At 41.4% G+C, this 144,179-nt stretch overlaps 2 protein-coding genes across 6 annotated transcripts; both read left to right on the top strand.

Annotated features, from left to right (window-relative positions):
• The first annotated feature begins 26,156 nt into the window (after nt 1-26,156).
• Nucleotides 26,157-74,353, top strand: MAEA (macrophage erythroblast attacher, E3 ubiquitin ligase). 4 transcript variants are annotated; one of them, XM_088530520.1, is made up of 10 exons: nt 26,239-26,311; nt 41,869-42,051; nt 45,253-45,456; nt 58,134-58,256; nt 59,175-59,288; nt 61,284-61,360; nt 68,670-68,778; nt 72,485-72,618; nt 73,109-73,304; nt 73,762-74,353. In XM_088530520.1, exons 1-10 carry the CDS (start codon nt 26,243-26,245, stop codon nt 73,855-73,857), a joined length of 1,305 nt encoding a protein of 434 aa, XP_088386646.1. In that variant the 5' UTR covers nt 26,239-26,242; the 3' UTR covers nt 73,858-74,353. The 4 variants fall into 4 exon arrangements, with proteins under 4 accessions (XP_088386644.1, XP_088386646.1, XP_088386642.1 ...); XM_088530519.1 differs by lacking the exon at nt 59,175-59,288 and adding an exon at nt 33,493-33,589 and having other exon boundaries at nt 26,247-26,311; XM_088530518.1 differs by lacking the exons at nt 26,239-26,311; nt 59,175-59,288 and adding an exon at nt 26,157-26,179.
• A 17,836-nt stretch (nt 74,354-92,189) lies between these two features.
• UVSSA (UV stimulated scaffold protein A) lies at nt 92,190-135,565 on the top strand. Of its 2 annotated transcripts, none has more exons than XM_010221063.2 (13): nt 92,190-92,290; nt 92,537-92,867; nt 95,052-95,172; nt 96,303-96,737; nt 97,708-97,817; nt 98,463-98,591; nt 112,084-112,198; nt 121,841-122,018; nt 123,046-123,198; nt 125,999-126,182; nt 126,977-127,088; nt 131,396-131,579; nt 135,298-135,565. In XM_010221063.2, exons 1-13 carry the CDS (start codon nt 92,193-92,195, stop codon nt 135,389-135,391), a joined length of 2,244 nt encoding a protein of 747 aa, XP_010219365.2. In that variant the 5' UTR covers nt 92,190-92,192; the 3' UTR covers nt 135,392-135,565. The 2 variants fall into 2 exon arrangements, with proteins under 2 accessions (XP_010219365.2, XP_088386649.1); XM_088530523.1 differs by having other exon boundaries at nt 98,463-98,595; nt 112,091-112,198.
• Nucleotides 135,566-144,179: the final 8,614 nt, after the last annotated feature.

Here is a 144,179-nt window from a genome sequence, read left to right as displayed (position 1 = left end):
CAATCAAAGCAAAGTGTCTCTGTGGCTGAGCAAGCAGGAGATCAGAGATCAACTACAAAACCAGACTCTTCACAAGAATAGCTATCAGCCCCACTAAAAATGAATAAATAAGAAAATATAAATAAATAAGAAAATATAAATAAATAAGAAAAGGTGAAGAAAGACATAATGCCATTCATATTTTAAATACAGAATCCCAAAATATTTTGCTTTACCTGTAGATAGATAAAAAAGCACACACCTCACCTTTCAAAAGTCTTTTGGGCAAACAACTTGCATCCTTTCAGGTAAACCTGAGCCGTGGCATAGATGAGAACAAAAAGGGCCTGAAAGGGCCTGGGAGAGAAGATATAAAAGACTGACTATTCTCTGTGAAACAGGACACCCAGCTGAGACATAGATCTCGCCTTTGGTATCTGCTTCTCAGGGGATTTCAAAGAAAAAAAACCCTCAAACTATCTAAAGTATTTCACATATTTTGAAAGCCTTTTTTGAAAATTAAAACTCAGTTTTGAAAGACATGGCAGGCACACTGGGAACACTGAGGCGAGGAGTGGAACCAACTGTTCTTCCTCTGCCATGTTTTAGTACATTGTGATTTGAGAGATAAATTTTAAGCTGCTACCTTCGTAATTTAAGAAGCAGTCTTCAGAAGGCAACCAAAAACATCAATGTGCCATATTTGCAACAAGCTTTTTCTAAATTTTAGGATCAAATACTTCTTTCCCTTCTGTCTCTTACTCATCGGTATTTCCCCAATCTGTGGGTAGATTTTTCCATCTGCGACACTATCTGTACTTCATGTGCTGATGCTTATTGGTGATACAAATACATATTTCCAAATTTAGCCATTGTACAGCTATTGGAACGATAAAAACTAGAATGATGGCAGAGAGCAGATATTGTGCAAAGAAAAATAAAGCAAATAAAACAGTTTTGTGGAGACAAAGATCTCATAAAACGTGAACTGTCAGGGAAGTAGTTTGCCCCCATAAAAGTTATGAGTAAGCAGAGAGAGTGAGTATTGCTTTCTAAACAGAAACAGTTACTAGTCTTCAACTTTGCTGCTTTCATCTTTGAATTAAAAAAAAAAATGAGAATGCAGTAGAGATCCCCAGTCATGCAAGAATTACATTGTTCAGTGAGATCTGTGGACAGGGTTCTGACTAATTGAGGTTCTTCCTTATGGTATTTTCCAAAAATAGGACAACCGAGTTTAAATAGTTAAATTTGGACTTAAGGTTTTGACCAAATGAAAAATCTATTGATCAAATAGATAGTTCATGCATACTTCCTTTTAGCAGTTTAAAAATGTTAAATTCATATTTAGAATTGATCAAATGGATTTCCTATTTCAGACCTGAAATACAAAGGAAAACTCATTCAATCCCTGGGCTTTCCATAGTATGTAACTACTGTAGCTTGAGCCTAATGAGAGACATAGTAAGAGAGAGATTATAATCAGAATAAACAAAAAATAACTTAGTGCTGATTTGCAGGAAAAATCTGAAGATAAAGTAAATCTATGTCTGCCAAGCAGAATTATCTGGACCCTCGGAGTCTGTTTGAACATGCTGAGAGGTTACATTTAAATCTTTATTCTTTATTTATTTTCTTGTACAATGTGAAAACTTTTTTTTTTTTTTTCCTTTGTACAGCACATCAGACTGACTCATTCAGGCATAACAGATGGCAGAGTTTCAGGAATGGAATGAAAATTAAAGTGAGATTATAAACTAGGTATAAAGTACATCACAAGATTTGCTGTGAGAGAAAATAGTAAGTGCTTCAAGGGTCACTACTGGGCACATTTAAGAGTTTGCTTTTTCAAGCTCTTCATAGTCCTACGATGATTACTCTGTAATAGCGTTGCGTGGGATGTAACCATATTGATTGTGCTCTGATCCCTGCTTTGATAATAGATCATCTGGGGGAGGACGGACAGTAAAGGGTCTCCCTTGTAGAAAGAAACAATATTCTTTACCTTTCTCTGAATCTTCTCTGATGTTGTCAAGCAGTTACAATATTATACTGTAAAAACAAGAGGAAACAACAGAGGAAAATAGTAGAGTAGAATAACTAAAATCACATTTACATGGGGAATACTCCAAAATAGCAGTCGTTGACTTGTAATCCCAATTATTTTCTGCACAGCTGCTCGCATTTCAGAATGTCTTGTCTTGAGTCAGCTTTGTGGACCTCCGCAGGGAGTCATATTTATAGATCAAAAGTATTCACAGAGATCTGATCAGGAATGACATAAATTAATGTCTCATCATAAACAAGTTGAAAGATGTGCAAACTTTGGCAAACTGGACAAGTAGTTTACAGCACATGGAGCAACTAGAGATTTGGACTACTGTTCCCGTAGTGGGCTGGGAACAGTTGTTTCCCATTTCTAGCAAGTGGCAACATCTACTTGTTTGCTAATTTAGTAGGATACTGTTATGAGAAATATTTTTGTCATCCGAGAATAAGAGACTAAATATAGAATGCTAGTTTTATAATAATTATCTGTAAGTCATGGAATAGGAAAAAGAGCACTGCCTCCTTACATTTAGCAGTACAGTCAACTTGAATAACCTACTTTGGAAGTCGAACTGTCAGACTTGAATATTTTTAAATAATCTCACTGCTTTCTGCAGAATGCTGAAATCGTCTGAGGTGGTTACTCTCCAGAAAGTTAGCTGGACTGGCAGGCAGAAGGAAGCAAAAAGCCTGGTAAGCAGAGGAGCCGTCACTGCCCTTCTAATGCCTGGAAAACAAATGCATGGAGCTCACCCAGGAGGGTGGTCAGGAGATGGATGTGCTCCAGGCAGCTCTACAGTAAGCTCAGAACAGAAAAGGGGCAGAATTGCTGGGCTGAAATGCCTGAGAATCCAAAATTACAGTCAGCAGGCAGGGGACTGAGCCAGAAAAACAATGCTGAGCACAAGGCAAATGCTTTTACTCTTCTTCTATTTACTCTTTTTACTTTTCTTTTTACTCTTCTTCTATTTGGCTACACAATTTTGTTTGTGCCATCAAGTACAAAAACCCTGCATTCTCTGTAAAAAGCATTTTTCTAACTTATCCAGACATAGTCCACTGTTAATGAAACTTTGCCTATTTGAAATCACTTTGTCGCTGTTCACAGCATAATTTTTTAAATTATTTTAATTCTACTTTTATATTGATTTGCTTTTTGGAAACCCTCACATTTAGCTTCTGTGTATTAAAGGCATAAGTGATTAAGGAGATAGAAGGATCAATGAACACATATTATTCAACTAAAGAACCAGTTGTATTCTACTTAGCTTCTATTAAAATGCAAACTAAATGTATTGACTGGTAAAAATAATGTGGTTAGTATACGTATGACAAATTCTGTTTTAAGGCTTCTGTTCTTAGTCTGCTTTTCAATTATGTTTTATTGCACAGAAAACTCATTTGACAATTATATCAGATTAAAAGAATATCATTAAGGGTGCAAAATCAGGCATTCCAGAGTTAGAAAACACTGAAATTAAAAACCAACATGCTCTGCAATTTTGTAAATATGAAGAAACCTTAATAAGACTAACTACATTTAATTGTTTTTTTTTCAAAAAATCCTGCCTTATTCAGCACACAAGATAAAGACAAATGGTTTTCATCTGTTTATTGCACAGTATTCAAATCCTGCTCCGAAGAAAGAAATTCCTAAAGGGCTTTTCTCTTTGGCACTTAACCACTGTGGTACCCGAGCACTTCACACATTAGTTTATCTTTATAACATGTGTATGGTGAGGGAGGGTGCTTTGCAGTTTGTAAAATAAGGAAACTGTGGCATGGGAAGCATAAGATCAAAGGTATTTAATAACTTTTGAATAGCCAATATGAGATTCCTAGTACCTGATTTCTCAAAGGACAAGATACTGAGCAGTCATTCACATATTCAAATACTCAAGCACTGCTCTAGTACTGTTCCAAGGGTATGGTCAGCCAGCAGGTAAGCCAACCCGGACGGCTCACTGCCATCCAGGGCAGCAATCTGCATCCTTCTGCCTTCCAGATGCAAAATTATATCCCCTTACATGTGCAATTTGGCATTCGACTGTTCAACAAATCAATACGGCTCAAAGAAGTGAAGTAAAACTAAGACAAGCAAAAAAAAAAAAAAATTAGCTCCTGCCGACTTGGTGAGCTGGACGAGCTCATCGAGAAGCCGGACAAGCAGCAGAGCGGATGGGCAGGAAGGAAAGTCGCACGGCCGCGAGGGAGGGGGATGGCCCCTCTTGGGGACCGCCTGCTGACGGAGCAGCTCAGCACATCCCAGCCGACTGCACCACCTTCCTCACCCACCAGGCCGCAAGGGCTCCACAACAGCTCGCCCAAGCACAGAAGCTAACTGACACCTGTCCAGGAAAGACGAGGGTTCTCCAACTTGCCTAGGATTATAGCAGAGCACCTGGACAGGAGGAGGAGGGAAACCCATCTCATTCGTTCCACAAGAAACAGATGTTATTTCGATACTCACATTGCTGAGCTCCAAGGTAAATGGATCTATCTATGAGAATCTTCCCTTCAGTTCAGAAAAACCTGAACACATTCCCATTTTTGCAACACAAGATAGGAACTGACAGGCAGTAACCTCTATTATTGTACTGATCTGCTAGACTTCAAATAGGCTCTACAGAAAAGTATAAGTAAGCTGGAATAGACCCACCCTGCACGCTGAAGAAGGCAGAAATCCTGTTGACAACAGAACACATGAAGCAATAAAAAGTGTCATCACAATGAACAGCAGATCTGGTTTATTTTATATGAATTTGAACACTTGCTAAGCTCTGCGGCTTTGTCTTTGGAAACCTCATGGAGTATTTTCATAGGCAATGTGCATATTAGCTGAGATCCCCACTTCTTCCCCACTCCTTTTCCAAGTAAATTGAAAGAATAAAAATTCTGTCACAAGCAGCACTACTGGTGTATCTGTAAGAAAGGGAACCGCATGGCAAACTTCTGGCTATGGCACACAAGCAACTCCAGACAGAGAGCACAAAACACACAGTGAGAAGCCACGTCCCGGCACCAGGAGCTGCTCCGAGGGCTTCGCTGCCCCAACGCCGGCAGCGACACCGGGGCTAACTGTACAGGGAAGCACAACGGGGAAATGTTTAAAGTAAGGAAAAGCAACACCTTTTAAGCATAGTTTACTGCTAAAATTTACAGAACTGAATCACGTTAGACTTTGGTGGAGGAAAAGGGAGGAAGTGACAGCAACCTGCCTTTTTACACAAGAAGAGTCAGAACGGGCCTTGGCCAGGCTTGTATATTTATTTTCCTTGATCAGGACTCGACATGTTACCTTCTCCTTGAGAATGGAAACAGTTAAGTAACTGAAAGATTCAACTATTATTAATTTATCATATTGAATTTCTTTGTTCCTATGTTGGCAGTAATATTATATCAACAGGCTATAGGTTCATACCCAAAACTTCTCAGCTGACTTTTGGGGTTTCTCTTGGTTTCTGTTCTTCCTCAGGTTTTGATCAAAATACTTCTTGCTAGGGCAAGCTCCAATAAACTGGCAGCTAGATACAATTACAAAAATAAGCATCTCCGGTTTCTACTGAACAGAATTAGAAATTCAGAGCAACAGCCCTTGATCAGTCATTCCTCAGCACTGCAGGAATGCTCCCGAATGCCCACAGTCGGGGCCCTTTTGTGGCCTTGTTTCCCCCGAAGGTTTAAATTCTGAACACCCAATACCTGAAAAGCTCCGGGTAACTACAACTGCAAAGCGCTGATACCAATTCTACAGGGCCAACGAATTCAAAAGATAGTTTATCTCCGCCTTCGGGAGAGATAACTTGCAACTTTTAAGTTCTTTAAGCCTTCATTTTATTTATTTTTTTTTTATTTGCAGCATCTCATACCATTCTAAAAACTAACCCTTGGACAATTGAAGTTAACAATTAAGTTGTCAGCCACTCATTCGAACATCATCATATGTGACAATAATGAACAATCTGCAACTTTTTAAAAAAAGCAAATTAAATATTTTCCATTTAATTGTTTTTAATGGCAAAATCCCTGACTGAGTCATACTACCAGAGGCAGCAAAGGATGTTTGTTTAAAGGAGTGGAATGAATTATTCTAAGCTGCCATTTCCACCCCTTTATTCCCCCCTTATTCAGTGTGGTCAGTCGGACTCAGTCCTGTGCTGGTGGCTGGCACTCAATACGCAGTTGTCAAAACTGTACAACTTTAAGGCAGTTTATCACTTCATTTGCTGCAATTAAAAAAAACAGTGATCAAGCAGTATTTTAAACACTAAATACTGAAACATAAGGCTTCCCAGCCAGCTTTACACGCAAAACTAAACATCCAGGTGCTTCTCAGATTTAAGGTACTTCCACCAGCCAGCAAGTGCACCGCAGCTTTCATGAGTTTAAGCTACTCTTCAGTTCACTCTAACCATATATTTTTACCAGTTTACAAATGAAACATCTCCTTCCAAGTCCACAAATCTCTCATAATTTCTATTTCCAAAAGATTATCAAAGCAGAAAAATAGTTATCAGTCATATTGTAGAATACTAGAATTTTATTTTCTAATAACCCTTTTACCACAAAACCCTTACACTTCTAATATAAAATATTACCTTTACAAATATTTCGGTGTGATGGAAGAGATCAAAAAAGCAAAGCACTTTCAGATTCCTCTCCCCCTCCTCTCTAATAACAGCTTATTCATAAAAACCTTCCTCAGCGTGAAATACTTATGCACTCCAAACGCTTAAATTACAAAATTTCAAGTACTCTTCATTTATTCAAAATGAAAATATATTTATTACAATGTAGGTTCAAACCTGAATGTAAAGTATTTGGATTAGACAAAAATAAAGTCACAGAAAGCAAAACTTAATTATTTTTTTGAGACTCAGTATACTTCATCCTGCAATTTCCCTATGGCCATGTACATATTGAGAATGAAAACCAAGGAATGTAAATTTATTATTAATTCTAATAATACAAGACACTCATTATTCTAAATTGCAATGTGCAAGAACATTTACAAAACACACTGAGCTCTTCTCCAGCTTCTCCAAAAGGTTAGCAGTGAAGCACTATAAGCTATAATTTATTACTTACTCGGTAGGTATATATTTTTGGTTTGTTTTTTAATATACTAAAGTTTTAACTCCTACCTAAACAAACCGAAAGGATGAAAAATGAGTAATGAGTTAATGTCACCTATTTATTACTCGATTAGAATTATGTTATATCAATTCTTTATACTAGGAAGATTTTGAGGAGAGAGGAAAAAAAAAAAAAAAAAAAAAAGGTAGCCTAATATGGTTTCTTAAGGGTCAAAGATCCATTTCAAATGATCTCCTGCTAGAACCACCCACCTGAGGGGAAGGCCCAGGATATTTTACTGATTTATCTTTACAGTTTCTTGGGAAAGGAGTTCCACCTCTTTGAACATCTAAAAACCTGCTTCTAGAGAAATTTCAAAGCAAGAAAAAAAGAGAAAGAAACAAAAAAAGAAAGAAACAAACAAAAAAAGGATGTTATCTTCAACGGGCACAAATCAGCTTTGAATAACTCAGGGATAACAAAGAACCACAGCCCCTGCCATGCTAAGGCACCACCCGACGCAGAGCCCTGCGCCCGATTTCAGAAGTGGCTCAAGTTCTGCCACCAGCTATTTCAGCAATCCAAAACACGCAGTTCTGTTCTGCAAACCACCCAAGAGAGGAGCTTCTGAAAAAATGACCTTGAGAAAGAGGCAGATGAAAAGAAGAATAAAAAAAAAAAAAAAGAAGGAATTTGAGAATTCAAAATACTTTTCACACCTATGGAGAAACTTCAGAATTCAGCTGTCAATCATGTGTTGAGAACAACCTGAGAAATAGTCTTAGTAAACCGTTGGATTAATGGGCATCTGCACAGCTAAAACATTATCTAAGCATCTCCACATCAAAAGATTTTTAAGTGGTGAGTGAATACTTTTCTATCCAGACACTTTTGAAGCAATTCTACTGTTAAGCATAAAGATCTTTAAGTTCAAATTTGTAGCTGATAGAACCTTAAATAAATGACCCAGTCATTCCTGGGTGCCTGTTTTAATTGAATGTTCATTTGGCCAGTGCTGATAGCTGTTATTCCTGCAGGTAGATCTCTTCGGATCCAACTTAATTGGATTCTCATAAAATATTAGCCTCAGGGCCATGAGGAATAGAAGAGCTCCTGCTTATCCCAGAGCACTGGTTGTTTGTAGAGACAACCCATGAGACAACCCAAATCAATCTCTTCAAGAGTAAAATTGTAGAGAGAAGGGTCCTTATTGCCAAAAAATAGACATATCCAATCACCAAGATTTTGGGGCACAGGTTTCAGAGGGACAAATAAAGAGGGTCATTCCCCTCCCAAGAGTCTGATCTGATTTACTACCAGTGTCTAAGATTATGCTGGGAGGACACTAAGACGCTGTCCCATGAAAGGTCTCATTTTTAGGGGGAAACCCCTGAGGGACTCGGCTCTCGGCACTTCCAAACATGCAAATACAGCAGTGGGGCCTGTCCCTGAATTCCCAACCACCTCTCCTGGAGGTTGGCAGACTCAGTAGTCTAAAGCGGTGCATGCAGCCGAACGAGAATATAGCCAAATGCAGAGCTTTTATTACATAACTGGTAATTACTGAATTACATAACAGTAGGCCAACAGCTTGGGAAGTTAACAAGAAAATTCCTTAAAAACTCTGCTTTGCGAGAAAACAACTTCATTCATGTGGAAGCATGAACATAATGAACTCCCAAATGCTTCAGCGATAGAGTCATGAATAAACTCATGAGGGCTGAATAAGCATCTACACAAATGCACTTAGAGGCTCCATAAAATAGCAGGCTGCAGTAGACTAAAAACAGGAAGAAAACGCTCCGAAGTTGCCCCTTGCATAGGGGAAAAGCAGGAGCTTTATGAAGAGAGATTTTCAAAAGTGCCTAAAAACCAACCACCAATCACCCCAGCGCAGGGACCGGTGCTGCTAATGGCCCCGCGTGCACTAGACTACTAAAGAGCACTTTGAAACCAAGAGACAACTTGAATCTTGGCAAATTATCTGCTAGTATATACAGTATTTATAGCTTCATGCTGCAAAGTAGTTAACCATGCTAATTATTGCTGGCAGTTAACTGTCAAATAAAATCATGTTGACTAGAAGTTGCATCTTTTTCATTAAAAGCCACATTAAAAAAAAATAAAGTGAGAAGTACAGACACTTTTCATGGTTGTCCTATTCTATTCTTAGGTCCATAGAAAAAGAAGCTGGAAGAGATACCTCCAAAGGTCATCTGGCCCATTTCTCTCCCAAGCCCGGATCATCTGTATTTCTGTCATTCCTGAGGTCTCGGGTAACAGAAACTGTATAGGATTTCCAGGCAACTGATCCCAGAGTTTCTGCATCGTTATGCTTAAGAAAAAAAAAATAAATCCACTGGTTTGATCTTAATAACTTGACTCTCTCTTGCCATGATCCAAGTCCATTGTTTCTTGTGTTCTCTGCCATGTCTCCACAAAAAAAAAAAAAAAAAAAAAAAAATCTACATGCTTGAAAGCTCCTATGTCTATCCTTAGTGATCTTCATATTAAACACCACTAGTTCTTTTATTTTTACCTCTGCTTTGGTCTCAATATTTTAGACAGACTCCACAGCACTGTTAATGAAACCACACGTCATAAGTTCCTCTGTAGCTTTCACAGATTATTTTGTATGTCCATAAGGAATTGTCAAGCCAGATACTTTCTCATCCAATTGTCACACTGGCAAGTATCCTCTTAATTCCGTCATTTATCTTTCCCTAACCTGAGGGGATCATATGGATGGAAAACACACAAATATGAGTAGTTTGTCTAAAGAGACTCACTCCCAATGCTGCCTAGAATCCACACGCTGAGTTTGGCTTGGAGCTTACGCTTCCTTCCCACTAGCTGTATTGGGCAAAAACATGGAAAGGTATTTCTTCAGTTACGGGTAATTTACCTTAAAACTAAACAATGCTATATTGCAAAAGCAGCTGAACCAAAGAAAAGACAGAATAAGTTTTGCTTTGTTCTTTTTCTAAAGGGATTTTTTTCCAGAAGTCCCACACAGAAGTAACAAGAATGTATGGTTTGTTTAAAGCAAAACTGAAAACATCTTTTGTAGATTATTTTCAAACTTTATGCAGATACACAACGCTATATTTGCAGATGCTAAGGACCACCACACCAGAAAACCCAGCAGAAGCCAAACTGCCCAAATCACTTCTGGCTAATGAAAATAATAAAAGCTGTAGCAAAACGAAACCGGGAAGGAAGAAAAAGGAATCCTGAAGGCATTATCTTAACTTCACCCTAGTGATGGCTGGGTCATAGCATGACTCACACCTCACCATACTGCTAGACCAGAGATCATCCCCTGCTGCTTTCCCTGGAAGGACAAGGAGCCAATGCTCAGCTTCCTCAGGAACGAGCCATTACAGCACTAGGGATAGGTTTTAATACCAAACAGATGTTCGCTGTGTTTTATGCTGCTTGGCAGTGCATTATTGCTCTGCAAAGCTTACTAATGTGCAGGGCACAAGCGACAGTTATTGCCTTATATTTCAGGTCAACACCATCTTTGTAGCTCATCAAATATAATCCAGCAAATTCATGGAGAACTATTCAAGAAGCATTATTTAAATATAATCTACAGCTTGATCAACATTAGATTGACAATAACTACATAAAACAAACCGAACAGAAAAAAAAAAAAACCTTGCATGTTGTCTTTAAATCACATTTTATTACTACAAACTTGAAGTACAGGAATCCCTACTTCATAAAGTGACTTCCAAGTCTGAGGAGTATCTTAGATACTTGTTTTAACACAAACTTTCTGGAACATTTAAGGATCATCTGATTTTATAACGGTAAACAAAGAATAAACTGTGGATCTATAGAATCAGCTCCTTACCAAAAAAGCACTTTTCCCACACCTGTGCAAAGTGCAGGAGTGAACATTTGCCTAAGGGCTTATAATGCACCCAGCCAACCATCTTCCTAAACTTGACATGGATCCGAACTCAAATGCAATGATACCTCCAATGTTATAAAATGAAGGATGAACCTCATCCCTCAACACTGAGCCAGGGGAACAAACTTTCTCCTTCTCCTTGTTCAGAGATCACTTAAACACTTAAAGGAAAAAAATATTTTGCTCAATTTGAATATTACAGTATAATTCTTAGCATAACTTACACGGATGCAGTGACCCACATTGAAGATGATCCACCCTCAGAACACTAAACTGAAAAGTGACAGTATCCTTTCTATGATCACTCTGCATTTATATGCGTATTGTAGGGTCTGCAATTAACACAAGTTGCAGTTCAATCTTCCTCATAATCCCTAAAATCTAAGAATATTTTTTAAAATATTCAGGTCAATACTAAGTTGAGACATCTATCGTACTGTTTGGTATTAAATATTACAGAGCTCAAAATGCTTTGTTAAATTATTGATCTTATAAACAAATCTTTAAGCACTTTGTCTTATAAAGCCTTTACAAGCTTGTGCTTAAAAGGCAAAAATGAACAAATACAAATGATTAACAGTTTATCTAATCTTCTTGCAACAGTTGATTTACTGATTTTTCTTGCCAATAAATAAGTGGGAATCATATCCAGCTTCTACTCTGCTGAAATAGGTATTCGGTCCTAGCAAGCAATCCATACGACTGCAGGCAGGAAGAGAGAAGATTCCTACTCAAGTGTAGGTCTGGAGAGTTCTACCATTAAAAACAACTGGTGAAAAGATGCCAGATGTTCCTTGGAGAGATGAGGGAGCAGAGAGATGACCAGGTGACGGCTCTGCACAGTGTGCTGCAGGCCACTTTTTGTTTTGAAGGAGCACAGAGATCCATTAAAAAGTCTTCTTCCGTCGGGATACTCTTCTTGAGGCCTCCACAGGAAGCCTGAGCCTTGGCTCTTACGTTCAGGATAGAGAAACAAGGCAGGTATTTCTGAGAGCGCAGCCTCTCGTTCTCTCCCCCACGCTCTCATTCATGGCAACAGCCATCCATGAAAGCAGCCCCTCATCACCACTCAACTCATGGCACATTCGTTTTGCTTCAAACAAGTGCCGCTATTTTTCAACTACACAACACTTAAGACTTATAAATAATTTGCTGTTAATATTCAAAGTTATCCAGTTATGGCATTGTATGAATATCTGCTTTCCTATTTCTTATGCTGAACACCACTGCAGGTTCTTCAGCAACAGGTGGATATCGACAGAACACAATCCTAGCCTATAACTAGGCTTGATAAACACCATAACCAGACTAAAGAGAAGATTAATTCTTTATAGACGGGGGAAGTCTAAGACAGGATTCCACAAGCATTCATGGGGTTCCTCAGAACTGAGGATGCTGAAATCCTCTTCTGACTTTGAGAACTTTAACAACATGAGAGATTCGCCTGACGATTCCCCTTCCAGCCTCTTGCTGCACCTGGGTTTTGCTTTTTGCCAAGTTCTCCCCCTCAGGAACTGCAGCAAACATTGCCCTGCACACTCACTCACTCAGTTTCCCTAGTTATTCACAAAGCCCTGCTGAAGACCAAAGCCTTTGGCAGAAAGCCAGTGATGGGACATGCCCCTGCCCATGGCCATTCCAAGCCTTGCCCGTCCCTGGAAGCAAATGTTTTTGGTTGAAGGCAACACCTGGGTGGCGAGAACGGAGCAGGCCAGGATGTTTGCTCGCTCTGGGCACTGGCTGAGCCTGCAAATCAACTCGAGGGATTCACGGGAATCCAACAAAGAAAATACTGCTAGAAACCACCTTCTTTGATACTTTGGTTCTGTTTGTTAAAATGCCACATACTACTGCATTCCTGTGCACACCCCAGCTTCGTTACTCACCATAGTTCCATGAAAGAGTTATGTTGTTTACAGTATGAGCATGCATATAACAACAAAATTTATTTGTTATCAGTTAAGATTCTGATATTTATTTCATTTTTAATTTAAAGTGAAATTTGTCTTAATCTTCAGTCAAATGTCCTATGCAGCTGCCTGTTTCCAGACGTTGCACAATTACAACAGGAGCGGACTGCCGTGCTACACACCATCTAGTGCAATATCCTGCTCCTTCTCAGAGAGGCTGCTCTTGTCACAGCTCTGACATGGATGTGAACATGAACTTCAAAGAGCACTGAGTCAGGATACAAACTACCTAAATCTTCCACAGAGCTGAAACTAAAGAATGTAACGATTATTGTATAGAGAACCGTTACATTTCTATTATTATCCTGACATGCATTATATCCTGACTCGATTATATCCTGACATGCATTATTTTGGCAAGTAACCGGGGATAATACTACTTTAAAATTAGAATTTTACTGCAACCCCAAGCTGATGAGATACACACATATAGATACACAACACAGCTGTGATCTCCAAGTGTACCAAGTCTGAGGTAAAACAATTTGTATATTCCTTAAAAAAAAAAAAAAAAACTTATTAAATTATGACCTTTAAAATTCATAATGTTTACAACGTGTATGATGTTTCAAGATCCTAAAGCACATGCTAGGACTGCTAACAGCAAAACAAAAGTAATTTAAGAGAAAACAATTTTTCTATGTCAGAACACATCAACTTCATTCCATACTGTACTTTTACTTGAAGCTGATGGGATAAATGCAGATTTTTAACCATTTTGCAGTTCATGTTCTGCTTTGGATGTTCTTCTACAATACACAGCAGTTATTTGCAAAGACAGTGGACTTATTTCTAAGTTAGCTGGGGTGACATCCCAGTAACCAATAGACCTTTCTGTACTTACAATAGATAATTTATCTCCAAAAACCCTTTGTAATAACTTTATATATGCATTGGCTTTGCAGACTTCAATACATAACACAAAACTTCCTACATAAAAACAGAAGTTTTTTTATTGCCATTGAAAAGCATAGTCAACTAACACTAACTTTATACCCATTACCAATTTAGAAGAGAATGCAGAAGCTACGGGAGGCTTATTTTCAGAAATTAACGCATGTACCTCTCAACACCACCCCTGGTAAAACAATTATCTCAGTTGATTAATTGTAACATGTTTTAATAATTGGCGCTTAAAGCCAAATGATGAAATAAAGGCACATCATCTTTGAGGACGCCAAATTTTTCCAATTTTACCATCAGAGTTTAGACTACTACTACTACTACAAAAAAAAATCACTGCTTATGGAATAAAAGTTACTACTAGAATCAAAGTGAAGTATTTGCACTCTAAGGAAGAGTTAAAAACAGTTATAAAAAAAAAAAAAAACATTGGCAATGGATATTAAACACATTGCTGCTCCATCTCCAAATCATTTCTTTAACTTTTCTATCAATTCATTATGAAGGTCCTAGGATATGGCCCAAATTCACAGCAAACATTGTGGAAATGGTTCTCATGCACAGAAAAGAAGCCTCTAGCAAATAAGACCAGTGGAAACTGCTCACACCAGCCCTAAGGTAGGCATCAGAAATACATAAGTCTGCAGATACCAACCTTAGCTTTCAACTATAAATATGTCACGGCCTCCTTTCTTTTCAAGGCATAAAGCACTAGAAAAGATTTTTGGACTCTTCTCCTGTCACTATAATTTGATGATTTCCAGCTGACCGCACTCAGGAAAAAAATGATCCATCACTATTACGAAGATGGAAAAATGCCTACAAAATCAAAGCGTTTGGATAGAAAATGGCTGACAAGAGGTAGTTTCACGCGACAGAAGTGAACACAAACACACTGAGAAGCTTTCCAGGCTGTACTCTTAATTTTCATAGAAGACACAGCCCATACACTGTAGAATGTTACCAAAGACTATACATTTCTCCCAAAACGACCCAAAAAAACCCAATATATTACAATTAACCAACACAGTGTTAGATGTTTGTGCTTTTTCTGTTGTTGTTTTTGTTTTAAACCTAATACCTTTGGCTGTGTGCTGAGAGGTCCTCATCTTCCCGGAGCTCTTCATGGTGGAAGCTAACTCCAAGACAGCTTCTAGAGTAGCTACTGCTTGAGATCAGACCCTCAACGCTGACTGAACCTTATAACAACATTTTAAAAATAAAAACTTAAGGTCTTGATGTTAACATGCCAACTAATTCCTTAATATTCTGAAATTTACATTTAGACATCATTCCATGCCAAAATACATCCAAAGGAATAAAAAAAAAAATCCTACTGTCATTTCAGGGAAACTTATGAGCAGCAGGCAATTCTATCACTGGTTGGCTCCAGATCAGAAAAAACACAAGTATGAGGCATTTGTAACAGCACCATGAGACAAAACACTATCAGACAACCACAAAAAAAATGAAAAAAAAGGAAATTATAAGAAAGGAAAATATACAGAAAAAGAAAATAGCTGAAAATCAAATCCAAACAAGGGAAACATAGAATAGCACTAAAGACTATTTAAAATATCTGGATACCTGTCTTTGTATCTAATAAATGTTTTGGGTTTTTTTTGGTTTTGATATATATTAATTTTGATCATCATTGGAAAAGATGATAGAATTTAAAAACAATGAGATGTAGATTTAAGCCTTTTCAAAACAAATATCAGTGAGGTTCAGAAACCTTGATACACAAACAGGATATGAGTGTGTATCTTGATACAGTGATCTCAGGATCAGAAAATCTGCATTGTCAATTGCTCCTAAACAAGTATTACAAAGTGACCACCATTTTAGGGGTTGGCAAACAGTATAGTGTATCTTAAATGAATTAAAGGAACTTCATTAATTAACTTTTATCACGTTCTGTTTCTACCACAGTCTTTACTTTTCTACAATTGGACTTCCCAGGAGGTAAAAGTCGGCGAAACCAATTTCCTGTCCCACAGCTCCTGAGCAGAGTAGAAAATGGCATTTTTTCCTGCAGAGAACCTTTCCCAGATACATTGACCCTGAAAGTAAACAGGATCTTTTCTTTAATTTCTGTGCCAAGATTTGGAGGAACGCACCACCACAACCCACGCATGACAACATGACACATCTAGTCATTCTGACTGTTTCCCACAGTCAGAAATTCCACTGACCACCTTCTCTCACAGCTCACGTTAAAGGATCTCCCCGCCTTTGTTTTTCCATATCTATTTCTACCAGAGGGCCTGAGGGATGATATACTAACTGCATTAGATCAAACGCACATCACTCAGACTGAAAAGTCAGAATAACTGACTGTGAGCCTAATATCTCTTCCTTACTGCAGGAATGGACCATAGAAGAGAAGTAGATGCTCACAGAAAGATAATACACTTTAAAATATTGAGAATATTATTTTAATAGCAATTTCTATTTCTACTTTCTGTGACACCTCAGCATAAACAAAATACTAAACAGGAAGAGTGAACACATACATTGAGGCAATTTAAGGGGAGATGTGAGAAAATGTCATGCCCTACTATTTCTGGAGAAGCATCAAGAAGCAACAGAGGGAAATGAGGAAAGATTGGGCAGCTGTACCAAGAGGGGGATGCAAAAGCCCTCAGACTGTCACCATTTCCCTGGAAGATGCAGAGAAGATGCTCTAGTTTGCTCTGGGATTACTAATTCACCCAGCTCTGACCACCAGTTAACTTGCCCCAAGACAGCTTATCCGAGAAAGGCACAAAAATACATCAACACCACTGCGTAAGTTATAAGGACTTCCACCAAGAATGAACATCTAATATTAACTGTTTAAAGAGAAACTGTCACACAGTTGAAATCCCTAAGACTTCCCAATTTAACAAATCCCATCATTTGCCAGAGAGAGCTCACGCAGGCGAAGAACCCGTTCTCCAAACGCACATGCTACTTACTGAGAAACATAAACAGAAGCTGTTTGGATATAAAAAAAAATTATTTATCCTATTATTTATGTGCTCAGACATATTCCAGGCACTGTGCAGACAGAAAATACCATTGTATAAACAAATTTAGAAAACTAAGCCATATTGGCTTGTTCTGCAGATGAAAAAAATGTTCCTATCAAGCAGAAGACTGCCTGAGAAATCCGTTTTCAAGCACCTTAATTTTTTTTTACAACAAAATTTGTGCTTCTTTGAACAAAATAAAACTATACTTCTGAAAGTTTTGGGTTGTTTCAACTCCATCTGATAGCAGGGAAGAACAGGTGACCATTGCAGGAACAAGATTCTGATTTTGCTGTCTATAAAGATACTAATATTTGAAGCAGAATAACACATAAAGGACTTTGACATGCAATTTGTATTCAAACTATGATTTCTTAAATTTCCTGTTCCTATCTGACAACTTCTGCATTGATGGTACTGATTGCAGCATACCTTAAACATTAAGTGCTGTTGTAAATAAGCGTAAATAACCTGTAGGGGCTAACAGGTCACTAATTCTTTCTAAACTTGGTCCTTCACACTTTTCCTCAATTATATTAGGCCATATATCCCACACTCCATCTGAAACCAATTTACACAGAGCTTTATATGATGTGCAAATGAAGTGAGAAACGTCTCTCAAAGATCTGAGAGCACTTCAGAGTTTCCATTGCACTGGAGGATTCCCATGACTACATTCAAAAAGAACAAGATAAATACTGTAAACTTTAATCCCAAAACCCCTTGCTCACTTCAGGAGACCAAATGACTTGAGTGAAACTATACAGCTGTTTGAACACAGAGCTGTTTGTACTTAAATTTTTAATGCTGTGCTCCTTGTTTTTGCCATCTACAAATACCATTTAGAAGGCCAAAAGTTCCAAAATCTTAACATAAATAGCGTCACTGAGGAAAAGGACAGTTCCTTTATTTTTTTCTAACCTTCTAAGACGCTGCTAAAACTACACTTTTGGCTCAATCCCAGCAGAACAGCTGAACAAATCAATTTAGGCCTGGACCTTCTCCTAAATTTTAATATAGGGAGACTGATATTCTGTCAATACTCAACATCAAGGCATTAGGCAGCTGGAAATACCTAGTCAGCACTATTCCTGGGGTTCTTCTGGAAAGACTTTATGATTAAATCACTAGTGGCTTCTTCTTCTTTTTTTTTTTTAATCTGGAATGACTTTTGAAGCAAATAAAAAGCAGCTACCCGAGTATCCACCATCAGCTGGTCATGTGTGGTCCCATAAGACAGGAAGCCACCGCACCATGTTAAGAATATTGCTTATTTCAAAATTTCATCAGGAGATATTGAAGTACTCTAAAAAGGAATTACCATTGGAGCCCTTCTGCAGATGGGAAAACAGAAACGGGAAAGTGAATTGACTTGCCCTAATCCAATAGCAAAGCAAAGGCTATTTGAGCAGATTCCACCATCCTGTCCATTAGGCTGCCCTGTGTCCTATGTCTGAAATATCACCTTTTTCACTCTTCAATATAGTACAACCTAATAAAGCAGAATGATGAAACAATTTAAAAACACATTGAACACTGAAATGAACCAGCATGCATCAGTAGTTATATCCAAATTTTGTTTTAGTTTACAGAAGCCTTCTGCTTCTATATAAAATAGCAATTTTTATGTAAATAAACACTTCAGTCTAATAATTCATTATTGTTAATGAAATAGAAATGTAATATTCTGTTCAAATGTCAACTTCAGCTAAATAAAACAAAGATAAAAGCAAAATATTGTCCCTGAACTACAAAACTGGAATTCCTTTTGCTACTCCCCCTCCTGGTGAAGACACAGTGCAACCAGGGCTCTTTTAATATTTCAAGGAACAGCAACTTAAAAATACAAATCAATAAATTGAGTTGATCGGTTGTGAAAGAGACTTGTATTGAACAGGAATTATGGTTGAGTTTATTTTTTTATCATCTTGCCTAGTGTCCAGATGTTGCACTCACAATTTTTTAATACAAAGTTACCCTTAGGAAACAGCGGAGTCTTCCCATCAGGTTCCAACATCAGTTGAGAAAGGAAGATGGACTTAAGACCCAGAAAAACATTAAGGGGATGTCTAGTAAACATATAAATGTCTTTCAAGTTTTGATATCAACTGCCTGGGCTATGTTGAACTGTGAACTTCTCGAAGGACAAGTTCCTTTCAACTACTGTATTAGGGGGAGGAAGGAGGAATGGAAAGCCAAGCCTTTGAAACACTCTATTCGGAGTGTTTTCATTGCATTCCCTACAACCCCATGATCTTTGAACTCTACTGACAGAAAGCTGGACATGTTTCATATCCCCAGGATGCCTCTGCGCTGTAAAATTTCTGTAATATAATATAGTTCTGTCTGCTGAGATATGGCACCTCCTCTCTGGATATTAAACCTGATCTCTCTCCTTTCTCTTCCCTAAATATTCCAAATATCTAACCACAGATCTCCAGCCGGGCTTCCAAGCAACAATCCTGGTCTCTCTGTGGGGTGAGCAGAATATCCTGAAATTTCCCCTGAAAAGCTCAGGCTAACTGGGCAGCCTTGACTCAAGGAAGACCAGAAATAGGGGTGCCAAGTCTCTCTGGCTGCAGTTCAAACTTCTCCAATTATGACTGGCTAAAATATCAACCTCTGGTTTTCTTCTCCACTTCATATGACCATAATTTGTAAAGTTACCCCTATCCCCATCCCTAAGTATATATCATGTACATGCTTAACAACAGCAATGCTACACAACCCAAATAAATCAATACTACTTAATGGTATAAGGACTTAAAAATGAATTAATCCCAACTGCCCAGAATCTCAGACTTCACCTTATTTTATGCTGTCACTTTTAATGTAGAAATCTATGCCTGCTTTTGTTTATTTGTTTGGATGGAGTAGGAGGATTATTTTAATATAGAGAGGATTGGTTTCATTCCTGTATGCAAGAGCTGCTTGTGCTCATTCCCAACTAGAAAGATTCCTTTCTAGAATTATTCCTTTCTAGAACAGTGTTTACTTGCCTCCTGCCTCTGCTCTAAAAGCCTCCTCAGTATTAATTCCCAGAGCAAGGCTACAGGTCTCCTGCTCCAAATTTCTCTTTAGATTCCCTAATCCTTTTCTCCTTAATCTCCATTATTCAAAAAGAAATCCACATATGCATGGTCTGCAAGAAGCTAAGTAACTTTACCTCTCACCATAGTTACCACATCTGATTTAACCACTGGCTCTGGACATGGAATCATTGTCCTTTAAGATGCAAAATTTTACATGCGTATGCTTTGATATGTCCAACACACACACAGTCCTAAGCACAGGCTGATTTAAATGTCATTAAAAAAAAAATCCACCCTACATTTCAATATGTGACATCAAAATAACGTAGCATCCACCCCTGCTATTTCTGCACTGTGTGCACACTGTTTTCCAGGATCTCAGAAGCCAAAATGTTTAAATGTTTTACTACTGCTGTTGCTAAAAAAGATTTTCTGCCTCATTCAATCCCTTGAATGATCCTGACACAATCCCACGTTCAGATTTTCATCCGCGTGCTCAACTATTCCATTAGTCTTTTTTTTTTTGGGGTTGTTTCTCATGGTAACCAATTTTATTTGACTTAACAGAAGCTGTTCAAATACTGAAAGGCGCTCCGAGATGGCAGGAGTTTATCTGGGAGCCTACATGTTGTGTCACAGATATTCCTTCCCTTGTTCTTAGACGCCTTGGGGTCTTATTATTATTTTTTCGTCATCCACAAAAGCAGGAGCAAACAAACAAGCTGTCGCCCAGGCACACGGCTGGGGGAACGTGCTCGCTCCCTCTGCTGCTGCTCCTCGGATTTAAGTTACGAGGGGCACATCTCGGAACGACGAGCTCGCTGCTTAAAGCAGATGCTGCTGGTGCTGCCTCGGCTCTGCGACGCGACAACTCAAGTCTAAACAGCAGCAGCTCTCCCGTTTGGGAACATTCTTGCGCACATCGCCTCGCTAACTCTGAGCAGCCTCGCCGGCGCTTGGAAGGAAAGGAGGGAAGAAAAAATAAGCGGGGAGATCGGGGAAACATCTGCGAGGCGGCGGCGGGAACGGCACATGAATAAACAAAAACATGGCGAAAGTGGCCTGGGGTGGCTGCGCTGTCACGCCGCGGCTCCGAGCGCAACATCGAGGCTTTTGTTCGGAGCCGGGCGGTCATTTGCATGGGGAAGCGGCGGGGCTCCCGCGCCCCGCGCCCGCGCAGCCCCCGCGCAGCCCGCGGAGGCGGAAGGGAGGCGGGAAGGGAGGCACCAACCTGCGGCCGGCGCTGCTCCCGCTCGGCGCTGCTCCCGCTCGGCGCTGCCGCCGCTCCCGGCGAGCTGCCGCTGGGCGGGACGAGCCCGCGCGCGGCTCCCGCGCCGCCGCCGCCGCCCGCAACACGGCGAAACTTTCCGCGAAGTTGCGCGCGGCGGGAAGCGCGGGGCGCGCGCCCTGCCCGGGCGGCGGCGGCGCCGGGCCCGCTGCGCGACCGCCTGCGCCGGGCCAGCGCTTCCACTGACCGCCCCGACCCCGCTTTCCAGGGGGCTATAACTCGGGAAGCAACAATAACAATAAAATAATAATAATAGTAGTAGTAGTAATAATAAATGCTCATGGACAAAAAACTGCTTCCCCCTTCCATTAAAATAATAGTAATTTAGCCCATCCAGAAAGTTGCAGGAGCACAAGGGTCTGGGCACTGTATCAAGCCCTAAATGATTTTAATTTTTTTTTTGAAAACAAAACTTCGTGGTTTTTTTAATGAAATTTCACAGGCATTTCACCCACATTAGAAATGATACTCCCTTAAATAAATATCTATATATTTATATATAGACACAAAAATTACTCAAGACTTCAACACGTGAAAAATGTTTGCGCAAACACAGCCTAAATAGCCAAGTTCTCCTGCTGGTGGCCTGGAGGCCCTGCAGAGCAGCAGGGCTGCCCCTGGCCCCCTCCTGCAGCCCGTGGTCAGGCCTCGTGCAGAGTGACAAGTTGGTGACCCAGCTGCTGCCGCCGGTGAGGAGAGCGTCCTGCAATCCCACCAAACCCAGGACACTTGGGGTGCTCGATCCGCAACTGCTGCTCTGCGGGGACATCCGCTCAGGCCGGTCTTGTCCCCCCAGTAATGCTGAGCAGGGGGCCTTTTGGGTGATGGCTGGGGAAGGTTGTCTGCTTGTTGCATTCTTTTTACGCACTGAAGGGGTGATTTCCGCTCAGAGATAAAAGCACCAATAAAAATAAAATAGAAATAAAAATACCAGGCAATCTGCAGGACCAAGGAGTATTGATAAGCTTTTCAGTTATAAGTTACAATACTAGAGCAGGAATTGCTCACTCATAATAGTACTTTTCAAAAAGGAGAAAGGTGTGCTTAATATAAAACTGTGCAGCAGCCACAATCTGCCAAGCAGGAAAACCAGAGTGTGAAGCTTTACCCCTTCCGACTGACACTGCGTGGCCAAGATATGGAGAGCACATGTGACCCTGACGAAACTCCACAAATCAACATCGTCATCAAAAGGTGCTCCTCTGCTTGCTTGGAATTTCTAAATTTAGCAGAGATTTCTAAAATTAAGAGCTATAGCAATCCAGAGAAGAGGTTCTGTTCCTGTGAATAACCCAGTAAAGAAAAAACAATCTCTCTCAAAAAAAAAAAAAATCGAAATATCTGAGCTTATCATTTGCCAAACCCCATTCTTTAATCTTCCAAAAAACATAATGCTTGGACCATGAGACTGACTATCTCAAGGTATCTTGATTGCAGTGCAGGTCACCTCACATTTCTTTCCCGCAGACACACACTAGCGCACCCAGCATATTTTGAGGAGAAGCTCGTTGGGTATCGACACCTTGTTACGCACAACATGCACCTTGTAACAAATATTGGCACCCAGCTACTCGGTGGAAGCAAGTTCTTGCTGTTCCCTCCAGTAACCTGGAGAAAAGCGTAAAACTATTAGACACACTTTCAAGACGCTTTCAAGCACAAGCAACAAAGATTCTCCTAAAGGTCTGGAGAATTCTGTCAGCACTACTTAATTTCAACCAATTCTTAGTGCTCATTAATAAAATACTAAATGAGGACAAACATTAATAGACTATGACTCAACTGGACAATGACACAAGATACGATATGGAAGCTGTTATTCCTTCTTTTACACCAGTGGAGACAGGGAAAAGGAACAAAGTATGGTATGTGAACCTTCTTAATAGAGCCAAATTTATATTTCCTATTTCAGAACAAAGCAAGAGAATTTACAAGAGCTGTAAAAGCAAAGCTGTATTGATAATTAGGCTAAATTAAATTAAACTTGATCTTTCTAAATTTGTAAGCTAAGTAAAGCAGAAGAAATGCATTTATCTATTATTAAAAAATAAAGTACAACCTCTGAATGTCTACAATAACCATAAATATTTTGTTAAATTCAACAGGAAACTGCAGATTTTAACAAGTTCAGAAGATCATTAGCCTAGTTCTAAGCTCCACTTTCACCATGACAACATTTATATTATAAATCAACAGCTGTGACCTAATGTTGAAAACATGCCAAAAATATGCATAGATTGTATCAATATTTGCACATGCAACCTAGAACATAAATTAGTTGATACTCAACAATTAAACCTTCCTCTCTGAAGTTGCAATATTTAAAGGTTAAAGATTAGACATGCTCCCTCTTGTGTTAAACTAAGAATACATGGAATACATGCTGTTTTCTCTGACATGATGGTTGCTTGGCCATCTGTTCCATTAAGCAAACCCTTTAACTTGGGCTACTAATGTCTGACGAACCTTCACCAATAATTCTCCACTTTAAACACTGATCCAGTCTGAGCACAAAACTCTACCTAAGGAGTTACTCCTTAATTGTGCTGCATTATATTAGCTATTATACGGTTAAATAGCAATGATAAGGATATTACATTTAAAAAATATGGTGCAAGTAAGATTTTTAGACACAAATATACACAACTTGGTAAATTACATGGGAAGTCACACACATTCAGTCACTACCACTGTTACACACAGGCCTAAAGAGTTAAGAAGTGCCAAGTTCAAGCTGTTTAGTCACAGTAATGAGACAGAATATTAAACTAATATTTAGAAAGACATTTTCTGTTTATAGGCAATTTAAAGCAGGCTATGCAAATGTGACACGAAGAATTTGCAATGCTACAGAAGGGTGCTCGCAAACACAGCAGCAGCTGAGCTAAGTTTCCAGCCCTCCATGGGATGAGTTCAGGTAAACCAGTCCCCACACAGCGTCTTAATGGAGTCAAAATCCTCCTTACACAAATCCTCTTGCAGAATCTGGCCCCAAGATCATGTCTGGACTTGAATGTCAAACCCAGGTGTAGCTAATACAAACCATTTCACTAATATACTTTTAAACAAAGCCTTTGCACCTGGTGCAGGCTGGGCATATTACATTTAAGTGCATATTTGCTGATTGTGGTCAACACGAGGCAATGCCAGGGCAGAAATGCAACAGGGAGTAAACAGGAGTAAGCAGCTTGCAGCCCAAATCCGAGCAGGGCACTCGCCTACTGGTGTTAGCACTTTTTCTTCCATTCACCACCAGCCATTTGGGCCAGAGAGATGTTTTTGATGCCACTGGCCGCACAGATGTTGGAACATCTAATTATCTAGAATGAAACATTATCTAATATTTTAAGAAGCACATCCTAGTTAAGAGTGGTTGCTCTTCAGAGCTATCAGGGTGTAGATCTTTTTGGCAATACCAGCATTTCTTTTTCTATAGTCTCCTACAGAAGCAACACAGCCACAAAGTTTAGGAAAGACAACTACGAGTGGATAAAGATTATAGGTTTTCTTTAAAGCTTCAACCCACCAAGTGCCCTACATAAAGCATCACCAGGGCCGAAGGCAAGAACCTTTGCAAGAAAAGGAGCTGTGGAGTTTGGGGATGTGGGGACAGCAGCATGCGGCACCTCAGGGGGACTCGGGACCGAGTGAAGGGGCAAAACTCCTGCTGAGACCCAGGGCACTTCCCTCCCCGTGGTGTCCAGGCGCCAGATTTTGCACCCACACTGAGAACTTTATATATATATATATATATATATATATATATATATATGTATGTATATGCATGTATCCACATGTGTATATATATGTACATAAATAAACACTAACGTATTGAGTGGGTGGAGAAGCGAGCGGCTTCCCGAGGGTTTCGTTCTCCCGGGCGCGCTGCGCAGGATCGGGCCCTTCCCACACACCCGGCGGTTACGTCCCCCCCGCCCCGCCGCGGGGGTGGCTGCGAGCGGGCCAGGCGGCAGCCGCGGCGACTCGCAGCCCCATCCCGGCAAAATTAAATAAATAAATAATAAAAGTTGGAAGCACCAGAACTCTCCTCCGCGCCCCCCCTCCAACCCGGTCCCCTCCCAGCCCCGGGGAAGGCGGGACCGGGGGGAGGCCGCTCCCGCCTGGGCGCGCCAAGTGGCCGCGGCGCGGCCCGGCCGCCGCCCCCCCGCCCCGCAGCGGGCCTCGCGGGCGGCGGCGCGCGCGGGGAGCCGGGGGGAAGGGCACTCACGCTGTCTCCGCTATTTAAACCGCTTCCCGCCGCCTCCGCCTCACTGACTCCCACTCGCTCTCTCCTCCCCGCGGAACTTACTAGGGCCCGGCCCCCCGCCCTCCCCCGGCCCATATACACAACGGCCGCACGCCGCCCCGCCGCCCCGCCCCGCCGCCGCCGCCCATTGGCGCAGCCCCGCGCCCGTCAGACGGGCCGCGCGAAGCCATTGGCTCTGCTGCCTGCCTGTCAAGGCGCGCCCCGCCCCCGAGCCCCGCCCCTCCCGCCCCCCTGTAGGGGGGTTGTTAAACGGCCGCTTCGGAGTCACCGGCAAAATTTACTTTTAGGTCCCGCCCACTTCGGTGCTGCCGCAGACGCTGATTGGCCGAGGACAAAGGCCTCTCCGTTGCGACCGTGTGTCAATCAATCCCTGAAGGCCCCGCCCGCCGCGGCGGCGTCATCCCACTCGATTTGTCCGGGCCGCCAGCCGCTCCCGCCCACTCCCACAGGTGGGCCAATCAGGAGCGGCATCTCAAGCCGGGGAGGCGGTATCAAAGCGCTCGGGACGGGAGGGGACGTGCGTAAGAGCCGCCGCTATTGGCGGGTCGGCCTGTCCCGCGGAGCGTACCACGCAGCGGCGGCGGCGGGGGGCGAGGGGCGGCGCGCCCGTTGGTGCGGCCCGCGCGCACTAGCCATGGGGCGGAGGCGGTGCCGCGCTTCCCGGCGTGCCGCGCGCGCGGTAGGTGGCTCCGCGGGCGGGGCGGGCGGGAGGAGGGCTGGGGGGAGGCTGCGCCGCGCCAAGATGGCGGTGCAGGAGTCCGCTGCTCAGCTCTCAATGACCCTGAAGGTGCAGGAATACCCCACGCTCAAGGTGGGTCCGGTGGGCCCGAGCAGCAGCCGAGGCGCTGTCGCCCCGCCGGGGCCGCGCCGAGGGGGAGCGGGGCGCTTGTCTTGCCCCCCCACTCCCCACCCCGGGTCCCCCCCGACGGGGCTCGGCGCCCTCCTCCCTTCCCGCCCTCTCCCGAGGGCCGGGGACGGGCTCAGGACGGGCCGCTCCGCCCGGGGCCGCCCGCCCTGAGGTGACGGGGGCGGCCCCCGAGGCGGCAGGAAAAGGGGGCCGAGGGGGCAGGTGGGTCCCGGCGCCGCGCTGGGCACGAGGTGAGCGCCCTGCGAACACGGGTGTGTTAATAATAATATTTATCGTCATGGTCATCGTTATTACCGTGCCCTTTCAGGCCGAGCGCTGCTTCAAGCGCCCGTCGCCGATGATTAGCAGCATCTACGTGGCGTTGTTAAGAGGCGTGGGAGAGGCGAGGGAGGGGGTGGCAGAACACGGTTCCCCGATTCCTTGGTTCTCCCTAAAGATGGAGAAGAGCTGAGGAGCATAAAGGGAGAAACACACTCGGTGCGTGTGGGGGGGAAAGGCTGGAGGCCTTTTGGTAAGCGAAATACTTGGGGCTGGGCAGCGTGGGGGCGTCGCGGCCCTGGGCAGGGCGAGCTGGGGGCTGCAGCGCAGTGAAGGGCTCGGGCCGGCGCCGAGGGCCCCGCGGGGCCGGCGCTCCAGGAGCCGTGCGGAGCTTTGTTCCCGGTGCATCGCACGTACGGCGACAGCAGCGGCAGGAGGGAGGTGGGAGCAGGGGCTGTGCTGCCAAACACTTATTTAGCATCCTTTGTGTCGGCGCTTCCTCGCGTACAGAAGGTGTCTGTGCGAGGAGAAGTTTCTTTTTTCCTTTCTTTTTCAGTGCTGAGCTCATGCTGCACTTGTGCACGCCAAGTGCTGTGTGCGTTGGGCTGTGTTTGTTTTGCAGCGTTTCTAGCCATGTTCTTCCTCTGCATGTCTGCGTTCTCCACCCTCTCTGCTGCGCTCCATTTGGTTCCAGACAGCAGGGAAGAGGACAAAATGTTGATTCTGATTTTACATGCAAAAGCTTCTTTCTTTTCAGTTTGAAATACTTTAAATCTAACAGTATCAGGCTTAAATTCTAAGATATCCTTAAAGGGTGTTCTAGTTCTTCTGCAGCCAGAACAATGTGATGGCATTTAATGGTAAGAAGATCATTTTAAGACTGCATTTTAGATGTGTGCAAGTTGTTATCACAGCTCTGCTTCTTGCATTCCTGAGAAATTACTGGCAGGGAGGATCAGCAAGTTTTTGTTTTGTTGGTTATGACTTCAGATGAGTTGTCACAGTGCCAGCCATTTAAAAGGTAGGGATTATTTTGGACATATTCTTAAGATATTTCTTAAGTGCTCTTCCCTCAAAAATCTTAACCAAAACATACAGAAGAGAATGGAATGTTGTTTGTAGAATTGGGAAATTAAATATTTAAATAGGGAAAAAACACCCTTGCAGTGAAACTCTTGAAACAATTCCCTAGGAAAACTGTTGTTTATTGATGCTTCTCAGTATTCATTCAACTTCAAGGTTGTTCCTGTAGTATTTAACGGCATCTTTTTTGTTTGTTTGTTAAAAAGAAAACAAACTGGCAGAACAGAGTCTGCTCAAATCTCTTAAATGCATCTCCTTAAATATTCCTGAGTCATATATCAAAACATTTTAGTACTGAAGGTGAAAAGGCAGCAAGGGGAAATGAGTGCTGGGCCTAAAGTTCACAGAACTGTCAAATCCTACTCCCTTCTGTGCCCAAAGCTCTCTGGGACTGAGACCGTGAATTTTTATTTCTAGCTTATTCAAATACCTCGTGTGAAACTAATGTATAGCTTTTTTTTTTTTTTTTTTGGGGGGGGGGGGGAGGTTACCAGTGTGACAATTCAGATATTTTCTTAGAGCTTTGGGCATTGGTATTTTTCCCTCATGTGATTAAAATATAAAAGATCGTAGACTTGTATTTATGTCCTTCCTGTTTCCTCCCTCTGACTTCCTCATGCCAACATCACTAGATAATAGTTGTGTAATAGCTCTGTGCTTGCAGCATGTTCCACAGAGCGCCTTCCATGCAAGAGAGAGCGCTCAAAACTGCAAAGGGAAATCCCTTTTCAAGAGACGAATTGTGGACCCTTCAGGAGTGGAAGTGCTTCAGCTGTTCACCAGTAGTTCAGCTCAGAAAAAGTGAATGGCCTTGTTTAGCTGGATCTGGAGAAGCAGTTTAAGTGCACAGAATAATACTTGAATATTTTGTTCTCCCGTTCTCCTCTGGCCTGTCTCCCTTGCCCCTTTGTCAAGGACAAGAAGGTTACCAGCTATTCTTCTGAAGAGCTGCATGGTAGAAATTATGCTAGTCTCTCCTGAAAGCACATAATGTGGAAGCTGGAGATTTAAAAAATGAGTGAATGCCGACATTGTTGTCACAGTTCTTTGCTGAAGCACTAATAAAGAAGCGATGACAGGAAACCAGATAGTTTGTCCATATGTTTAGAAGCATAAATAATTGTTAGACTGAGCTAGCTAATTGACCAGAGTAAAACTCCAGCCGAGAAGAGGGAGTACCTGGAAATAGGGATGAGCACTTCTCCAGATGCTCTTATCTGGGCTACTGGCTGGTGAGAGCTCTGGTAAACTTTGGCTTAGCAGGGCTGAGTTGCTTTAAAAGGCAGCTCATCTGAAGGAGAGCTAAGCACCTCCTCGGAGCTGTTGGTTGGCTTCAAGGGTTGGCAGCTGTGGGAAGGAAAAATACTGGCAGTAGGTTTAATACAGTATTAATTTCTGCTGGAAATATTTATCTGATTGTTACAGAGTGGAACAGATAGGGGAGTAGATCAAAGGGTATGTTGTTTCTGACCTGAGTTCACAGAATAGCCCAAGTTGGAAGGGACCTTGGATCATCTAAGCTTCTGCTCCAGGCAGGGTAACCTAGAGCAGGTTGCTCAGGACCTTGCTCTGTGCTCTGGTTTTAACACAAAACTTCTCTGGACATAATGTTCAATAAAGCACGTGAAAGAAAGGGTTTTCTTGTGTTCAAATGTAAGTTCTTGCAATTCAATTTGTCCCGTGGCCTCTTGCCCTTTTGCTGGGGGCCACTGGGAAGAGTCTGCTGGTTTCTTTACTACCTCTTATCAAGTATTTACACACATTGATAAGATTCCCCCAAGCCTTCTTGTTTTTCCAGGCTAAACAGCTCCAGCCCTCTCGGCCTCTGCTCCAGGCCCTCCTCTGCAGTTGGACTGTGTCTTGTGTTGGGGTGCCCACAACGGGGCCAGCGCTCGGGATGTGGTGCCGCTCATCCGAATGCAGCCCAGGATGCTTCTGTGGCCGCTGCTGTCACCAGGCCCACCAAACTCGTGTTCCTTTTGTCCACCAGGACTCGTAGGGCAGTTTGTGCCCAGCTGCTTCCCTGCTGCCCGCCTCCTGGCACATGCTGGTGCCTGGTTTTATTCTTCCCCAGGTGAAGTACGTTGCAGGACTTTCCCTGTCTGTTCCTGTGTTCCCACTTTCCCAGGCTGCCCAGGACCCTCTGTGTAGCAACACCACTGCTTCTGTCACAGCCCTCCTAATTCTGTCACGTGCAGGTTGTTGAGGGGTGCTCTGTTCCATCTTCTAAGGCATTAATGACCACATGAAATGGTTCAGGCCAGCTTCTTTTTCCATTAAATCAGAAAAGACACAAGATTTATTTTGATTGCAAAATGATCAATTGTACTATTTCATATTGTTTTTCCCTTATAAGCTTAAAGATAAGTTGTTGTTTTTTAGCCTCAGTTTTTTTACTTTGACAAAAAGTAGTGCCAGTGGCCTATCGTACTTCTGTCATGTGAAAACTTCGACGGTGATATCAGCAAGAGCAATTCAATGAATGTGGTTCAGGCAGATTGTGATGGGGACAGGAGTAGCAGAGCACTATGGGGCACCTCCAGAATATCAGCGTGCAGCAGCACAGAGGATCTCTGCCTGACTTGTGAATAGCTTGTCAAGCAGGACGGGGAATGGGTAACTCAACTCTGTGCTAGTTCGAGTGAACTGTCCTGTGTCAAACTGGACCCATCTTCAGAACTGAGGTTCTGCCTGGCTTACTATGTGTTAAGTGTCCATCCTGACACTTCCCTTCTTGCAGCATGACAAGTCATGAGTCCGTGTCAACAAACCAGTGTGACATCCCTTGTCCTGCTGGTCTTTTGCAGTCAGCCTCGTGTGCCGCTGTGTTCCAAGCAAATGCTGATATCATGGTACTTCAGAAAGCAACTAAAGTAGGTGCCAGATTCAGAGAGACTTAGGCTCGTTTATCTGCTGCTCGTCTCTCAGTATAATACTTTTTACAGTGATTAATGAAGGAAGAAAACACAATAAAAGCCAGTAAATAGTAGTGTTGGCGTAAGCTAGAGATGTTGTGTGTTTATCAGTGCAATATTGTCCCTGTAGGAAAATATTGAAGACAAATATTTACAAGCATTTTGCAGAAGAGCTCCTGCTAGGTTCTTCAGCATCAGTGCTAAATTGTTACTGCTCTTCACAGTCATGGTGTACTTGTTTCGTAGCTCACAGGACACTGCTCTGTGATCCTCTCTGTTTGGCTCCTGTGAGTCTTCTAATAGAGAAATACTACATCCTTATGGTGGCTAGCATGCTGGAGGTCTAGAAATGTAATTGTAAAACCAAAACATATGGGAAATCTTTGATTATCTACATAGTGTGTGCGTGGTTTTTTTTTTTTTTTTTTTTCTCCCCCCGCCTCCTCCCTTGAGCTGAACAGTAGAAGTAAAGATGATCTGGTAAATGCTTGAAACTATCATTTCGTAGCATTCATAGGTAGCAAATGTTCACAGCTTTCTGTGATAAAACTGGAGTCTGTTCCTGGTCTGTTACGGACCACCCACTGTCTGTTTGTTTTTTTTTTTTTTTTTTTTTAAATCTTATCTCTCAACTTTCTAAATCCTTCCTACATTTTTCTTGTAGTTCATACACTAATCACCATGATCCTGCCAATTGTTTTGGCCAATGTTTACTTACTAACAGGATGTTCTGGTAAAATCCATAGTCCTTGTAAGCTTAGCAAGTTGTGTTCATTACGTTATTGGGCTTCTGTAGCTTGTATCTTGAATATACACTATATGGAAGCGCTTACTTACTCAGACTAGGAAATAGGCTGTATTGAGGATTATCTAATCCAGTCTAAGGTGCCTTAGCTTATTTAAGTCAAGGAAAGTTTTACTGTGATGTTACAATATCTGGTAGATCTAACAACTTCACTACTTGATTCTTCTCAGCTTTCATTTTGAGAGTGATCAGTAGGTAAAATCTAGTTGCAAAAGATGTTATGAACTTCAATAAGAACTCAATTACTTGAGATGATATATCAGATAGAATTGTGATCAGTCATATTTTCTACTATTGAACTGCTGAACCCATAACCCTAAATGGTTTGGTGAAATCCTCCTACTTCAGCTGGAATAGATTATTTTGGGAGCAGCATGTTGGAGAAAGGTTCCATAGCCTAAATGTTACAGCCAATATCATGGTGTTTGGACTCTATAAGCACAAAGGAGGATGTACTCTTTCATTTTAGAGGTGACACTATGATTAAACTGAACAAATATTTAGAGAAGAAAAAAGGGCCTAAACAAGTGGAGGGACTTGCTCTGAGCACAGAGCTGCTGTGTGACCTTAGCTTAGCAACTGAGCTGACCCTTTGGACAGGGGAATGCTTAGCTTTTCCTTTGTACTCAAATATTTCTATTAAAAGGAGAAAAGGAAAAAAATTCTTTCAAAGAGTGGCAGCTACAAACGAGTGTGATGAGTGACTGGTCTCTGTCCTCAGTGTGCCTTGAGGCAGCGCTCTAAAATGGCTGTCAATTTGCTTATGTAAGGGGGCAAGACTGTTATATAAGCATAAAATGGCTTTTGTAAAGCATTTGATGAATTTTGTTGATCAAGAACTTGTGCAGAGATTCCTAATGTATATAGGTATGTAGCCAGAAGTACTAGTACTATGTACTAGCAGTTTGTATCAAAGGATAATATTTTAAGATACTATAATTGCATCTCTTGTGTAAACATTTTTAGATAACAGATGGACAGTTGAAAATTTTTCACCATTAATTCTGTCCTGTGCTAAATTAGCAGTTCTGAGTATTATAATGATGTTTTCTTCCTAGATACAGCTGCTCTAAAGAGTCCAATACTGTTGAAAAGCTGCCATGTTTATACTTGTGTTAGGCCTTACACTTTAAAAACATGAAGAATGTTTTAAAAAGCATTAATATTTTATAATTAAAGACAGCCCAAATAATCTCCAACTCAATGGAGGCTTATGAAATCGTTTTGTGTCTTTTGATTTGTGAATAAACTCTCTGAGAATTTATATTCATGTTTGTATGTACTTAAACCTAGATCTATCCATTTTTCTAGGTCTTGCATTTCTGAAATACACTACTTATCCTTTATCTTAACTTTCTTTCCTTTTTTTTCCAATTTTACGTAAAATTGGCAAAAACATTACTTGAAGGGAATTACAATTCAGTATTCCTTCTGCAAATAGGTGGTGATATAGTTCTCATTTCTAGGTGAGTTCAGTGATTTATGATGCCAGCTGAACTCTGAAATAGTTGCAAGAAATCCAGATGAAGAAATAAATAATCTTAATATTAAGTATTTCAGTAATTCCACTTAGAAGTGCTTTAATCCCTTTGAGGGAGAATGTACAATAATTTACTACAGCCTGCCCCTTTTTTTTCAGATCTCATCATATGTCGTATTTGTACCTTCTGTTACGTTGATGGTGAGCATGAGGAACTACTTTGGTCTGGAGGAAACAGCTCCATGCTCAAAGGTGTTTCTTTGCCAAGTCACAAGTTCTGATACTTACTCTTGTTTTTAAGTTACTTAGGAAATGCTTTATTCATAATGCTTTATTTATTTATTCAAGTTCTCCCTACTTAGTTTCCTCTTGCATAACATAGGGCTATGTGTCTTTGCTTCTGTTTTTTGAAAAAGTTTCATCACTTTGCTTCCCACTTTCTCTTCTCTACCTATCCATGGCCAAGCTTAAAATTTTACATTAAAATAGCATATATACAGTTTGCAAAAGCTCACTTAGATCTCTTCCTGATTGATTGAACTTGGAGACCTGTAGATTTATGCAAATCTCTGGCACTTTCTAGGTTTTATAAGCTAACATAGTTGAGAAGAGGAAGCACCTTTCCTTCTGGCCCTTGAAAGGAGAGCATAGTTCTGTAATTGTTTTCCCCACCTAAGCTGGTAGGACTCTTATTTTTCTTAAATCTTCTTTCTGCCTCCCCCAGCTGACTTCACATGCATCAAAGCTCTAAAAATATCTATTTTGAGTACCCCTATGCCCATGATGGCGATCATTTGAAAAAAACATGCAATGCAAGTATTTCTGTGTTTTGCTACTGTATGTTTTGTGTGGCAAGGAGTTTCACTTGCTTTCAGACCAAAAATTATAGTGTGAAATAAGTATTCCTGCAGATATAACTTGTGTCTTGACTTTGTGGATAACTTTCCTGCATGTGAGTTGGTACTGCCATAAAGTTAGACGTGGTTAACCTCTCTCCCCGGAGATGGGGGAAATCAGATGTTCTTTTTACGGAACTGCAAACCTGTGTAAAACACATCTTTATGCAGCCTGTGTGGATGCTCTGCCAAAATCAGAGCTTTTAGAAATTAATCTTTGAAAATTCCTACTAGCAGGAGACTGAGGGAAGATTAATGGATCTACTTTCATTTACAGAAGTGCAAAATAATTTTTCCTTCCATTTGTGACTTTTCTTTCTGAAGTACTACTCTTTAATTGCAAACAACTGAGTGATAACACAAATTGGACTTACTCTCATATTTCTTTCTCTTATATGCAAACTATATATTCTTCTCTATAAAGTCCAGTGCAGTCACTGAGTAGAAACTGCTTTAGCGTTCTGACCTGGTAGAATGATTTACCTTTTGTGAGCTTTGACTTCTGTTTTATTTTGCTCCTTTATTCTCAGTCCTGCCAAGGAAGGAGAGAATTTTGGGTGTTTGTGTGATCATGTGGTACATGTGATCCCAGAGCAGTGTGAGAGCTACTTGTGATAAAGGACTAGCATAAGTTGAACACGGGTGAATAGCAGATTTGTATTTGGGCTTGTTTTTGCTCAGGCATGGATTTTTCACAAAATACTGATTACGAAAGAAATATGTGCAGTTTATTCTTTCAGTTTGACTGTGTCACAGTTCAGAAAAACTTGTTGGCCCGTACCTGTAGTTTATGTAGTAGAATTACATTAAGGTAAACTCTCAAGTAGGAATGGGGGATGCAACTGTAATTTATAAATCAGCTTACTTATCTCTGCAAAGATCCATTTCTCCTGTATCCAGTCCTCCCCATAATTCTATATTTGCTGCTGCTAAATGTGTTTTTCTTCAATGCATGAGGGTTTTGTTTGTTTGTTTGTTTGTTTCCCTCCCCCAGGAGGACAAAACAGATTTTGTTTCAGTGTTCTTAAGTAAAGCTTTAGTAGGGAGCTTAGTACAGATTTCATTCCAGTGAACAGCATATTGATTGATGCAGAAGTACTGTCCTGTGTGAGTAAATATGGGATAATAGACAATAGTTAAGGACTCTTGTAAAGGAGAGTCCTTTCAGGTGAAAGTATTGAACTACTTTGAAAAAATAATAATTTGAGAAAGGGAGATTTTGTTAATGGTCTTTTCATGCTAGTGAATGCTTTTTGGAACCGTCCCTTACCAGGACCCCCTAGGAACACTTAAATAAGAAAGGAAGCCCTTGCGTGCCTGGGGCACTGGCCAGGAGATGGGAAATGAGCATTAAGAATTAGTAGCCAGTCTCTGAAAACGGAAGGAGGTTCCTGTTCGGGTTCTGTGCCAGGATTGGTGGTGTTGGTGTCACAAACAAGAGCAAGACCCAAGTGTAAAGCATCATAGAAGGCATACAAGGCTTAAGGAGTAGGTAAAAATTGGTATAGGTAAATGTAGAATAATATAGTTAAGTATAGTGGAAGAGAAGACTATCCTAATCTTGTGTGTGAAATAATTAGCTGAAATTATTATTACTAGATGAGATCTGGAGGTTTGTAGTGAATGTTTTCTGGGAACAATCAGCTTAATAGGGACAAAATTGTCACCAAGATGAGTGGGAAAGTGGAAAAATGGAGAGCTTCGTTATTCAGCTGTAAGAATTTGTGGTTTGTCACTTGCTTGAATAGTAGATGTTATTCTTGTTCTCTCTCTTCTCTTAAGTTGAAAAAGGACCAGTAGAAGGTTCACAGAAGGGCAAAAAGAATGATTATCTTGAAGGAATGAGTCAGAGCTCTTACAACCTTGAAAGAGACAACATGAAGAGTGGGGAGAGTGAAAGTTCCCTTTTTCTTCCCGAAACAAGAACAAAAGGGTGTCAGCTAAGGCCAGCAGATAACAGTTCAAAAACAAAGAAACGTTTCTTCACACAGTGCCTAAGGCTGTGAAATGCCTCACCACAGGATGCTGCGGGGTGCTGAAATTCTGCAGGTCAGCGACAACAAGCGGAGTTTATGGGAATGAAGTAGCCTGTGGCCTTTCTACCCTCGACTCCACCATGGCAGGGCAAGTCTGTGACAGAGACTAGGACTCCCCCAGTTTCTTGTCCTTTCTGGACTTAGTGATGAGATGTTTGGTCACAGTTTGCAGCTGGTTGATGATGAAAATGATATTGAAGCTGGTAGCACTCCTCAGAAATCAAATAGTACTTATAACTGCCCACCAGTTGGATCTTAAACCATTAACTGTTATTCTTTGAGTCTGGCTTTTCAGCCTGTTCTTCAGCCATGCTGTATTCTGACCATCCAGCCCATGCTTCCTCAGTCTGGCTACAAGGGTATCAAGGGAGACCGTGTCGTAGACCTTGCTGGGCTTAGCAAGAGTGCTAGTGCTCTCCTGTCTTTCACAAGTAGTCATCTCATCACAGGAAACAAACAGGGTGTCTGGGCTAGTTTGTTCATGGTGAACCTATGCTGGCTATTGCCAGTCATCTTTGAGCTTGGAAATGGCTTCTGTCAAAACTTGTTCCTTAATTTTTCCAGGAACTTCTTGATCAGCTCACTTCCTCAGAGGAACAGCTTTCCTGATCCTCCTCCTTTTCTTCTTGGGAGAGGCATGATACAGTCATTGAGGACTTCCTTTATCACCATGACCATAAAAGCAAAATAAGAGCAGCCTTGCAGTGCCACCATCAGTATCCTACATTCTACTTCCATGGATTTATAGATCCCTACCATTTCCATCATGGCCTTTTATTTTTTGCTTGGAGCAGGATCCTGCATTTAGGGCTGACTCAATTGTCCTTTCTTGCTAGGTCACCCACTCCATTCTGTAGATAGTTTTTCTTCATCTTCCCTGTGCTGCTAATGAGCTTACAAAGCCCTTGTCATTAGCTGCTGACTAGGCTGAACTGCAGCTGAGTGAAGTGGTTGAATACAAGGGCCCTGATGGTTGAGTATTGGTGCTGGCTTTTCAGCCGAGCAGCTGTGGCACCGAATGCTTTTCCCCATCATGGCTGGGTGGAGCTGGCATCATTTCTGCCCAGAAGATGTTGCCCCAGCTAATCTTTCTTTTTGTCTCCGTGTTCTTGCTCTGTTGCAGCGCGTTCCACTTGGGACTATCTTCACTGTGTTCAGAAACCAAAATGCTTGATGAATGAGAAGCACTTTCTTTAACACAGGTGCTGGGCTGTGTGTTAATGCTGAAACTTTGCAGCGTTCCTGGGATTCCCTTAAGCTGCTTAGCGGAATTCAGGATGCTAAAAGCAGCATCAGAAAGTCCAGTGTGGTTATCTGACCGTTACCAAGTAAATGCCACTGAGGGAATGGGGGTTAATTAAGCCTTGACCATTGTAATTAAGAAACTTCTGTGAAGGGAAAGTGACTTGGGTTTTGCTCTGCCTTCCTGTATTGTTCAAGACCATAAATGATACCTCCCTATGGCGTGTGCCTAAAGCTGGTTTCTGAGCATGTAGAGGAGAGCTTGGCTGAGCTCAGAGTATTTATGGGCAGTCTGTTTCTCTTTATCTGATTCATGGACAGAGAGTACTCGATATGTACCTGTAGATGTATGTAGAAAATTAAGGAGAAAAATAAAAAAATGTCATTAAATTGCTTGATAGTGACTGTGAAAATAAAGCTTGCAATACATCGTGTGCTGCTGGGTAAGGGGTTAACCAGTTCAACTTCATGATCTTTAGATACTTTTTTTAATAGGCTGTTAATAACTACCTACAGTTTGTTAAATGTAATAGAACTTGTTGACTATCATGTTACAATATATGCAAACGTTTAATACTTAACGTTTTCTAATTTTAATATGTGTTCGGAAGAACCAAGAAAGTCTCACATAGTAAATGGCTTGTTGCGAATTTGGTAGAAATATTTAGTGAATAATTTCAGTATGCTTAAAGATACTCAAATCTAAATTTTCTCTGCCTTATAAAAGGAAGTATTATCTACAGTTGCATAATTTGAACCACCTGTTTTAGCCACCATGTCCTTCATGACTTTAGAACGAGTCATTCCTGCCCTGCTGCCTTTTTGGCATTTATGTGCTGGAAGCAAACTGGGGGTGGGCCGAAGGCCCAGCAATTAATAACACCCTCGTCTTGTTACGTGTCCTGTTAAAAGCAGCTGCTGACCAACTCCTGCCTTTGCTGTTTCCTTCTCCCTCAACACAACTGCCCAGCCGTGGTGGAGCTCTTTGGGCAGGTCTCTAAGCTTTTAGACCAAGGAGGCTCCTTTCCCATGCCCAGGCTCTAAAACTGGAGGTTGTCACAGCACGCTTGGGGAGAGCACAGCCGGGTATCCTGACGCCCGAAGTAACTGCTGGCAACCCACGTGCTCTAGGTGACCCTGCATATGCAGGGGTGTTGAGCTAGGTGAGCTCTAAAGGTCCCTTCCAACCTTAAGGATTCTACGGTTCTATGAAAATGTTTGTGCCAGGTTATCCTGTTATCTCTGGGTTAGTCCAGCACTGCATGCTTGCAGAAGTCCCTAATCAAAGGACTTTCATTAGTAGTATTTTTATAGTGGAAAAAGCTGTTTTGTTTCTTTGTTTCTTTATTTTTTCAGTTGCATAGGCTGTTATAACTTAAACCTAATGAAAATAAGTTTTGACTCAAGCTGGTCCTGTTCCGGTACGTACTTTAGCAGGACAGTGCATCTGCAGCTGGGGAAGCCAGTGAACAAGAAGTGGGCTCGATCACTGATGCTGACCCTGTGTGCTACCTGCCGATGTTCTGCATCTGTGCTCTGTATCCTCACGTGTGCTCCTGGCACGAGGCAGCTGAGGTGGCTCTCATGAGCAGAAGTTGCTGTTGAGCTTTGCTAGAGTGGGTTTCTTTAGGTTCTTACAACATTACTTCAAAATTCTTAATGTGCTTTTTGTTATTCTTTTTATTCTCCATTTTCCCTGTATCCTGTGCCTTTAAAGCAGTGATTCCAGGGCTGTGTTCTGCAGACCAATCCTGTTCTTAAGGAGGAATAGTTGTGTAATCCAGGTTTGGATACTGTAATACCTGGGAATAAAGTGAACTGTAAGCTAGAAACTTCTCAGAATTGCCTTTTCCAAAGCACTGCTGCTTTACTTTTTTCCTCTACTTACTTACCTTATTGCAGATACTTTCCTTATTAGAGGAAGAAATAAGCTTACTGCTATAGTGACTATAACTTTAAAGAATTCTGTGATAAAGCAAACCACTTGGAGGAGATGGGCTCTTTCCTGGGCTTCAGATGCTGTATAAGCATTGAAGAATCAAAGGATCAAGCTGCAGAGCCTGGGCGAGGTGCTCTCAAAGGAACTGAGCAATGGCAATTTCTGAATTCTGGCATTTGTAGGATTTAGTCCTTTTAAGTAAGTGTGAAAGCTGTATCTGAATAGAGCTTTTTTTTTTTTTTTTTTTTTTTTGGAAAAACTACTGTATCTATAGTGACAAATGTGTCACTCCAAGTTACAAAAACCTTTGGTAAAGAATATTTGCAGCTGATAAATTGATAGTAAATATTCTAAGTCATTTTTCTTTGAAATATCACCTGAAAGTTATGTTTAGCTATAGATTTATGTAGTGAATAACAGACCAAAACCTCTAGGCTCTTCAGCACTGAGTCTTCAAATCTTTGGGGGGGAAAAAAGGAAAAGGATGAGCCTACTTGAAAAATGTCATGCACCTCATCACGATATAAATGATATCTACGAATGTCAGTGGAGATCCAAGGCCCGGCTGTTGTGAATGTCCCAGGGACACGGGCTGTGCCAGAGATCTGCATGCCAAAGAGCCAGAGCATGGGAAGCAGGAAGTGTTACTGCTCTTGTGCAGATAAGAGACTAAGGAAAAGGAGATTGGGGCCAAGATTTTCAAACTGACCAGATTTGTGTCCAATTGCATTGATTGCTGCACGGAGTGTTCTGAAAAACCCTGTTTCAGATTAGGTAGTCACGCTGAGATACCTCAGATCAATAGCAACTTCTGGCAGCTTTGACTGAAGCAACTCTCCAGAGTGGTGTGGAAAGCTCATTAGCAGAATTCTTGCAGAAATTAAGCACAGTAGATGAAAGTAACTGAAGGAAGAAATTTCAATTGATTCTAAGACAAGTTGGGGGAAAAAAAAGGAGACGGAAGCTGTCCTGGTGCTGTCTGGCACCAAACTTTGCAGTTGGAGAGACAAGCTTTCCTGCCTGAAAGTTTGGAAATAATCCCTGCACAGACACCTGTTTGATCTGTGCAGCTCCAAAGCTTTCATCTTGTCTTTGGAAACAGAGAAGGAAAATAAGAACCAAACACAGAATAAAAGATGGTTATATAAGGACTTAAAGGCTGTTCGTGCCAACTTAAACTGTGATTTTTTTTGTTTGTTTGTTTTAATCTGGTTTCAGTTTGTTGGGGTTGTGTGGTGGAGGGGTTTTGGGGGAGGATGGGAAGGAAAAAGTTGTTTTAGTCTGATATTACTTGTGGTAAAGGGTTGTTCCATCTTTTCATCCTAGTTTGAGATGCCTGAAACATCTCGTACACTGTTTTTGCTCTTCTGAGTGAAAGAGAATCCCCTTTGTATCTCATCGGGAACCTCCTTGTGTTAGGCCTCTACTGGAGGTGGTAGGAGCTTTTGTGGGTGTGCAGAGGTTTGGGAGGCAAGTGCTCTGTTTCACCTTCCCTATTCTGAGCATAATCCAGTTCTCCATGTGGTGGTTGTGTAGCATCGTCCTTCCTTCTGGAGCCCAAAAGGAGAGCACAGTTCCAGGATTTACTGTCTGAACATCAGAAGGAATAGAAGGAAACTTTATATAATTGATTAGAAGGGATATATTTGAGTGATCTATAATCAAACATATGCATGATATGTGTATCAAGCACAACACTGTGATGAGAGTTTCCTTCGTTCGCTTCAATATGTGGAATCTGGTTATTTGCTGTTCTGTTGATCAAAGCCATGATTTAGCTAGCAAGGCTGTCAGAACTACAGAAGACCTCATAAGTTGTTTTAAGATTAAAAAAAATCCATAGATAAACTATTTGCCTTATATATTTCATCTGTATTATGTACACTGGAATGTTTTTAGTTCCAAAATTCCTGTTACCACTGGAGCTCAGAAATAGTAGAATTTGTTGTTTAAAGTAGTTCGACTCTCTCTTGTGGAAGTAACATCGTGGGAGCAGTTTAATGGGAGTAAGTTTCTTTGACTTACTATCTGAAATACTGGATAAGGCTCTAGATTCCCCTCATCCCTTGGTGTTGCTAGTGGCTGTCGATAGCAGTTTGATATGGGTGATGATGAAGGCATGGGACAAGTAGGAGGACAGCTCCGACACCTGCATGGCTCCATATTACGGAGTTGTAGAGGAATTTAACTGTCTGTTAGGGTTGTGCTGTGTAGACCTTTTCACTAAAAGAAACCTTACTTACCTGCAGCTTTTCTTGGCACTTATGATACTGCTAGAGCTAATACTAAAAATTGGCCCTTTGTGGAAAGAAGTGGGTAGACTTCTTATTTCCTTAGCTACTGGAGTACTGTGTATAACTTTTTTTTCTAGTCAGGTACGACGTGACTTTTCTAACAAATTTTCTTTTGTACACTCACTCACAAGGAAAATAAATCTGTTTAAAAAGTCATGTTCTGAAGGATGATCCCTTATTTGTAGCTTTCATTTATAAATGCACATTTACGCTTTCTGTGCTCCCTGATCTGTTTCCCTTAGTGCTTCAGAATGGCTACAAAGGAGGATAGGGGACGTTGGTATTGGAAAATTATCTGTCTAAGCTTTTATTTTCCGTCCCTGTTAGGTCATGGTCCTCTGAAGTGTCACCTATTTGCTGAGAGAACTTAAATAAAGGCTTTGGTGTAAGAACTGAAGCTCAACTAGTAATATCTATTGTCCTGAAACTTAGGTGTTCTTTTAACTGCATCAAATAAAACGAGTCCTCTTAAATATCAGTGTTTTTGTATACACTGTGGTTCCTGTATTTTTTTGACACACAAATTCTAACGAGCTGATACTGCTCATTCAGGTGCCGTACGAAACGCTGAACAAACGTTTCCGAGCTGCCCAGAAGAACATTGACCGGGAGACGAGCCACGTCACGATGGTGGTTGCAGAGCTGGAGAAGACGCTGAGCAGCTGTCCCGCTGTGGATTCAGTTGTTAGTCTCCTCGATGGAGTAGTAGAAAAACTCAGTGTCCTGAAAAGAAAGGTAGGTGGCCCTTAGGATCACTTTGTTTTTGCCAAGTTAACAGCAGAAGTCTTCTGCAATATAATGCCCTTAAGTTTTCCTTTCAAGCTACAAGTGTTAATGGCACTAAAAACAAAGGCCTGAGAATGCTCCCAAAATATCAAAACATCCTGTATCTTGCTTCATTTGTGCTTACAAAATTTGACTAGGAGTTCATGATTAACTCTAATGAATCTCAGTTGGTGTAATATGAATATACACTTAGAGCCCTAAAAAAGTATTTCTTGCCTCAGAGGCAAATGAATCAATTTGTATCCATTTCTTGTTGGCAAATGGAAAGGTCTGTGCAGTTTACTTTAACTGATCACTTCATGGGGAAAACCAGCTAGAAGATGAGTTTGGAAACTGTGCAACTCCAGCAGAGATGTATGCAGTGTTGAGGCTTCTTTGCAGAAATTGCTCAGGAGTGTTATCTGAACACTCTTTTTTAATACTAAAATTTCAGGCTTGAAAGTTCCTAGAGAATGTTAATGAGAGCAGAGAAGTTGTTCTAACTGTTAAGCTCCAGCATTTGTCTAAAACATAGCCAAGCTTTCAGGCCCTTGTCACATTTCCGTTCATGTTTTTTTTCTAAGAATAAATTAAAAACAGTGTATAGTGTAAGCCATCCTTTTGGATGCAAATAGCTTTTGTGCCCTGCTTTAGAGTAATTATGTGAAAATAAAACAAAAGGAAGCAGAGGTGTTTCGTTAAAACTTAAGATTTATATCAATTGGTTATTTAAAAGAAGACTTCATGTCTAATGTCAAAGTATCTTAGAGGTTCGTAACATGAAAGTAATGCTGTCATGCATGCTGATTTGGAGGTTTCTGCCTGGACAGGTTAGTCAGGTGCTGAAAAGCCAGTCCACGAAGGCAGTCTTAAATCTAATTACTGTTTTCGTATTTGCTGTCTGAATTTGGAGGTCCTGAAACATGTGTTTTCTTCACTTTGGCATTTGCCAAAAAGACTGCTGTTTCGGAAAGAGGTGTTAGCAGATATTGCTTGTAGATATATGATGATGTGGAGGAGTAAGTTATGCTCTTGCCAAGCCTTGTCTGGCTGCAGGGATGTGTCTGAAGGCATTGCTGAATGTTTTCGGTGCAAAGCTCCATTTTTAGTTGTTGCTTGTTTGTTTCTGACTGCCCGGGAGCCTGTGGGGAGTCTCCCAGCTGTCCGGAAAGGACAATGGACAAACAAGAAATCTGCTCAGACAGTGAAGTCCTCTGAAATGCAGCGGTCTGGCTCCTGCCCCGAACTCGCAGCTCCGGTTGTCTTCTCTGTAGGCTCTGCCTGGAGCAAAGTGTAGTAATTTTCCATGGGGCCTTTGGATCCAAGTGGGGTCTCTGTTTCTTCCTTTTTACAGCCAGGGATCTGGTGAACTGCTGAGGTGGCCATCATGGACTTAGAGGGTTCTTTTCTTTAACACCCTGCTTGCTTTTCTATACCAGAACAGTTTTTATTGGGTTCTGAAAATTAGCTTTTTGTTTTCCCTTCATATTCTTTAACGTGCTTGTTCCTTCAAGCATGTGCTATTCATGTCCAACAAGGCATGTCCAGATAGTAATATTTGCATCCAAGGGCTTAGAAAAAGATCTCTGCAGCCTTTCTGAAGGCACTAGGAGGATTGAAACAGTACAGGCTTTATAAATCCAGATACAAAACCCAAATAAGAGGAGTCACATGCTCTTAGGAATGGGAAGGCCTTTGTGCTTATTTGCCCTAAATTCTCCCAGTGGTATTCTGAATTTTTTTTTCCACACCTGATAATGCTCTAGATACCTAACAATTAAAAGTGAATTTTGACTCAGGTTAGTGTTTCTTTGCTTAATAGAAAAGCTCACACAAAACAAATTGCTGTTAATGTTGCGAAACAAAAGTAAATTTCATGGAAAAATAAGTCTTCTGAAGATGTAATGAGTTTTAGCTAAAACATTTTTGTATATATAAATACTTGAGTTTTATACAAAGAACCAGACTAGAGCCAGACCTAAAAAGGGGGCAAATGTTTCGGAGTTTTTTCTTGCATAAGTTCTTATTCAGTTGTTTGCGTTTCAAATATTTATTCTCCAAGGAGAAGTCTTTAAATGACATGATTAGTAAAAGCACCTGGGATCGACCTGTGCTTTTGGACTGTGGTGACACCCATATCATGGATGATGCTGCAGCCGGCATAGCTTGAGTACTTGTAGGGGGACATAACATAACATGGGGTGCTGTGCGGGCTGCCAAAGCTCCCCCAAGGTGTTTAATCTGTGATGTTGGCTGGCAAATGTGCCAACAAAATTTGATTTTCTTGTTGCCGTGGCCATTTAGGTTTTCAAACATGTGTTAGTGAGTTTAAAGTCACCACTTACTCTAAGGCAGGAGTTGTTTAAAACAAACACAACCCAACAACCAACATGGCTATGCAGGTAGTTTTGTTACCTGAATCCAGGATGTTTCCAGAGTGCTAGAAGTAAAATAATACTTACCCGTATAGCAAAGTTTAATACACACTTGTGTAACTTACTAGTTGAATGAAGAGGTATTTAGTATTAAAATGCTGTGAGTTCCTTGAATTCAAGAAAGATGCTGAAAGGTTAAATGTTGATACCTCTTTGATTAATGCAGAGATTGATTAAAAGAATTCCAGCTGATTAGCAGTAATGTGGCTTTGTTCTGCACTGTTTTCCCCAAGTCTCCCCCCGTACTTAGCCAGTATTACAGCTGGTTGAGGAGGAAGCATGTATAGGTTGTAGGCAAACCCATGAGTTTGTGCTGTTTGGACCACACAGCTGTAAAGCTTCTCAAAGCTCCTTGCAGACTATTACAGCAATTGAGGCTGCTGTTTGACACTTGATCCTTTTTTTTTTTTTTTTTTTTTTTTTTTTGGACTAACTGCATACTAGCCAGGAAAAAGCAGGATTGATTTGAGAGGGATATGCTTCCAATGCTTATCTGAGCTGCCTCAAAGTTTGTATTGATGTGTGAGAACCTCCAAGCACGCTGCAACTTATGTGTTACCACAGTAAGTGTCTTTGAGGGGGAGAAAAATGTTACTGAAAGCACTTGTGCAAGATGTAAAGAATGTTTACCAGCCATTCTATTAGTAAGGCTTAGATACTGCTTTAAAAGCAACTGTTTATAGAGTTGAAAATTCTAGTAGCTATTACTTTTTTCCTTATAATTGTTACTACTTAGGCGGTTGAATCGATCCAGGCTGAAGATGAGAGTGCAAAGCTCTGCAAACGTAGGATTGAACACTTGAAAGAGCACAGTAGTGACCAGCCAGCTGCTGCAAACATGTGGAAGAAGAAACGCATGGATCGGATGATGGTGGAGCATCTCCTGCGCTGTGGCTACTACAACACGGCTGTGAAACTAGCCAGACAAAGTGGTATTGAGGTTGGTAACTATGCACTAACCTAGGAAAAATACAACATTTTTTTAACGAGGAGATAGATAGTTTGTATTATTTGTATTTTTTCAATCTGCTTTATGCCTATAGCTGCTATTCTTGGGTATTAAAGAGTATCTTTGTCCTTTATGATTCTGTTAATCTTCATAAACTTGTTAGGTTTCTCTACTTGGCGTAAGTTGTGTGTTAAGTCAAACTTGATGGCTTAGCTTTAGTTCTCTTAGCTTAACAGAAGTTAAATGTTTTGGGGGTAAATTCCTTTCCCTTTTAAAACCTGGAATAATTTTCAGATGTCATACTGTACGTCTTGTTAGAGACCGTTAGGCCGCTCATTAAATAGTTGGTGGAGTTTCCCATCTGTCCAGGCACACTTAGGTGACTTGTGTAGGTGACCAGCCTGAGCAAAATAACATATGCTGATCGCAGTGACACCTGCTTGGTTATATCATCCTACTCTTCAAGACATTTTTTAATAGCCAGTATATCTTGTCTGGTCCACAGTAACATTTTTTTCTGTGTCTTTTGCTGATTTCCTCATCTAAAATCCTGTGGTGGTGATTTTTCTTTCCATTTGTTATCTAGAATGTTTTGATTTGTTTTTATAGTTATTGATGGAGATGTTCCAGTCATGTTGTCCAACAATAATTTGGAAATCATACACCGCAGCATAGCTTCTATGCAAAGTACTGAGCCACACTGTGGTCCTCTAACACCAACAAGGACAAAGAAAATTAAAACTGTTTTCTTTCTAAGTAGCAAATTATTACTTAGAGAATTCTTTTGTTTTGCTAATTTGAGATAGTATTTGCTATTCGATTCTCAACGATTTTTTAAATCTCTAAGTTGTTTAATGTTCCTGACTCTAGAAGCTGTTAAAATCTTCCTATGAAGGTAGGAGCTGTGCGAGTTCAGCGGTGTTGTGATTTACTTACTTGGCCTTTTCTAGTGACATAGTTGAACATGTCTTAACGTTTTCTTTCAGCTACTTGACACAAATGTTATTTATGTCAAAAAATAACTGTTCTGCGTGTAATGCAAAGAGCCTCTCTTTTTCACAGTCAGGGAATAACATAGATATGTCTCACTGCTCTGATCCTGTTCAACCACAAGTGATTTCAGTCAGTGCCAGAAAAGTAGAGGTTGAAGGAAAGCAGGAGGAGGAGAGCAGGTCGGAAATGCCTTTTTTTTCCCTCTTTCTTAGCATTTTTTATTATGCCTGATGAAGTAATGCTCAGCTTGGCTTTAGAAGTGAGTGTGGAAGTCCATCATGATATACCACAGAACTTTGTGGTACAGAGAGTTGCAGTTGTTGAAGCCCTATAGTTTGGGGTTTTTTGTTGTTGGTCTGTTTGCTGGAGAAATTTCTGCTTTTCCAAAAAAAATTTAAAAAGTTTAAAAAATAAGCTTATCACTTAAGCAGTGCCTTTAAGACTTACCCATTTTTATTTGCAAGACATCAGAAAAGACAGAATGACATTAGAATTTATTCATACAGGTTGAGTACCTTAAGCACATATTGCTAGTTAAGCCTATGTACATTTTATTCAATGAATGTTAAAGCTTATATTTTGGCTAAACGAGGAGAGGCTTTCCTCAGTCTCCAGGGTGCTCCTCATCTTTGTCATGAAGCTGGTTATGTCTGAACTCCCCCTTTACCATGGACATCGGAACAGGTCACCTAGAGAGGCTGGAGGCCCCATCCCTGGCACTGCCCAACACCACACTGTGGGGCAGGGTCCTGAGCAGCCTGGACTAGACTTGGTCTTTGGAGGCCCCTTCCCTCCTCAACCATTTCCTCATTGTCACCCGCTGTCTTTAAAAGGCTGTTTCCATTTCTCACTTGCAGCTTGGGAGTCGTAGATTAAACATCTCCTTGTGGCTCTTAGACCAGTCTTAAAACAAGCAGGCTGAGACTTGCTGTTAAGTTCCTTGTGTGGCTTGTGAATGGGAGGAAGTCTGCAATGCTGCTGAACCACTTTATGGGGGGAAAGGTTTAGAAAGTGATCTGCTTGCAAGCCTGTAAATCATTCATATCTTTGCCAGGAATAAACAGCAGCTTGTTCAGACTGACTATGCACCATAGTGTCTAATTTTGAATGAGTATTGGTGGACCAGGGCAAATTGTGATCTTCCTTTAAATTAGCTGTCTTCATATGAATGATATTCTCAAATTCTGGTAATGGAAGAGGAAGGCTTAGAAGTCTTACTTGTAAACCAAGAAACAAACAGCTGTGGAAGGAAATGCTGGATGTGACGGTGACATTTAAATATCAGGGTAGCAAATTATAATGTAGCAATTATAAAGTATGATGATTGGTGATACAAGAAATAAAGTGCAAATATTACATATGTAATATATCTTTAAAGAAAAGAAATGCTGCTTGGGTAAGTAAACCAAAATCTGAGTAATATTAAAAAAAGAGCTGACAATCAAGGGCAGAAGTGTCACGTGTGTGCCAGAACAAATACGGGGGGAAGGGATCTAGAGTGGATTTTGTTTCCTTGATGTATTCTGGCTCCTTAATGATGTGAAAAACAGTCTGAATTGAAAATATAAACCAGAAATCAAGTTTTTGTTATTGCATACAAATGAAGCTCATCATTATTAGCTTGTTGCACTTAATAATGATCCTATTTTGACTCTATTGTGACCTTGGAGTGCAGCATGAGTATAAAAGTGCATATTTTTATTTGCAAATTCATGTGCTCAACTTAGCTGGCAGAGTTGTCTTAACTTGAACTTTGTTTTGTGTTCTGCTCTATTAAATGGTCTCTCATTTCTGTGCCATTAACTGGCAGGTAGATCTGGTTTTGGAAACATGGTTTTCTAGTGGGAAGTTGGTGACTATTTGCAGAGATTTATCATTAGATGTGTAGATTTCATGAATTTTGTTTTAATTTGATCCTTGTTCTAGCCAATTTTTAGTAGGCTAGAGAGAAAGATTTGCCACAGGGTTCTGTAACTACATAATAGATGTAGTTGGTTTTGCAATATTGGTAAAAGCAAATCCTGGTTTTCAGACTGGCCTCTTACCATAAGCTGTAAACCTTCTTCTGTCTTTGATTAGTTGATTAAAATAGAATAAATATCCATGCCTTAAAGCTCACAGTATATGAAATCATACAAGCAGCAATATGCTTTTTTTGTCTGAAGAGTAGCATGATTTTAAACTAAGTGTGTGCTGTGTCGGGGGAGCGCGGATGGTGCCGCGCGGGTGAGGCCGTGTGCGAAGCGGCCTGGAAGCTGCCGCAGCCGCGGTGCTTTGCAGGGCACTGCAGTGGGTGCCAGGGCTTCCGCTTCGCTCCTTGCTTTATGAAACACGTTCCTCAAAGCTCTGCAATTATTTATTTCTGGCCACTATGGGGCAAAACACAATGTTGAAGCTGCCATTTTGGCAGGCAACTTTCCCCGAGTAACCGTATTTGTCCTGATGACGCTTTTCCAAAAAAATAAATAAAAAATAGAGGAAGAGAGATATTGGGAGTGCTAGTGAGCGAGCACTTGGCATTTGCTTTTTGAGTCCAAACTGTTAATACTGTTCCCAAGAACACTGTTCTGACCAAAATGTGGCAGGTTTAAGTCTTTTGAAAGGTGGTTTCCTGGCTGCTGGCCAGGAGAGCCAATGCCCCGAACCCCCAGCTCTGAAGGAGGCTCCGTGTTTAAGAAGCTGCTTCTCGTTGTGTTCCCAGCTGCCCAGCCTGGAAGGTTTTTATGCCAGTGCTGGATAAGGCACACTGGGATCACCATCTCCCTGCCCCTGCCGGCACATCCATGGGCCTCAGTGCTCAGTAACAGAGCTTTAACTTGCTGCTCTTGGCCAGCAGGAGGAACTTGCAGATAATGGTGTCGCTTCTGGCTGGGGGAGGCTGATCCAAAGTCTCCTTTTGCCTAGAAAAAGCTCAATTCTGCTTTCTGCATGAATAGAGCAGAATATTGCCCCAGCAGATGGGTAGAATAAACACACGTGCTCTGTGTAATACTGTTGTGTTTACCAGTCTCTTCCCTGGAAGCCTGAAATGGCCATTCAGGTTTGATCTGGAGGGTTAGATGGAATAGGGGTGAAATTTCAACCTAAAGTAGACCTGACAAATAGGCTACGTAATAGGCAGTTTAAGAATGTTTGAGCAGTGAACTTCGTTTTCTGCGAAGGAAGTGGGTGCTGGATTGGATGGCTCTTAGTGTTACGATGTGATGAGAAGATGTGACAGATACCAAGTGCTTAGAAAAACTGTCCTTTGAGTGAAGGAGGCCATATGATGCTTGCATTTGAAGTTAAGCAGAAGCTGAATAAATACGCATCTTCTGAAGAAAGAAGGGAAGGAAAAACCTCATAATGTTGTACACTTAGAAATTTTCCATGTTTGGAAAATTCTTGGACATGGCTTCCAAGAATGGCTTGTAAGCAAACACACAAATACATATTAACATAATTCATCAAAGCACATTTGTATTCAGAAAACTTGCATTTTACATAGCTAAGTATTTAATATTATGCTAAATACTTGCATGTAGCTTGCTTTGCTGCCAGGCACAAGGTAGACACGCTGCCTTTCCCAAGGCAGCCGCGCGACAGAACGTGGTCTTGTCTGAAGCCTTCTGTTGTGTCCTTCCCTTGTGACTTGTGTCCCCACACTAGAGGTGTTTGAGAAGGCTACGTGTGAAAGAGCTCCTGAACTGTTGCAGCTTATTTAAAGGTGCCAGGATGTGAACTAGTGGCTATTTTGAGTTACCTTAACGGACTACAGCGTGGTAATTCAGAAACCAGTTTAAGTGTGATATGTAGGCACGGCAGCTTCTCCTAGATTGCTGTAATGAACGTCTGGGTGTGTTCAGCTGTCTGAATTTCTAAGTGCTGGAAATCCCAAGCAACTTGACATCTGCACCTTGTCTCCAGTCTCCTTGGGATTTAGAATTATGAAAATGCGAAATGGTCAAAATCCATGTGGAGGAGCAAGCTTTCTCATTAGGAATCGTTCTCGATGTGAGAACCCAACCAAATAAGTACACTGCCATGTTGTATGTTTATTTTTCAGTCGTTCGTTAACTTTAGACAAAATGGATGACCTAACTGTAAACAGTGTATCATAAGAAAGCTATTTAATGACAGAATACTCAGCCTGGAAGACTATTAAAAGGTACTGATGTTCAAAAAAGATACCCGGGTTGGTGTTTTGCCCAAAGGGAGAATGATGTTGTCACCGGTAGATTTTTGTCTAGGCACTTGGGGTTCAATTTTGGGCATGCTTCCCTGGGAGCTGTGCTGTATTGTGCGTTCCTCCTGCCAAACCCTGCTCAGAAATGTGAACAGGGCTCTACCACGGTCCCCGTCCCGGTACTGGCTGAGGTGAGCTCATCGCTGTCAGAGGATGTGAGTAGCTGTCTGGGGAGGCTGATCCTGCGTGGACACAAACTGCAGGTCTCTTGCTTGGGCACAAGGGTTGTTGTCTTCGCTCTACCAGGAGAGGCTGCTACAGAAAAGGGTCGAGACAGAACTGAGGCCAAAACAGACAGAGCATCTTCTTTTTTTTCTGCCCATGGTGCGAGCTCCAGAGACGGTTGCACTGTGCTGGAGCAGCTGCTTTCTGCACAGCAAGCAGCTGCTGCCTGAGGTGCAACCATTTTCAGAGCTCCAAGAATTGCTGATATACGGGGGAAACAGTCTGCTAAGGCCCTTCTAAGCGTCAGAGCCATGAGGCTCCAGCAGAAGGCACACAGGCCTGGGCTAAGGCGGGAGGCTAAAACCTTGCTCTTTATTTGGCACCCATCAGTGAGTAGCAGGATAGGTGTAGTTTTGGTGGCTGTGCTTTAAGAAAGCTGTTGAAAAACTGGAGGGAGGAGGAGATTAGTGTAAAAAGGGGTGAAGGAAGGCTTTTCAAAAAGCAAATCGATAGCTATAGGAACAAGTATCATGTACCAGAGAACCACTTAATCTAGTGGAGAAAGGTATAGTAGGAACCAGCACACAGAATTTTAAGTCAGAAAAAAAAAATCAAGTTTGAAATAAGACCCAAGTTTATAATATGATTTAGTCATTGGAACTGTTTGCCAAGGTAAGTGTCAGCATCTCCTCACGCCAGCCAAGGACAGTGTTGTTCTGGCAGCTCCTCGGTGCGAGCTGCCGGGGTCTTCCAACAGAAACCAGGTAGAAGTAAAAGGTCTGTGCTATGTACAGGGTGGCGAAGGATGCTCTTGCTTGAAAGCTGGGCTGCATGCACCATGGGATACTGCGTTTCGCTTTGTAAACTAAGGCTTTTGGACCAACTGTTGATGAATCTGTGGCTTGGCTCTGGGTCTTTGCTTTTCTTCAGTAACCGGCTCCGCAGCTGGCTTTTGAGTAAGACATTCCATCAATTACTCCGTTTATTTTCTCTGTAATCTTGTTAATGTGCAGCATTATAACACTTAATAGTAGCTTAATGAACTTCAGACAGCATTATTTTATGAGCAGAGAGCAAGACAGCCTCTTAATGTTCATTTGTGCCATTCTCAATAGCAGTGCCTGCTGTATTGTCACCTATGCCGTAGTTTCTTTTGTTTCCCTTTACCTAACTGCAGTCTCTGTGTGCCCTGAAGTGCTCGGGCTCGGAACCGGCAGACTTTCCTTCTCTCCCTGTACAGGGACAGAGGAATCCCGGAAGGTGTTTGAATTCCATTTTTTCTTCTTTTTCTCCCAACCCTCACTTTTCTTTCTGTCCATGTCTCCAAGCTGGCAATGTTACTACGCTGCATCCTATTTTTCCTAACATTTCCTTCACTCTTCCCTCTTTGCAAGAATACACTACTAACCTCTTCCTCCTCCTGTACGTGGTTGTTTTGTACCTGTAGCTCCTACATCTGCCCTCTTCCCAAGTTGTGCAATGATAATCACAGCATCTAAGTAATACCCTGATTTCCTGTGTATTCATCACACAGGAAACTGGAACTATAACATATAATACCATATGTACTAATACAGAAGACTAATGTGAACTTCTTGTTTGTAACTGTGCATTATTGACTTCCTATTGCAGCTTTATAGCTAACTTGTGTGTCCTAAATAGTATTGAAGATGAGGTTGCCAATTCAGCCTAAGTAGTCTAGTATGCAAGTAGTGACTGAGAACAACCCAACTTTTTAGAAGTTGTTTCAGAGTGATCATCTAAATAAGTGTCTGTTGTGTTCCATCAATGAGTGGTCTGAGTGCTTGCTGTTTTACTGAATGCCAAGTGCAACAGCAGAGCATTTTTAAATATGAACACGGTGCTGTTGTGCACGTAATGGCTATATATAGTTGGTCTTTTTAAAACTGGCACGTACACTTTTGGTAACAAACCAATCGTTGCTTGAGGCATATTGCCCTTATCCAACTTCATATTCAGCTATTAAGCAATTAAATATTTCAAAAGCATACATAAGCAGCATCTTATGATACTATGACTTCACCGTTTTCATGAATAGAACTCTGCATCTCTAGATATTCTACTACAACAGTCTGTGTTACAATTGTTGGTAGATTCTTTCCACCAAAGGAGCTTGCTTTTCTGCTGAATGCTCTCTTTTTCTGTCTGCGTTGAATTTTACAGCTTTCTCTAATCTTGTCGTGAGCCTCACTTTTCTTCTTAGATTAGCTAATCAATTTTGAGGAAAGCTCAAGGGGGAGAGAAATGTGACGTTACAAATAACTTTAAATAATTTGAAAATATCAAGTATTGCTTATTAGATTAATTTAGCACTTTTTTTCTAATTGGTTTTGAGTCTTTTTAGAGAGTCACGTTTCAAATATGAAATAGGCTGCTTTTTAATCTAATGCATAAATGATTCTTCGTGACGGTTTTCCAGACTTGTGGCTGGAGACGTCATAAAATAAAGCTCCTTCAACTGAAGCACGAGGCTGGAATTGATGGAGGTGACTATTGACCTGATTGCTGCAGGTCTTAAAATATCTTGCATAAACTAATAACTTCAAATGAATGCTGCAGAAATTTAAGCTAGAGCTCTGCTACTACAGGAGAAGAGTTGCTGCTGTTCTTTAAGCTGGGTTTTGTGACGTGCTTAAATACAAGGTTGCTCTTTTGTGTGTTGTTTGCTGAAATGAGTAAGCAGGGGGGTTTGGCCAGTTTCTCCAACCAAAACTACATAGTGAAGAGGTACATTTTTCATTTTGAGAATAAACCAATCAAAACATTGATTGGCTTTGCTTTTTAAGGAGGCAGACCAGTCAGTGACGGTGCATTTTTAAAATTGTGTAATGAAGTTCTAAATTTTACTTGCTATGAAGCAGGAGCTCTGCTTCTTACATTTACACTAATCTGTAAATTGCTCTTGGTTATTACTGTGAACTAATGAATAGCTCAACGTAATGTGTGGTCACAGTGTAGGACATTTCCCTTTTGTAAGTGTAAACAGACCTCTGTTGGGTAAGAAAAGTCTCCTGCACCCACGCTGATGCGTAAACAGCAAGTGCTAGTGACAGTCTTATTGTCATGAGGAAAAAATTCACTGTATGTCACTGGAACCAAGCGTGAAGATGGATTTTTTGAGTATTATTGAAGCTTGATACCTTCTTTTCCCTACTGATGCAGTCATTTTGTAGTGAGGTGAATAAAATTTGCCTGAGGTCTTTTGGAAATGTTGAATGTGCAAATCCTTGAGTATAGTGAGTAGTGTCAATAGGCCTGAAGTTAACAACTTTGCTTAACTTTTAAGAAATGTCCCTATGTGCATGTATGGTTGCCAGTTTGTTCTTGCTTCAGCTATGTAATAAACAGGGCTATATTTAATTTCAAATTCACATGAAACTAAAATATCCACCCGTTAAAAATCCTCTTGCTGCCTTTTGCATATGTCGTCTTATTTTCCAACTACTGTTCTTCATGTAACTTTCACCATATTTTTGTGGAGCACTTGCGTCTTCCTTGCTCTAGCGCAGCTGTGAACTCATGAAAATTCTGGACACCTTTTCATGTTCCTGTTAGTTTTGATTCCTGAAACTAATTTTAAGCAGCAATTATTTTTCATTACAAAGCAGCCGCTCCAGGAGTTGTGCAGCCCGAGTGGAGCTTGGCTTCCTGCAGGCTTCTCCTGGAGCTGGTGTAAGCCTGATTGCAAACGTCCCGGCTGCGGAGAGCAGCTTCGCAGATCTCTCCTGTGTGGGTTCTTTGATACCTCATAATTAGTGAGTGTACGTAGCAGACTTGCCCTCCAGCCAGGGCAGGTGCTGGAGTCTGCTGAGAGGAGAAACCTGGCGAGGAACCAGCACCTGCAGGGACTCGGCCTCCCTCGGCCCGGGGTTACGCTGACCAGCGACTGCAGGGCTGCTCCACGGAGGGCACAGGCACCTACATGCTCAGGATGTTCTTATGGAGAAACCAATCCTGGAAAATAGGTGCTCTGCAGGGGTGTGCACATCTGCTCTGTATGCCAGGAGCGTAGTAATAAGCACAAAGGAATCCTCGTTCTTCACAGCATTTTGTACCTTGGTAATTGGAGTTCTGTGCAGAAGCAGAGGGTTGGCAGCCTCCCTCCCTTGAGGCACTTGCAGCTTAGGAAGAAGCAGTGATATTTTAAAAGCTATATATATGTAAATGGGGCAGAGCACAGGGTGATGGAGAGGTGTGTTATTTGTTTAAATAAAAGCCTGTCTGATTTCACGTAAGTGTCTTCAGAATTCCAGTACAGTTTTCTCAAATAATGTTTTTCTTGGAAGTTATACAGCTGCTCTAAGGGTAGTTACATAGTCATTTTATGGCAAAATTCATCCCGGGCCTGAGTAGTTGTTCTTCTGATACCAGCTTAGTGACTCCTGACCAGAAAGGAAGTGAGATTGCCTTTAGTCCAAAATCATTTTTTAAACAGAAATGATAAAATCTAGGTGGTACTTCCTTGCTTGGACTAGAAGGAAGACAAATGCTTATGTTATGTGCTACCACCACCACCCCCTCTTTTTAATGTTTGCATAGTTGTTAGTAATTCTTATGGCCAGAATGGCCTCCCCTCGGGCCACTTGAAACCCTTTTGGATACAGTTTGATGCATAAGTCAATGCAGGCTTGATGTTGATCCATCTTTCAAGGCAGATAGTCTACATTTAGAAGCAAGTTGAGGCAAAACAGTTTAGGCAAAACTATCATGGAAGAGACTACACAGGTGACTGGAAAACTTGTGATCAAAGTTAGTTTAATAATAACAGTGACCTCTGCAGTGCAGGGTTCTGCTGGACTTCTGCGGTCCAGGGATTCAAGTACTACAGCTATTTTCCTCATATGAAAACAAATCCTGAAAGGAAGGAAAACTTTCTATTGTTACAAAATATAAGTAAAGACCTCAAGAGTTGCTTTTTAATTTACACAGAAATCACAAAATATTTGGCCTAATGCTGAATGTTTTGTCAGTCTAAGTCTAGAATTTTATTTAGATTTCCTTCAGCACCTGCCAAACAGGTGGTGATAATTCTCTAAAACTGAGAATTTGTTTACACGTAAAGCTGCATGTAAATATGTGAAGAGTGTTTTCTTAGCAGCTTATTAAATCTCACATTGCTTTGGAAATAACGAGCATATGTTCAGTGGGTGCTCCAGCCAACGCAAGAGTGTGGGAGTTGCAGAAGAGGTGCAGGAAACCTCAGGGCTGGGGCCCTAACATGGGTGTTGAACGTGGAGTTCTGCTCACAACTGCCGACACTGGTGTTGGTTTGAGTTCACACACGATGTGGAATACAAGTAATTCTCCAAAAGGACTGCAAACAGTATGGTGCTGAGCCGCGTAGAGGAGCTGTGCTGTTCTGAATAAAGCCCCGGTTCTGGTGTTGCCCCGTATCCCTGGTCCTAGCTGATGAACCGTGCGGCAGAGAAGCAGCGTCAGGATTAGCCATGGGCGAGAAAGGAGAACAGGAAAGCGTGGCCCGCCTGAGCTTGGGTCACAAGAGATGTGTGCGCTCATGGTAAAGGTTTATCGCTTAATTGTATCTTCGTGTTTTTCTTCTATCAATCTGTGTGCTTACAGCTTGTTATCAAATGCAAAAGCTGCTTCTCTCTCTACAAATGGGCTTCGTAGTGCTTTATTTGTATTGTTCCCTAACTCGGTATCTAGTCAGCGAAGAAGAAAATCCTATTTATTGGTGCAATTTAAATGTGATTAAAAGAGTTCCTTTCAGAACCAGCAATTAAAGAAGTTTTCTTCTGTCTTCTGGATGTATATTGTCTAATAGAGACAGTTGCTAACCTTTAACTTCTGTGGCAGACACAAACCTAATTAGCATTTCTGCACCAAATGGAATCTTTTTATTTTAAATTTGCAAAAGGAGGATAGAGTTATAAGTGTTTGTCTCTCCCAGCAGTAATTACAGTCTTTTTTTGCTCACAGTTGGAGGTTGGACTACATGCATTTATCAATGATGTGTTAGTATAATAATTTCTTTCGCTAGCACATTGACTTAACATATTTAAAAAGAAAAACTACTTTAAAAAGCTAACAAACAAGATGAAAAGATGACTTGTCTTATGCTCAGTGTATCTAGCACTAAGCTAATGTAGAGGAAAGTTCTTTTGATTTGGCTTAAAAAGCAAATGCTGGTTGTTAGAAGAACACATGTAGTTCAGAGGATAAGCTTGCTTTGATGATGCAGTGATACTTGCATGCTTTAGGGAAAAGGCTGTACTTACTGCTTGTGTGCCAGTGTGAAAGTACAGTGATTTACAGAAACATGTGCATGCCCTAGTCTGGCAAATCTGAAAAATGGTCCATCTTCCCAATGATATTAGGAGTTGCATTTATGTGGGCGAAAGTGAGGGATGGCTAATGAAATGCAAGATGTGGCTGTGATAAGTCTGACATTTGTGCTTTTTTTTTGTGTCTCGGGGTGTATATTCAGTTGTTCCAACAGCTGGAAATGCCGTCTACTTCTGAGAGAAATGGTGTTGCTAGAGCTACTGTAATATTTACCATATTCAGCATATTTTAATTGTACAGGTCTCAGCTTTTTTGCCGTGAAGTCTGCGTGCACTTAATTTGGAATAAGATCATTTTCATGTTAACAAGGTCTTTTAGTCCTGGCGTACTCTTTGCCATATACTGAATTGTGTGCTTTTCTGCAAGTATGAAGTCTGGAGGATGTATAGGCTGAACTATATTGTGTTGCTAAGGCAATTGAACATGGAGCTCGCACCATTAAAGAAGTGAGAGGAAAGTATTCTGGTGCCCTCGAATCACTGTAGGATTTTGCTTAAACTCAACAATAGTAGGCAGCTAGCTAAGTATATTTAGGTTCTCTTCTTTTCTGTAATTCTTAGTCACATCAGCAAATGTAATGACATTTTCGTGTTCTGGTTAACATTACTGACCAATTTTTGAAATTCCAGGTATCATTGGGAATGGGAACTGTATTGCCGCTTTCCGTGGAAAGTTCTATAGCTTAATCATGACCCTTCTAGGTCTGTTCTATCGATAGATTCGGAAAAAAATACTGTCATTATCTCATTACCAAAATATGTTATTGCATGAAAATGTGGTCCTTGAAAAATGCTAAAATGGCATACGTGTGTGACAAGTGTCGCTTTGGAGACGCCTTTTTATAGGACAGTCTCTAATACCTGCATATTCTACCTTTATCTGTTCGATAATGGATTTCTGTGTAGAGGATCAGTGCAACTTAACCAGTGCTGCCTGCCTTCTTTGTTTGTTTTTGAAGGACCTGGTAAACATTGAAATGTTTCTGACTGCTAAAGAAGTGGAAGAATCACTGGAAAGGCAAGAGACTATGACTTGCTTGGCTTGGTGTCATGATAACAAATCCAGGCTCAGGAAAATGAAGGTATGAATATATAACATGCTAATGCTGCCCTTCAATTGCTGTGGTTTTCCCAACTGCTTCAATATTTGACGTGGTCAGTTTGATTTAAGTTGTTAGTCCTGAATGGAGCCTTGTATAAAAGTAAAAACAGCTAAGTAGAAAATTCATCTCTCAAGGTTATTGGAGCTGAAGCAGTTTACACAAATGTCAAACTTCAAACTGAGCATAAATCATTTTATGGATTCAAATGTTATCTCAACAAATTATACTCAAGTAATGTTATTAACTTGCTCTTTAATATGATTTACAGAAGTCTAAATGCCAAAGCCTATAAAATCCTGATGCATGTGGATTTAAGTGTGTAGCTTGTTTTGCATCCTGCTGAGAAGCTAGCTTGTGGTTTCTATATGAAGGTATCTTGAAGTATGGTAAAGAGGTGTGTTGCTCAACTTAATGTCCTCAAACTTAACATTGTGAGAGCAACTTAAGGCAGATTACGTCCTGGTGTTTTTAAAGGTTGTTCAAAAAAAGGAGGTGGGGGGAAGGAAGAACTGTAGAAGAGCCAACAAACTACTGTTGAACATGTCTGGGGTTTTATTTTTTCTTCCAACAAAAGCGAAAGCTGGGTCTAAGTAATAAACGCAGTAATTCCCTTTAGCTATTGAATACTGTGACCTGAACACACTCTGTATTTGTTCCTCTGCAGTTGGTCTAAATTCCCTTGTATCTTTAATTCTGTTTTTAAAAACATCCTGTAATCTCTTATAGGGCTTGCAGAAATCTCTTTTTAATTGATATTAACAAAGATCCCTGCCTCCCTCAAAGATGTTTGTCCTTTTTTCTTTTTTTTTTCCTTTTTTTAAACTAAGCGCTTTCTTTAACCAAAAATGTTTGAGTGCACTTAATGGTCAGCAAAGAGTGACGTTCTTTGTCACTCAGGGGCACCAAAATGAGAATGAACCGAAGATGGGACGCAAAAGTAAATCGGCCAGTGATTACTCTAAAGAAAATGATGATCTTGTTATGGAAACCATTAAAGGAAAACCAGAATTGGTATGTAAACATTACTGCATAATTATACTACTGAGGAGGAGAAAAAAAAAAAAAAAAACCCTTGTGTAATCTTAATGCATTAAGTAATAGAAGAAACAAAATCTGAAAGTCTTATTATTTCATCATTAATCTATAATAACAATAAATAAAAAGAAAGCTTCCTCAACCCTCTTTTGAGAAAGAAAAAATCTATTTCTGCAAGCCCTACTTTTTCAATATAAAATGTAAGGCTGTGAGCAGAGTTGGGAGAAGAGAACTCGCTATATTCCTTTTTGAAACAAATGAACACTTCTTCTGTTCCTGGTTGCTTGGCTACTGATGGGAGTTCGCTTCCTAGAATCCCAGCCATCACCTTAGTGCCAGCTCAAGCTGAGAAGGAGCCTGCGGTGGCTTGGGAAGCCCCAGTCCTGCAGGCTGAGCGACCTGCCCGCTGTGGGGAGCTGCGGGGAGCTCTTGGAAGGCAGCGTCTGCTGGCCCGGGATTCCTGTAGTTACACTGCTTTGCAGAATCCATACGCCCTTGGCTTGCAGCTTCCTTGAAAAGTCTTAAAAACCAAAGAGTTTCTGAAGATTGTTTTGGGATGTGGTGGGTTTTTTGGTTTTTGCTATTGAGTAATGATATACTAAGCCCCAGGATTTAGTATCATTAACAATTAAAAAGATCAGTCACTCTCTATTTTTATGGAAACACACTTCAAGTTTCAAATGACCATTTTGTGTGTCAATTTTGAATAATGAGGTATTTCAAAATGTCCTTCTTGAAAATTCCAAACAGGAGATAAGAAATCTTTCTCTTTGCTAGACCCAACCTTGAGTACAGCAAAATGTGAAGTTGGAAAATCATTTATTTTCTATGTCTTAAAGTAGTGCACTTCAACATGTGTCAGAATACATATATTTTATTTCTATTTAAGTCGCTTCTCAATTTTAATTGTAAAATGGAAATTTTTTTTAAGTAAGTAATTGTGGCAAGGTGTGCATTAGTTACCACAAGCAGTTAACTGATTAAAAAATCTGAATTGCTCAAATTCCTACTGGTGTCACAGAGGAATTTTGATATTATTGTGCTGATAGACAATAAACAAAAGGCAACTATTCATTGTAAGCATGAGGGAAGAAAAAAAAAAACGCTGAGTGGAGCAGGGTAACTTAAGGAATATCCTTTTTTTCAAGAGCCAGAAGACTTTGTGGTTTTTTATTTGAGGTAAGAAAACAGTTGACTGTGTCCCTATAAAGAAGCAAAGTGACTTGTTCTTTTATGGGGGGAGAGACTTTTTCTTTTTAATTCCACATATTCAAAGTTTTTTTTAATAAACTTTTGTGAACTGGTGATGGAATTTGATTTAAAGGGACACTGTCAACTTCATTAGGCTTCAAATTTTACCTTTTTCCAGGTAAATGCCCCTTGGTTTTCGTGTTTTTTGAGGTTTGTTCCCACATGGCTTCTAGGCTTGACAAGAAGAGAAAGAAAGAAGTTAGAGGGAAAGGAGTGGGGAGGGGCCTGCAGCAACCTCAGCTCCGGGCTCCTTTTTGTTAATACGGGGGAGTTTTCAGCTCCTATTCAAAGACTTCTTCCCTGCAGCCTCATTCATAGACCTCTCTTGTCTGAATTGTCACCTTGCCCCAAACTCCTGTTGATTCTGCTGCTTTAAATTGTATGAGAGTACAAAGGACCCCGTTGTAATTCTCACCTGCATCCCAGATGAGGATGCTTTGAGTCACTAGGAAAAGGTCAATCCTTGTTAAATGTTGAAATTGTGAAGGAGGCAAGAGGAGGAATGTTTTGTTTGCTTTTGGGAATTCTGTGCCAATGCCTTATCCGTTAAATCAGCATTTCAGCTTCTTTTGCATGAATACCTAAAAGCAAGCAAACAAGACTGCATGTTATTAACACTGATTTCTTTTTTGTTGTGCACACCTAGTACTTTACATACATAACCTGCTGTGCAGTGCAGTTTTGGCACCATCTAAGACCCGTTCTTGTCTTTAATCTCAGAGCTGTCTGGAGTTCAGCCTAAGGATTCAGGAGTTCATTGAACTCATTCGACAGAACAAGAGACTGGATGCTGTGAGGTATGAAATTAGGATGCTTACCAAACGATTTTCTTAACCAGATGCTATTATGCTTCATTAGAAACATGTGACTTATTGCAGCACCCAGAAGCTCCTCTGCAGCAGAGGATCTTGCTAGCATTGCTGTGATCAGTCTTTGGATTAAGCTGGGGTAGAATATTTAAAGGCATGACATCATTCCAGGTGCACCTTTTTAAAATTGTTTTCACTGAAAATCTCCATTTTTTTTTAATATTCTTCAACATCAAAGGTTTAAAAGTTGAGCTGTTCTACAAAACATAATGTATATGCATAAACTTATTTTCTGGTGGCATACAATGTAATGACCATACTTACCCTTAAGTAATTTTCAAAAGGTGCAAAGGTGCAGGTAGCTTCTGTCTTCTTTCATTGCTGTTTAATTAAAACATCTAAAGCTTGATGAAATGTTAATCTGGAGATTTACCTTTTGCATTGAATGGATACTTTGAAGCTCTGTATTGTCTGCTCTGCCGGGGTGGCTATGTTATGTTTTCCCCTGCACTCCTCCCTTGCCCCCAATAAACCGGCTCAGTGTTTCTCTGAACCCCTCCTGCCCTGGCAAGGGAATAGGAATCCCGCCAAGGGGATGAGTTGGGAGCTACTGGAGTCAGACCTAATTACAGCCCGACTCCAACCACAAGACAGTTAATTGCTCAGCTTATAATATCAGTGCATGAAGCAATTTCTGCTTGTTAGTGGTCCTGATTTAAGGTACTAGGATAATGTTCCAGGATAACACAGAAAAACATTTGTGCGGAAATGAGGGAAACTTGAATACCAGCTTTGCCAAAGGTGCTGAGGATTCTCCTGAGCACCACAAAGGAGGTGGCAGGTGGCTGAGGAAGAGGAGCTCACGCGGGGCAGGGCCGAGGGGAATTTGCAGCAGCTTCTAGTTTGTAAGAACATTTAAACACGGCCGCATGACAAAGTCTATGGCAAGATCTATTGCTTGGCTGATGCTTTCTAGTGATAACACAGTTGCTGCTTAGTGTTTCAGACAGCTTTACATCGAAGCTGTCAGTGCAACTCCCTCCTAAAGCCATCCTTGGTGCTCTCTGTATATTGCTGACACAGGCAGGAGGCTGCTCCCTGTTCAGACAAGCACAGAGCTGTAGAGACGCAAGTATCGTCACGCAGGTGCAGACTGCCAGCTCGCTCAGTCCCCACTTTCGGGTGTAGAACGTTCTTCAGGACAAACCAGGTGACTGACCTTGCCTAGAAAAGAAAGCCAAGTGACTTCTGTTCTGGCCCGTCCTTGTTTCACTGTGCCGCTGCGGGCTGCTGTCTCCCTGCAGCCAGGCTCTTCTGGGCAGTCATGGTGTATCTGACAGGTGACAACCACCCCATGCCTGGCCCTTTGCTGCATTCTCTCTCTGCTGCTCCCCGCTCATAGCGTCGTGCAGGAGGGAAGGAATGAAGCAAAGCCGAGATGCAGACTTTCTAAGAGCAGTCTAGGTGATCCCATATAAGTGGATTTGAATCTCCCTACAAGTATTAACCTTCTGGGGAATATTGCTCCTAATTCAAAGTATTTCTCAGCCTATGTTCTCCTAGTTTACTTGTTCACTACAGAGAATTGCATGACTTGTTTGAGATTGGTTTGGAGCAGAGGTAGACTCTGGAATGCCTATAGGTCCTGTTAGAAACTTTTTTATCAATGGAAGATTACCTGTCCTCTCCAAGATCATTACAGGGTTTTAGCATTTTAATTAAAGACTTACTTTGGAGAAGAGGGAGGGGAAGAAAGGCAATATTATGCTAACAGTAAAATTATGAGCTGGAAACATAGTGTGTCAGTCAGTTTTAGGGCTCTTTTACGTACAGACTGTGGAGGAATTCACATTGAATTAGACCCAGTGAATCTGTGGTGCTTCAGTGGTGGCACATAGAGCAATAGTAAGGGTAAAGAGAGTAGCTCAAGAGTAAGATGAAGAACACAATGCTTGTTTTTATGGTAGGGCATGGCTTCAATATCAAATTCTAATAGTTAATACCCATTGAAATTACTGTCAGTCTATCAAAAAATGCAATTGGTATCCCATAAAGAGGGTATGGGTAAGCAACGGTTGCGGTGGCTGAGAAAGCCTAGTTAAAAACATGAAAAAGAGGAGGCAGTACAAGTACGTAGAAGAGCCAGTCTGATCCCAACAGCTCCCAAAATCACTCACCTTGCCCTGTTGGCTGTTGCCAGTTGTTCCTCCTTACTCGGTTCAGACCTGGTGCTGGCTTCCCTGCCTTGCCCTAGTTGCCCCTAAACCCCCTTCTGTTCACACTTCATGCACGTGTGCGGCTCCATGAGTGGCAGCTCATTCCAGCATGTAGAGACCTTAAGGTGGTTTTTGCTCTGTGCTACCGTTTAGGTATTTGCACTTGCCCTTTGCTAGGCCCTTTGCGTGCTGAGGAATTTATTTACGAGAAGGATGAAAGATGCTCAACTGCTTGATCTGTCTTCTGCAGCCCACGATGCTCTTTCTGCCCTGTGAATACTCAGCCTTTGTGCTACTTGGCTTTATTGTCTGCTAATTTGGCTTCTTTGCCAACTGTGCAGTCATGCATCTTAAAAATGAGTAGCTGCTGCTCTAAACTTATTTTCTTTGAGCCGCAGCTTCCTTGTGTAGCTTGGAAACCAGAGGGCAGGGGCAGAGCGGGAGTAAGGAGATGGGCTGAGAACTGGGACAGAGTGGATAAGGTCATTCTGCATTTTATTGTTGCTGCTGGAAACTTGTTTCCTTTTCCCACAACAGAACTAGTAATACTTGCAGTTGTCACCCTCGTTATTTCAGGAGCCAGCCCTCCTGGGGTGGAGTCACCTGTACTGTCATGGCCTTTCATTGCTTTATGGTTATTTCATCTTTAGAGTTTTCTTCCCAAAGGTGGTAGTCAAAACATATAGAGGTAGTCTTTGATTTAAAATCTACTGTTCCTACATACAATCTGAATTCTTATATAGATCCCAAATACTACATGTTACTAGAGATGGAACATTTATACTCCACATATCTGTTGAAATTCAGTCAGCCAAATATTTTTGTTTGGCAGTTATAACTTTCAAGTGAAAATAGCACTGCTTTGATATATACTTTTTTAAATCTGCAAAATAAATGAGAAGGAGCTACAGAAGTTTTTCTGTATCCTAACTCTCTCCTTTTAACAGAATTAATTCATATTCAATGAATTCAAGCACATTCTGAGTTTAGCATCTCAATGCTCCCTTTAAAGAACACAGCAAATGTTCATATTTTTGCTGTTTCCTTCTACTCTAAGTACGTGATGAATAAGGGGGTACGTTCTAGGAAGGTGTAGCATAAATCTCTTCGCTTCTAGCAATCCATTGCAACTTGTGTTTTTATTAGCTGGCTTCTGTTAAGTGCCTGCAGCAGGATTCTTTCAGTATTGTGTCCGTGGTGCAATAAATAGGTCAGGCATCCATTAGAAAGCAGAGAAAGAGGCTGTTTACCAAGTAGTTTCCTGTATGAGTGGGACTCGCAGAGCTGACATTTTGTTGAAACGCAGCTGGTGTTTAAATAAGTTTGAAAGCTTTGCCTACTGCCTGCTGAGGAGCTCTAAAGTGACATATTGCTTTTAGGATAAAATTGATGTGAGCTTTAAAAATATATATCTCATTTAATAGCAGTGTTTGCATTTCTGTAGCTTTTTACTATATGATGGGTGCAAACTGACCTTGCTCTAAGGTAGCTTACTGGAGTGATCTGAAAAGTGCAAGTTTTGGGAACATATACCCAAATTATTTGCTTAATACTAAGCATGAATTTCACTTACTGCACTGAAGTGCGTCACAAAGTTTAGCCCAATACACTCAGCTTTTAATTCCTGCAGTCTCCTCTTCAGAGCCACTACCTGTTGCATGTTGCAGTGACAGAGAATTAACAATGACATTTATTTCACACTTTTGAGGCTTTAATTTTGTTGTGAAAAACCGCTAGGGTTCTCCTGACTTGCTTTTATAGGATGGCAAAGAAGCATAACAGGTTCTTAGCTTAAAGCTTAACAAGACACCGTGTGGATTTATTTGTTCTTGGAAAATAAAGGATAAAAAGGGTCAACAAAAGTAGTCGGTGATGGTGTGGAGAAGGAGAAAAGGGGGACAGTCCGTTCACTTCAGTAAACTTCCCCCCTATAAGGGTGAACATATCCAGCTTCTTTCCCCATTATCTCTTGGGTCTCGGTTTTATTTAGTTTGGGTTTGGTTTGAACAGCTGGGGAAGTATCCAAAGCTTGGAGACACTTTCCTAGGAGTCACGGTGGTCGTTGGGATGAAGGTGCTCAGGGGGTAGCTGAGCAGGAAGGACAGAGCCCTTCCCGGCTAGCACCTTCTGCTCGTGCTCAGTTATTGCTGCTTTCTGATAAATATCCTCATGTAAAAGGCAAACTCTTTGTTTTTTGTTCGTGTGTTGTACCCATACCAGGAAGTAGATTATGAATTCTAAAGTTTTTATAAAAATCTTTTCTCTTGCATCCGTCAAACACAGTATATGTTCGTTGTACCTCTTTAGGTTGGAGAAACAGCTATTTCAAACAAGTAAGAGTAGACTCTGGCCCTCCAGAGCTTGCAGAATTGCTCTGGGATTTGGAAAAATACAACTTGCCACCTTCTCCCTGGTGTTGCAGGCTGCTCAGCCGGGTGCTCTGCTGCCCCGCTGCATCGGCGGCAGCGACAGACCCGCAGAAACAGCGCGGGGTCAGGGCCCCTCCACCCGCAAGGGAAGCTGAGAAACACGGCTACACGTTTCTCTGACCACAGCGGGTCTTCAGAATACACCTCCTCTGCAGGAGGAGGTAGAGCACAAATTATAGTTGTTTTTAAACATATGTGGTAACTCTTCCCATCTAGAAGAGTTTCACTTTGAGAGCCTTCAGTTAGAATCTGCCCTTCCCAAATTTGAGGAAAATCGGGGCACTGTTCCCCTTTGCTCCTTGGGAAGCTGTCACTAGAGGAGACACCAGGCTAAAGTCATGCAGTGCTGCCTTTCAAGTGAAGCTGTCTGCAGCCATGGGGGCTCCTGAAATTGGTGGCCAGACACCTCCTTTCACTCGAATGATGGGTGAAATAAAGTATTGATAGTGATCTTTCTGCAGCTGATGGCAGAAAAATTAGTGGGAAGTAGATGAAGTGATGAAGTGCAGTCCTGTCCTTAGACATCTGCAAAATAAACTTGTGGAGAGGAGAAGACACTTCACCTTAGGCAAAATGCCGGGTTTTTGGTCCTTCAGAAATGATACATGAAGCAGTGGTTATGTGCCTTTTGGGTTCTGCTCCATGCATAGCTGTGTCTTCTGCTTTAAAAAAAAAAAAAAAAAAAAAAAAAAAAAAAAAAAAAAGAAAAAAAGCTACAAAAAATGGTCACATTCTGTGACATTTTAGGCTTCCACTGCTGTCACAGATTGGAGAAGAGCATAAAATGTTAACTAAGTCCTGGAGAAGACAGAATTGGCTGAATGAAAAGGGGAACTATAAGTAAAGGCATATGGGCAAATAAGAGATTTTAATTTTCCCATTGCTCACGCATGCACATCTAGCAGGATAGGTTGTTTTTTTTTGCTGGTTGGCCTGAAATCTTACTTTGTCCAGGATTTCTTTCAAATAGCTATTGCAGCTATTGCTGTCCTGTGCACCCTTCCACTAGCGCTTGTTTCAGCTCCTTCCAGGTGCGTTTGGGCTGCCTGGGCCCTTCTCTCAAGCCCCACATTTTGTCCTTACGCTCTCATAGCACAGGCATCACCCAGAGCGCAGTACTGACATTCCCAAATTGCTCACGCAGAGTAGGAAGCTGGGTGGAAACGGTCTGTTCCTCCATAACCCTCATTGCTTCCTGGCCTGGGTGGGAGAGGAAACTGGAATATGGAAATGCTGCTACAGAAACTGTTCTCACGGTATCGATGACCTGGTCAGCCACGGTAGCGCTACTTAAAACCAGAAAATAGAACTACCTACTTTTTTTTTTTCTTTAACCCATCTCATAAAGTAAACAATTGAGGAATACTGAGTGTTTCTGAAACTAATATAAAATTTTCAAGAGATGTAAACAACACTTAAGGCAATAATCTTTCTGCTAGGTGTTTGTGCAGACGCAGTGTCTTCCTCACAAACTGGGGGGGATGCGGCACAAAAGAACTTTCTATTTTTATATAATGGCAAGTTCAGTGCAGTCCTTCCTTAATCTGCTACGTGACAGCCGGGGCTTGGACTAGGTGATCTCTAGAGGTCCCTTCCAACCTCAACCATTCTGTGATTCTGACGTGCTGACAAGGGGGCTTTTGGCAGAAATGCTGAACCAGTCCTGCAGTCGAAAGGCTCGAGGTCTCTTCTGCAGCTCGCTTCTGAATTTGAAGTGTTATTCACCTTTAAACTTGCACTTAAAATCCAGCTTAAAAATTCATCTTGAGATGACCTCACAGGGGAAGCTTTCATACAGGTTTTTAAAGCAGTCAATGTCTTCTGTAACTTGCATAATAATTCTCGGGTTGCTTATTAATTATCAGGAAATAAATACTAAAATTCCCCATTTTGCTTTGAATACATTTTTAGTAATTCTGCCCCTTTTTTAATATTCAAATGTTCACCTCATATGTGTTTCTTATCTGTCTGTGTTAAAGTACAAAAGCTTGTAATGAAGTTCTACTTATTTTTGTACTGTTTTTAGGAAGTTGTGAGTGACATTTTTGTTTTGTGTGTCTGTTGCATTTGTGGGGGTTTTTTGGTGTTTTTAAATACATAACCCTGCAGTTTATTGTATTCTGCACAGGAATTGACATTATCTTCTACCTCATACCAGAAGATCACTTATTCAAAAGTAGACAGTCTCAAATGTCAGTGTAAGCGAGGTAGATCATCACTGGGTGGTTTGAGTGTTTAAAGGTATGAGATCTCTGACTACAAGACCCCGCTTCTCTTGCTTGTAAATGCCTGCAGAAGGAATCATTGCACTACCCTGAGCTTGCATAAGCCAAGACATTTATTCTAATAATCTGTCATCCTAGTTGTAGATGAAGCTTTCAATAAGAATACAGTATTTTTGTAGAAGACTCCATGCTATAGTAGGAAGTTCTGGTACCAAAGAAATTAGTGTAGAACTGCTGACATTTAAAGTCATTCTTGCCCTTGTGTTCACATTCACAGGGCAGACTTCTCAAGCCCTTAAAATGAGTAGCCCTATGGATTATGTGTGTTGAGTACCAAGCTGCTCTTAGAAGTTTTGTATAATTCGAAAAACTTAATGCACATAGACCACTATTAGATATAAAATTGTTTCTAAATTGTGCATTTCAGACATGCAAGAAAGCATTTCAGTCAGGCTGAGGGAAGCCAGCTGGATGAAGTTCGACAAGTGATGGGAATGTTGGCTTTTCCTTCGGATACTCATATCTCCCCCTATAAGGTACGTTTATGCTTAAAGCCCAGTGATACAGTAGAATACTAAAATAGGCTTTTTGCTTAGGAGAATAAAAAGAAAAGTTCTGTAGATGAAACGTTTTCCTAATTACGCTTTCTGAATTCTGTTTTTAAGTCCTCAATTTTAATAACAAATCATTTTTTGTCAGTCAATCCATGTAGTATTTGAGTGGTTATAGCAATTGGATCTTGCAGGTCATGGATGGGCTCCCCTGAGCCAGGCTTCCCACCAATACAGGAAACAGTTCTCTGGGATGGAGCCTGGAACACAGATATGCAGCACCAAGATGGGGAAGCGCAGGGAAACAGCGGGACGGTTCGGATCTCTCTGCCAGGCTGGGGTCTGACTGCACGAACAGCAATTCGTAGTTGTGTTTTTTTAAATATATGCCTTGTGATTTGGATAAAGAAACATAAGTTGTTTTTTAGCCATTTGAATGCAGTATTTTCTATGCTTAAAGGTAGGTGTTCGTGCATTAGAATTATACGGACTAATGTAGATATTGGTGGCAGTAACTTTTCCCAAATTGGATTTGAACAAAATCCCTTAGTAGCTTTTTCTGTGCTGTTTCTGCTGAGTATAGTTCAGTGCTAATTGTCTCTTCAGATTCTGTGCTGTGCGTTGGTTTACATGGCTTTGGAGGCGGAAGATAGATAGTAATTGAACTGGCAGAAAACAGGACAAGAATTTTCTAAAATGTCGAGCCAATATATGGCCATGCCAGTATAAATATGTTTTTAAATAATTAATGATGAAGCTAATAGTATTTGAGGGGGAAAAATGCAAGAAACAGAACAAATGTGAATTTCTTTGTCTCAGATGTCATGTTTGGTGTGAGGTAGGAGTCACAGATGTGTCAAAAGACGAAGGCAGAGCTCATGATGGTTTTGCTGGTTAGTGAAAGAGGAAGGAAGTAAAAATCCTGTGTTCTGCTCCAAGAGCTAGTTTGGAGAGAGAGTTTCACTGAGAGACTCCAAGGAGTGGAAAATGCTGATATTGTTTAACACACAGGCCTCCTACTGGAACAAGTTTCCTACTGCTTACTATAAATCTGGCTTTAAAAGTTTCTGGTTTTGTGTAATATTAGGAGTCCTCTAATAAACACTTACACAGAGAATTATAGAGTCCAGACTCGTTTGGAGATACCTTAACATGTTTCCCAGAAGTTGTGAACATAAGAGGCTTCTAAAACAGCTTTTAACATTTCTGAGAAATAGTTTGAACATATGAGCCCTAAAATCAATTTTTGTTAACCAGAGAGAGGAAGCATCTTCTATGACCAGTGAATTGAACTTTTGCTTGCTCATCATCCTGTCCCTCAGGACTTGGAGAAAACATCTGTAGTTAAACGTATTTAATGGTGTTGGAAAAAAAAGGGTTTTTTGACATCCTGTCAACAAACTTGTCTTGCTGCGCCTAGCATTTCTGGAACCTGGCATACAGCAAGTTGCTGCTTGTGTACCCTCTCACCAGGGCACTGGACAGTCGTAGAGCTTTTGTAATCATAAACAGCACTTACCTCTTACCATGGATCCTCTTGGCTGGCCCTTCTCCCTTGGAGTTGCCTTGAGGTCAGAAAAGCTTCATCCTGGAGGGCTGTGACGTTCCCGCCTTCTGGAGAGCCGGCGGGAACGCGGATCCGCGCGGCCGCGGGGCAGAGCCGTGCGGGGCTGGCGCGTTTGTTCTTTCTGCAGGAAACGTGTCCGCGTTTCTCTCTGCCTTCGTGTGGGGATTCTTTGCCTCACTTTTCCTCATGGGCTTTGGAGTATTTACAAGTCGGCCAAAAATTCCATGTTACATCCAGAATTCTTTTCTTTTGCCTCTGCATCTTCCCTGTGGATTTGTCCCTCTTGATGTCAACTGTTCTTTCTTCGTGCTGTTTTTCTTGCTTTACAATAGTTAATGTGTGGTTTTGTTTTGTTTTCCTTCTGGTAAAAGTTTTTTGTGTGTGTGTTTTTCCCTTCTCTGATCTGGTATTCCTGGTAGGTGAAGAGGGTTGCGTTCCCTCTTTTTTGGGGGTGTTTGGGGGTGGCTAATTGGTTGAAATCCATCATTTATATTCAGCCCCCTTTTCAGCTCTGTAATTCCACTTTCCACACACAAAAAAATATATCCAGGCTCCTTTACCTGAGGTGCAGCTGTTCCTTTCTCCTCAGATGGTCTCAACTTAATGGGAGCTGCTCCTAGTCCGGTAGTTTTATTGTCTCTGTTTGTAGAGGTTTCCACAGTTCCATAATCTCAGCTAAAAATTACAAGTTACACGTGAGCCTCTTCTCAGCACTGTTTAGCTAGCTCAGTCTGGGGTGAAAGGCAGAGAGAATGGACAAGTATTTCTCTACTTCTTCAGACAGTTGCTGTCAAAATGTAGTTTCATGATTCTTTCCATGTCAGCTCTTTCTGCTTCAGCTGGGTACTTCAAGTTTCTCTTAAATATATTTCTGCTAATGTGTAACGTTAGGATAAGGGACCTTTATAAATCAAGTACCCCCAAAATGTATCATGATCTTACAAACTTTTGGGAGACAGTTTTACAGACCTCGTGGGTGTTCCTGAAGTGGAGGAATGTCAGCGTGGAGGTTACAGTGGGAGGCAGCGCTGGAGCCCTTCCCGCTCTCATCCCTTTTTTGGTGGCGACAGAACCACAGCGAGGCAGGGTGGGCCAAGCTACCGAAAAGGGAGGCATAAAAACTAGTGCGTACCCCGGCTGTAGCAGTGCCCAAAGATCTTTGTGTTTGGAATTGAGGCTGCTATTCTGTGTGTCTGCCAATAATTCAGTCCTTCAATGACTTTTCTTGTAAAACCTGCTTAAGAAACATAATAATATATTAAAAACATGCCTCAAAGCAGGTACAGTTGATAATACTGATTTTTTTTTTTAAGGTAGCTCAACACAGTGTTTTCCCATAATGAGATGCGGGTTACGGATACAAAGCAAAAGGGATGGTAGCAGAAAAAAAAGGAATAGAGCTTTGCCTGTCACACACATCATAACCGGTGTGTTTTCAAGAGGTCTTAGTTTTTCATATGATCTTTCTCTCAGCATTTTTTTAGTGTTCAAAATAGCCTTAATTTCTGTGGGTTTAGTTCTCGTTTTCATTCAAATCAGCCACTTCAACTACTGCTGCTTGTTTTTAGGTAAGCCGCAGCATTGCAATGTATATTAAAGATTTTTTCCCTTAAACGCCTGCTGAGCTTTTCCTTTTAGCCTAGCCAACTTCTCAAACCTTCTCTCCTCCCTCCATCCCACCCCCCTCTCGCAGGGAAAACAGAACGGTGACACCTATTTGCAGTATGCACAGCTCAATAGGTATCAAGCAGAATTGGCCCAACTGGAGGCAGAAGTGCCCGTGGCTGTGTTACTGCTCTGCTGGTTTTCAAGCAAACTCTCCTCAATGCTAATTTTGCCTCGCAAGTTCTCCAGTGTTCTCAACTGAATCCAGCAATAACCTTGCCTGGGTTTACGCACCTGCTCATAAAGTATAGGACTTAGAGTATGTAAAGTATGAAACTTTATTTAGAGCATATTTCTAATAAAGTAGTATTAAATGGTACTGTCTAGGTACCTAGCACACGTGTTTTTATTTTGCAAATCGCTCCTGTGGATTGTGCTCAGTTACCGCCTCAGTCTCTCCCCCTACTCTCCCTAGACAACTCCACTGCAGACAACTTATAGCTGTGTTTTTCCTAACAGGATCTCTTGGACCCTGCTCGATGGAGAATGCTGATCCAACAGTTTAGATATGATAACTACAGACTACATCAGCTGGGAAACAATTCTGTTTTTACTATAACCCTCCAGGCAGGCCTTTCAGCTATAAAAACACCGTATCCTTTAATGCCGATTAAACTGTTGAGTGCAAAAAAGTCCCTCTCCCTCCTTGCCCCTCTCTTTGAGATGCTCCTCAGAGCTCAAAGAGGAAATCTCAAACTTGCATATTTTTGCTTACAACTTGTTTAAATGGAGTATCAATTGGCAGCTGTGTTAAATTTAGGTATTAAAGTGTGGGCTCTCTTGAAGCTTAATGAATTTACCCCACACCATGGTGTATTGAGGAAGGATTGATGCTACTGATGTGCTCCAAATCAGAAGCTTTCTATAGGTGGTACTAGACACTTGCTGCTTATTCTTGCTCCTTCTTGAAAGAGCTAAAGCACCTGATTTGTTTTTTTATAGGTGCCCATTAAACTGGAATGCAGCAGTTCTGTGAACTGTATGACTTCTTCTTTGCAGTTAACTCTTTTCCCAGTGTACAGTATTAACACACTACATCTTGCTCCATTCTGTGGTGTTGTTCTTTAACTTGCTGTTAAACAGACAGTGTTATAAAGAGGATGGGAGTTCAAAAAACCCAGACTGCCCTGTGTGTAGCAAATCCCTGAACAAGCTGGCTCAGCCTCTGCCCATGGCACATTGTGCCAACTCCCGACTAGTCTGCAAGATTTCAGGGGATGTAATGAACGAAAATAATCCTCCCATGATGCTACCAAATGGATATGTCTACGGATACAATGTAAGTGTTTAAATCAGTGACTCAAATCCAGAATAGCTGTCATAACTTTCTATATCAAAATAAGAGCTTTTTGTCAAACTTAAAAGCATCAAAAACATTTTTGTATTAACAAAGTGTCTTCTAATATTTTTCTTAATTATAAGAATTTCTTAGTTCTTATACAATTTCTTAAGAATTAACTGGGATTTTTTTGCTGTGAAATGGATCCTTAAGCCTCTGAATATCTGAATTTATAAAACAATCTCAAATGTCACTGGAAATCTTCCATTCTGGAGCATGAAAATGTAGAGTGAGAAACTTCTGCAGGAAAGGGATTCTGGCCTGAGACTACAGTGCCTGTATTAAAAACAAAAAACACACACACTCCCAAAATATTTTCCCCAAATAACAGTTAAATGATGCTTTGATTTGCATTTACCCTTGTGCATTTTATCTTTTGCCTTTGTTTCTTTTTCAGTCTCTGCTTTCTATTCGTCAAGATGACAAAGTAATTTGCCCAAGAACCAAAGAAGTCTTCAACTTCTCACAAGCTGAGAAAGTCTACATCATGTAGGTCCGTAAAACACACCCGCTCAAGTGCCGCTGGAGTTTGACACAGTCTATATTGGCATACCCTGGAAAGGGGGGGCCTTAATGTGTGGCAAAGAAGCAAAAATCTGCCGCCTTGGGCATCAGACCTGTCGGTGGCATTATTGTTTCTTGTGACCAAAGATCAATGAGCAACAATAAACACTCTTTAAGAGAGGAATTATGACTTAAGTTTGTACTTGAATAGAAACAAAAACAAATTTTGATTGTTGAGGTTTTGTAACATAAGGTCAAAAATTGGACTCTTCTCAAAAGTACCTTCATCTTCTAAAGGATAACTTTCTTTAAAGATGGACACTTGCACTGGGGGAAAAGTTACAAGTAATATGAAATCAAATCCATTTTCCTTCCCTGTTTTTCACAATTGTCCAAGACCCTTTTGTTAACAAAGATTTCAGTACAAGAATATTCTCCTTTAAGCTCCTCTTTGCCTTCTTTATGATCCTCTCGTGAAGTAATCCTGAACGTGAATCATAGAATCACAGAATGCTTAAGGTTGGAAGGGACGTCTAGAGATCATCTAGTCCAACCCCCCTGCACAGGCAGGGTCACCTAGAGCACGTGGCACAGGACTGCGTCCAAGCGGGTTTTGAAGATCTCCAGAGAAGGAGACTCCACAACCTCTCTGGGCAGCCTGTTCCAGGGCTCTGTCACTCTCACTGTTAAAAAAAAATTTCCTTAAGTTCCTGTGGAACTTTTGGTGCTTCAGTTTGTGGCCATTACCTCTAGTTCTGTTGGTGGCCACCACTGAAAAGAGACCAGCACCATCCTCCTCACTGCCTCCCTTGAGGTACTTATAGACACTGATCAGGTCCCCTCTCAGCCTTCTCTTCTCCAGGCTGAACAGGCCCAGCTCCCTCAGCCTCTCCTCATAGGGCAGATGTTCCAGGCCCCTGATCATCCTTGTAGCCCTGCGCTGGACTCTCTCCAGCAGCTCCACATCCCTCTTGTACTGTGGGGCCCAGAACTGGACACAATACTCCAGATGCGGCCTCACCAGGGCTGAGTAGAGGGGCAGGATCACCTCCCTCGACCTGCTGGAGACGCTCTTCTTAATGCAGCCCAGGATCTCATTGGCCTTCTTGGCCACGAGGGCACACTGCTGCCTCATGGTCAACTTGTCCACCATGACACCCAGGTCTTTCTCCGCAGAGCTGCTCTCCAGAAGGTCAGTCCCCAGCCTGTACTGGTGTCTGGGGTTATTCCTCCCCAGGTGCAGGACCTTGCACTTGGCCTTGTTGAATTGCATGAGGTTTTTCACCGCCCAGTTGTCCAGTCTGTCCAGGTCCCTCTGGATGGCAGCACAGCCCTCTGGGGTATCGGCTACTCCTCCCAGTTTGGTGTCATCAGCAAACTTGCTGAGGGAGCACTCTGTGCCTTCATCCAGGTCATTGATGAATAAATTGAACAGGACTGGACCAAGGACTGACCCCTGGGGGACCCCACCAGCTACAGGCCTCCAACTAGACTCTGCACCGCTGATCACCACTCTCTGGGCCCTGCCATCCAGCCAGTTCCTAATCCACCTCACTGTGCACTCATCTATCCCACACTTCTGGAGCTTGCCCAGGAGGATGTTGTGAGGGACGGTGTCAAAGGCCTTGATGAAGTTGAGATAGACGACATCCACCGCTCTCCCCTCGTCTATCCAGCCGCTCATTCCATCGTAGAAGGCTATCAGGATAGTGAAACAAGATTTCCCCTTGGTGAATCCATGCTGACTATTCCTGAGCACCTTCTTGTCCTCCATGTGCCCACAGACAACAGCCAGTATGAGCCGTTCCATCACTTTTCCGGGGATGGAGGTGAGGCTCACAGGCCTGTAGTTGCCTGGGTCCTTCTTGCCTTTTTTGAAGACTGGTGTGACATTGGCCTTCTTCCAGTCCTCCGGCACCTCCCCTGTTCTCCAGGATCTTTCAAAGATGATGGAGAGCGGCTTAGCTATGACATCCGCCAGCTCCCGCAGCACTCTGGGGTGCATCCCATCAGGGCCCATGGATTTGTGGCTATCGAGGTTCCTTAGGTGCTCTCTGACCCAATCTTCCTCTACCCAGGGCAGGTCTTCCTCTCCCCAGGCTTCTTCTCTTGTCCTTAGGGCCTGGAGCTCTAAAGGGCTGCCCTTGGTAAACACCGAAGCAAAGAAGGCATTCAGCAACTCTGCTTTTTCTGTGTTATTCGGAACCAGGGTGCCCATCCCGTTCACCAGCGAACCCACGTTTTCCCTGATCTTCCTTTTGCTGTTAATGTATTTGAAGAGTTTTTCTTGTTATTTTTAACATCCCTTGCCAGATTGCGTTCCAACCACACCTTAGCTTTCCTTGTTGCCTCTCTGCATTCCCTGACTATGTTCCTGTATTTCTCCCAGGGGGCCTGTCCTTTTTTCCACATTCTGTATACCGCTGCCTTCTGCTTGAGCATTGCCACAAGCTCCCTGCTCATCCACACAGGTCTCCTGCCCTCTCTGCCTGACTTCTTACACACAGGGATGCACTGTTGCTGGGCATGGAGGAAGTGCTGCTTGAAAACTAACCAGCTCTCTTGGGCCCCCCTGCCTTCTAGAGCTCTAGCCCATGGGATTGTTCCGAGGAGGTCTCTGAAGAGGCTAAAGTTGGCCCTCCTGAAGTCCATGGTTGCAAGGCTGCTTACAGCCCTGCCACCTCCTGATGGGATCCTGAACTCCACCAACTCATGGTCACTGCAGCCAAGGCTACCCCCCACCTTCACATCTCCTACAAGTCCCTCCCTATTTGATAGCACGAGGTCCAGTAGCCCACCTCTCCTCGTCGGCTCCTCCACAACCTGCGTCAAAAAGTTATCGTCGACGCTCTGCAGGAACCTCCAGGACTGCTTGTGCCTGGCCGTGTTGTCCTCCCAGTTGATGTTGGGGTAGTTGAAGTCCCCATGAGAACTAGGGCCTGTGACTGTGAGGCAACATCCAGCTGCCTATAGAAGGCCTCATCAACCTCCTCGTCTTGGTCAGGTGGCCTGTAGCAGACACCCACCACAGTGTCTCCCACATTAGCCTGCCCTTTAACCCTTACCCACAAGCTCTCAACTCGCTCATCCTCCACTCCCAGGTTGAGCTCCATGCATTCCAGTTGCTCTCTCACATAAAGAACAACTCCTCCACCTCGCCTTCCCAGCCTGTCCTTCCTAAAGAGCACATAGCCTTCCATGGCAGCGCTCCAGTTGTGCGAGCTATCCCACCACGTCTCTGTGATTCCAAGGAGATCATGACGTTGGGGCCGCACACAGATCTCCAGTTCATCCTGCTTATTCCCCATGCTTCGCGCATTGGTGTACAGGCATTTCAGGGAAGCAACTGAGCCCGCAGGTTTCCCAGGAGGGGTGAAAGAGGACCCTCCATGATCATTTCCTATCCTCACTTCCCCACTAGCATACTCCTGCTGGATGCCATCTGACCTAGGCTGCACAGTGCTGTTAGCCGTGTCTGTGTGACACTCCCCTTCCCCCTTCTTGTCTAGTTGTAACTGTATCATGTAACTTATTTCCATGGGAAGATGCTGAGGTCACTGACACGAGACTGGCTTCTCTGGAGGATCAACTAGGGACTGGTTTGAAGGAGCAGGAAGTCTTTCCAAACACAGATAATTTAAGGAGGTTGCATAAATATCAAGAGAAACTGAGAACATTTCAGGCAAAGTACACTGCTTGTTTAAATGTTCTTTTTCCAGTCTACCATAGTGTTAAAGTCCTTCTAAAGTTATTAGTTATGTGCATAGGGTTCAATATGAAATCATTAGTGCTACTGCCTTATTTCTTGCTTTGAGAATGTACTCACATGAAAATGAGCTGGTATTCTTAAGTGTTGGGCGAAGTTTCTGAAGATGCCTTGCAGGATGATTACATAATTTTAGGGTCTAAATAGTATTCATTACTGAAACTAATAGTTCGATTTTAATGACTACAGAACACATCCTTATGACTTTTCAAGAGAATTAAACCATTGTAGTTTAAACAAAACCATATTGTAGAGGTTTGTATTTAGCGCTTATTTTTGCATGTTGATGTTGATTAGCTAATAAAAGATTGTAAATGTAAAACATGTTAATAAAAATTGTTTTCCATTTCTTGATTATATAAAATTAGAAAGCTGCTTTGTGTTTAAATGTAAACAAACTTATTTTTTCCGTTTTTTAAGGGTCTCTCTTAAAAGGAACAACTTCCACATGTTCTCACGTGTTCTGTAAAATTAAAAAAAAAGGTTTAATCATAAATGTTGTTCTTCAGATTTATAGAGGCGAGTATTAGAGGTGTATAGAGGTATTCTGTAGAGATACAGAGGTGTTCATCTCAGGCGAATACCTGTTTTTGGTTTAAACTTTTCATTTATGAAGATGACACTGAAATCTACCTTTGATCATTTTTTTTCTTCTGTCACTTCCTAGAAGATTATCTGATGTCCTGGATCTGTTAAACTGCCTCTAGGGGAGAGGGAAGGGGTTTATGCATCCCAGAGTGCATCCAGGAAAGAACAAAGCCTATTGCAGACAGCTTCAGTTGGTGTCCAGCACTTATATACAGTCCGTTTACGTATTTGTAGTCTGTATCAGCCCCTCTGAAACTGTAAATCCAGTGAGATTTTTGAAGAGTTATGACTTAAAATGCTCCATTTTCAGTAAGTTTACCTAGTGATGCTTCTGAAAAGGTATATTTGGAAGATTGCAGAGCTGTAACTTTGGAAAAGACAAGGTCTCCTGCACTTCCTGATGGCAAAGTTTATTTCCCTCAGCATTTCTTAGGCAGAGGCTGGTTCCTGAGAGAGCAGTTTGCTGAGGGCAGGTGGAGCGTAATCTGCTCTCAGCTGAGCATTAACCATCTCCTGCCCCCTGATGTGGCAGAAGGGAGAAGTCTCCTCTGCGCCGTGGGGCGAGCACGTGGCTGGGGAGGGCGGCATCGCTGACGTCCCAGGGCACGTGTGTCTGCCTTGCTGGGGGCTGACAGCAGAGGAGCGGGGACCAAGACAGGGAAAACACGGAGGATGGAAACCTCAGAGTCTTCCCTGTTCTACAGAAATGTCTGAAAGGGATGAGGGAGAGGGAGATCACTTCCTGTCAGCCATGAAGAAATGTGGAAACCACAGAATGTGGAAATTGTTGTTTTTGCTTCATAAAGTACTGGTTAGAGTTGGGGTTTCCTGAAATTTCATCCCTTTTTGCTTTTTACGGCCTAGGCTGAACGGTGGAGGATCCTTGCTTGCCCAGAAGCAAGTCTGGGAAGGGAAGGGGGCAGTGCTTGAGCCTCTGCCTAAGGACACCCTCCTGTCAGTGGGCCTGGGGCTGAGCTGAGAGCCAAGTCCCTGTGCTGAGCTATCCCAGGGCCCGAGGGAACTGCTCCTGTCCTGGTGGTCCCGATTACCTGTTTTGGAAGCTGGTGCTTGAAGCACTTGTTTTAATTGCAGCAGGACTCGTAATGGGTTGTGGCAGCCTGCCAGCGTGTCCCTCTGGGTGGTGTTGGGAAGGGCACCTCCAAGGAGCCTCTCGTTCTCGTGCCTGCTCTGGCCTCGCTTGTGTCTCCCAGAGCAGCAGGACGTTGATTCCTGCACATGCGGGTGGGAAAACTTCCCTGTGGGAGTTGGGGTTTGTAACATTGGTGGACGTAGGGCAGCGCCACAGAGGCCTTCAGCAGGTGGAGGCTGTAGCAGGAACCTGCGTTACGGCAGGCAGGAAGGTCCCGGCGTGCAGGAGGGAGAGCCTCCTACGTGACCTTGCCCAGGCAAACGTAGACGCTGCAACCACGGGTGGCCATATGCGGCTCTGCAGAGCTGAGCTGCGCCTGCCGGCTGTAGGTACGTCTTGGGGAATTAGTGGTAATACTGCATTTGCAGCAATTGCAAAATGACTATCGACGACTACAGATGAAATTCCCTATTTTTCGTACGGATGACATGTACTGTATAGATGCCTGGCAATACCCTGAGCTTGACGCGGTGAGACCAATTCGTTTATGTATTAAGGGAGCAAGTTTTTGCCTGTAGGATGAGGGGCTTTTTGAAATAGCTGAAGACTGTCTCCTCAAAATGTGAGCTAAAAATTAGCAATGCTCCCTGTGACACTGAATTGCTGCGAGCTTTGCTCACTCTTGCCAATAATTTAGTGAAAGGGGACTTGAGGCTCTGGATTTTATCTTCGGTGTTGTCCTGGTTGAAGTCAACAGTTTGTCCCAGCTACGATCAAGGCAAGTTCCACTGAGTGTTCTCAGTTACCCCAAGCCTGAGAATTGCCTTAACCTTCCCTTCTATTTGATGTGGTCCAAAGAACTAGTCTAGAATTGAACAATTTCCCATACTGTGAAAGGGGAGAGGCTTGGGTTCTGTTCTCTCGCGTATTCCACCTTAAGGGCTGTTGCTCTTGGCTTGCCTGGCTCTGAACACTGAGGGATTTTTCTGTGGCAGGACTTCAGGCATGTGGTACAAATAATCCCCATCTTGAGAGGGAAAACACTTTGGAGTGTTTTTCTAGCAGTCTAGGTGCATACTTTTTGTGTTAGTGCACCAAGAAAAGCCCAGCACAGCGCATCAGGATAGATGAACAAATATTTGATCTTCAAATTGGTCATTAGATAGATGGCAAGTTTTCTTCTCTAGTAATGATATATGTTTTTATTTGCATCAGGTTAGTTCTGCCATGTGTATAATTCCCAGCTATGCTGAAAGGCAACTTTTTAAATTATTATTTTAGAGAATTGACCCATTAAATAACTTTTTAATTAACTGTTTTTTAACTTTTTTTTTGAGATGAGATCTCGGATGCTCGGAGAATCAGAATCTGTTCTTAACTCTTTATTAACCTATTCTCTTATAGCCGGGTGGGTTCTGTAAGTAGAATAAACCCCTCTTACACATAGCCAGGGGAAAGCAAATTGCCCTCGTGTCCAGCAGGAGGGAGTGGGAAGCTACAGAGCTAGATCCCTGCATGTGGTCGCTGAAAGGCTTCCCGCCGTGACAGCCACAGAACCAACCCAGAGCGGTTCTGCTTTACGCTTGGCTTTTGCAGAAATTAGTCATCAGTGTGAGCTAGTTATTGAAAAACCTCGACCCCAGAGACTACTGCTGACTGAGACCTACTCGTGACTCCAGTCTGGTGTCTTAAGATTGAAAAGGAAAGTTCTTAGTCTAAAAAAATGAAAGTTTTCCCCTGTCTTTGCTAGCTGTTGGCTAGTTAACTTCACTGGCTAAGTCAATTTTGAGTGCCTTGTTTCACCATAAACCTTGTTATCTGCTCATGGTAAAATTTTCGGAGATCTGTATCCTGAGTCAGAAAAAAATCAGCTGTAGGTAAATAGGCCCACAAAAAGAACAAGAAATAGTAGGGGTAACAAATTGGACAAGGCTGAACAAGGAGAGCCATTTTTGTGGTGATGACTCAAAAACAAGGTGTCAGGGTAGAGTTAAGAATTGCTAAAAACCCAGCTGAGGTTTCTTCCATAGAGACTAAAATAGCTGCAGATATTGGGTGTGCAAGTGAGAGGAAGCAAACGGGGGAACGTGTTGTGTATTGCCGGGTAGAGACCCAGACCTCGCTGCAAAACTGCCTAGTTTCTCCCTCGTATCTCAGTTTTGCTCGTACTAAAGATGGTGCTGTTAACATGGGGAAGGGAAATATGCTGAGGAAAACTAAGTAATCTAGAAAGAGAAGTGAGCAAAGCGTGTGCAAGTTAAAGAACCCAAGTAAACGGTCTCCTTGGACTCCTCCCTGGTAAGATGCACGAGGAACACGTGTTGTTCCACCCAGCCTGGCTATTCTGGCCTTGCATGAACAGGGAACAGCCACTGTAGTAACTGTTCTGGAGGATGGGAGAAAAAATGACCAGGAACTGCCTGGATAATCTCGACAGGGCCTTGAATTCAGAGCGTGGTTGAAAGGTAACTATAACACAGGGAAGGGAGGAGGGGTACTGAAGGTAAATCACACTGTGCTGGGCTGATGGTTGCTTTTGTTGATGAGGATTCTCAAACAAGATCGAGGCAATACGCTGTTATATGGGATGTCATTAGCCACCTTGGAGAAGGAGGGAATTAGACACCGTCTCAGGATCTGGCTGAGGAATCGCAGAGTCACAGAGTGGTTGAGGTTGGAAGGAACCTCCGGAGACGATCCGGTCCAACCCCCTGCTCAAGCAGCGGCACCTGGACCGCGTTTCCCAGGATTGCATCCAAACCTCAACCTCTGGCATCCGGACCTACCCCTTCGGCTTGATCATCATCTTTCTTAATTCCCTGCACAGCACTGGTTGCACAGCTCTGCAGGAACTAACTCAGCTCTTGTTTTTCAGACTCTGCCCTGTCATTGCAGTATTTGGACTGCACTTGCTCATGTCCCATAAAACGAAACTGTTGTGCATCTCAAGGAAATAATCCTATGCAGCCCACAGGGCCAGACTTCCCCTGCCCCCAGGGAGCTCATTCTGATCCCTAGGAAGGACTTTTTCCTGATGGCCCAAAAACAAGGCTAAGGAGAGAAAGAGGATAAGGCTAATTTACTTAAAGACAAATACATTGTTAGCTCACTTAACACTTAAATGTTTTATTCCCCACCCATGGAGATGAAGCAAGATTATATAGACATTCCCAAAAAGGAAATAAACGTAAGTGTACAACTTCCTTTCCCCCTTTTTTTTTTTGTACACAGGGGAGGCAAGACAGGAGCTGGGAGGAGCCCAGCTCTTGTGGGAGCATGTGCATACGCAGTGAGGAGATACCCTCTTGGGTTTAGAGCAGAAGTGTTAATAATAAAAGCATTTTATCAAAATGCTTATAAAAATGGAGTGGGTAGACTCAAAAAAAAAGGAGAGGAAAGAAAATAATTTGGAAAAGCTCAAGTTGCCCTGGACAGTTTGTACTTGTAGTTGTCCTTAAGGGTAATACTATGTAGAATTTTATATTAATTCTTTTGAAGTAGCTCCTTGTCCTTGCTTTGTGCTGTGTCCAAACAGACAGATAATTGTTCCCAGCTGGTACCAACACTGCTCCTCCATCTCCACCCCTGCTGAATTGCTGTGAAGGAGGTTGAAAACCAGCGGGCAGTTTCTGAACATCCATCTCTTAGTTGCCGCCTCTCCTTTGGGAAGACTGAAAGGTTCTCAGTAGAGGCCGTTTTGTTGTGAAGGAGAAAAAGATGTTTTCCCCATGAGGATCATTACATGGGCTCTGCTCAGCCCTGGGGTTTCTGTCACCATCTCACTGTTCCATTCTCTGTGCACAGTGTGCCCTGGCCCTCAGGAACAAAGGACACAGCTGCTCCCAGTGGCTCTCTGGGGCTGTGGTTGATGTGGTTGGAGGCAGCGCAGGGTTTCATTGCAGCCACGATTTGTTGCCACAAAGCAACTCTCTTCTGGAGCTCCCATGCAAAAGTGCTTCACTTCGCTGAACTTTTTCCTCAGTACAAGTGTAGGAGCTGTGTTTTGCATGACAAGATAGCCTGCTTATTCATGGAAAGATAGGAAATGTGATGGAAACTTGGTCCTTTTCAGTTTCAGGAGTGTGAGAGCATATACTGTGTAGGAAAGGGTTGCTGCTGCCTTCATCACTGGTCTATGGGATGATTCGGATCTCCTGTAGTGTTTTGGGAGACCTCTTCCATGTTACCAGCCGTGGAGTTCTTCAAGACCATTGCAACCAGCTTTCTGTCTTTTCCCTGGAGCCAGGATTAGGCTCCAAGTCTCTCCTCACGCAGACAAGCCTGAAGTCTCCAAGTCTGCAAATGTGGAGCACCTTGGAGCACCTGCAGCTAAACTTACGCATGAGGCTGACAGAAATCCTCTTCTTGTTGCTCTTCTGCTTTTTAACAGAACTTTTATTCGGTTTAGCTAGTAGGCATAGGAAAAACCCAGCAGCCACAGCTGAAGGGCTGCAGCTCTCTAGTCTCAAATTCTGTTTCTTTGGTGACAGACGTACTTTGACACAACACCTATGATGCTCCCATTTTCATGATTGGGAAAAATACCCTTTGCCCTCCTGAATGAGAAACAACCCTGCCCTTGGTCGGAGCGGGGGCCTCATCTCTGTGAGTAGAGCCCTCCTCTGAAGGGGCGAAGTGAGGAATTCCTCACTATGGGAGACGAGCAGAGCCACAGCCAGAAACACCTCTCGTGCTCCAAAGCAGCCCGCAAGGAGCACAACCGGTTCCTCTGCAGCATGAAGCCGTCAATAGCATCGCCCATGTGCGAGGATGTGAGGGGCTGCCTGGACTCTTCAGTCTGGATGAGGCATTTGTCTTCATGCCTCTTTTCATGCTTCCAAGACCAGCATAAAAAGAAATCAAAGTCCTGGGTACTTCTCCCCCGCCCCGCCCCCTCCTGGCTGAATAAACTGTGACCTTTGGGCCAAATTAACCTAGTGATGAATCTTCACACAAATTGGGATTGCAAAATAATTCCTCCATCCAGGCTCTGATTGTTTTCAAGATTTCACTCCATAAGAAAATCAAAGCTACAAGATTATTCTGGTGGCTACAATAAAGATTATGGCCTGGTTACATAAGCAGAACAATGAAACAGTTCAGGGCTCCTCCAGAAAGTCTCCAGGCTCAAATAAAGGTATTAAAATACACCTAAAACTTAGTTAGAATTATTTGCAACCCCAAGTTATTGTTACATCTCATCTGTGATCGCATCTTTTAGAGAAGTACTGTCAAGAAACAGCGAATCTGTTTTCTCTGATTACAACACAAGCTTTTTTCCCTACTTGATTTTTTTTGCTTTTCCCAGCTATACTAAAGATTGTTCTAGTACATGGTTATTTTCTCCTTGGAGATACTTTTATCTTATGAAGATGTTACTTCTCAGTCTTATTTTCAATGATCAAAACAGATACAAATCTTTAGTTAATTGCAGCTCTTTCCCGTACTCTTATTTTTCACTGACTCTTTTTTTTTGAGAAATACAGAAAGTTTGTATTATTCTACTATTAGCCATGCTATAAGGTCAGGCACACACATTAAATGTCACTTTCTTACAGCTTTTCACTATTGCCTTGCAGCTCTTTAACGCTGCTATCGCCATAGTATGGTTCAATAAAATATAAACATATTGGGAAAAAGCTTATGGTCCTAGTATGAACTATTGGTTTTCCAGGCATTTATGCTTGGAAACTATTAAATCCAGAACATGCCAAAGTATTCCAGGGCAGTTTGAGACCAGTTGTCTATATATACTTTTTTAAGAGAAAATGATTATAGAAAATGATTATTGCAACTTCCACGTTTGATTTCCTAAGCCCTCCAAAAGTTTTTAGTTGTGCCTTTAAAAAGACAAAGTCCAAACAATGTAAATGATTTAAACATAAAGAGACAAGAGAAAATACTCTGGATGTAGATTATTTGGGTTGTTTGCTTGTATTCAGTAAATTCAGTGTTTACATGCGTGTGAATGGATTTCTCAGTGTTTCCATTAGTTGCTCTGGTAATTCAGCATTTTGCAACTTGGCTGCGATTTCGGTTCACCAACAGAAGTGCTATTCTGACAGCCCCAGGCACCTTAGTTTTAATTCAAAGGAAGGAGAACTCGGAGGTGCTTCCGCAGCTTTTTGGTGCAATCAAGCTTTGCTCTTACACAACTGTTAAAAAGCCCAAATACCTTCCCTTGCTTTTACTGGTTTAAGACAGTTGTGTTTGAGAGAAAAGACAAAATGAGTCGCCAGGAATATTTGGTGCTTTTGTGTTTTGCTTGGACATTTTCCTCCACAAGCACAGGAAGGTAGAGCCGGTCCTGCCTCTGCCTTTGGCTGTTTTTCTGACAAAACTGCTCTCTTTGATTGTCATTAGAAGTGCTTTCCTTTATACAATAACCAGGAAATAAAATAAATCTCCAAGTAAAAGCTCTTGCCTGCTATTTCATTGCTAAACTCTGATCATATTCAAGACCTTGATCTGATTAAAACTTCATTCCCTAGCCTGGAAGGAGGGTGGCCTGGCAGAGGGACAGTAGGAGCAGCAAGGGAATGTGTGATCTGAGCAGAGTCTTTCAGAGCCGTGAGGCAGGGGTGTCTGTGTGTGTGTGTACATGTATGTATGTCTGTGTGTGTATGTTTAGAGGTATCCTCGTGGGCGATCCCTAAGGATGGCATGTAGGACGCTAAGCCCCCTGCCACAGGTCAACTCAACAGCAGTAAATATCCTTAAAAAAAAAACAAAAAGAAATAAAAACGCAGCAGCAACAACCCCCACGGCCCCCTGGCCGCGCAGTTCCAGCACGGCCCAGGCCGCTCCGGCCTCTCCTGCATTGCCATCTGCTGGGAGCGCCGGCCTTGGCACTGCGCACGGGAGCGACGGTGCTGGGCCCCCCGCACCCCGGGATGCTCCCTGCACCCCCAGGCCCTCGTCCATGGAGCCCCACGGCCTCCCAAGGGCAGCTCAGACGCGACGCCCTGCGCTCCTCGAGCCGAAGCAGCAGCAATCCTGCTTACCATTAACTGTGCAGAGGGAGGCCGAGAGCTCCACAAAGTATGTTTTTAAAGAAAAATGCAAGTGTTTTATCCTCCCTATAGTTTCGTGAGCTTAATCACTTACATTGTCTTTACTTCTTCTCGATCCGGGCAGTCGTGTTCTCGGCGGCCGCGCTGCTCACAGGGCCATTAGGAGCTGGAGGCTGTGGCGCTGACAGCACATTCCCTGTGATTTAAGGCAGAGAAGTCAAAGTTATCTCGCTCAGACCTTTATTAACCGGGCAGTTTCCTGTACTGTCCCTATAAATATAACATGTCCATTTTAAATTACTGAGTGCCAGTTTCATGTTTAGCTTAGGGGAAAAAGCTGCGTCCTAGAATTTGAGTTACGTGACCTCGGGGAGAGCTGCGTGTGGGGCGCATGGCGAGGCCCCGCCGAGGGAGGCTGCTGCAGCGTGGCCTGGGGCGTCCGCAGGGCACGGCCGCAGCGACGCAGCAGAGGTTCTGCTCTCGCTTTACCCACCCATCCGTAAGTGACCATTTGTTATGAAGAAAGTAACTAGGGAGCAAAATGTTTGGGATTTGATCTACTTCCTTTCTTGGAGAAGCTGACCCTGTCTATAAGAAGTCAAGAAATCTTTAACTGTCTTGTTTACCGAGGTGCCATCGTTGCTTTCCTGGTATTTGCTATCAATTCACCGTTGAGAGTTGTATGAGGAAATCGAGTAATGCTCCACGCAGGTTCCTCTTAACGCTAGTGGAAAACACACTGAAACACCTGTGAAGCTGCTGGTCTCGCAATGGTGGCTAGTGCACCTCTATCTTTTAAGAACCAACCTAACAACTTCTGCACATACCTGGACTCTATTTATGATGGTTGTTCTACAGGATATGCAGGTTCAGCTACCTAACGGTAATTTGGTGTGTCTCACCGGTGCCCAGGATAAAACAGCTCTACGGTAGCAGGTTGTGCCTGACACATGTATCTGAAATGGAGACATCTCTCTGTACGAGCCCTTTTTGTACATTTTATTCCATAAACTGCCCCAACTGCTGTCAGCAACTGGACGCTGGGCTAAATACACCTTTTTCTGTGCCTCACATTTAGTTTTATACTCACATTTTATATTTGCAGTATTGTTCTAACTTGGAAATGCATTTTGGAAGATCCTAGAAATCAATGTGTTTTGTTTAGCACTGCGCTCCTTAGCACTGGAATTTGGTTAAAATGCAGGATAATGACAACATCAGTTGGAGCGTTTAACAAGCACCTACTGTTCCAATGTGTTTCTTCCATAAAACTTCAAAAAGCATCACTTATGTCAAGGAGAAATTATGTTGGCTTAAAGAAATTTTGCCATCTATGGCCAAGATCTTGAATTCTTGATATTGACTAGAGAGCGCAAGAATTGAGGAGCTCATTTTTAGTTCAAACACCCTTTACATACAAATTATGACAATAGTAATTAAAGGATACTAGCATACAAGGGATGTAATTTAGAGACCCATTAGATGACATTTTCTGTTTTTTCCCTCACTTTTTGTGCCTTCAGGAGTTGAACACTGAGGAGCTCATGCTGTGATAACGGCAACACTATGAAACCTGAATAAATGTTGTTTCCCGTTGTGTTGCTTCTTACATATCTGGCCATAGAATTGCAAAACATGATGCTTTAAAAGCCTAGATATAATAAATAACTCCAGATCACAAGACTTGCTACTTTTTCAATATATTCCATCTTCCTTTTGATTATACCTATTTCCTTCTCTCTCAAACTGTGCTCTTTGTTCTCCCTTTTTCCTCACTACCTCATAATCTCCTCAAGCCAGGGACTTTCCACCAGCCTGTGAATGCTGACCTGTAAAAATAACGTCTCCTTAAAAGCAGGGTGTTCTTTCATTGTAACTGCTAAATAAATTCTCTAGGAAAGCTTGTTTTGATCCACGTGGCTTCCTTGGTCATTGCTCATAAAAGAAGACGTGAAAACAAGGAAAGGCCTGTGGGCTGACAGCATGCTTGCTTGGGCCACTCACCTTATGCTGAAGGCAAATATTGTATTTTGACATGTGACTGAATGAACAACCACGCTACTGCTATGGGTTGAAGCTATAGGTGTACAACAGTAAAGAGAAATAGTAAGAGGAAAAGGGAATTTCTTCAGCTCAGCAGTGTTGGGACAGCAGCACAGTGTTACATCTATGGGTTAGGTAGAGCTGAGAGCAGCCTTCACACCAGGAGTGGACTTTATCCTGGCTACGTTTGGCCACTGAAGAGTCAGACCCTCATCTAAGTCCTGTGGCCCTTCTGGAAGGATGAACCACCCTGATGAACTTCACCTTCCAGTGACCATTCAGGAAGCTGAGGTGACGAACTCAGTGCCGCATCTGACTTCCACACAAACGTTTTCTTAGATGGCTTGTGGAGATGCATTACGCAGCTAAAACGAGATGCTGTCCTCCCTAGTCTAGTCTAATGACAGTGTGTATAAAACCTCCGTAACCTGCACTAAGTTCCTGCCTTCACTGCTGCAGTGTATGAATCCTCCTGGCACTGCATTTCTTAGGAATTCCAGAGCAGAATCCACCTCTCTACATCCTTGTGAAAAGAAGGAAAAAGGGAGGAGTTCATTTTTTGGTGTCTGAAGCCACAGTTACGCATGTTCTCTCTCATTTAGAGACCGCTAACAGCAAAGAGGACCGCAGCTCTATTAAAGGGTGTGATTGGCTTTCCAAGGACGGGCTGGCTCAGATGGCAGGCAGAAAGCATCTGAAAAAATGTATTCTTGATCTCTAAGCTGCTTAAGAAACTGTTGCTAATATATTCAAAAGCAGTCATGTTTGTATACGTGTGAAAGTGACATTGCTAATGCTGCATGATTCAGTATCAGAGGGTGTTCAAGCAGAATTTGGCTGGATTTCCTCTTATTTTATTCCCTCTTGAGCTTGGGGTTCTAGTCTTCCTCAGCTCTCACCTCTTCTACATGTTAATGGACACCAAGCTCCTCCTGTTCTCAGGCACCTCATCTGAGCTGTGCCTTAAAAGCTGGTATCTTAAAAAAAAAAAAAAAAAAAAAAAGACAAATCCTTACAATGTAAGGAGATTTTCATGAACTTCTTTTTGGGGTGCGTTCATGTAAAAGTACTAACTTGTGATACAGGTGTTTGTTATCCAAACCAGAAAAGTGCCGGCTGGTTTTGTCTTTATTTGCCTTTCTCATTAGGTTCCAGTTTCTCATTAGGCTTCAGTTAGAGGCAGCCTAAGAAATGGCAACTTATCCTCACCAATACTGGTGAAACATGTTCATGCTGGTCTGCTATTTTCAGGGACCACTGCAGGATTATTTTTTTAAAACTAAACTAGACATAGTTATAAGCTAAGCGTAGACAGCACCTTCCCAATTTGCGATGAGTCTCTTGAGCTATTCCTGTTCCACCCGATTTACAAACTGTTATTTAATTACTGATCTAGACTGTACAGAGCAGATTCATTCATCTCCTCATATGACAGAATTATAAAACATTACAATAGGCTTAAGTGTTGTCACAGTCAATATTTCATATAATTAGTAGAGGTTGCCAAATACGTTTGGCCTTGCATTATTGATGGTTTAGTGAATAGACTGCTTTTCTGTTGAGAACATCTGTTTAAATATAGTTCTTGCCCCAGATGAGATAGTTCAGAGCTTTCAAATAACCGTCATCCTTTTGCTAACATCAAACTGGTGCTTAAGTATCTATTCAGCTTGCATAAGAGGTCAGTTTTTTCTTTGCAACCCAACTGGCACAAAGTCTGTGACAATTTAACATCAGTGTTTATCATGTTTCCGCATCTTTAGCCTTGAAACCAAAGTTATTTAAACTCCAGATTATTTGTCGGGAAGCCTTTTTTTTTGTGCCCCAGTTTCATTTAGCAGGAAAATAAGCCCTCCTTTTAATTTCATATCATTAAGCTGAACACAGCTATCTCAAAAGTTCACTGGGATTTATTTCTGCCTGACATGGTCTTTTATTTTGAAGTGGAAAACAAATGCAGACAAAGAACCATCTAACAAAATGGAAGGAATTGTCCCCTACCTGATTTTTTTCTGTAATTGAAAGATAATCCTTTTAAGAGTCCTAAGTTTGACCTTTTAAATTTGTCAAAAAAAACCAAAACCCCTGACCTAAATCACTGGTGTCAATGGACAAAACTGTCCATTGGGCCCTGTGTTTCTCTGTGCATTTGGCCAAAGATATAGAGCAAACTGGTCACGTCTGGAGATATCTCCCAGGGGAGCTCTCAGACTTAAGCAGCAGTCCCTGCCTCATAAGCCCATCCAGCTGCTCTTACCCTCCTCAGCTCTCTGAGCATCTCATAACCTCAGCTGGGGTTGTGCCTTGAGCAGTTAAGTGAATTCTTCAGTCTTCTGGCCCTCTCTTCGGTCTCTTGGTGCAGAGGGAGGAGGTATGGAAATACTGCAATAGCAGATATTTACCATGCTCTTTAAAAAGGGAGGAAAAAAGAAAGCAACTTGAGCAAACACATTTTTTTATGTAATTGTCTTTTTAAAAAGGAATAAAAATAAATAGCTTAGCTGTTGTTGGGCTTTGCCTAAGGGACTGCCATGAATGAGTAACACAACTGAGCATTCATTCATCAACTGTTTCTTTGCAAAACCATATGGCTCCTTGCAGGATTTCTTTAAATATTATGCATAGATATGAAATTGGTGCCTTTGTAGCTGTTAAGTCTCTTGCTTGAGGCTCATTTTGAAATACTGTTTCTAGATAGTAAAACAGTGTTAATATGGCAAGCAATAGCCTAATAGAAAGCAGTTTCAAACAAATTAAGAAATGAAATAGAAAAATAAGAAATCTTGAAGGAATAAACTCATCTAAACTTTAAAGATTGACTATGCCATTGTATGTGATTTTCACATGAACCATAGGACATTCATTTCACTAGATGGAAGGCAATGAGAAAAAGAAACATTATTTTGAATGTCTTCGGCTTCATGTATCAATTCAGAAACAACAGAATCTCTGCAAAATACTTACATTAATTTACTGCAGTCTGAAATACAGTTCATTGCTTATAAAAGGTGTTCAAGGACGTCTTTTTCTGTCAGAGAAACCAGTACATCCAGCTTCAACGAGAATTCATGTATGTTGCTTTCCGTACATGCCTTAACAGTGGCGTTGGGCAGGTGCCTGGCCGTATTTTCATACTGTGATGTTGACTAGTATTGGCTTTTTCAGGAGATATATGCAGTAATTATGGAATCTTCTCTCTATATTAAAAGCCTTTCATTTGGTGACTTGACTTAATTTAACCTCATAGTTTAAAGCAGAGGTTTTCGGTCCTCCTGATTTTAAAGCATCATGGGCACTTATGGATGAAAAGAAGAAAAAACATAATAATTATAATAAACATGCACAGGGTATCACAGAGCAGACTTTCAGGGTTCTTTTTCCTTTCATCTGTGAATCTCTTCCTCAGTTGTCCCTCATGACCCCTCACTGCTTGGTTCCTCACGGCTTTCACTTTATGTGTGCAGTGCGTCATCAAAGCACCTTAGATCACCCTGTGGGTTATCACCTGCAGGGCGGTTAGGTGGGTTAAACCCGCCTTTTTTCGCTGGTTGCTTTCCGCGGCCCTCGACGCCGCCAAGCGGGCGCCGGCTGACCGGCAAAATGGCGCCGCGGGCAGCGAGGGGTTAACCGTCCTCCCCGCTTTAAGGCCGCCCCGCCTCCCGCTGCCGTGACGTCACTGGCGTCAGCGCGCAGGAGCGGCCGAGGCGCGGGGGGAGGCGTGAGCGGTGGTAGGTGCCGCCGCGGGGGGAGGGCAGGGATGTACCACCCCGCGCGGGGCGGCGGGGGCGGCTGAGGCGGCCCGGCGCCGTGTGCGGGCTGCGGAGATGGACCAGCGCCTCGCCGAGCTGGTGGAGGAGCTCACCGCGTCCGGGGAGCCGCAGCTGGAGCCGCGCGGGATGAGGGAGCTGAAGAAAATTTGCAAGTACGCGGGCTGGGCCGGCCGGGCCGGGCCGGGCTGGGCCGCTGCTCCCTCGCGGGCCCCAGCGCTGCTCCTCTCGGGGCGAGGCCGCGGAGGCTGCCCCGGGGGCTCCCGAGTGTCGTGGGGTAGCGGTGCGTTGCTTTACTGCCAGCACGGAGGCTGTTTGTTTGAAAACCAGCAAAGAAGTTTGTGTGTGTGTGTGTGATAGCCCTCATTAAATAAAACCTGTTGTGTTTTGTTTTCCCCCAGGTCCTCCGATGAACACCTCGGCCATGCCTATCACCTGCTGATGACGCGGCTGAAGGAGGAGCACGCCGAGATCCGCTTCTCGGCTTTTCAGATCGTGCTCGAGTTGTTCGCCCGCTCACATCAGTTCCGGACGTTCCTTATTTCTGACTTCCAAGAGTTCCTGGAGCTCACGGTTGGGACAGACCATGAGCAGCCTCTTCCCCCGCCCAAGGAGGTGGCGCAGAAGCTGAGGCGAGCGGCCATTAAGGCCGTGCAAGACTGGCATGAGAAGTACGGCGAGGCCTACAAGAAGCTTGCTCTGGGATACCACTTTCTAAAGCAGAATAAGAAGGTATTCTGCATTTTACTTCCTTTCGCAGTTTTAGGTAATCATTTCTAGGAGACATTTAAAGTTAAATGAGTAAATCTCAAAGGAAAACTGTTGGAAACAATCTCTTTGAGTCGTGCCCTTCACCATGGTCTTTGAAAAGCAACCCCCAAACTTATACACTGTTCCTGGCATTTGTGGTGATAACCCTTACATGAAGCAAACCTGTCATCTTGGAGAACAAGCTTAAAGATCTTCAAAGAAGGCCTTAACTAGTCCTAATAGATGTTTTTAAAAAACAAAACAACAACAAAAAATGCTCTTTTTCTGACTCTCGAATGCTTTACTGAAAAATGTCTTGCCTTCATCAGCTTGCCAGCAAGAACTATGTCAGAGGGAAACTTACACAGTTCACAGTAGACACAAGCATCTCAAGGTAGTGCTTGTCAGAATATGAGCTAAACTTTCTAGTACTGTTGAAGCAGATGACTTATTTTGAGCCAGTACTTAATTCAGAATGCGGAACCGTTTTTTGTCTTTTTTTCTTTATTTACTTCATTGACTATCATATAGATGCAATTTTCGGTTTAGAGATTAAATTTGCCAAGCTTTAGTGTTCTCTTAAGTGCCAGCCAGCTAATTTGGGGTAAGGAGTAAGGGCTGCCTGAATCTCCAAAGTAAGCTGCAGCCCGACAGGCGTAGAACAGTGGGAATTATTTGTGCAAAGGGCTGAAATATAGTGGAGAGACCATAGATTGTAGAGTGGTGGTGGGGAAAATGAATTGTATTTAAAGTAATGGAATGCTAGGAGAAACCATAACACATAGGTTCATGTTAGGGGAATAGATCGCACATTGGGGGAGTTTTTTTGTTCATCTGCTAGTATGGTAGAGTTAAGTAAAACTCCCAGGTTGTACCAAGAGCTGAACGCAGTCTTTTTTCGGGGTGCAAAAGTGGTGCTCACCAAGTTTAGCTTGCGTGGTATAAGACAGACTTTCACCTACTGATGATCACCTCAAGTCCCAGAGTGTAGCCTTTTAAGAAAGGAGATGATACTTTACCTTGAGGATAGTTTCAGCTAGTAATTCTTTGGAAGTTTAAAATAGCCTTATTTCTGTACCACCCTGACAAAAGCACTTGATTTTGCAAGAAATAAGAAAATTTCAGTTATAGAATGTACTTGGTTAACTTGACCTATGGCTAGTACATGTATGTATATTTCACAGAAAAGAATTCCTAGGACTAAATAGAAAGTGAGACTTACCTGTCATGCAGTGTCTGGGCACCATTACTGTATTGTAATAAACTTTCTCATCCAACAATCCAAACATGCACCAAAGGTTTCTTTTTATTGGAATATAGACGTAGTACCAGAAAGATTGTAGACATCATTAGCAGCGTGTTTCTGAGGTGTGAGTTTACTCAGCAAAATCTGTCTTGAGGTTAATGAAAGTTACCTTTTGACATTGAAAATGAAATCAGCAGAATGTAGCAGGGTGTACAGAAATGTAGCGGAGTTTTTGCTTTCTGAAGGGCTTTGCTTATGCACTAACGCAATTCAATATTATTTTCCTGAAAATAGAAAAGTATTTACGTATTCAAACTCCTTTATGAATGAACTAAAAAAAAACCACTGCAAACATTCAAGAAAGAGCAACTTGACTCACTCAAATTTCTTGTTTGTATTTTAATCATAAGAAGGTAAATTGAGACTAAATTTACAACCTCTCTCTCAACACACAAATCTGAAGTTTAATTATAAAATTCAAAATTCAGTCTTGTAGTGAGTTTGGATGCCTTTTCTGCTACTTCGCTTGCTTACAAAGTTGTTCAGTGATACGTGTGTGCTCACAGTGATTACAAGTTTTCCTACATTTCCCACATTTCAATCTTAGATGTGGAATTCTAAGCATTTTTTTTCTGCCTTATGATTCCTTTATCAAAGCCATTGATTCTCAGCAGTTCCTTATTAGTAGAAGTAAAAATCCATTAAGAATCACTGTAGTTATTGATTCCAGGAGAAGAGATAAAAGGAAGGACTGCTGAGCTTCTAGCTGATCACTGATGTTAGAGGATTTTTCACCACAGATAAGGATCTTAGGAAATGGATTTTCTATATATTTCTTACAAAGAGTGTTGCACTTCTTTTTTTCTTTCTTTCTTTCTTCTTTTTTTTTTTTCCTCCTCCCTTTTCGATCTCTTTTTTAGGTGGATTTTCAAGATGTGAGTGCCAGAACCCTGGCTGAAAGGAGGAGGGAAGAGGAGAAGCAAAAACGATTGGATAACATTTACAAAGAAAAAACAAAAAGAGCTGAAAAAGAAATGGCAGGTGAATTATTTTGGTACTTCTTATTTTTGTTTGTTTGTTTGTTTTATAAAGTTACGTAAAACAAACTCACAGTACCTAGCTGAGTCACAGTGGACTGTAGAAGGATGGAATACTACATATGATATGCTTGACCCTTGCCAAGTAAGGAATATTGGGGAAAACAGGTGGCAGTCCCTGTGTGCTCAGTTAGTATGGAGGGGGGAAAAAAAAAGGGAGTTACAGACCAGACCTTCATTCAGCAGTACAAATGCATGACTGTGAGAATATCAAGATGCCTTTTGGAGTCAATGGCTTAAATTCTGTGTCTGTGATTAGGCACAGACTTTTCAATAACTTGCTGACTGATGAACTGAATTATCTAGTGTACAGAGTTATCGGGGTCCAGAAGTATGGGCGCTCCTCTGTGCCAAAATCCTCCATGTGATGTAGAGGTTCAGTGAAACGTATCATGATATTACTAAAAGGTGTGTCCATTGGAGGCTGAGTTTCTAAGCAGTGTGTATAAAGCAACTCTATTTCTCAATATGGAAGATCAGAGAAAGTGAATATATTATATTGCAGTTGCAAAGGGCTTTTAATGAAATTTCTTTGGTTTATGCAATTATGCACGTGTGTTTGCATTTATGATGCATGCTGTCAATGCTTTTGTGCCTATGGGTGGAATATTAAAGAAGTTTAACCTTAGTCATTTTTATTTGTAGTATCTCTCTTAGCTACAGTTTATACTCATAGGTACATCCAGAAACAACTGTAACGTGTATGGTTGTAGAATGAATGCCCACCAACATCACTAAGAATATCCTCATTGAACCTTGTTCTGTTTGAAAGTCTATGAACTGTTTAAATCATCTTTGATAAATCAATGAAATTTTAGGAAGAGTAGGAAAAGGACAAACACTATTTCTAAATTTCTTGCTCGGGAAATGCTAGATTTCTGGCTTAAGGTAGCATTGTCACTTTTATCAAGATAATTTCTGGATTGAAGTGGGTATGGACCAATATTAATGATCAATGAAAAAAAATGGATTATCTCTTTGTCAGCTAGATTTGTTTTTAAGTCTATATCTGCTCCAGAGACATTAGCATTTTACATTGTCTAACGATATCCTAAAATAATTGTCTCCTAATAGAAATGTCTCAGGAGATTGCTGACACACTGACAGAGATGGAAAACTGTTTCCGGCTTCTAATGCCAGATCCCTTTGACTTCACTGTGAATGACACAGAACTGGGACCCGACAAACAAATGACGGCTAGTGAGGACAAACCTGCAGCCCCCTTGTCTTCCCGGATAGCACCTCACCCATCTTATTTTGGACATGTGGATGACGAACAACCATGCTGCAGCAAGGACCTTCTTTCTGTTTCTCAGTGTTCTCAGACTGGTAGAAATGAAGATATGAGTGAGGACCAGGAGAAGCAGGACCAAAAAGAATTAGATGGAGGCACCCACTCAGAACTTGGATCTGATGTCCCCGTTCTCAGTGATGATGATTACCAAACTTTTGTTAGGAACCATGGACTTATTTCTCATAAATATACTCTAGACCTTGAAATCTCCACAGGTACCTGGAGCAGTTTTTCACAGATAGCTAGAGAGAGTCTTTGTCTGAATTACTTGCTGCTTCTTTCTATGATTGCAATGTCTGGGGCTTCTGGGCACCATCTTGATATATTTTTTTTTGAATTATCTTCTACTTCTGGTGCATCTAGTATTCATTCTTAGGGTTGCTCTGTGTTCTTTACAGTTGATCTTTATTGATCAACTTTTAAGATTAAACTTCAATAATAGTTGTATTACAGCACTTCATGGTACTAGCAATAAGATGAGTTTCCTATCTTAAAAAAATTAGTCTGTTTATAGTTTCCTTTTCCATGTGTTTGCAACTCAGGCTTTTTCCCCTCCACATAGGGGTACAATCTTAAAATTGCTAATTTCTTCCCTTTTTTTTTTTTTTTTTTTTTTCCTTCTTCTTGGCAAACTGCAAAAAGCAGTAAGTAGAGTTTTGTAAGGTTCATAGGTTCATGGTTACTTTTTATATGACTTTGCTAATGTGAGTTATCTGTAAATTATCAATTCCCAACCTACACTTACTTTTCTAAGCGGAGTGTCTTAGAAAGGTTGTCCTAATAAAATTTTATGTACAAACAGCCAGTAAGACAAGTAAGACACTTCTGTACTTGCAGGCAGCAGAATTTGAACTGCATCTGCAGAGATTAGGAATTACAAACTGGTGCAGCAAGGTGTAATGTAAATAACTCTTCACTTGCCTTTGGTTTATTTAGTGATGCCTGAGTGCTGATGGTTTAGCCATTCTTTCTGTCTTCAGGGGAATAAAAGTTTTCCACTTTTCTCCTGATTAATATTTAATACTGAATATGGTAACATTCTGATGTCTGTAACCTTCCTGAAGTGATCAAATATATGAGAAAGATTTATATATACTTTTTCCATGTAGTTTCTTTAGCTCTTGTAGAAGACACTATAAATCTGTAGGTGCTAACCTCTTTTTTTTTTTTCCCTGTTTTGAACAGATATAAAAGTACATGAGAATGAAGATAATACAGCCATAATAAACAACGTTATGGATGCACACAGACTCCTTAGAAATAAGTTTTTGCCTACTGTGCAATCCTGGATTCAGGTGAGATAGAGCTGATTTCTTCATTTCTTAAAAATGATGGAGGAGCAAGGGCTAGTAAAGCTCAAGTTCAGAGGGCAAAAAAGACAAAAAAACAAAACAAGAAAAAACTTGAACAAGATTAAACTTGAAGCAAAGTTGTGGAAACATTGGTAGAAATAGATAGGGTTGCTGATTTTTTTTTAGAGGTGGGTGAGAGGAGGGTACAGGTGCTGAATAACTTCATTGAAGACTCTCAGCATAGTAGTACAACCATAGTACCTAATTTTTTGGGGTGTTATGCTCTTGTGTGGTGTTTTTGTTGTTGTTTGTCGTGAGTTTTGTCAGATGTGCCTGTATCAGGAGATCATTTTGTCCTTTGTATTAGCTGGTATTACAGCTCAGGAACCTTGTGCATGGAATTTGGCACGCTAAATGGCTCTCTGAGGGAATTGTTTTTAGCAGCTGTTTGTTCTTTATTTGTCTTTAGTTGTTTTTGCTTGGCTTTTATATTCTAGCCGGGGAAAGATGTGGGTCCACTAATTTTTACTTTTGTAATAAAGGAATTTGAGAGTGTTGTTCCATTAAAAATGAAAGAAAAAAAGATATATTTTTTTGTCTGTGATGTCTGGGGAAATAGAATAAGAATGTCGATTTCTTGCTTTGCAGTTATTTACCAGAGTGGGAATAAATGATGATCGGCTAAGATGTGCCATTGATCTCAAAAATAAACTGGAGATTGCTATGAAGAAATACAAGGAAATGAACATTTCCATTAAGGAGAGGAAAAGAAAAGTGGTGAGTTTATTTTAAAACCTAGAGAGGATAGTTATTAATTTTTGGCTTGTACATAAAAAATGCACTTTCTCTTAATGCTTAACATTGCAAACTTCTCAACACAAGCTTAACCATGGTGTACTCTAATTCAGCTGGTTTTAGCTTCCTTCAGGGAAGGATAACTAAACACCCTGAGTAGTGTCTGAGGTCTAGTTATCCAGACAAAAACATATAAGCCAGCATCGTTGTTGTTTTATATAGGGAAGTGGTTACATTCAGATTTTATTTAGCCTTCACATGAAATGTTATGTTCTCAGCTGCTTAATACTGAGTAAATATTGGTATTATTCTTGTTCTTTTACAACATGCTGACTTCCACTAGTACCTCACGATTTGAGGAAATACTCTGCTTTAAAGCATTCGATCTCTGCAGTGAACAGGTGATGTGATTGTGCGAAATGGTCATTATACAAAGCTTTAAGTGTCAAAATATATGTCACCGATATTAGCTCCCTATGACAGTTTCTGTAAAATACATAAAACTAAACGTACTGAATTTTGAGTAGGCTGAGCCTGAAAGAACAACTGCTTTATTCACATCTACAAAAGGAGTTTATGACTCGTTTATATACCTAAGGTAGCAGAGCTGTATAACACTTATTTGTGTTTGTTGCGATTAAACAGAGTTGCTCTGTAGCTTGACATGAAAATAAATGTTTTGGGTCAAGGTCTGGAGTGAAGGCTGGCTTCTGACTACATTGCCAGAATTTGATCTGGTCATTGCCTCTTGGACTAAAGTCTAGTAGCATAGTTTAGCCGTGATTGAATGTTTGAGACTTGCTTTCATTGTGCAAATGAACCTTTATCAAGATTAATCTGGTTCATCATCTTGATATTACTGATGTACCAGTCAGAAATGCCAACTCTGAATGAAAAGTACTGAAAGACTGTCTTGTCAGAGGTCTTTTTTCTTCAATGAAATATGCGTGCTACCTTTATGCAACCAGCTATGAAGGAATCCAGACATCTGCTGTCATTCCTGCCATTTGCTTGACAGGACTTCATTTGCTGGTCCTCTGCATGGAATATGGGTTGCTATATTTCTTGCAAGATATAAATGACATTCAAGCCTTGCTTTTTCTATGGGTGTTAGTACATGGTTAACACCTAAAACTTCACTGTCAAGAAAAAAGAAAAATACGTAACAGTGCTCAGAGACATGCAAAATGACACAGTGTAGATCGAGATAGTAATTTATGCGTTCAAGCTATTTATATTTCTTCTTATTTTTTTCTTTTTGTATAAAATGCCACATTTGGTTTTAATGTTGAGTTACTTTAAACTTATAACCTGAAGACAACTTTGTGCTACAGGAAGAAACTATAAAATGTTTTTTAGTCACATATGCCAGGTGACTTCATTGAAACTTAAGAACAGAGTAAAATGAGAGACCGACAGAACAAAATAAGCAGCAGTGCCTCTAGACCTTGATTATTAAATCCGCATCCATCCAATATTTATTCACGTCAACATATGAAACATTGCACCCAGCTCATCTTTAATTCAGCATTGCTGCTTGCAGTGTGAATAGTTGCTTCTGTCTATATGTGTTTGTGTCATTGGATTTGGAGTCCTTGTCATGCCAAAGTCTTGCTACATGTAACAGTATCTTCTGTATTTTTAGAGCCAAGAGAATTGCTAATAATCTCTTCTCCAGAGCAATGTCTCATGGCCATCCTGCTCTTTCAGGGCTCAGTGTATTACAAATATTATTTGTTAGCACACTTGAGTGAGTGCTCTACCTGCGTGTGTGTGGAGATGAGCGTATGTAGAAAGAAAGGACAGCACTTAATTGGAGCGAGGGAATAAATAAAGTGTCTGAGTGCTCAAAATCCTGTGTAAATTGGCTGGTTTGTAGTCATCTGTGACAGCCCTGGATATTCTGACTTCTGATATCAATTTTGCTTGGCAACTAGTGATAGCAATCTGAAGTGCATATGTTGGTAACGGGAGAACGTAAAGGTGAATTGTTTGTGTACCTTAGAGCTCGTTTATTTGAGTGTCAGCATGATCCTGCAGCATAAGTATTCCGTACTTTGAGGATGGTTTTATTTTATTGGCAAAGATAAAACAGAAAAGTTGGAACTAGAAAATGTTGCCTGCTCAGTGTTTTCTGAATTTCTGGTTTTCCTTTGTGCTGTTGTGCTCGCTGTTTTGGCCCGTTTTCGTCTTTGTTCTGTGGTTTGTTTCCTTTCTGTCCTCACTCTTGCACTGGAGGTTTGATTTGGTGGGGAGGAGGAAAGGGAAAGTTTTACTTGCCACAGACTGAGATCAAGAAAGTTGAAAAGGGGAAGGTTTTAGAGAGATGTTATACAGTGGAACTAGAAGAGATTTGTTACTATTCACGGTAAGGATAATACTATATTGCTTAACTCGGGGAAGATTGGAATTGCCAGGTAGAAGAAGGAAGGTCCTGCAGTTCCTTCCCATTGCCATGGGCCCTTGGTACCATCGTGCAGCTGGACTGAGCTGAGGTGCACGTGTATCTGTCTGAGATGAAAGGCGTGTACATTCTTCATGCTGTGGCATCATGTGAATGTACCAGTAAAGTAGCTGGATATAAACTATGTTAGGAGAAGGTCAGCCTGGCTTCACAGAGGAATTCTGTAGATCAGAGTTCGTTCTGCTTTTGGTAACTGCCGTCGTGATGCTTGTCATGGTCTCTCATTCCACTTTCTAGATTACGTCTACCAAGGTGTATCCTTATGCAATTACAGCATGTTAGAAAATTAACACAAAATGTTTTCTCCATCATTCTTGGCTTTATCTTTGCATAAAGAAAAAAGTACGGCCTCACTGCTTTGTGAACTACAGGAATTTATGAAAACAAAACTGTATGTAGTGAAACACTTGAACTGTGTTTTATGGTTTGACATAGTTTATAGTGGTATCAGATCTAACCACCTCTTTTATCTCCATGATAGTGAAGAACTCAAACCATTAGAAAGATGTAATTAAAAGTAGGGTTGTCATTTTTATGTAACACACTGTGCTGGCTGTGACATCCTGCTCTTCTCTCTATCTGGAGCCATGCGAGGAGAGGAAAGTGTGACAAAGGTTATCCCTTGAGTGCCTAGAAACCTGTTGCTTGGGACACATTTTATAAGAGTAATATATCCCATCCATGTATGGGAATTAATATATCTCCCAAGCAGGTCAAAAGCTCCAACATGCTGCTTCTGCAGCTTTTATGAAAAATAAAACCAGTCCAGAACAGTCTTACTGTGTCATCCAAAGACAAGAAGGAGGTTTCATGTGCTTCAACAAGTTACTTTCACCAGAGCTAAGTGCTTGTTTGGGGAATGAGTCAGATATTTATATTCTTGATATACTTTTCCTATCAGAAACAAGCAAGAACCCGGAAATCCCTTTTTGACTGAATATAAATTTTAGCATAGTCTTGGGTCGGAGAGCCGGGGCTACAAAAGAGCTCGTATTTCCCAGAACCTGGCTGCTGGGACCAGCTGCTTTTTCCGTCCTGCTGCTCAGGATAATCCCAGTGCCCAGCAGAGGGAGTGCACACTGCGCGTCGCACACTGCACGCCGCACACTGCGCACCGCACACTGCGCGCCTCGCGCTTCGCTCTGCACCAGCTCCAGCCCACTGTCATCCACGTAAACCCCGTACAGCAGCACTCTGCTGGGCATACTTTAACTTAGTTCTTGACTCTACTTAGATGAATTACTGTGGCAGTATTGTTGTAGTTATTGGCCAAGTTCGGTGTTTGTAATAGAAATTGCTATTTTCAGAGACTTAACTCTTTTGTAAGAATAACTTGTTTAGATTTGAAATGCTTCTTAAACAAACAAAAAGACTCTCTTGTCTGGAAATGGTTTCTTTTGTTCATGTTTTTCCTGTTTCTTAAAATACTAGATTTTAAATCTTTTCTGATCTTTTTGTGTCTGCTTTGCAGTTGGTTAGATCCAAATGATATTGCATTTTGAAAAGCTAACAGGAAAAACAGGTACTTTCTTTTAGAAGTCCTGCACCTTGTTTCATATGCACTATTTCCATAAAGCAGTAAGATAATACTTAAAATTATCATGTTATTAATAGAAATGTAGCTCATTAGATTTATTTTGTATGCTGAGTGTTGTTTATTTTTTATGCAGTTGCCTCTGGGAAGCAGTAGACGGTGTAGTGCTCAAGCTAACTAAAACTTGACCAAATAGCAGGCAGTGGCAATATAATAGAAGAAATATCTAGTTCATTTGCCTGTCAAGAAAGTGATTATTTAACAGTCTTCTAACATGCTACAACTCAAGTTATAGTATCAGCCAGATATATATATCTTTCATTAACTTTCTTAATTATCTTGTGTTTCACCTTTCCTTATCTGCTGTCATATCTAAGTGTGCACTTGCATTGTGATTTATACACATGCTTAATTTTATACATGTGAACCATCTGGCTCAACTCAATAATGCCATTAATAATTAGGTGCAAAGCAGGTTCTCCTTGCCTAGTCCAGCACCTGATTCCCAGTCTGATCCCTAACACCTACTGCAATACAACTTGGTTATTATTTCTGAAAGTATAAATTCAGTTGTCACAAATTATATTTACAAATTAAATACTTGATGATCATAGTTTTGTCTTAAAATAGCTTAATACATAAAAAGATAAAAACGTTAATATACGATAAATTAAGAGCAATATACGATAAATTAAGAGCTCTGCCAATTACTTGTGACACTATTGCTTTTTTTCTTACATTTTTTTTCCTCCTTCCTCATATCTTCAAATACAACTCAGTATTTTATAATTGCTAAGGATTTATTTCTACCTAATTATTTTTTAATTTAGCTCTTTTTAAAGTCTGTCTTTTAGTACTTGCTCAAAAAAAAAAAAGGCAGCGCTTGAGTTTTCAATCAAAGTGAAGACTGTAATTTTCGTTTGTTTTTCCTGCATTCTTCTGTACCAGGGAGAATCTCATTTGGGTGCTACTTTCTGTTTTGTGTAACAGATTTTATTACACTCGTTTCCTCCTTTCTTTCTTTTATTTTCTCTTCAGAGAAGTTGCTTCTGGGGGGGAAAACATTGTCCCTAATGATCCCTCTCCATGCCTGAACTCACTTCTAGAATCTGCTAGAACATACTCAGACCAAGGCATAAGAGAGACATCTTTGTAAGAGAAGTCTTTTTGCCAGGTGATGCTTTCAAATTGCACACAATCTCCCCGCTTCAAATCTTAGCAATGCTGCCCTCTGAAAACTCTGTGTTTTTTAATATTGAGATTGTATAGTCACTTAATATTGATTGCTAGTGTGTCTTCTAAAAAAATGCATAGAAACAATTCTATATTTGCTAATTAAATTACACTTTTTAAGATGATGTTTTTCACATTATATATATCATTAGCATGCAATGTATTCAGGATAAATAAAGTGTAATAATGGTAGTTTGATCAAAATAGCAGCCGATGCATCATCTGGTTAACCGTAACTGTAAAAGCAAACACAAACTGTTAAATATGTCCTACAGCAGAGGTGTTTGCCTGTGCTTCCTCTTCCTTCCTCCCCCATTTTAACCCCCCCGCCTTTTTTTTTTCTTAATGGCTTTTCAGGAAAAGAAGCTTTTCTATTTTTGCAAGTCTTACCAGCATCTAAAACTAACAAAAAAAAAAAAAAACTGTAAAATTTGCACTCAGTGCAGTATTCTCTTGCCACAGTATTTATTCAGTTAGTGTGGTTTAATTTTTCTCTTTTACAGAACTGAATTTTGCTCTGGTATATTTTATGCTTTGCACTGGATATGCAGCCTGCTGCTGTTGCCAAGTTATTAAAAATATCTTGTTATGCAAATCTAGTCATGAATTTTTAGACTTGTCACTGTGACGACCTCTGATTCCTCTCTGATGCGCAGGTCGCACAATGCAATTTGGAGCCTTTCTAATAGAGTGTAAAATAAAGCAGGATGTCTCTATCAGCGAAAGTTAACCCTTATGTTAAGTATTCAAGTTTACCAGGCCAAAGGGTCGTCTCCCTTGATTCATCGATGAATAATGTGTGCTCGCTAGTTACTAGATGGAAATTTGTTTCTCGTTCTTCATTCATATTCTTTCCCCATGTAAGGTAGGATATTTAAATGGATAAAATAGGTTTTGAAGTTGAGTTCAGGTAGACTGCAAAAAGCTTATAAAAATTAAAAAAAAAAATCAGGCTTGGAACATTTCTAAGACGATTTATTATATTAAGTCACTTACATTCTGTTGATGCAGTAATATTATTAAATATATGCACAATACACATCTAATGTTATCAATGTTCCTAAAAAACAAAATAAGAAAAATATTTAAGGTTATGTGGCTCTTGCATAGAATATTTTATTTTTGACTTGTTGCCTGTAATAAATTAGGTTTATTTAATTGAGGAAAATATCCAGCTGTTAAAACCAGAGCACATGAAATATTGTTTTAAAGTCTGTGTTTGCAAATTCATTCATAAAAGTGATAATTAAAGGAAACTGCAGTTTAGTTACTGATTTTTATTGTGTATATGTGTGCAAAATGCATATCAAAACAGCCACTTCTGGTGGATCCAAAGTTTAGTAGCGGGGGTCTGGGATAGCCTAAACAATTGTGGTCATCTGTCAAATGCAGTAGAACCTTTTTGCATGAATGAGCACTAACAGGAATCTTGTTATACTGCATTTTAGATTTAAAAAAAAATATTAAATTTTAATAGAGATAACTAATAATGATTTTTTTCTCAGCTCTGAAACTTAGTTATTACTGAATATAGGCCTCTGATCACAAAGGAATTAAATAACACAAAATATCCCCTGAAGTCTTTCAGGGGGACATAGAAAAAACATTCATCATCTCATAAATGACTTGAACTAGCAGAAAACTACTGCTTTGAAGAATTCCATCTCGGCCTGTGCACCAAGGACAGGCAGCAGAGGAAAATAACTAGTCAAAAAAGGAGGTAGGGGGACCGTTCAAGTAACGCTGTAGCCATGAGAGTGACTGTGTGGAAGCTGCTTTCTTATGTGGTGACAAATTAGCATTTCCCTGCTGCTTACGGGAAAGATCCCTTGAGGGGTGCTCTGGCATAGGTACCCTCTGTCTGAGCGTGGACTCCAGACAAGGTTTCTTGTCACTTGAATTTTTGGTTCCGTGGCATCACAGGCCTGATCCTGCCTTAGCCTTCAAGATGAATGAAAAATTGCAAATGCATTTCAGGGTTTCCTTACTCATGTTTATCCGTGAGTTGGGAAGAAAAAGTTGAGGTTACAGACAGTAACTTTGTTCAAAGACCTAAAAATATTTACCTGCTTACGTGTTCTCGGTGTTGGTGGATGGTAGATGCCCAAGTAATGAGGTACAAAATGCATCTAGGAATCTGTGCCAAGTAATTGAAGAAAAAACTTGAGTGGTTATGGCTAAAGAATACTAAGCTTGCTTTGCGATGTCTTCCAGAGATGGCACTTTTGTTAAATGTGCCAGTTATGAAACTATAGTTTGAAGGAGCAGTTATGAAACTAGGAGGGCATGTGGTAGTACATAGATACAGTGGACATAAATGAATCATGAAACAATTAGGTGCAAGTTTTTTTTCAAGTGCCTGTCAGGCTTAGGATCTACTGCTGTGGCATGTTTATCTTGAAATGATTTAGAAACATAAGTTTCTGTAGCCATCAAAGAAGAGAGAGACAGATTTTGAGCATTGTGTCTCATGGCGATTGAATGTGCCAGAATGGTGGGGCTCAGTTCACCAGTAGTTTGAAAGGGTAGAGTTTGGTACAACACTAGAGTGACCCCAAAATAGCGTCTCTGAAAATGTGGCACTACTTGCAGACCTTGTCTGGCTAATGTATCGCCATAAGGAAAAACTGGATGGATGGACAACTTCATTGCTAAGGAAGTTTGCAACAACATATGCCTGTTCACCAGTGTAGTACTCGGGCTGGTGCTTGAGGTAGTGCAAAAAGTGTCTTCCCAAATGAAAGGTGGCCCAAGTAGCCTGTGTGCTGTTGAGCAACTACAAATAGAATGAGTGGTGATACTTTTATTAGAAGGCATAAAATGTGGTTTCCCTAGGCTACATATCTAATTTGCAGTCATCGGTTTTGAATTTATGCCCAAATCGTGGAGCAAAGGGGAGGGAGCGTGTGCGGGGGAGATCCCTATAAATATGGCTCTTTTAGGAGTTTACGTTTTCCCTGCGCTGCAGTCATCAAAGGAAAAATGGAGCACCCTTCTGAAATCTGTCAAAACGCCAGCGTTTATTTTTTTCATTCTGTGCAGGATAAATATAAAGGATGGATTAGGAGGACCTTGTAAAAGTCATTAAGTTTAAGAGATATTGTTTGACTAGCCAATTGCTATTACTGGTACCGGAAAAAATATTTTTACCCACTCAGTGTTTGGCTACACAGAATATTCCCAGATTTTGTTTAAGAGGGCGGAAGTAAAATTTAGTTGTGGTTGAATTAAAACTATTTGTTTGAAGTGGTCCCTATAACTCTGCCGTCCTGTGATAAATATTCTGGTTCTCTAACCAAAAATCTTCTACCTCTAGAAAAATACTTAGCTGGCTTTGAGTAGATGCACATGAGATATTGGCATGGTGGAATAATTTGCAAGATCTTCCAGTGAGGGTATTAGCATATAAATAGCAGATGCAATGACGACCATCACAGCTGAGTACATTTAATTTTTAGTTTATAAGATAGAATGGGTTTTTAAATGCATAGCCATCAAGCCTGCTGAAAGACAAATGAAGTTTAGAGCTCACTTATCTGAGGATGCCTTACATCATTTTTTTTTTTTTAAAAAAAGAAACAGACACACATAAAACTGAACAAAAGTGATTTCTTGGGTGGAAAGTAATTGAGATTGCAAGCCAAGTTAATTAGACCATACAAAATTTATTTAATGGTCCCAGCTGTAGTTTGCTAGCGGTGGTTTAGTAAGTAGATATGACTCCTCCATGTGCTATCTTTTCTCTTCTTTCTTTTTCTAAAATAATTAGGAAATGCTGTACATCTAGTCCTATAAACTGATTGCACTGTATATTCCCGTCACTTTATTGCTCTTTTTAGTTGTGATTGCAGAGGCTCAGATTCTTAAATCCTCTAGTAATCAACTTGTGTAAAACTGGGAAGAAGGGAGGCACTGGATGGGCCGTGTGGGGACACAGAGGTGCCCGGGTGCGTTAATGCCTGGAGGCTGCTGGGCTTTTTGGGTTTTGTTTCCCTCCCCTGTGTTCTCAGACACAGGTGAGTTGAAGGGTGTGGGCTGTGCTGGTGACTGCCAGGGTCACCCGGGAGTCAGGAAGGATTGAGAACGCGGGCGCTTTTCCCATGCTCTTTGCCGGGTTATTGAGGAACAACCAGTGCCGTGGCTGGTTATCTTAAAGGTGCTTAATTCTGTATGCGACAAGAACGGTTTTTATCACTTAACCTTACACTTTACTTCATACGTGGAGAATTAGAAATAGTAAATTGCATATTTTATTGTCTTGTTTCCGTGGTTTGGTTTGTGAAAGTCTGACCACTCTTTTTAAGGGATAGTAGTTTACTAATTCCACATCTTAAAATATTGTTTTAAATATTTATTTCTTTGATATAATCATTTATTTATTTATTTATTTATTTATTTATTTTATAGTGTGTTCTCTTTATTTATTTGTTTATTATCTTCCGGAAAAGGTTTACCTATAATGGCAAAGCAGAGAATGGATGATTGAATTTTTGCTGCATTTTCAGAGTTTGGTTGGGAACTTCCTTGATTTTTGAAAATTAGATTTTTTTTTTTTTTTTTTCCTGACTGTAATAATATTGCCCGTGAGCTCTGCCCCATTTCGTGGAAAGGAAGTGGGGGGGAAAATAAAGCCTAAGCAGGATGCTTCTGATGAAGTATCACTGGAATGAAGTAAATGGGGACATGCCTGGCCACTCATCCTGTGCAGCTTCTGAATTTCCAGCAGTGATGACTTTCCTACTTGAAAACAAAAAAGAAAATAAGTTATATTGCTAAAGGTGATATTGTTAAAGACAATAGCAAAATAAAAATTTTTATGTCTCTTTGAAGGAAAAAGAGGGCTTAATTCCCGATAGTTAGCTAAGCAGTTTTCTTGATTGTTTGTTTTGTTTTAAGAGGAAATTTAAACTAAAAAAAAAAAAACCCGTGAAATTCAAGGGTGTGAACAATAAGCATAATATTTTATGAAAATGACCCCCATATTTAAAATCTGGCATTATATGTTATGCATTGTAGCACCAAGTCCACATCTACCTTTTAGAAAATTAAAACACATAAATTCTGTTTAGTGTTTGATATGCACTGCACTAGCTGAAAGCCATAATGCCCCTAAAACCTTGGGTTGCTTTTCACCTTTCATAAATTCCTGGGTAGATTCTATACAAAAAATAATTTTCAGCTCCGTGGCTCATTGTTATTCAAACTTGATTGATCGTCGTCATTTACTCAGTGAGGAAGTTAAGTGCTCCTGTCATTTCCGAAGAGTATAATTGGGACGTTTCACAGGTCAGCGGTAGTGACAGGTTTCCCTTTTGATTAGTGTTAGACTGATAACAAAAATTACAGTTTCCTATGATTAATGTTTTCTATAGTAGTTGAACGCACACCTCATGGGTTGTACCTAAACAAAGTGGATTTGCATCTGATTATGCCTTTTCTCCCTCCAGCTTTCCACATGCTTTGGAGTTTTAGTCCTTGCAGGTGCCTGGTAAAGTTGCTGCTGATTCAGTTTTCAAGCTGAGGGTTAGTGGAGCCCACTTCATTGTAGTGCATTAATGGACAGAGAGATCCAAACGCCCCCAGCCGTGTATCAACAGATCGGGGGAGATTTTAAAACAGGGTGGTACTGTCCTTCTCAAATATATCGTGTGCATGAGTCTGCATATTATACAAGCACTGTATCTTAGATACCATTTGGGGATTTAAGTTAAATGGTACCTTTTCTTACAGGTTTGTAGTTATTTCTCAGTTCCAGGAACCTGTTGCTTCTTATGTATCTACAGGCTACTTCTGAGTAAAAACTGTAGAAATGTTGAAATTACTTGCCCTGTTTTACAAGGTAGAAGTTAGACTGGTTTTGTAGCCTGGACTAAAGCTGTAGGTTAAGATCATCCATGACAGGTTTTAGATTGGCGTAACCTTTTTTAATAGCTAAATTAGGAATAGAACATGAAGTTGTCCTGCTTCTGGCTGCAGAAGTAGGAGTGGGTGTATTTTCTGAATTACATTGCCTGTAACAGATTAAAAGGGGAGTGACAACAGAATTTTGAAACCAAAATACAGATAGATTAGTTTCTCGCTTAGTCTGTAGCCCTTTTCTGTTGTGCAGAGTATGAAAACTTGGGTTTATTTTTCTTTCTTTCTTTCTTTCAGTCATCAGAAAGCTCTTCTAAAAGATGCAGTTCAATGCATACGTGCTGCCGTCCTGTGTGGTGCCTTTGCAAGTTTATGGTTTGCAGCAGAGCGACCCTTTCTTCCCGTTAGAACTTCCTTTTGATTTCTCGTGGGGAACCTGACCTCCACACGTGCCTGTCTTGGCCACGTCAGCTGGGGGCTCGGTTGCTTCTCTGATTCAAATGAGGAAAAATAATAGTGGTGGGAAGGTCCAGGTGTGCTGGGAGGATGCGGGATCCCCCAGCGCAGCAGGGCGGTCGGTTATCAGAGGCTGCTTCCTCTGCTAATCAGAGGAAGCAGTAGCTTGGCTCACGAGGCTGCGGTTGTCTTTGATAATAGTTTATTTCAGAGATGATTATGCTGCAATATTATTTTAAAATGAAGAATAATTAGACACTCTGTGATAAAGATGCCCTAATAAATCCACTGCGGTGGATTAGGACGGTATTTTTTTTAACTTAGAATTACAGCATTCTTTAATCCAAGTTTTTTTTTTTTTTTTTTTTTCATCAAGTAGAAAAATCTCGCTTCTAGCCTGCCCTATCCATTCATTATATGTTAAAGCATATATTAATGTCAAAGTTGCTTATTAGAAACGAGTTTCAATCCAACTTGAAAATAATACTGACCAAAAAGAAATGCTGTTTGTTTGTTTATTAACTACGCTCTGTAAACCAAGGTTGGTTTCTAGGTTTTGTGGCTTCCGAGTGTATGTATGATTTAAAGGAACTCAGCTGTGCAGCTGTGACACACGATTAGAGGAGTGAATTAAATTGGGAAAATTCTGCTGCAGGCAAAACCTGCAGTATCCTCTAGTGCTTGTAACAGTGAGTAGTTGATTGGAATATCAACATGAGGGAGATGCAATGGGAGAAATAAAGACCAGGGCTGGAAATAACAAAAATCATGCCATTCCTTACCTGCCCTGTTGGCTTGTTGCAGTGAAGTTGAAAAAGAGCCATCGGCAGCTCTGTGGGAAAGCTGCTTTTAGTGGATAGCCTATGTAGTCTCCCAGACTATAGAAAGTGGACAGTAAAGACAGTAGTTTGCTAATTAGGTGGTTGTTAAGGATCAGGTAGCTGCCAAGTTAGGCAGAAGAAATAGTGTGTAAAACCTCCAGTATCGCCGTGTTTTTAGGGTAGTTGGCATATGGGGTTTTAAAAGCCTGGTAATACAGACCATGTCTGAGGGGGCACAAATGTTTTTAGCTTGCACGTAGTCTAGCGGAAAAAACGCATTTTCCGGTGAGAAACAAACTGAAGAAAAAATTCATAGGCCAACTGGTGCGTGCACAGTAGTGGTTAGCTGAAGTGAAGCACAGCAAGTCACTTGCGTGAATTAGTTCTCCTAGTTAATTGGCAGTAACTCCATTTATATTTTTTGGCTAGTCAAGGATGTTTTGTTTCAGAGTACTGAAGAGGATAAATGCACGTTTGCAAATCCTGTTTTTCTGGTTTTGTACATGCTGCATGTATAAATGACTGAGGTTTACAAAGTTAGTTAAGAAATGAATGTGTCAAAGTATTTGGAGTGCTGCTGTGAAGAGACCCAGTGAAACATTTTTGTATGAAGACCAATCTGACAGTTCTTTCTTCTGTCGGAATTAAGCCTGCCAGTCCATGAGCTCCCCTCCCTGCTTGCCTGCTCTGGGTGTCTGAGCCCTTGAGCAGTGTGTAACAGGCCACACACTGTTACGATGCACCCAAATGAGGAAAATGAAACGAGATAAGGCTCTAATTTGCTTGAGTCAAAATCTTAATGTTATTTTAAGAATCTTCAGTTTTATTTTATAGGTTCACACTTTCTCAGACTTCAACAGCTGTATGTGGAGTAGTAGATCTCCTCTTTAAAGCCTTTTTTATACCTTAGGATAGAGTGTGGCTTTAGAGATAAAACGTTAACCAAAGGTCTAATCTTAGACAAAGATTAAATACATAATTAGTGAAATACTTTTGAAATAAGAGCAGTCTCAGTAGGGCGACTGTGATGTCTGCAAAATATTATGGAATGTGGAGGGAAATGAAAAACAATCTTTGTGTTAATAAAAAAAAAAAATCCTATCTCTATAGATGAAAGCCTCAGACAATGATGATGACGATGACGACGATGATGATGAATTTGTGGAGGTCCCTGAGAAGGAAGGTTATGAACCCCACATTCCAGACCACCTGCGAAAGGAATACGGTGAGTTTGCCCAGCTGTGAAGAGCTCTATCCCTGCGTGTTACTGCTGCAGTAAAGTAAATAAACAGCCATTATGAAGTAATAAAGTGATCAGTGGTGTGGGTAATCTCCCCGACTGCTCCCAGGAAGTCATTACACACCCAGGGCAGCAGCGATTGGCTCTGAATAAACAAACACTTTCTAGGAGCAAAAGTAACTGAAAGTAGAGGCTTATTTTCTTCCCTCATGCTCCACTGTTCATTTAGAGTGAGAAGCAGCTCTTGGTGCCTCCCCTGCTAAAGATGTACTTAGATTGAGGGGATCTCAAAGTAGAGCTATAAGTGAGCCTGGATGTTAGAAATACTGGTAACAGTCTGGAGAGATGGCGTAGGATTTTGTACTGTTCCCCGCCTTAATAGCTGATATGCAGTCACTGCCTCCCATAAGGTGGCTACTTTACAGCTCAGAGCATCAAGTTCCTTTTGGAGGTGGTGCCACTGTCACAAGAAGTTAAATGGAGCTCTGCCTGGAAGCTCAGAACTCTAGCCCCTGGTGCTGGATGACAAAACGTAATCTCGGGCTCATCTGCTTTATTTAAATGAAAAAAGCCTCTTTTAATGCATTCTAAAGATTTTTTTTAAATAAATATATATTCATAATGTGTTCTTGTGAAATTGAGAGGAGAGCCACTGGCAAAGGTTCATCTAAAATAATTAAATTTCAGTGCATTACTCTGTCCTTTGTGCATCTAGTTTATTAAGTGTCTGCAGCGTTGCCTCTATGTAGCATGGTCCATTTTAAGGATCAGAAGCTTCAGTACATTGTAGAGAAAGAGAAAATATCTGCAAGCAAGTAAAAGTTTAAAAACCTTAAATATTTTACTAGATTTCTCTCTCCTTTATTTCATCATAGCTTTTCATGTAAGAATTATTTTGACCTAAAATGTATTGCTTGGGGTAGTATTACCTTCTTCACCCTTGTGCTTACTTATTTTTAACTTATTCAGTTTGCATCATTGAAGTGAGGCTGCAGTTTTGACTTGTATAAAGCAACTGTTCCTTTTCAGTCAAACCAAAGGGGGTTGCCTGTGTAAATCCAAAAAGATACAGCTAGAGGAACCTTTTCACTGTCGTCTTCTATCAAAATTGTCTGCAGATAGTGAAAGGTTCTGCAGTGACTGAGGTCAGCTCCAAGGACCTCTCCTGGTATGAAGCCCTCATAGTGCCTCGTCAAACTTGCCCTCTCTGAGCTTTATCGAGGCACTTTTGTGCCCTTGGAAGCAAACCCTGCATTGATTATGTTGTATATCTGTCTGTTTTCCCCTCCAAAGGACCTGCAACAAGGCCAGTTTGCAGTTCCAGTTTGATGGCAGGACATAAATGCCTCAGTTTCTACATTCCTTTAAAGAATATGGAAGGTAGCAACTGTACAGAGGATTGAGACTAAATGAATGCCCTGGTGAGCAGATGATGCTTCTCTTCATTCGGCGCGAGTGCTCTTTGCGCATGTGGTGCTTGAGACAAGCTACAGGCACGTATTTTGCCCAACAAATAGCTGGGGAAGATGAAGTGGAACTGGGAGTGCTGAGGTAGTGATGAGGTTGAAATGGGATAGAGGGTGGAATGGGAACCAAATAGACCTGTTGGAAGAGAGCACAGGACAGCAGTGCAGGGCTGTACGACACAAAAAGGAACTGGGTAGTTTTTACTCATCTGTTAACGAAAAAGTAATATTTTGATAGAACAGTATATGTGACCTGTGAAACCTATCTCATCTTTTATATGCATGTTGTTATGAGGGAGCTGATGCTCACATTTGCTTGTTCTTTATTTGATATGTTTGTTAAAAGAAGAACATTTTGAACAGAAATGAACCATTATTGATGTTCCTGAAGAAACTGAGCTTTACTTGCCAGCATTTAAAATAACTACATAGGCTTGGGAAAGAATATCCGTTCAGGAAACCTTTTATGCACATGCTTTCTTCCATCTCGTGTACTGAAGTTTGAAATGTGACATTTGGATAATTGATTTAAAAGTCACTTCATTTTCTCTCACTTTCCTTAAGAAAATGAAAGTAAATTTCGAGCTTGCACGCTATTTTTGATGATGTACGTATTGGTGATTCTTTTGAGATCTGAAATGTCTGTGCAATGGGAAAAGAGATTTGGAGACAGGGAGGAATTGTATCCACAGATGCACATGTGCACACAATGTGTGTGTGTATATGTAGCTGATATAGATGACCCCCAAGTTGTTGGTGACACTGAATATGTAAAATAAACTGAGCATGGGTGCCGTTCGGGTGAAGGGAGAATTAAACAAGTCAATTTGAATCTCGATATGTAAGACGAAATGTAAATTTGTTAAAAGAATTTAGGTGATTAGATAACTGAAGTGTGAAGATATAACCCATTAGGGGTGTCATGCCAAATTAGCATTACCAGACTTTTAACGACCTCCCATTTGTATAATCCTTATTTACACTTGCACCTGATGTCTGCAAGAGACAAGAAACCAGCAGTCCTGTGGTACCACAGAGCTGCTTTCAGTGCATGGTGTTGCTGAAGAGAGTGGTTGCCTGAAAGAGCAGCAGCTCTGCAAGAAAATTTCCATAAGGTTACGCTAGTTCTGGGCGCTGTGCACCAATGTTACCTACTCCACTGAAAAGCGACTGCTTTATAGGACTAGTACCACTGTCTGCTTACAAATTGAGGTATTGCTTCAAAGCAGGCTAAGGGGACAGATGAAATCTTGTGTCCACTTGTGGTTTCCCACGTTACAGCCTTGGCTGTTTTACCTGCTGATTGCGGCGCCTTAAGGCCCTACTACAGTGCATGAGGTGAAGCACGGACCTCCGGTGGTTGGTACTCAGTTCTTGTGGCACAAAGGAGTTCACCCCTGGCACTAGGGTAAGAGATTGCCTTCCTGCTCCGACTTACTCCCTCTGTTCTTGGGGCATCATTTGCTTGTAGCTGAGCTCCATGTGACTTTGTATTTATAATTTGCTTGAATTTACTTGTGTGCTATTTCTTTGAGGCGCAGGGAAGAGGTATTACCACTTTACAAGTGCAGATATGAGGAAGCTGCCTGACTTGGGAATATGAGTGCGGCAGCAGTCTGCTCTGGTTATCAAGTTTTGTCCTTACACTGAATAAAAGCAAAACTGCTTTGGAAATGTGGAATAGAACTGTCATCATCAGAAATAAAACAAGGGAAAAAATCATTACTAATTTATTGGAATCTACTACTTTTGTTCCCTACATCTCCTACGTTCTAAATGTTTCAAAATGTTTTTGTTTGCATGGTCAAGAAGACTTTGACCTGTGTCATGCTGCAGACATGACAAGCAACAGGCTGAATTTTAAGCCTTGCATGTTATCTAACCCAAAGTGTGGCTATATAGTTCCTGTGCTGATTCCTTCCTTGCAGGTATTCACCTGCTGCCTTTTGGATGCAATAGTTTCCAAAACACAAAGGCAGGAAAACAATGTTAATCACTGCATAATATCTGTTCTTTTATCCTATATTTTTATGAAGTTCCTTCCATAAAGAGTTGTTTTGCTGTCATATATAAAAAATTGAAAGCTAAAAAGACAAAAAGAGCATTCGAACAAGTGTTCATGAAGTGAAATACAAACCACTTATTTCAGCCTGTGAAGAAATGGTCTTTCTTGCTGATCTCTTTCTCTCCGTTGAGGCATCAAACAGACTTAGCTGAGACAGAAGGTTTATTTTTGCTGTGTTGTGAGTAATAAAAGTGTCAATTATATTTGTTTTTGTTTGTTTTAGAACTTTGAAAATTGTTTTAATAATCCTTCTCTGCTCAAATTAGAGCTCTTAAATGCCACTTTGCATGTCCTAGCCAGATTTTCCTCTGTTCTGCATGCATGGAAAACATGGAGAAGAGACACCACTCCTATGTACTTGGTCTCTAACTAGAGCATCTAAATATCTCTGGATATTCAGTGAAAGGGAAACTTCCTTCTTTGTATATTAGTCTTGCAGGAAACAGACTTTGTTTAGTTGTCTGTGGCTCAGATTGATTAGGGTTCCCTGCTGGTAAGCATTTTTCAATAACTTAATACAAATAATTTTGTAGTAGCCTGTAAGATGGTCTGTTTTTGAACAACCCTGGACTTCCACAGCTCTGTAGAGACCCCAAGGAGGAGTGTTCTGATGTCTGGAACTTTGAAACACAGGACTCAATAATCCATTTTGAGACCTAGAACTGCATTGTCGTCATTACGTCCTGCTACTTCTTGTTAGGCTACATTGAAATATTTGTCCGTTTTACTTGACTTTTTATGGGAAAACCTAAAATGAGTTTTGTAGGGGGAGAGGAGGTAAAAAATACCTGGTTACCTTCTCCTTTTACAAATTAGGTAAGCGCAGGTAACACAGTTTTGTCTGAACAAGAGGCTAATACTTTGAATAAGATTTCTATCATTACTGGTATAAATCCTTTAAAAATATATATTGACAGTTGTTATATGATTGATTTGCCATAAATAAAGAGATAACAGATTTAGCATTCAAGTTAGGGTTGTTAGTATGTCAGGGTTGTTATGCAAGTTATGATTGAAATAGCATACATTGATTTACCATAAATATATGGAAAACAGATATTCAGTATTCAGGTTAGGACTGGAGCCCTGTTATTCTCTAAGCAGGTATATTTGCATTGCGTGATCACAGTTTTTCTTCGCATACACATTAGAAGTGTCAACTATAAATGCACAAATTGCCTCATTATATTAGCGTGTTTGGAATATATCTGTGTATAGGCAACCGCACATTCCATATAGCTGCAATTAGGCCACTAATTAGGTAAAATTTATTATAATACAGTATTTAGAATGAAGATAACTTTGCACATTTATCTAAATTAAAATAAAATATAAAACTTGATTGGCATCTCCAATAAAATACTTCTACCTGAACGGAGTAGTGTTGGTTGCAGATGTTTCTCCTGATTCATCCTAATCAGGAGATCGCGTAAACCCTTCCTCACTCTCGAGAAAGATGCTTTTATGCAAATAAAGCTCCATGAAAATGTGACAGGACAGGGGATGTGTTTGATTCCCCCTGCGAGTCTTAGAAATTAATAATCCCTGAACAGGGTGATGATGATACATGTGAGGTGTTTCCGATATGCATGTATTTCATAGGAACTACATCATAATTAGCAGTAAGTTTAAAATATCAGGACAAAAAATAGAAGTGTTTTGACCTGAACTCCGCTTATGTGGCCTCTCTCAGCTATGATTGTAAAACAGTAGTAAGTAGGGTTGATTAATGACAGCTAATCCTGGTACAGTTTAACATATTGTGTAATTCCTTTAAGGCAAACCAAGTACTTCATGTAATGTTATTGACCTTGTCTAATTAACTAACAACTGTCAGCTTTTTACTTTTTAATTTTCAAAGTAGAATTCTAAACTTTACATAAATACAGATACGTATATTTACATTTAAAGGCACCTTCTGATTGGAAAGCGGTGTGATTACAAGAGACTCCTCGAGGGCTCTTCAGAAGTCCTGCAATGCGCCCACGAGGGTGACACGTGCGGCCGGCCGCCTGGCGAGTTGTCCTCAGCGAGCCCTGGGCTTGGCTGTGCTGCCAGCAGATTCCTGCCCCCCAAAATTTTGGCATCCTCCCCCAGCACAGGTAGACAGAAGTTTGGTTTTGGCATTTGAGGACAAGAAAGGGAATGGTGTATTGTACAATTATAGAGTCAGAGGGAAAGTTTTCTACTATAATAAGCATTAAATATTTTTATCTTTCTTATCTTTGTATGAATTGAAGATACTTTTTTAGATTTTGTTTGTAACAGCTACTTTTTTCTCACGTTAAGAGTTCTTTAAGATAAAGTGGTACTAACAAGAGGAGTCTTATTTTTATAGGTAGCAATGAAATTTGATCACAGTTTTTTTTTTTTTTTTTTTTTTAAAAAAAAGCTATTCCTGTAATTTGCCATTAAAGATCAGCTACATCGGGGTGATTTGCATAATTCATTCAGAGCTTCACCCCGAGCGGGTAACAGGAACAGTGAGCTCTTCCCAGCACATGATCGCCTGAGCCTGTGTTGGTTGGGTTCGTGCGTCCGTGTTGGTTCTAGTTGACGTCCCCCTGCACACGGGTAGGTGCTGCAGGCCTGATCCGGCAGTGCCGAGGCTGCTCGGGAACATCACCAGGGACATGGACCTGTGCGCTCGGATCTCCTACTCCCTGTGGAGCAAACTTTGCAAAGCTCCCTTCCCGTAGCAGTGAAGCTTATTGTAGTTGCTGCGTGAAATACATTCTTTTTTTATTTTCCTTCTGATCACAGTAGAGAGTGACTAAGTATTATGCATGAACGGCTAGACTTTCCTGACCTTCTTGCAGTATATCTGTACTAAATCACATGTATTTGGCTTGAATAAGACTGAACAAATGGGAAACTGAAATTATTATATTCTTTCAGGAAAGTCGAAGTCCATAATACTTATTTATATTCTATCTCCGTTTTTTCAATTAAACTTAAGTGAATTTGAAGTAGCTAGATTTCGTCTAAATCCACACTGCTGAGGAAACCTGTGCTTGCTCTTTCTCTGAATTCTCACTGAGGGGCTTTTATCTCTCCCTAATCCCACCGTTTCTGTCAGGACATAATCTCTTTCTCAAATTTACATTTTAATTACAAGGCCAGCTGAACTAGCTAAAATCAATAATGTCAGCGTTCAGCAGCCCAACTTCAGCTGAAGCCCCAGCCTCTCTCTTTCCGGCTATCGATTTGTCTTGTGAACACGGTCTACTTTATTGCTTCAGGCAAATAGGTGCCATTTGGTCGGTTTAAACAAAAAAGGGGATTTGAACATTTTTATGATTCTTTCTAAAAGCTGCTATTGGAACAGTTTTAACCCATGTACTGTGCTAGTGTTACAGAAAATACCCAGAGCAGCAGGATTCCTAAGAGGAAATATTCCTCTCTAAAGCTGCATTCAATGTCATGCATGTCTTAAAAACAAGCAAAAAACTCCACCATGCCATTAGATACAATTCAAACACTGCTGTTGTCTGTATGGTAATTCTTTATCTTGTCAGCAAAAATTAATTTCATGAACAAATATTCAAAAAAATACAGCAGCGGTAGTTTTAATGCTATAGTAATATATTTACCATTTACCCATTTTTCTGTTAATGGTTTAGAATAAGAAATCGATGGAAAAAATATTTTGTTTTTGTAACCCTTAAGAATTCCTCTATTGATCTTTGGGATGTGATTTTTATCTATCTAAATGTCACATTGTCCATTTATCTCTCTTGCCTTTTCTGTGGATAGCTGATTGCTTGTCTCTTCTTGTCCCCCCCATCGCTATAATGAATGAGTGATCAAGCTTTCCATAAAAATGATAGGAGAAAAACAGGACTAGGGTTTTCTGAGAACTTTTAGCACGTGCATGCACACAGCTATGCTCCCTGAAGAGGAAAAAGGTGGTGAGAAGCAGTTTGTGAATAGCAAACATAGAGCTGATTGCGAAATTGTTGCTTTAAACAGTGCTTTTCAGAAAGGTATTCTTGTCCTTTGCCCTTTAGGGGAAGGCAATTTTAACTCACAAATAGAGCCTGTCATGTTTTTCTCAGCCAACCTTGTTCATGGCAAAGTGTCTGTTCGTAAGTATTTGTATCATAAAAGAACGTTTACTCCAAACCCTGATGATTGTAGGTAAAGTGTGTTTAAAACTGAATCTTTTGGGTTAGTTCTCTTTCACTTTGATGCAAAGCACCTGCCAGAGGAAAGCTTTCTCCTTTCCTTTGCTGGAGTTGGCTATGACAGAAGTCCAAACGTCCTGTCCTGTCCCCCTTCCAGATCTGTGAATTAAAGGGTGTTCCCATCAGTAGCGTATTAAGTGGTATATTATGTGCTTTTTTTTTTTTTTTTTTTAAAGCAACAACAAAAAGCACTTTGTGGAGTCACCATTAGCTCTTGAACAGCCAATCCACAGCCTAATAAATCTCATAGTTTCTTTTGCTATTTAGCTTATATGTTCCTCTGCTTCGTTCTATCTCCGTTATGCTTAACTACCCTTATGGATGGTCCTTTTGCTAATTTTCACATGATTTTCCAGCATACATATTGGTCTCTTGAATTGCTCTGCCTGCAGCTGCTAGGCACGTCCTCACCTCCCATCCCAGGAGAGGAAAGCCAGAAAGGGGCATCTTTCCTGGCATGACCTTCCCTGCGCGGCTCAGCCCCCTGGGCAGCTCCTGCTGGGCTCCCTCCTCACTCCTGGGACCTGTTGCAGCATCTTGTCTTGCAGGGCCTGGTTGCAGCGTTTTCCGGACAGGCACCTGACTTGGGTTTTCACACACTTACATTTCCACGAGCCCTCAGGGGGGTTCTGTGTTTTAAAGGTATACGATTTAATCTTAAATTAGGGAACTCTTAGTTACTGGTGGTTATTTAGTGTTGTGGTACGTTGTTGTAGCGATCTAAGGGAAAACAAGCATACAGCAGATTTAATACGTTTTCTGACATATTTCATGATGTGTGCTTTTGCAGATTGTGGTAAAGGCAAGCTGCTATAATTCTGTACGTGTTAAATATGTTTTTCTCTGAAGTGAAAGTGCTTTATGCACTGTACAGCCTAAAAGCTTCAATTGGATGATTGCTAAACAGATTGTTTCAACTCAGATTGTTTCCAAGTGAAGCCTGAGATAACTGAAAGTTTTAGTCCTGCTAAATCATGATTTCTGTGTGTGTATGATGTTTTTTTGGAGGGGGAGTATGGCCTTGCATTTCAAATGCTTCTTTTGTAACAAGGCTTTCGTTTCCTGCTCTACAGGAGATGTAGTCTATTATGTTACTGTGAGGGCTCATGTCTCTCCATTTTAGATGTCGATGGTTGAAAAGTTCTTGTTACTGCTGCCAGCTAATAGAGCTGCTTCTCCAGCTCCCTGGCAGAGGCAGGTGCTGTCTAACTGCCCAGCCTATCTAATTGCATCATTACAGTCCATGGTGTCTTCGAATCCAGCTGTAGGAAGTAATTATGTTTCCCCACCACGGAGCTACTGGTGCTGGAAATCTCTGCCACAGGCACCACTCGGGCAGGTAGCACCTCTTCAGAGCGCCCTGTGCCGGTACCCCACGTGTCTGCCGGTGTTTAAATACCTCACCTGACAAATAGTGTGTCCTGGTATCTGTGGGAGAAGGAAGTTCTGTCGTATTGGCAATGTCTTCAGAACTCCAGGGTGGTGAGTTTGGGTGGTCTTTCTTCTGTTTTGTCTCGATGTAACCTTGAAGACAGAAATTACATACAAGCAGGCTGATGTGCCTCTAGAAACTTGTGTGCAAAAAGCACTGTTTCAGTTTAAACAAACATCATCTTTTCCAAGGTGAAGTAATACCGTTCTTTGTCATCATGCCATGGCAGTGAAATGAAAACATTTTATTGGTATACTCAGTTACTCGGTACATTACCACAATAAGAAAAAATTCACAGACAGAAGTGCTGCTGCTGTGTTACTGGCCTCAGAGTAAGGTGATGTCTAATGTGGACTGAAAGCCGTTGGATAGTTCCTCGGTGGATGCAAAATCTACAAGTTCCTTGGTGCAAAATCTACATTCTGAGCTGTTTGGCAGAGGAAGCAGAAAGACCTCTCCAATATTGTTCTCTTGCAGGACTGGAGCCCCTGTCACCGCCGAGCACACAGGGAAGGGAGGCGCCGGTAGGACGGGCTCCACTCAGCTCTCGGGCCCAGCCAAAAGGGAACGAGGATGAACTGGACCCAACCTGTGCAGCTGCAACACTGAAACTGATTAGAGACCAGCTACCCAAGTTACCACCTCCACACACAAGGTAGCTGTGTTTTAATTCTGTTAGAGATTGCTCTCTCTTGTGATTTTTGATGACAAAAGCACTCAAACAAGTGCATCATCAAATGGATAAGCTAAAAGTTGAGGCTGTGTTCCTTTCACTCTAAATGTGTAATTCTCTTACTCAGATGTATATTCACTGCTTAAAATTGGAGCTTTAGCTAATGATTGCACCAGGATTTTCTGAAATCTTTTGCTAATAATTTGGTTTAAGTTGTATGTAGTGTAGATGGCCACCAGAGTGGAGTAATTAATTGACGGTATGTTGTTCCAAAAAAGGTACTTGTACACTGTCCAGGGAGGGAAAAAAAAAAAAAAAAAAAAGCCCCAAACCTTAGCAAACTGGAAGATAATCGAGAATATAGAAATAGCTTTATTCTGGTAGTTCTCTGGAGTGTTTAGGTTTGCATTTTGCCTTTAATCTGAAAAAAAAAAAAAAAAAAAAAAAAAAAGCTAATGTTTCAGAAAGGGTGATTAAGACCATTCAATGCTATTACAGGGTACCTGAGGTTGTCCTAGTAGTTTGCTGCTTTTTAAGGCCTGGTGCATTCTAAAGTGGTACTGCACTGTGAATGCTTTGGGCTCCGGCATTCTAGCATTCTTTGGTCAAAGAAAGGAAAGCGAATTGCAGTCATTGCTTATTTTGCTTGTCCTATTTGTTTATTTTGCTTCGTTTGTTGTCCTTTGTATTTAATCCCTTCTGTGCCCATATGCATGGGAGTTAAACAGTTTGCTTGTACAGCTTCTTTTCTTAAGCATTTTTACCCACAAGGAATGCAGTGCTACACCGCGCTGCCGATTCCATCGTATCTTTGCAAAAGGTCCCGGAGAGGTAAGGTGGCACCCTGCCAAAAACCCTGCCCACTGCAACCTCCGTGCAGATGGGGCCGCAGAGAGAGGGAGGGGACCCCGCAAGACGTGGTGGTGTCTTGGTATTTGTGTGAGAAGTTAATGGAAACAGAGAAAATATGCTCATTACTTTCTATTGACATTTCATAAACTTTCTCCAGCAAGTCTACAACTACTGAGCAAGCAGCTTTGGAAGAGCCTGACAGCAAGGCAAGAAAACGAGCAGAAGAAAGAGCTAAAGCTCCCGTCCTGCCTTTTGGATTAGATCTTCACTACTGGGGACAGGACCAGCCAAGTGCTGGGAAGATTCTCAAGTAAATGCTCTTTCTTCTTTTAAGACAAATTAAACAAACACATAGGTTTGCTTGTCCTTGGAGGTCATGCAGAAGGGTGAATCTTCCTGCTTTTGATAAATACTTTTCTTTTCCCCTTGTGTTATGGGGCCTTCAAACACAGTCAGAAATTCTAACTTAAAATGATGTTTCTTTTAAGCAATTCTTTGATGGTTCAAAGCACATTTTTAGCTCTTTTTGTGTTTGTGTACTTGCAGCACGGCAGCCCTTCAGTTTAAATTGGTACCTCATTTTGCAAAGTCCTATGCAACTACATAGTAGAAGTTGCTCTGTTTGAGTTTTACAATCTAAATAAATAACCAACAAGGTAGGAGAAAGACTGGTGGGGGGACATGACGGGGGACAAAGAACTTATCCTGGCTTTACAGAGCACGAGCAGGAACTTGATACTTTTGCTCAGTCGCACAGGAGGTATGTGGCAGTGCCAGGATTTGAATTTGGATCTCTCAGCTTTGAATTTAGTTTTCATTTTTGTTTGAGCAGGTTCTGTGGTTTCTTGGACATGAAGCAGTGCTGGCTTTAGGAAAGCTTTAGCAGTGCTGGAGAGATGTGATTATAGCTGTTCATCAATAACTTGTTTCTAGTGGTTGGTTTTTAAGGTCCTTTCTTAGCCTTTTCTGATAGCTTTATACAGAGTCAAAATTCTCCTTTGGATTTTGGTTAAATCCTCTAGAAGTTTAGGATCAGCATGCATCATAATTGGCATCAAGTAGGTAAAAATCACTCACTGGGTGTCCTGCAAATCAAACTTAGATAATTGCAACATGGTTTGGAGTAATAATATTGTACAAGCAAACCCTAAATGGTGCCACTGCATGAAGTCCAAGCAAATATCATCGTCAGCTTTTCCACATTTTCACACTGCGGAGTATTGGTTTCCCTGGCACAGGTTCTTCTGTTTTGTCTGAAATTTTAGGTAATATTAAAATATTTTGTGTAATTATTTTCTTCATCTACCTGTGCTCAGAACAGTAGCCAGGTGGCTGTTGTCACACTTGACATCCTCATTTGCTGGCTTCCAGTGCCTTTCTGAGGAAAAACAGCAACAAAAAGCACTAAACGGCATCACTTGGGTTGCTTCTGTCACAGTTCTCTCCAGCTTGGCTTAATTCTCAGCAACAGCACTTGCAGAAAGGAACAAGAGGAAGACCTCATTTTATAAAATGCTGAATATATTTTAAATTTGATACAGGAAAGTGTTTTAAACACATTCATTCCAGGCTTTGTGCTCTGCCTGGTGAGGTGTGAGCACTTCAAGGCCTGTAAAATGGTTAAGATTTTCAGCAAGGTTTTAAGAAGCGTTTGTCTGTGATAATGCCAAAGAGGCAGTAAGGGTTTATTTTACATTGCAAATGAGTTATTCAAGTCATAAGTGAAATCAAAATCATATTTCACTGCCTACCTTGTGCTGTACTGTTTTATTTTTATGCTTTGCAATAAAATAGAGGGCATACTTCTACACCTTATAGTCTATAACTACAGATATGCCAATCTAACCAAAGATAATTTAAGTAACTCTGCCCACACAATATCATTGACCCCAGGTATAAAATATATTTATGGGAAAAAAAAAGGGTAGTCGTTAGGCAATTCACTTAACTTTTTCTCTATGCATGCATTCCTTTTTTATTTTTTTTTAATTTCATATAACCGTTATCTGTCTGTTATTCCCCCTAATGCATAGGTATGTATAAAATTTTCATTAAAGACTTTATCTAACTCAAAAAAACGCTCGTTCCCCGAGTGCGAGTGAGATGTTGACCACCCAGCCTATCCCTTCTGTTGATCCCTCTTACAGAAAAAAGTTGTACTTGTCTCATGCATCTCCGCAAAGATCTCATGTTTTTTCTGTCCCTTTAAAGCATTGCTTAAATTAGAGCAATAGGAAACGTTGGGATTCAACACTGCTGTGTGCTTTTCTCATCTACTTTTAAATATTTTGGGGAAGAAGATATTTATGTTTGTAGTAAGCATTAGCACTTATGAGTATCTGTGTAGGAGGCAGGCTGTTTTGTGTCTAGTTTCCGAATACTGATCTGTGCTGTGTAGAGTAAAACACAGTTTTGATTCCCTTGAGATCTGCTGGATGCAGATTTTTTAGGGGGAGAGTCAAGATATTGAATAGATCTCTTTTTCTCATAGAAAAGGTTGACACACACAGTCATTAAATGTTTCATCATTCTCCTTGTAATTTTGGTATTTCAGAGGTGAAGGGGATATTCAGGCTGCCACTGGGCATTAGAATTTTACCCAAAGATTCTTTGAACCTCTTTGCACAAGCAGTCCCATATGGCATCTTGGCATTCTGCCTTCCTTGTGCCCGTGAGGTTCTTCATCCCCTTCCCACTCCCCTTCCTTTTCTTGTTAGAGAATATTAACTACAGAAATGCATACAGAGCTAATTACTGTAACAGGTTATTAGATAAATGACTCCAAATGCCAGATTACAGACCAGAGCTAAGACTGGTCAATAGGTGAGCGGGTTAAATGAGGAATTGGGATTGGGACTTTGGTAATATTTAAAAAAAAAAATGCTTGCAGTAGTCATAGCAAAGATTATGACATTCCTTTTTTTTTTTTTTTTAATAATTCACTGATATAACTTCCCCTTCTTTTACATGCGAGTTGACTAAAGGATAATACTGACATCTCTAGGTGCTTTCTTATATCCTGGGCTTATGTCTCATCCAAATACTGCATCAGGACAGGGAAGGCACAACTTCACCCCTAGACAAATAATTCTTGCTCATTTTTTTCCCAGACTTTCTTCTCAGCATCGATTTTGGGCACCCAATGAAGTGGAGGAGGAGGTTGAAAATAAAGAAATCTCTGAGATGTTAAAAACTAGATATATAACGTTTGCTGGGGAGTTTGAACCAGTGAAACATAAATGTCGAGCACCGATGCCTAATGGAGGCCTGTGTGAAAGACAAGATCGCGTTAAGGTGGGCACCGAGTAACAACTGCCAAGATGTGTGCTGTATGCAGAGGATCTCACCAGAACATTTCTACAAAGGTTTATTTCAATTGCAAATACAGCCAAAGGGAGTGAATGAAAATTGTTACCTGGAGAAATGGGCTGCTGTTCTGCAGTGTGTGCATTATCCTTTTTATCAAGAAATTACAGGTGTTTAAAGGTGTCTTTTCTTTGGCATTAATATAGATATTTATGTTATTATTGTGGTATTTGCTTCCTTGTCAATGAGTTGGTTGCTGAATAGTTGTCCTCATTTAAAGCCATATTTTTATTAATTATTTTTAGAAGCAGGGGTATATGGTAACAGGCAGATTTTATTTACAGATCAGCTTTTATGAAAGAGAAATCCTATACAACCTCAAATCATGAGAGCTTTTCAGCAGAAATATTATGCTTAATTACTTGTAATATTTCATTCCTTCCTATATTATCTAAGATTGTAGGATCAGAACACATTAAAATACTTCAAAAGGGATTGTTATATGATATGGAAGCAGTTTGAATAACAAAATGCACGGTAGCACAAGTTGCAGAGGTGACAGGATATGTTACCAGCCCTCTTGGGGCGGGTAACCTAGCTCTTTGGGATTCTGAATATAGTCAATGTGTGATGTTTAAGGGATCTTAATGCTTTCTAATGAGAACTAGGCATCAGCTGTAAAGTTGAATCATTTCATTCCAGTGTCTGGCTCTCAGTTGCATTGAACTATATGAGAAAGTTTCATTCAGAAGTTTTGAGAGTTTTTTTCTTTCTTTCGGAAGTGCCCTTTCCATGGAAAAATAATTCCTCGGGATGAATCTGGGATTCCTCTCAACTCGGAGGACAGAGCCAGAGAAGAAAAGATGAAATTTGAGAAACAAGCAGCCCAGCCAGGTTTGTGTCTACATTTCCTCTTGGGGAAAATCACAAAAGTTTTAAAACAGTGGAGACCTTTGCTCACTGAGTTGTGATTACACTAGCTGAGGATTAGTACCTCAGATAACTTGTAAAATTCTTGGTTGCTATGCTAGATACTGCTTGTAGTAATAATTATGATTTATGTTGCTAGTATTTCTTTCTCTAGGTGCCCCTTTGGCCTGGATTGCATTGAAGTGTAAGCACTGTAGATGTATCCTGAAAAATGCAGCTTTTATGAGGCCGGAATTGTTTTTAGCTTTTATGGTTATGAAGAAAATGTTACATGAGCATAATTGCTGCTGAGAGGGTCTAGAAAAATAACATGTTTAGATAACATTTTAATTTTTAAACCACTGGTGTTGAGATTCCCGTGCTAATTCCAACGTAGATGAGGGATTCTGTTTGTAATCAGCTTGGTGCCTTCATCGACATAGAAACTCAGAGGATTACATATATGTATGTGTGTGTGTGGCCAAAGGCAGGGTGAAATATGATTTGTATGTCGGGGCATATAGGTGACCTAAAAGAAGAGGCAGGATTGGGCAGGGGGGACCAACCTTCCAGGGATCGTTGGGCGCCATCATTACCTCTCTTTCAATACTAGCTCCATTCTTTCATTTTAATTCATGTTGATTTTAGTTTGTGGCTCCTTTGCAGTAATTTTTGCTTGTGTGAGATTTTATTTTTATGTGTATATATATATATATATACACACACACACACATATATATATGTAATACATGCACACACACACACACATATATATGCATGTATGCAAAGAATAAGATAAACAATTGCAAACCTTACGGTTGCGTTTGTTCTTTATTTCCAGTAGTTCTCATAGTGTGCCTACCAGTTTCCAAACAGGCCCATTACATCCTTTATCACAAGGAACATGCCTATTAAAAACAAATATGTCCATCTCCTGGGCAATGCGTGGTAACAACTGCTCCTGTGCTTCTGACAAAAGGAAAAAGAAGAAAAAAAAAAAAGGCATCTAACCTTGCTGGTCCCTAACAGTTGTAGTTTATGTCACGCAAAGATAGTAGTTTCAGGACCACTGTGTGGATATTGATGGAGCGTTTCTGCTGTCACAACAGGGGAACTTGTTTTTCTAATATCCACTTGTTTGTATTTGCTTTTCTGTTTTAGAAGGAGAACTCTCGGAGGTTTTGTTTTTGTTTTATGTATTTATTTTGCCGTGCTTCTTTGCAGGTTTGCTAGAGAATACCCACCAGCCTGGGCTTTCCTGGGTTATTCTGGGGTTGCAGCTAGTGTGGAAGCCCTCGTGGGAACGTTTGAGCTGGGGAGGGGAGCAGAGGCACCCGTGCTGGCCGCTGGTGTGGTCTTGAACAGCTCCATGTTCAATAGCGGGGGTTGGCAACAGAACCAAAAGCCCTGTCCTGGCTGCCGCTCTCGAGTGGGATGTGTTGGGGCAAAGGCTTATCCTTCCCCAAGGGAATTTGAACGTCTTTAGCTCTGGATGGCCAGGCAAGGCGGTGCGGGAGCGGGAGGCTTCCCGGGACAGTCAGGGGCTCCTGGCCTGCAGCACGAGGAGGCCTCGTTAGTGCTGGACAGGAGGGGGCTTCGCTGAGCCCCAGGAGGCTCCTGGAAGGTGAGGGGCTGCAAAGGAGGAGTGACAAGAAGGATCTAGGCAGCAAAGACGGCGTGTGTAATTGACAGGGACAGATTGGTTTTCAGAGCTTTTATTCATCTGCCTTCTCCCAGCAGGTCTTAGTTTTCTCTTTTTAAAATTATTTGTTATGGTTGAGTATTCTGTATTATAATTAAAGCTTTCTACTAATTAGCTTTATCATTTTGATGGCCTTTAGTGTGCTCCCTTCAAGGAAGAGGCGTGCTTCTCTCCTACAGTTCTGGCTGACTCAGGGCTTCATCAATCTCCACGTTAGCTATAGTATTAATGAGGCTCCTGAGTTTTAGCATGAGCCCTCTGCGAAGCATAAACAACAGTAGTTGGTCAATTATTCAGAAGAATAAAGGTGCATTTAAGCATATGAACGATTTGACTGGTTGGGGACATGATGAAGAACCTGGGGCTCATTGGATGAAAACAGAAGGTTTTCTAAAGCCACGCTTACACCAGATACCTCTGCATGTCTATCCCCACTGCTTTGCATTGCTGACACTTTCTTTCCCCTTGGGCTTCCATGTCTGCAAAGGAGTGTGCAAATGGAGACCCATTCTCTACAATAAGTGTTTGGCTTTATGATCTACAGCATCACTTACTAAAAAACACAGTGTAAAAAATGTCAAATGTTAAAATTTAGGGATCCGTTGCATGATTAAAATGCACAAAAATTCTTCCTATTTTTGTCTTCTATTGGAGGATGCTTTTGTTTTTTATCCTTATGTATCAGAATGGGATAATTTTGCAAAATTAGTACAGTTCATGGGATAATGACTGAGTTTTGGCAACACAATGACTGTTTTTACAAAGCATTTGTTGTATAAAATCTTGGGTTCTCTCTAGTTGTCCACAAAATGGTGCTTGGGGCTCTGTGGTCCTGAAACAATGACTCGGGGGGGATTACGCTGACCCGCTAATCTGCAGCGTTCATCCTTTTCCAATAGTTTGCGCACGGGAGCAAATTAAGTGCCTATTTTTTGTGTCAACCCTGAAGAGTATCTGGTTTTTCAGCCCTTAGTGACTTGTTAACAAACAGGTATCAGGACAGGCTGGTGAAGGCAGAGGCCGCTGGCCACTCAGATGTGAAATAGCATCTCTTTACTAACTACAGTATCGATTCCCGCCTACCCTGCAAACTGTGTAATTTTCTTTTCCCTGCTGCTAAACTCAGTAACAATGTATGAAGAGCTTTAGGGGCCCATCAGTGCTCAAAAAGGCTGCTCTTCCCTGGCATCCTATTGATTTTTCTCAAAGGCTTTTAAATTGCTCCTTCATTTTACTCAAATGCTCATTTCATCTCTACTGGATGCCGGCATTTTTGCCTTGTGTTTAAACAATTGCTCCATTCACTGGGTTCCTAAACTGTGACGCCTTCTTATTACTGGGAGATAAACTGTTTAGACAGTTTTCCTTAATCTTGGATTAATCGTTCCTGTATCTGAATTGTGCTGTTCCGTATTCCTTCACTTCAAAAAAAATAAACTCGGTGAAGTCTTATGATCTCTCAAGTACGTGTGTTCTATTTTCTCCTTCTATATATCTCCTGCTCAGTTCCTATAACAGCTTCATTTTTCTCAACCTTTTGTTTGTGTTTGATTTTTATTCTCTCCTCACTTTCATATATTACACTGGTAGGTTACATTTAACCTTTCCTTGGAGAATCGCTCTGGTGCTTCTAAACAGCATCTTTTTAATATTGTTAAGTGGGACTGACCACCTTTAGAAGCCGTTACCGATATTTGTCACAGTCGGTGACCACCTTGGTATATAAATGAAGTTGAATTGTGATTTAGCACTGTATTTTTTCATATCTACATAGATGATTAATAAACTTACTAGCAGTTTGGTTTTACAGTTTTGCGAGTAGGAAAGGCTGAATGACATATATGAACTTATATGACAAATGATTGGCCATTACTGGTTATTAAAATCCAGGCTTCTCTTTTATGCTGAGTTAGAACTACATTAGTCTTTAAAGCAGCATTTGTTATTTTTTCCCAACCTGATTAAACTGATGAAGTGTGGGATACTTCAAAAGACAAATATCGTTTTTGGACACAAAACTAGGCATGTGGAAATGGGGTCATATCATCTTGTTCAAGACTGCCCTTTTCATGTCGGGTACCGGTTGCATATTTTGAAGCAAATACAATTCTTTTGCACAGAAATGTTACAGCATCCAGCAGCCTCTTCTCTGCATTAAAGTTGACATATTCCATATTTTTAAGTTTGCTTATTCAAAAATTATTTCTGCGGATAAATCCTCAGCTACGTTGTTGGCATTTTATTCAATTTATAAATCACGATCACTGTTTGCCACCTCTCCTTGGAACATGGAACATCTCCTTGGAATTTTGCTACTGTGCTACCGTAAAAGTTAAGTCTTCCTGCAGACCAGTTTTGTGTATAGTAGTTGATAATAGGTGCTAATCCCCGAGTGGCAGCATTTTTTCATCAAGGTCAGTGGTTTTGGCTACCTGTTTTATCCTCCCCTTCCTTTGTGTATCTAACTTGCACAGCACAGTGATTCTGCCCTCGCCTAGTGGTGGGAAGAACCTGCAACTTGGGAGCCTGCAGATTGTACTTGGGTTTGGAGTTTCAAAGTGCCTGCTTTTTTTCATTTTTTTTTAAACAGAGTGGCGAGATCCAGAATTCATGAGAGAAGTTGAAGCAGCTACAGGAGTGGATCTTGGGTCCTCTAAAAATAATGAAAAAGGAGGGAAGAAGAAAGGGAAGAAGAAAAAATACCCAAATCTGACAGACCTGAAGCAGCAAGCTAATACTTCTCGTTCCCGGCTTGAGAAGAAAGTCTTCAATAAGTAAGATGACTTTGCCTTACCCAAAGCTGCTAACTTGTTTTTTCCACTTGTGTGGATGGTAGTTTCTGTTTCTACTCAAACGTGCACGTATAAACTCTCCTGGGCAAGCGCAGAGCAGGAATGTCTGCCTCCCTGTGCAGGGAAGGGGTAGCAGATACTGATGAATGACGTCATTTCTTAGAGAATGATTTGCGGCTTGCTTATAAAAATTCCCTATTAAAAACTATATTTTTTTCCTTTTTTAATCCTCTAATTTCTGTAGTGTTTTTTTTTTTCTGGAATATTAGTTATTATTCAGATCGCTGTTGCTGTATGTGTGCAAATGGTGCTGGATCTGAAAAGAAGATGAAGTGTTCCAAGTGACACAACTGACAGCAGCAGACACACGCTTCGGTAGTGTCAATGGAGGGAAAGTGTTTCCTTTTGAAGGGCCAAGATGAGCTGTCCAGGACAGAACTGTCACTAATAAAAGGATTTATCAAAAACCCTTGGCACTTGTTGCTGTTGGCTCTGTGCTCCGCAGCTTTCCCAGAGGTTAAGTGCTCAGTCGACAGAGTAGCAAAGGAGTTGAACCTGTATAAACCTGGAAGCTAAAGTGCTTCCAGACAGTTATTCAGGGACCGTTAATTATGCAGAGAACTTGATTTATAACTGTAGTAAAGATAGACCTTGTACAAACCTGTTTACAGATCTGTTTCATTCTGCAGGTTAAGTGAAATCTTTTCCTTTCTGAAGCAGGTTTTACTTCTAGAGAACATCCCCTTGACATCCTAACACTGCCACTTGGGCACTGCAAAAACATGTCTGTGACTTCTGTGCCTGTATATGAGATAGCTTGCTTATTTGCATATACTTAGTTCAGGAACAAGTAGGGCCTATAGACCCACTGAGTTGAGTGGGTTTTACGATATATAGTAGCTCCATATATCTGATCTGTTGGGCTCTTTCTGATATCCAGTCTGTGTTAGATATGGCTGCAGCATAAATTTGCCCAAACGTACTCTGACCCGCTTCAAATGGGAAGCAGCTGCAAGCATTTAAACATGTGCTAAAATACAGCGGTCAATCCAGGCAAACAGTGAAAACTTACCAAGTCAAAGAAGTAAAATTATTACCAAATCATTAATGCTGCATTTTGCCCTAAGCACGCAGAATGACCTGAACAACATCCAAGGCAAAGTATTTGTTTAAACACTCTTTCCGTTCACTAATATAGTGGTTATAAGAAGAAAACAAAATACATGTTCCTTTTGCTTACAGATTTTTTTTTTCTGTGAAATTCTCATATTACCAGATCTTCGAAGTCAGTAAGACACACAGTTCCATAGTTAGATTTCATACCAGCTTTTGCAGAATAAATTTAAAAACCTGGTTTTGCTTTATTATGCTTTGTACTAATGATTTTGAGTGTGTTAGTGCCAGGTGTGGGGAATCAAACTTGTCATGTTTTAATAGGTTTCATGCTTTGCCACGCTAAACAAGATGATGACCTGGCTCCTTGTAACAACCCCAAATGACATGAAATGTATAGGTGATAAACTCAGGCTCTAGTCTGCCAGTGAAGTTAAGTGAAACTGCACACAGATCATCAAAGTGGGATCTCATTTCATTTACAGTGTTACACAATCCAGTAGTGCTAATGTAAAACCTACATGACGTGAGAGTGTCAAGGCCAATCTGCAGTGCTAAAGGCTCACTTTTCTTCTACCAATTAGACAATACTTGAAAGACAAAACCATGACCATTTTCCTTATTCCTCATAAATTTATTGGCAAAATTTTGTTAAAAGAATGCTGCTTCCAGGGTGGGTTTTTTGGTTTTGTTTTTGTTTTTTTTTCTCTTTTTCCCTGAATATTGGATGTAGTTACAGTTGCTGCTGAGAAAATCTTTAAGCCAGCTCTTTAGAAGCTTTCTTAAGAAGTGTTGTCTATTTTCATGTGTTTCAAAATGGCTCTTTAAGAGGAAATAGTTGCAGAGAGCACGTAGCTATAGAGGTCGACAAGCACCTCATCGATGTGGCTGCGGGAGCTGAGCCAGAATAGTGCATGGGGCCTGATCCTGGCAGGAAAAACAAAGCAATAAGCTCATGCACCCGACCTGGCGGGTGCCCTGTTGTCATATTTTACAAGCCAACCTGGAGCAGCCTCACGGCTGATGCGGAAGGGCAGACGGTGGCAGTGTAGAGTCTTACAGATTTAGCAGTAGGCTCCAAACCATTCGCTTTGTCACGGTGGAGCTTGTGGACTGAGCTTCCGGTGTAAGAATTGAAGCAGACGCATCAGTCAGCACCGTCTTCTGAAATGGGATGCAGTTCTTGGAACGATGCCCTTAGCTGGTTTACCTCCCAGAGGAGGGCTAAGAGATCATTTCATTCCTCATGAAGAGACATAGGGTGACAACTTAATACACTTTGAAGCCCCGTCTGTCTCCTTAATCAAAGGATGTTTCCACCCACCCTCCCTAGTCCTTGAAGGTCCTAAGAAGCTCCTGCTTCTGCTCCTTTTCTTGCTGTCTAGATCTTTTCCTGCATCAGGTTTTTGAGTTCCTCAGCTGCAAGGATCTCCACTCAGAGCCTTGTGGAGGGAAGAGGAGCGTGTGTCTCTTCAGGCAGTTCCAAGGCATAGCGGTCAGTTCCCAAAGAGGGGGAGTCTTCGGGAACCTCCTACAAGGAAGAAGCAATGGCAGCAGAAAGAGCAGCAGTTTAGGGACACACTGTTCTCATTTGATGGCACCAGAAAGCTTAAGAGCTCCAGAATTCATTCCTTGATTTCCCTTTTTGGTCTGGAGAACCCTGCAGCACAGCAGGCACCACGCAGGGCGGGCAGGCCAGCCCCTCACCAGAGAGTAGCTCCACGCACTTCATGTGAGCGTGTGACACCGGGCACGTTGTCCTCACTATGACAATACGCTCTAGGCACTTGACCACGCTGCAGTACTAACTTACCCCTCTAAACACATCGCAATTTCTACTGTTTTCTTAAACTAGTGTTGGATTTGCATGTTAGACAGTTTCTGCTCAGGAGTAGGGATGGTGGTGGTGGAAGCTGTGCAGAATCCCAGGATGGTTGAGGTTGGAAAGAACCTCTGGAGCTCATCTAGTCCAAGCAGGGGCACCTAGAGATATGAGTGAGGATCTTACTCTGCTCATTACTGAGGAAGTGTTTGATAGAACTGTTTTTGAAAAGAAAGTTACTGAGTAACTTAGTTATATTAATTGAACAGAAAGCCTTAGGAAAAAAAAAAAAAAAAAAAAAAACATTGTGTTCTGCATGTTGGATTTTACAAGGCTGTCTAAGGGTGGGCTTTTTTTGTTTTTTTTTTTTTTTTTTTTTTGAGGGGATTTATTTGTATTTTGTTCCTGATAGAAGCATATAGTTATTTCTTTCCTCCTACGGGAGTTGAATGGTTTTGAAAGTTCAGCTTCAGATATGTGAGTATCAGAAATAATGCTAGGAGGGTGCAGTGCATAGCCATTAAACTGAAAGACTTTAATTTGTTTATTCATGTTAATAAAATCATTGCTGAATTAAACTATTTGTATTGCTGCAGCTAATTGGGTTAACAAGACAGATTTGTTCAGCCTCATCAGTGCAGTGTTCAGAAGCCTGATAGTGATTAATCATACTTCTTTTTTTCTCCATAACATTCATAAATGTTCTCAGAGACTGTGTAGCATCAGCGTAGCTTTTTTTTATATTATTTTCTTCTTTTCTTTCAGAGGTGCCATGAAACGAGTGGTGAAAGCAATGAATCGAGTGGACCAGAGAAAGCATGAGAAGTTTGCCAACCAGTTCAACTACGCACTGAATTAAATCATAACAAAGTGAAGGGCAAAGAGGAGGAGTAAGAAGTGTTGCCATATAAAACCTTTATCACAGAGCTTCATGTTTAAACTAAAATATTGTGCTAATCATTTTTACTGGGATTATTTTTAATTGTTATCAGTTTCTAACTTATTTGATCATGAACATGAATTTTGGCAAAGATGTGGTGTAACTGAAGAAGTTCTATAGCTTGTACATATTCTTATTAAAATATTCACAGATTTTTTTTTCCTTCTGAATGAACTCGTGCCATTTTTATCCTGTTTGTCAACACGTGTGCTTGTAATTTGCCTTGACTTTCCTTCCTTCAGAAATGTGCCTTAAAAAGGATTTACACGTTGGGTAGCAGTGCAGAGCTCAGGTCACTGTTCTAGAAGATGCATCATAGCAAGCAGCATCCCAGCTCCTGCAGGGCTCCTCAAGGCCTCCTGTGTGTGCATGAAGGATCCTGAGGGAGTTGGTGTCTTCTGGCAGTGAATGGAATCAGCTTGGACTGCAGCAAGTTCAGGGCCTAATTCAGAGTCAGAGCTATGGCACCAGCGGAGAAACTGAAGTGATTGAGTTAGTCCTGGTCTGCTGCTTAATTTACCAGGATTTTCTTCCAGTAAGTTTCATAACGAGCTGCACCTACAAAGCATGATCTGGAAGGCTGCACAGAATGTGCTGCAGTTTAAGTCATACAGAAAAGCCACAACACAAAGTGGGAGCCTGAGGGTTTTAGAAATTATTGAAGCACCCTACTATGCAGGAGAGCTGCCTGGCCTGAATCAGTGATTAAAAGTACCTCATTGTGAAGCCTAAAAGTGCAGCCAAGGACTTGAATACAGCCGGAGCATCTGGGCTCTCCTGCTGCTCTGGAGCCTTATCGCAGAACACCACTTGGAATGGATTCTGTACAGCACTGGCCAGTCGCTCACCTTCTCATGCAGCAAGAGACTAGTTAAGAATTAAAACCTTTAAAGTGTTCAGTGCAGCTTCTGACCATCTCAGACAAAAGCTAATTTACAGCTCTGCCTTTTCACATATGCAAGTGCTGCTGAGAAAGCAGTTAATACTGAATCTTGATAATTTATCTTGCAAAGCTCTGCAGTTTGGAAGACTTTCTCCTCATGCAGATATTTAAAAGTTGTAGTTCTAAACCCACCACAAATGAAAACAGCTAACTGAAAGCAGAACTCCCAATATCTTTGCTGCTCTGGAAAGAGAAGCCACTTCCATCAGTCTAGCAATTTGTCAGTGAGTATCTGAAATGGAGATGTAGAGAAGAACAACCCATGTTCATCAACAAGTCAGTGGAATCAACACTAAACCCATTTTATTTCTCAGCAGAGATACGGGCAAAAACTACACATTCATATGCAATGTAGGTCATTGCATGGTGCTATTATAGAGCAGCCTAAATAACACTGCTGGATTTTTGTAGATTAGCATTCACATGTGTCCCACTGGTCTTTGTGGCACTATTCCAGGGGTTTTTGAGACTGCAAAGACTGACAGTGTTCATTTATAAACCATGTTGGTTTTTTTCCTCCCTGTAAGAAAAAAAAAAAAAGAATTTTCATATGGTGCAGTGAGAATTTTCATATGGTGCAGTGGCACTTAAATCATCGTTGCTGTTGGACCTGAGAAGTCAGGGCTAAAAAGGGGCAAGCAAGCAGGGTGCTTTGTTGCACCCTGTAGAGTTCTCATTTTGTGTTTAGTAAAATTAAATTAAAAAAAAAAAGGATTAGAAAGGAAACTGCAAAATGTTACAGTGGCAAGTTATGAGGAAATAAAGCACTTGGTGAGGCAGGCTGCACTGTGAGCCACTCAGGTTCTTATCAGCTCTAGAGTTATGAAGTGAAACTTACCTTAGACCTGAGCATTCAATACAGCAATTCAGATGAATATAGAGATAAATGAAAATAGAGATAACAAATCGTTCATCTTTACACAAAGGGATATTTTTCTAGATCGTTATTTTCATGTGGAATGAGAATTTGCAGAATTCCTGTTTCTGGGCAAGTAACTTAGACACAGGCACATGGATTTGGGGCCAAGTTAATAGGTGACAGATGTTGTTCTTTCTTGAGCTACTTCTCTTTCCTTTGATTTTGATGTTAGGAGCTCTCCTTGTCAGAGAATATGAACATCTGGCTAGGATTTTTTTTCCTTCTTCTTGCCCTTGCAGTGTTAATTATTGCCTCATCTAATCAAAGTATTTCCCTTTGTGAGGAGAATTTACCATATGTACATGATTTCAAAATATGTCATCTCTGTAACCGTTCTTAGGGATTTATCCTGTGAGAGGTTCATCCTGGGTTGTAGCAGTGGTTCCTATTTCAGTTAGATCTGGTCAGACATAATTCAGAGTGGGTTTTAGGAGTCTGCTCCTTTTTCTTTGTGGGCTGTAGCTCTGCTGGAGGTAGGTTCTTAAAAAGCCAAAGATACAGCACACCTTCGTTAAGTAGAAATCCTCTCAAGTGCAGAATGAATTAATCCACTTTCTAGATGCATCAGAACTCCTTTGTGCTCACCAGCCATTCAACATCTTAGTTCTTCAACTGTCTTTCTACCAGACTGACTTTTCTACCTATTCCTATTTCCTATTCCTGTCCTCTTATTGTTCATAAAACATCATCCACAAAATATCACCCATGTAGCGTCTGCTGTGGGTTTGTGTCTTTGTAACTCACTCAGATGGCCTTGCAATTGCATTATAGCCTGTCCCTACTCACTGGGGATACTCCATATGATTTCCAGGTACATCTTGGAAGATCTGGCCCTTGGTCTCTGTTGTCAAGGTCGATAGCTACACTAAAGGTTGAATTTTCTGTATTTTAAAAGGACCTGGTAGCTCTGACCTGGAGGCAGCTCTGCTTGTTCATCCTTTTGCAAGGAGTTAGTGCAGCTTTGGCTCAGAGTAGCATGAGATGTTGATGCTAGAAAGCTGAAACTGTTGGAAATTTATCATGTTTTCAAAAGAAAAAAGGTCTGTGGTTGTCAGCCCTCCCCCCTGGCAGATGTTTGGCCCCCGAGTGCTTCTTAGGGCCACACAAACACACACGATGTGACCTAAAGCAAATGCTGCAAGCCTTTCAGTTAGGGTATGGCACTGCATTGTGCTAGAGCAGGTATCTGATGAAAACAGATAGCATTTTTTTTTCTTTGATATTATTTGCCTATTAATTAGTAAAAGGTTAATATTAATAACTGTTAGCTATTTATAACTGACTAATATATGACTATTTTCCAGAACTTCTGTTTTAGATCTGTGGAAGCTTAAGGCCAAGTGACACTCACTACCTTCAGGTGGTACCTTTGGGTGGCAGCATGAGGAAGGACGCTGAGATACCCTCCCCTTGGTGTGGAAGGAGGACAGCAGCACTTCGTTGAGAGGAAGTCAGAAATATGTAGAAACATATACAGAGAACATAGTGACATGAGATTGATGTGGAATTTATGAGCAGAGTTTCAGAATGAGAACAGTCTTTTAAAGTTAGTACTGTGAGACGATGGGCCCATACTCCTCTTTCACATAGTCCCATACTCCTCTTTCACATAGTATCTTGCTATTTCATGATCTCTAAACCTAGATAAACCATCAGGTTTGGCCTTAGCAATGCAGTCCTGGCTGAAGAGTTTTATTAGGAAGCTGTAACCCTTAAAATCTCATAGATATGATCTTGAGGAGATTCCTTTCTGGTTGTTTTGGAAACAAAACAAAGACCCAGAATTTGTAAATGGTTCTGCATGGACATAACATTATGCCGTGCAAAACATTTTTCAGGTTTGACATATCAGCAAGTTCAAAGTGGAAATGATTAAAAAAAAAAAAAAAAGTGAAATCTGCTCCACTGGCAGGGGTTGTTGGATTGGCTGATGAGGGTGGTGCTGCTATAAGGAGCTACTAGTCAGAAGCAGGAGCAGCTGAATCTCAGGATCCCAGGAACCCAGCATGTACCAAAATAGTTTAGCAGAGATAGCCATCTGGTGGTCTCAAATACTCAGGCAAATACCTGGCTGTTCATGCAGCTCTTTGTAGCTTATCCAGTGCTATTAAACACATTAATGGTCGTAATCATGGAAGTGACAGAAATGTTTGTGCAAATTATGCAGCAGAAAAGGTAAGGACACCTGAACGTTACAGGAATCAGTCATTTAAAACTATGCTTTTTTAATAGGATGCTACCATTTAGGAAAACTTTGCCCCTTTATTTGATAGCCAGACTATAGATCACAGCAAGCAAGCATAGAAGAGGACTTTGCAAGGGGCCTAGATGCCCAAGTCAAGAACTGTGATCCAAGAGCCGCTTAAATTCCTTGGAGCCCTAAGAAATCCATGGATGCCTTGGGCTGCACTGGTCTTCCTGCCTGGACCATGCTGCTTTCTTACATGTAATGAGACCCAAGGGGGAAAAAAAAAAAAAAAAAAAAAAGTGACGGAGAAGGTGTGACCTGACAAGTATCTTCCCAGGCTGCCTTACACCCCTGCGAGCTCCTCACAAACGTGAGTATTTATGAAGAGGCAGTGGCAGTAACTATTGTGTTCATGCACGCCGTAGCTGCAGGCTGGACACGTGCTCAGGGAAGGAGTTCCTTCCTGAGCTCAGCACATTGTAGATACAACACCCAAAGGTCCAGCCCCAGGAGGCAGCCCAAGCCACAGGCAGCTAAACACAAGGGAACTGGAAGGGGACACTTGTCCATTGCCCGTTTTCCTATGGGAACAGCGACTGAAGCTCAGCAGAAATGCTTCATGTAGGAGAGCAGGGGAGAGGCAGGAAGGAGCCTGAGCAGTTACAATACCCGGCGCGGAGCACCAAGGGCCGGATCTTCATCCTCCTACCCTGGACACCCACCACTGAAGGCACTGCCCACATTCGCGTGTTGGAGCAAGAGCTTGGAGCTCCCTCACAGCACCGTTGTCACCAGCTGGAAGAGCAGCCCTGAAGCCTTCAGCTGGGTACTGGTTCCGAGGAGAAGGGTCTTATCCTGGTATCTGCTGGATAGGCATTCAGAGGAATTGCTCTCATGGCACAGATTGGGGCAGCTGCATTTAAATAAAAGCAAACTAATTAACAACATTCTGTTCTTGGGCAAATATAATGATTGTGTTTATGTCTAGAAACACAGAAGAGAGTCCTGCACCAAGGGGAGCTCCAGTGCCGCAAGTGCACAGTGAGGTCACGTCCTTCCAAGGCAAGGTAAGAAGGAAGGACCAGGATGGAAACACCAGGTGGAGAACAGAGGAGGTGACAAGGCAGGCAGGGGATGGCGACCTTCCTGATGAGGGAGCCCCACAGTACCTGAACAAGAAGAGCAGAGCCAGGCAGCAGTTCAGGGATCACTTGAAAGGTCGGAGAGACAAGGCAGGTCCAAAGTCAAGACAGCAAAGCCAGGTGAGGCTCAGTAGGGTGCAAAGCCAGGCCCAGCAAACCTACAGCACAGCTTACCTATAGCTCCCAAGTAGTGACTGGAGGATGGAAAGGGGAGAGGAGCCCAGATCAGCCCAGACCTCCCAGAGCTCTGTCTCACGTTTTACCTGTTTTCTCCTCAGTCTGCTTCTCTGTGCCTTATCAGGGCAGATCCTGGCAGGGGTGTGGGGTGAGGGCAGCAGGGAAAGCTGCTTTAAAGCTGGTTGGAGAAGGTAGAGCTTCTTGGTGCACTCCGAGTCTGAGGAGCCTCTCAAGTGGATGTGGTGATGGTCTGAAGAAGCTGAAGGGCTTAAGAAAGAGAAGGAGAAGTGCTGATAGAGGCAAAAGCCTCAGAGCAGAGTGGGAGCCTCCATGAGGATTTCCAGCCTGGACCCTCCCCATCCAGCAGCAGCTGGGAGAGGTGCTGGAGATCCCAAACCTGGAAAATGGTTGCAGTCTGCCTAGCAGCTGGGCTTCCCCAGCCACCACAGCAACCTGGGAGCAACCTGTGGGAGGAGGTTTTGGCTTCCAGCTCTTGGAGGAGGGGCTGCCTCTAAAAGCAGAAAGTTTGGGAGCTGTTAATCAGGCACTCATGATTCTGGGTTGCTGCTTTTCCTCCTCTTCCTCTCCTTCAGAGCTGCGTCTCCTTTACTCCTCTTTAAATCCAAGCTCTGCAAGCAGGGAGCTTGCTCTGCAGTGCTCAGGAAGCAGTTTACTCATGAAGGCCTTTAGGGGGTCTTGCAGCTGGAGACACCCTTGCAGCTTTGTGGTTTAGTAAAGAATCCTGAAGATTGATCCTGGCCTTTGTTTGCAGCCTGGCAAAGGCCTGTAAAGCCAAAGACCTGTCTGGCAGGTGGGTCGTACAGGCCCTGAGTGTAAGACAGCTTGTGTTCTCCCGTTGCCAGATGCCAAAAGGAAGGGGAAGCAAAGGGAGAAGCAGATTTGAATCCTCGGAGGATGAGGAGATGGTTGGACACTGGTCATACTCTTCTTGGGCAAGTTCTGAATAATGTTTGCTCCCTCATAGGCCCCGTCATGGGTGTCCTGTCCTTGCAGACATTTTGGGGGGTTCCACCAAAGAAGTGAAGGCAATTCTCAGAATGTTTCCTTTTGGCTGTTGCACAAAGAGAGGAGAAACTAGGCCTGGTGGGCGTTTTGTATTAGCTAGGCTTGGCTTTTCGTCAGCTTATCCGTCCCGTCATGCTGCTGCGATGCCTGACCCTCAGCAAACCAGGTGCAGAGTCTGCCTGCTGCAGCACAAACTCCTTTTCGTGGTTAAGGACCTAAAACATCAGCATTAATAAACTAAAATCACTCTTTGGATCTCATCCTTGCTCCTTTCCTAGGGCAGCGGCTGGATCTCTGGGTGCTGTGGAGGGATGCGCCGGCGGGAAGAGGCCGCGGGAGCTGCAGCAGAGCCACTGCTGACTGCAGTGCAGTCTGGTTGTGCCTCCATACGTGACTCTGGCATAAATACTGCTCTGGGGGTAGAGCCTCCCCTCGCTTTTCTGCCTGCCAGTGCCCTGAGCAAAGCCCCAGCGCTCCTGCGTAAAGTGCTGTTACAGCTTTGCATTAGCATCAGGAATCCCCTCTGTCAGGGTGAAGGAAAAAGCTTATTAAGATTGTTTAAATGTGGTGCTAATTAGTTCAGATGTAATGGGCAGCATTAGGTGTCTGGTTACTTTGAAAGGGGCTGTTGAATAACCATTTGTGCCAACACTCCAATTTGCATAATGACAAGGTGTTGGATCTGCATCCACCATTAATTTGCTATATTTATAATGTCGTTATGGAGCACGCTTACCCTTGCGCACTGTAAAAGGTATATGGAAGTATAATATATAATTCTGCTTGTTTGGAAATTGCTTTTGGATATCTTGGATTTTTTTGCAATAGTATTTTTGTCAGCTGAAGGAGGAGAGTCCACCACAAGCTCCTACCAGGGCTGAAATTAGATATTGGAAGCGCACAAGAACCTTCGTTTTACAGAAGGCTGAGGCAAAGGTGGCAATGGAAACGGGATGAGGTTGTGTGGCAGGGCATGGGCAAAGCAGAGAGACTTTGTCCCTCAAATGCTTCACACCCAGGAGCAGTGCTGGTGCTCCAAGTCCCGGGGAATATTTTTACTTGTAAATCTCAAAATATTTAGCAGATCACAGAGAGTGTAGCTTGATACCACGGTCTCTCCAGCAACGGAGCCTGCTGAAAAAGCCCGGCCTGTAGCCCATCCGAGTGCTCTTTTCCTGCCATGCAGCCTCGGGGGACCAAGTCAGAGTCAATGAGGGTTGTCACCCCGTGGATGTCAAGGGTGGAGAGATGGGGAAGAGCCCGTTGATGCTCAGCTGTACAGGGCAGGATCTCCTACTGAATGTCTGTGGTTGTAAAAAAGTGGAAATGGGCAATAATTGAGATATTTGTACTAGGATTAGATGATTTCTTTCCTTTGAGAAAGCAGTAGTTTAAAAGGGTGAATCTTTCATCAATCATCACCTCACATAAATATTTCAGTGTCTTGCAGATTTTTGCAGTAGTGTCATCTCTCATTTATAGTTATTGTAAAATGTTACTGCTCTGTGACATTACGGTGAAGAAAATAGAAAAGATTCTGAGACACTTTAAAATAAATTCTAGCATTTGGGAGCAAAGGACAGTTATAACTAGTTGACGACCTGTCATAAAAGGAGATTAAATTAAGAAATCATATATCAGATTTGGATGTGTTTTGTCGCATTGCCTGAACCTGCATGCCCAGACGTTCGGGTCCTGCTCATGAGTTGGCCCCTGTGTCCTTGGTGCTTGGCAGTGGTGCCAGACGCAGCTGCCGTAGCGTTTCTCCCGAACAGCTTCAGCACCAGCGTCTTCCTCAGGGATTATTTAGCAGCTCCGGATTTCTGGTGCTGCGATAGCATCTCTGTCTGGCTTTGAAGCCTGTTCCGTACGATGAATCCACATCTCGGCCAGGCAGGATCAGAAAAGTAGAGGAAGCTCTTGCTGTAAATGCTATTTGTACTGGAGCAACAGTCATTCTATCCACCTTAGACATCTATGTGATGGAAGGATGAGAACAGAGCACTATGGCCAGAAAGGAAAAAAAAAATGCATTTTTCAGAGCACAACCAGATAGAGAAAAACTCCATATAGAATGGGTTTCTGAGGAGTAAAAAAAATGGATTAGGATCCAATCAGTTTACCTGGCTCTCCCTTTCACCTTCAATGTCTGATCTGATCGGAGTCTTAGTTTAAATCTCAGAGCTTGCCAAATACTCCAAAATCATTAAAAAATCTTATTTGTTCTTAAGGAAGGCTCTATAACAACTATATCCACTTGCCTGCTCTTTGAGATGGGACCACAACATCAGACAGGAAATTACAAAAATCTC

Source organism: Tinamus guttatus, unplaced genomic scaffold, assembly GCF_059628265.1.
Source record: "Tinamus guttatus ecotype Peru unplaced genomic scaffold, ASM5962826v1 Tinamus_guttatus_pri_ptg000377l, whole genome shotgun sequence".
Lineage (NCBI taxonomy): Eukaryota > Metazoa > Chordata > Aves > Tinamiformes > Tinamidae > Tinamus > Tinamus guttatus.
This window is presented reverse-complemented; position numbering and strand designations above follow the sequence as displayed.

Bases quoted from the DNA above. Each gene is read 5' to 3' on its own strand.
- MAEA (XM_088530520.1), top strand. From the start codon at position 26,243: ATGGCGGTGCAGGAGTCCGCTGCTCAGCTCTCAATGACCCTGAAGGTG. The intron at 58,257-59,174 runs GTATGAATATAT...TTTGTCACTCAG, and splicing joins CCAGGCTCAGGAAAATGAAG to GGGCACCAAAATGAGAATGA. The intron at 72,619-73,108 runs GTATCCTTTAAT...GCTGTTAAACAG, and splicing joins CTTTCAGCTATAAAAACACC to ACAGTGTTATAAAGAGGATG.
- UVSSA (XM_010221063.2), top strand. From the start codon at position 92,193: ATGGACCAGCGCCTCGCCGAGCTGGTGGAGGAGCTCACCGCGTCCGGG. The intron at 98,592-112,083 runs GTGAGTTTATTT...CTATCTCTATAG, and splicing joins AGGAGAGGAAAAGAAAAGTG to ATGAAAGCCTCAGACAATGA. The intron at 112,199-121,840 runs GTGAGTTTGCCC...GTTCTCTTGCAG, and splicing joins CCACCTGCGAAAGGAATACG to GACTGGAGCCCCTGTCACCG.